Here is a 133,204-nt window from a genome sequence, read left to right as displayed (position 1 = left end):
TGTTTTAGGAATAATTTCAACCTGCTTTGTTTTATAACATTAATGCAGAACAAGTTTAGCAAATATTTAGCAGTTTTAAGCACTTAAGTTTCAAGGTTTGCTTGGTGATGCTCCTCATTGGAAATGTTTAGCAGAGGACAAAGAAGATGACAAATTTCAGCATTTAAGTTTTGGTAATGCTAGTATTTTTCCGTGTAGGCCTGAGGTTGTGCAGACACTGAACTAGTTTGCACACACAAAGCTATACAGCAGTCCACAGAAATGATTCACATTCTCTGTAGGATATGCAGCGAACGTATGAATGTTTCTGGTATTAAACATAGCTTACCACCATCCACCAAGCATCTGCAAGTGTAAAATGTTCAGAGAGGACTGCTTCCAGGAGGTGCTGACCTGGGTGGCTCTGCAGAATGGGTTTCCTTGCAGAAGGAGGTATCATCAGCGCTTGGAGTGGAGGAAGAGATGCTGTATCATTGTGTGGACAACCTCTGCTTTCGTGCCTGAACCTTTAGGCTGGAAGAAGCAGTTCAGCTCCATGACAGCAGCTGAGTTTTCAAAAGGAATAGCTGGCACAGCCTGGGAGTTGAATTCAGTCTTGGATTTCTGTCAGTTCTCTGAGGCAGACACTTTTCTCCTAAGCATTCATGGAAATTCTAACAAAGAGTTTTCTTAATTGGTTAGTCAACTATCTGGGTTGTTACTAGATATGATAACCTTTTATCCTGAAAAGCTGTACATTGAAAATTAGTCTGGGTTTTGTTTATTTATTTTTTTTTCCAAACAGTGTGTTTATAAAGAAGACAAAAGGAAAGAAAGAGGTATTTTAAAAAACAAGTTAAAAAATAAGGACCTGGAAAGAGAGACGTGAGAAGCTTTGACAAAATTTAAACACTCAACTACTTCTTTGACCTCTGTTTATCATGATGGAGTGGTATTTACAGGAGGATTATCACCTTTCATCATGGATCATGCAGGAGACCGAAAGAGGTGGCAATAATGGCTGATGGAGTAAAGATACCTTTCATCTTTTCGCACTGCTTTTCCTCTACCAGCTCTGTCTGCTACTATCAGCCTTGTAGCCTCTTAGAGTGACAGAAGAGCAAGAGCATATTGTAGTTAAAGAGCTGACAGCTTGCCAAAAGTAGTACTTGGCGCTCATGGTGACAGACAGACCTGTGTCGCTGACAGTGAATTTATGAAAAATGAAAGTAATTCTATAACAGCCTCATGCTTACAATAGGTCTTTCCAGGAGGTTGCAGTTTTAGACAGTAATTTACATAGTTTTAATTAAGTAAATCATAAGCTGTGTAAAATCATTTTGCACTCCTGAAAACACCCCGTTCACTCATGGTGGAATATGAAGTCAAGCTACAATTTCGTATGTGCATATTGATAAAATAACAAGATATTTGGGAGGAAAAAACAAGACTGTTGAATGGAGGAAGAATTTAAGATACTACAAATGATTATGTAGTCCAAGTCATTACTGTTGTACACATATAAAGTTTGATTAAAAACATGACACAGGGATCAGTGGTAGACATTGCAGCACAGAGCAGCATTTCCCGGAGTGGATTTTATGGATAACAATGGAAAAAGAGAGATGTAAGGTTGGTTGTGAAAGTTATTCCAAGGCTAAGGTCCAGTTTAGTAATCTCAGTTTGTTCAGCAAAGCTTTTAAATATATATTTAATTTAAGGTGGATTTTAATTTTCATCTATGAACGAAGTAAATTATTTTTTTTGGAATGAAGCCTGAGTAGAAGCATTTCTGCTGACTCAGGACCAACTTATTAGGGAGGGAAGAGTGCAGTGATAAATTGGAGAAAACAGACGTGTTGGGTGATGAGGAACAGGGACTGGGCAATGCTGAAAATAGAGTCATTGCAGAAGTTTAAAAATTCAGATAAAAAAGAAGGTGGCTCTGCTGATGCTAAGCCCTTGGTGCTGCACCTAGATTGTACTGGTTTAATCATTATCTGTATAAGCTCATGACTGTACAGGTCTGGTGTGTGTGTACGCATACTAGGAATCCTTAAAAAATGTGAAAGAGAAAAAAAGGGAACATTCTCATAAGTGCAGCCAACATAGGTACTACTTACTTCATCTGTCACTTCTATTGCCAATGTGCTAGTGTGGTCTCTATAACACTGCACCTGCGATTATGAACTTAATAAATATGAAATATATGCCTTATACAGTATTTAACAAAATGATGTTATCTCAAATTGCATTTGGGGGGAACAGCCCAGAGTGGGCAGCAGGCAAGTGGCTATCCGGCTGATTAAAGGAGCAGTAGCCTTAAGTATTATAGGTAACTAAATCAGGAAGAACAATCAGCACTGTTTGCCAAAATATGTACATTCACGATTATGTGTGCATGGCTGTTCAGGTGTGAACTGGAAATCAGAAATCACCTTAGAGTTTTAAAAGTATTTGGCTCCAGACAAAGCCACAAAGGTTTTTTGTCATTGTATCCAAGCCTTAAACTCAAAGGTAAATAAGGGGATCACCTAGAACAAAGCCAGTGCTTGTAGTAGGTTGCTTGGAGTAAGAAGTAATTAGTGTGAATGCTGGTGCACAGGAGAGGGGGGAGCAGAGACGGAGTGCTGAGGGCAGCAGCTGAGTGGGTGGATGCTGTCCGGAACAAAACCCAGATCTGATACTTAGGACTTTTTAGCGATATTTTGTCAATAAAGGTAAACAGGTAAACAATTACAGAAGAATCTGATGAAGCTAAAAGTGCCCACTATATCTGATTTATTATAAGCCTCTTCTTTCAAACTGTGTAGCTAAAAGTATGAATACAAGTCTTAAATAAATCCCCAGCGCTGGACCATTAAGCCTGTCTGTATGGTAGGGAAGGAAAAATTGAATAAGCCCTTTAAGCCTATGTTGCTGTATTTGTTATCTGTGCAGAGACAGAACACGGACGATAACTCCAAATAAAGCTGTGAGCAGAACTTGGAAGCTGGGAGAGATTTCCTTGCAAAGCTCCAAAGGGCCATTGTAGTAATGCCAAGTGCTAAATGTTTGAAAAGAGTTGCCTTCAGCAGATAACACTCCTCCTGTAAGGAGCAGATGGCTGAGAGACTGCCCACAGCTCTGGGCAGATCCAAAATCATCAGAGAAGGATAAGTTCTCTTGCATTTGCCCTTTAATGTTTTTAGTTATTTTTGTTTGTAAAAATAATTTATTTTCAATTGTGCCAGTATGTGAATGGTATGTGAACTTGTCCTGTCTGAAACAATAAATTGTTAACATTCTTTCTCTAATCTAATCAATTCTGTCCTTAAAGTCAAATTCCAATCTCCCCTTCAAATTGTGGGTTGTGTGACTTCCAACTTAGCTAAGGTTCATTTGATTTAAAAACATGGTTTAACAGCTCTGAAACTAATGTACCAAAACATCCTTAAGACAGGAAGACACACTAAGACACATTGCCAGATCCAGTTCAGAATTAGATATTTGATTCTATCCTCCGTCCTTATCTTTGACACCAAATAAATACAAACAGAGAATCAGTAATTGTTGTATGCATTTATTTATTTTGGTTATTCTGTGGCTAACATTACAGCATTACAAGAGGTTAAATTTGCTTTTTTTTTTTTCTGAAAATTGCATGCCTTTTGAGTGCCATTTGTTTTTCAAAACGCTTTTAAAAATTGTAGAGGGTAATTTTTAAACTGCCATGTAAATGTACGTGCTGTTGACAGTCTGTTTAGCTTTCAGAAGTAATGACATCTTTAATAGGTTTTAGCTCCTAATTCTCTTTCATATTTAACCTCTTGTATATACTATATTTGACTTATGTAGTAAAGGACTTAAGTATAAAAATCTAATGTAATTTGGCTTGGATAAGCAGTATGAGGTTTAGTATAAATTTTAACAAATCTATCTCCAGGGGTTATTAAGGGCCAAATAAAATCAGTGATAGGCTTTTCATTAACTTCAATTGTCTTTGGACTGGTCCCTTACTCTTTTATGGTTCTCAAGTATATTTATATTCTATATTATATAATGGCTTGAAACATAACTAAAAGGTCTGACAGCTGTATTTACTCAGAACATGCCAGAATATTTTGAAGCCTGGAAGTTTCTTGGCTAGTGGAATATTAATGGAATAATCTTGGTTTTACTCATACTGAACTGCAGCACCGACATGTAATTACATTGATCAGTTTTGTGTGATACAACTGTCAATTACTATTTCTTCTCTTTATGTCTGCTGTGCTTTTTGTCTTTGTGTGTGCACAGCTTACTTTTAGTTGCAATTTTTAAAAAGTAGGAAAACATAGAATTCTTTCTTTAGATTATCTAGAATAAATGCTACTTGAGTGACATGCAAAGCATTGATCTTGCAGGTAACCATGTACTTCATACTCTTAGTCTTACTGACTTTAGCCTATTTGTGTTAGCACTACTTTTTTGGTATTTATGAAATAAAAATTAACATAATCAGGTAAAAGTCTTGACTAAATTATGCGCTTTTCTAAAATGCAGATGAGAAAAATATTCTTAAAGAATATAACCTGCTGAGACGATGAACAAATAATGAAATATTTTTCTCAAATTGTCAGATTTGAGCATTAGACTGGAGAAAAATGAGATCAGAACAAGGAATTATGTAACTTGTGTGTTCTGTTTTCTCTAAGCCATATGGTATTGGTTAGTCTCAGGCACTCATATTGAGCTTATGGTTTGACTTTTCTTGTGTTCTTAATCTTTAGTAAGGTGGAAGTACAGAAAAAGGGATACATAAAATACCAAACAAGCAACTACTCAACCATCACCAGATTTACATGGGAAACTGAAGCGGGCTTGCGGATCCGTACCTTTTCTCTCTCTTATTGCCCCTATCTTGTAAAAAATCTGTGGCTTACTTGACAGATAAATTATTTAATTGACTTCTGTCGGATATTGAATTTAAGATTAAACTTTCATATGGAGTCTTACTACTGGATGCTTACTACTTTGGAGTTGTAAAAACGTGTCTTAAAATGGAAAGGGGATATAAGTGCAAGGCTGGAGAAGGTGTGATCTAAATGGCATGGGAAGCCTGCCCAGGTTATAATAAGAAGTATTACAGGCAAATGGAGACAAGTTGCAAGCCAACCTCAGCTAAAGTGAGGGTCAGCCTGAAAATTTCAGATTAATATTCCTGAATCAGATCAGTCATGGGTGTCAGAAAGGAGAACAAAGCCAAGCTACTAACACAATCCTCAATCAAACCAATGCAGGTTGCGATCAACATTTGTAGTTCCTATGCTTATTTCAGTGCCCTGGGAGATGTGACAGTGTTTGCATAGGCTTTGCCTGAGGCTGAATTTGATGCCAACATCCAGATCTTCCAAAACTGTACGCATGTGTATATTCACGCTTCTGTAACCAAGGAAAGGGGGACCTTTCTACTGCTAGGAACTGAAATCACAGGCAAGTGGCTTTATTTTTTGCACACCTATTTCAACACAGAAGTGAGTAGATGTAAATTGCCAATGTGCATTTAACTTTACATTTCAAAAGAACCTCAGGTTTTGTAACTAACAGAAGGAAGAAACAGAAATGTTCAGAAAGAAAAGCTCTATGGAGTGATTCTGAAAGGGAGAGTGAAAAAATCTAGAAAAATCTCAGGATAAAAGTGCAAAAGTCTCATTTGAGTAATTTAAATAGAAGTCTGAAACTGCAGTTAAAATCTGTTTCGACGTAAATCTTATTCCGGAAAAAAAAAAAAACCAACATGATTATGTGGTTTCCCTATGTGATGTAGAATTTTATGAATAAATTTTGTAAATAACATTTTAGAAGGTAGCTTTTCTAAGTGATGTGTCAACATTTGTATGAATTAATTGCCAGAAGGAAATCTGCTTTATCTATGGATGAAATCTTAAACCTATGCACAGGTGTCTTGATAACAATACAGATATGTAAGTTTCAGTTACCTACAGATGTCAATTGGAAATAGAAGGGAGAAATTACTCTAATTCAATTAGATTATTTTAAAAGATTAAGTCTCATTTTATTGGTAATATAAGGAACTGTGGTAAATGCTACATAATTTTTTAATCAAATATCTATCTGGCATAATGTTTATTTAGTACTCTCTTGGAGTTTCAGTTCCATTATCTTTCTTCCTCTGTGGTTAGGAATTTTGATATGAACTGTATGAGATAATGAGATGGCTTATGAAGACAGAGCTTTGAGTAAGGATAACAAAAAATATAGCATCTGTACTCTGATGTTTAATACTGTTAATCATCTGTGTTTTGTCATTTTAGAAATAGATCATAAGCAGATCTGAGAATGAAAGCCAGATGATCACTGGAGAAAAATAAATCCTTACGGCATATTTCTTTATGATACAAGTTTTCTTCCAATAACTATGTAGGTCAAGAATAAATAAAATGATAACTTTAGAAACAGAATTTAGACAGAGATAGTACTACTGCTTAAAAAACCCCAACCAACCAGCTTCTTCATTTCTCCAGCTTGCACAAGGCTGTAGTGATTATAACATGATTAATTATTTTTTCCAGTTAAAAATACACCATTTTTGTATCATAGCATTCTGGCTTCAGAGCTTCTATGTTTATATTGATGCTCCTGACAACAGGAAATCACGATTAACTTGTTACATTTGGTAGCCTATTGTTTGTGTTTGAGAAAACACATAAAAGGGTGAGTTAAAAGTGAAGTCCTTTGCATTCCTCAAGCAAAGACTCATTATTCCAAACTGTTGTGGCAGCTTATCTCCTTCACAGTAAAGAAGATATTATCTTTTATCTGACTTCATAGGTATTACTTTTATAGGGCACCAAATACTTTATACGGATATAAAAAACTCTGTTTTCTATCTAGAAATAACAAAATATTAGTTAAATAAAGAGAATTATTAAATAAATGGATGTGTTAAACAGTGTGCATGTGTGAATATATAACTGATAAAGATACTGAGTACCATTGCTAGAGTTGTAATACTTTATTTTACAGTATGGATGTCCTTGACATAATTACTAATGTCAAGTCCTCATCTACTTAGTATCATACAACACTCCTTCAAACCTGAATGTATTCAGAAGACATGCCAGCAGCTCATGCTCTTTCTAACAAAGAAATGTGGTTTTGACAAATACATGAAGGTTTTGATAGATGAAGAGAACAAAGTCATGAACCTGCGTGTCTTTCCTGTCAGCAGCAGAAGGGCTAGTGCTGGTAAAACACAGTCTGGTTTCCTGATGTAACTCAATTTTCAGTTAAGTGAAATTCATCAGCTGGAAGACCTTTGGTTTTCTGTGCCCTAAGGAGCTACAGAAAGACTGTGTTGCTGTCAGTACTAAAGCATCCTACTACTATTGGTGTTCTAAGTGTTCTTCTTTCTGAGCCTGAGCTATGAAAATGTAATGTTAAATACATGTATCTCATTACTAGTAATCTTGTGTTAGGCTTATTGGTCTGTAATACTGTTCAGCTTTCAATTCCTTTGCTGTATGGTTTGGAGACCACCTATGGGCTTGGAGAATGATTTCAGCAAGTAATTGCTGAACCTGTCACATGAAATCCACATAAAAGATACCAGAAAAAAACTGTAAGGCACAGAGACAAATTATACAGCAGTGTCTGGATGCAAGTTGGGGGAGAAAGGTTGAAAAGAATGTAAAATGTTGAGTGTTATAATAGTCCCAGTTTTGCTGGTGAGGCCCCACTGAACTACATGACTTCATGCTGGTAAAAATTGATCATAGGATTTGTATGATTTTAATACAGTTCCAGTAATTAGGGAAAGAATGCTTTGCATTTAAGTGGATTTTCTTTCAGTTCTGCTTGTGTGTTTTTAGCTTTCCATTGCATATAATACTTTTGCAGGATCTACTGTCATGAATTCAAAATACAGTCCATGAAAATAAAATCAAAACAAGAGCAAATGAAAACCACTGGATAATAAAACTTCCCATATCTTCAACAGTCCTCAAACACCTGTTTAAAAGTTATTTTGTAACCTGCCCTGAAATTTGATGGAGATTAATATTTATTAGTCCCTTGTGACCATGTAAAATACCACAGTTTAAAGTTTTATGTACAAATTGACTGATAACGTATCTCAAACACACCTACTGTGTCCCACCAGCACTGTTCCAAGCTGATGCTCTCTGCATTCAGATGAAAATAATAATTATCCTGGTCAATGCTGTTCTGTAACTGTCAGAAAGCAAATATGATCTGCTCAGTTACTAACCTAAAGTGATTATTGCTCAGATGTGAAAATATTTAGAAGTAAAGGTGATCAATACAATGAAACTTTTCCTTTCTGTCATTCTGCTGTATTTGGACTGGTCAGACCTTACAAATATTACAAAAGAGCAGGCTGTTTAAAAATTGTTCATTTTTGTCTATGCAGCTATATAGACTTGTTCATAGGAAAGGGGACTGTCAATCAAGAAGAAAAAAGGTAATGTAGGGGAGGCAAAAAGATGACTATCTGCCTTGTGTATAATGACAGTCTTCAAACTAAAAACATATTTTTAAGCAGGACATGTCCTCTGTAGCATTTATTTTGCACTCAGTCCTTGATAACCTCCTTGGCTTCTCTTTTCAGAGTACCCCACATATGCAGAAGCCAGCTCATCTATATTTTCAGGATGAAGGATCATTTTACAATCCACAACCCATTAACAGCAGGTTTACTGAAGTTAAAACACTCAGTCTCTAAGCCCTCTGCAAAGGCAATCTAATCAGTCAGATTGTATTTCACATCTTTCCTCTTTGATGATACAGATTTAATCTAGAGGTATTGCATTTGCTGATTTGTAAAACTAGGAATTCCCCTTCTGTAGATCTGTGACTCTCAGTGATGCTCTTACCTCTCTGTTTCCAGACTTGCTGCTACACTAAGAACAGACGTCCTGCTGTTCGACTGGAGCCTTAGCATTGTGTGTTTGAAGATAATCCCTAGACCACCAGCATCTTTTCAGCATCTGTGAACATAAAGGTTATGACAGTTGCCCCTTCTGAGTGTAATCTTTGGTTTTACAAGAATTCTGCTACAAGACTTTCAAGCTGTGATTATCTCTTACTACTTTGTGTGCCATTGTTAAGGAAAAAAATCCAAACCAAACCAAACCAAAAACCTGGAAGTTTTATAAGCAAGACATTCTGCAATGTTTGAAGACCTTCAGTTTGCAACTAAATTATATAGTTAACTTTACACACTTGACTTCTTTGGACTACTTAACTGCTTACACTGCAGCACATGTTCAAGTGTTTGCAGGATCAAGATCCACATCCTCTCTGCACCATTAAATGTTTTGCAATCAAAGAGTGGTTAGATTCCCCAAGGGGTTTTCATTTATGTATAAATGGCGAATATCCATGGCTTGCATCTGGGATTTCTCATCTTGCTGGAGTGATCTAATCTCGTTAGTGTGTGTGTGTACTCATGCACTTAAATATGTAGACATACTCATGACCAGAATAAGCTTGCTGGAGGAAAAAAGCAAGCAGGGGAAGGAATTGCCAAATATTCTTCAAAACATTCCCCCCCTCCAACTTTAGGGAAATTTTAAAGCATTTTGGTTTCTGACAAGGCCTATAAATTATCCACTGCTTCACTGTATTCTGTCTGCCTAGCAAAGCTCAGGGCAATTTTCAATATTCCAGACCACTGAGGAGCATTTAGTATACAAACTAGAAAACAGGTAAAGTCACCAAACATTCCTTTTCCTTTTTTATCCACATACTAAATTTCATCTCTATTTCTTAGCCTCCCTCCCATGCTGGTCTAACACAGTTTGTCATAATTTACATGTGTGTGTGTATATACATGTTTATATGTGTATATATATGTTTATAGATGCAAATGAAGAATATACATGTGTCTGTGTGTGTAAATACATACACATGTGCCTTTCACATATAAAGGCTACGTAATTATATTGGTGGCTATAAGAAGTTTATTGTTTTGTCTTATGTTTTAAACAGTAAATCTGCTTAAAGCATCTATGCACAATTTTTCACTGCATGATGCCATGCAATTTTGTGTTGAGTGTAAGACACATCACAGACACTAAATTTTAATATATAGGACGGGTTTTTTTGTCTTCATGACATATGTCACTTGATGACGTCAACTGCCTGCAAAGATTTGCAGACAATTTTTCCTTTTTAAGAAAATTGTAGCTTTTTGTTGTGAATCACAAAAATGTTACATTGATAGCCCTGGAAGTGTTGTCCAGCATTCAGTCCTCACCCTTATGACAGAATAGAGGTAGCACCCTGGAACCAGTTCAGTCTTCCGCTCCTTCTTACCTGCAGTCCTGCAGGTTGCCTGCTCTGGAAAGATTCCCGGATCTTTGGGTTTGAAGGGGATAATGCTCAGTTGAATGACTCTGCAGAAACAAAAGACCTCTGAAATAGTTACACTGAGCAAAGGAGAGAAATATGTCCTTCAGTACTGTTTCAGTGTTTGACCACTGTAAACTTCCTGTGTTTATATTCATGCTCATTACTTCTTGTCCTTTAAATGAGCACAGTTGAAAAGAGTCTGGTTCTGTCTGCTGTACTCCCCCTCCGTCAAATATCTCTACACATGGAGATTCCTCGTGAGCCTTCCCATCTCCAGACTGAACTGTCCCAGTTCTCTCAGTCTTTTCTCATATGCCACATGCACCAATCCCTTAATCATCTTTCAGTCCTTTCACTGGACTCAAGCCAGTATATCCATGTCTCTTGTTGCATCAGCAAGCCCAGAACTGGACCCAGTACTCCAGATGTGTCTCACCAGTGCTAAGTAGCAGGGAAGCATCACCTCCCTCAACCTGCTGGTGACACTGCCTGATGCAGCCCAGGGGCTGCTGGCTGCCTTTACTGGCACATTGCTGGCCCATGTCCGATGTTTTGTCCACCAGGACCCTCCAGGACCTTTCCACAAAGCTGCTTTCAGCCAGTTGGTCCCCACCCTACACTCTCTGCATCAGGGGTTTTTCTTGCCAGGCGTGGGACTTTTGCATTTTCCTTTGTTAAACATGAGCTTCCTGTTTGCCTATTTTCTGAGCCTGTTGAGGTCTCTCTGAAGGGCAGCACAAGCATCTGGTCCATCAGGAACTCTTCCCAATGTCAAAGTTGCTGACAGTGCACTCTGTTTCATCACCCAGTTTGTGAATTAAGGTATTGAGCAGCATTGGCCCCAAGTATTGGCTCCTGGGATACACCACTAATCACTGACCTCCAGCTGGACTTTGTGCCACTGATCACAACCATTTGAGCCCAGCAGTCCAGCCAGTTTTAAGTCCACTTCATTGTCTGTTTATTTAGCTCATACTTCATTAGCTTGTCTATGAGTGTTGAAAGCTTTACTAAAGTTGAGATATACAAAATCCACTGCTCTCCCATTGTCAAGTAAACTAGTAATCTTGCTGTACAGGGCCATGAGGTTGGTCAGGCATTATTTCCTCTTCAAAAATCCCTGTTGACTATTCCCGACCACCTTTTTGTCCTTGCTGTGTTTTGAAACGTTTTCCAGGATGCCTGGCTTCATCACCATCCTGTAGTTCAGGATGAGTCTGACCAGCCTGCAGTTTCTGGATCATCCTTTTTGCACTTATTGAAGACAGCACAGACATTTGCTTTCTTCCCAGCCTCAGGAACCACCCCTGACGGCCGTAACATTTCAAAGATAATTGAGACATTGGCCAACACCCTCAGCACATGTGGCTGCATCCCACCCATCCCAAATGTTCCCTAACGCAATCTTCCTCTACCAAAGACTGTTCATTCCAATTGATTTAACTGGCTTTCCTTGTTAGATTTTGCAGATTCAGCATCTTTAGTACTTTCTGCAGTTTTTTTCTGGACTTTTCAGTAGCTTAAGTAAAGTATTATCAGTTACTGCTAAGCTATCTTACTAATGTTCCAAGAAAATCTTAAAGTTTCTACCAAAAACATCCAAACTTTTGAACACTGCAGTTAAATTGCCCTTGGGAATAAAAACAGTAAACCTGTTGATCCAGAGGCCCTTTCTTTTAGCTGTAATTTCATTCTGGAGCTATTCTCTGTACCGTAAATATTAAGATTGCTTTTCCAATCTGTGGAAATTTATCTAAGTAGAAGTAAAATGTAGCTAACAAGATATTGTCACTCTAATAGGGCATATTAGTGACTTAAAACAGTGAAAAATGTTGCTATGTGTAAATACAACAATCAAGCTTCCTGTATGAGACCTCGTGTCTTGTTCCATGGCAAAATTCACATCTTTCAATGAACACAATAAATTGCTTACAGTTTACCGAGAGCTTAATATATAAGTGCAAATTAATTAGTTTTAACAATATTTATAAATTTGATTTATTTTTATTAAACTTGCAGAATAGCAATAATTGTCTAGGCATATGTCAATGAATGAAGACGAAGTACTGGAATATACTTGCAAAGTGCTTGTTTTTAAATAAACTGAACATAAATCAGTAGATAGGTTTTATAGTTTTATTCACTAATATTGGCACAAAGAATATACTGGTTTTCCTTTGGATGAAGTTTTTGTAACTGTAACTCTCACACTCTAGAGGACTCACATGATTAACAGAAATAATCAAAACTGTTTAGAGAAATATTTTGCAGCCGCTTGGAAGCAGTGTGTTTGTTAGCAGTTCAGGATGAGATGTGCTCTTCGACCTTGGCTCTACATTGACCTTACACCCTGTAGTAGGACTGTGCGGTGCTGTGGATGTGTTTGAAGATGTCCCACACTATAACTCCACAGGACTGTGGGGCCTCGTGTGTGCATGCTTGTTTGTGGTTATATCAGTGGTAGCTCAAGAGGTAGTTTTCAGTAAAAAGAGTTCCATAAAAGCTTACTGACTAAACATTAAAGCCATTTTAAAAACTCAGATGAGATAGCTGTAAGCCACTGAGACTCGTTTGCACTAGAAAACAAAAGCATCTGTTCATTTCTTTAAAGGTTCTGCTATCATGGGTTTTTCAAACACACACTCCATAAAACCAAAACAAAACAATAGACACTGGATGTATGCCATTGCTCATAGCAGTATGATAATGAAATAAAAGCTACATTTTTGTTATTGGTAGAATAGGATTTTGCTCCTTTAAAACTTTTCTCTTGTGTATATTCCTCTGTAAAAGTGTAGAAGAGAATCTTTCAGACAGAAAAGTGAGTTGTCTACAGAAGTAGTTGCAAATAAAATATCTCAAGGACAAATTCTGTCATGTTTCCTCAAGTAGACAGAGCACTTTGGGCCTGAATTCTACAAAAATGTAAGAACGATCATTTTGATTACAAACTTTCCAATTTATGTAAATAATGTGTACAGAGATGCAACAGCCTCCTTCCGTGAAATAATTCTGCCTCCCTTCTGAACGCTCTCTCTTGGGGCATTCTCAGGCTCTTTAAAGAGCTGCCACAAATCTGGAACTGTATGAACAGGTTTCTCCAACACACCTTGGTTTTTAGATTATTTCATTATAAACAATTGTGGAGTAGAGTATTATCATCATTTAAAGAATGGGATATTTGAAAGAATCTTGAAGACTAAAAACCCCGTTAAATCAAAATCCCACAGGAATTACGAGATTTTATAAACACATTGATTTTTTTAAATTTTCTTACTCAGTTTAAGGACAGGTTTTTTAAAGTCACTCAAACAAGACCTCTTTTATTATATGTATGGGAATAGAGCTAATTTTGTGTGACTTTCTTGACCAGATCTAGGTGAAAGCAATGACTAGGCATGGAGGTCACTCCATATAGTGAGTGGTTTCATTTTCTTAGAAAACAAAAAATGTAATATACTGAATTGCTATAATTGGAATTGACTTTTATTGAAGTCTTAATACTTGGTAGATACGATAATAATTCCTTACATACTATAACATTCTTTTACTTAAATGTCAGTATTTCACTAGTTGCAGACCTTACGCTTAAAAAAAAAGATCAAAGTTCTGTGACAACTTTTCACATACTTCAAAAGCTCTTTCTAAGTAGGACTAAGTAGAAATGCAGAAAGTGTGAAGAATGCTATAAGGATTTGGAGCAAAACTAGCTTTTTGTGAGGGATACAATTTAAAAACCAGCTTTAATTATAGTCTTTAGACAATAATGATGGCTTTGAAAGTGGCTTGTTTTCTTGACCAATGCAAATATAGAATGTTGCTCAAGGATACATGTTTTCCAGATTATCTTTTCTTTCAGCCATGAGCACAGACTGAGTGGTGATTTGCTTCCAGCACTGATGAAGGACAGTGTGTTGATGAAGGATTCTTAACATGTGGCTCAGCAAACACGTGAACTTGCTTAGTGAATGAAGCAATGTGATACTTCACAGCTTATCTTGCCATTCAGCTCTTATTACTCAAAAGGAAGCGCTTATCCTAGACACTGCTTGCCCTTATGACAACACCAGCAGCAACTGAATTTACTGAGGACAAAATTTTGTTCAGCTTCTGGTGCCCCTGTAAAAGGATTCTATATATTGTAGTGTTCATTACCTCTACTACATTTTATGCAGTCCCTTATAAAAGAAAACTGTTGTCCTGTTGTGCCATTTATGGACTTGATAGGCTTAATTTGAATATTGCAGCAAACATAACCTTAGAAATATCAATGGGCAAGTTAAGTCCTTTATCTGCTATATGAGTCTAAGAATATCTTTTATCTATATACAAGAAAAGGAACAGACGCACAAACACATACATAAGAAAAGGTAGAGTTGTACAAAACACATCTTCACATTTCTTCTATATGCAAAATAAATTGGCTTTGGAGTGAAACTGGAAATAGTTGAAGGGTTCACTGCCTCCTTGGGATAAAAAACACAGCTAGCTAACACAGATATATTCCAGGAAGGACTGGCCCCATGCATTATCTTTAATACAAGATGCCACACTGAAGAGTTTCATTATTGAAGTTTTGGGTTGTATTTAAGCTGAACTTTCAGGGAAATTTAAAACATTGGCTAAAAACTCACAATTTCATGTGAAAATGTTTAAATGCTTTGATGTTATAGAAAATATTTGCAATTCTCCAGTTGTTGGATGAAAGAAAAAATATTTAAAGGACTCTAGATCTAGGTGAAGAAAAGTATATCCTAAACTTACTGGCTTACAGGTGTTTATGTCTTGTTTGTGTGTCTTAGTTTGACATACTCTTATTTATGAAGGAATTATTTTAAATTGGACAGAAATGTTTAAGAGGATTCGATATTTGTAAACTGTTACTTCCTTTTGTTATTGATGATTCTTGTAGTGTCTTGGTTGAGCCATACTGTGAAGGTACCACTGACCTCTCCATTACTTATAATATACTTCTGTCTATGCTAAAATTAATGGTAATTTTGGCGTTACCTTTCATGAGAGCAAGAGTAGATTTTTGCCTTTTGAAAAGTATTAGTACTAAACCACACTGTTATGAGTTTTTCACAAACATTATCACAAGAATTTATCCCCCTCAGAAAACCCTGAGGTTGTGGTCCCCTGGTTGTTGTGTCTCAGTCATGGTCATGGTCCTTCCATGGTTATTGTCTCTAAGTATTGTACCTATGACACAGTACATCTAGCAGATCTAAGAACAAAGCTCAAATCTTCCCATGAGTTTTACTGCATCCGAAGTACTTTGGGGCTAGAAGCAACTACCAAGTTTTCTGATGTCTCTGCTCAGTCAAAACTTCTCTCTCTGATTTTGAGTTGTGTCATAAAATAAAATATTTTTATTGAAATCTGATTTGTACTTTTGTTTGTAGATAGCTACATACTTCTCTGTCTATGAAATGTTTTGGTTATATCCCTGGCTTCAACTTTGGATATACATACTTTAAGTCCACTCAATAATCTTAAACATGCATCTGTTGCCATGTTCATTAGTAATGAATGCATATCCTCATCTGCATTTCTATTTGAAAAGGAATGTCATTAATTGTTGTCGTATGTGACTCATGAGGAGATGCATAATACGCAGTGAAACCTTTGGTAGAACTGTTATTGTCTTTCATACCCAGTCATGTGGGGAAGGGGAAAAATCAGTCCACAGGACATCACTGTGCACCCCTTCATGCCCGGTGTGGGCAGAATGGCAGTGGGCTCAGGATTAAAGATTGTTGTGTTAGAGAAACAAAGTTCACAAATGTGTAATAATACAGCCTGCAGGTGAAGAACTCTGTATTAGCCACAGACACGTTGCCAGTTGCCCAGGTGAGCAGCCAATGATGTGAGAAGAGCTGGTGGGTGGTGAAGTTAGTTTGCTTCCTCACACACCAGCTTGACTTTTCATTCTTTTTATAATTATATATGCGAACACATTATACAAACAATCAGGCTCAAGGGAACTCCTCTTATTTATTATATGAATAAAGTACATTGACATCAAATAACTACCATGAAGAAGTAAGTCGTTGTCTCCCGCAGGGAAGCTGTTCTTTTGTGTTGTCTTAGAGACTGATAATTTCAGAGCCCACAGACAGGTCTCATCTTCTTTTCCGTGTTTTTCCGTTTACATATGCTAATGGCTATTCAGTCTGCAGATTGTACCAGTTTCCTAAAGCCATTGTCACAGAAAATTAAATTTCTCAGAATTGATTGATGACAGAGTTAAAAACTTAATTAAAAAGTATAATTAGTAGCACGTGAGGTAACCTTGACAGAAAAAATACAGCATGAAGAGACTTAAACAAGTATTATCACAAAAATAAGGTATTGTAACACATAGAATGACATTTAGTATGATCCCTGAGATGCCATACAGGATGAACAGAATAGCTATTTTAACACTATAATCAGTATGAGAGGTATCCTCCTCAAGAAAAATAAAATTATTTCTTGATTCTCGTAAGTGGAAACATAACTGTCTACTTCAAGTTTTATAAGAGCATTTAAAACCCTTTAGTGTACTAGTCATAGATGCCAATACAGTTCATGTTGTTGAAGGAGGAGGAATGAAACACCAGGCAGAAATACTTCCTTCACTACTGTGTAATTTAATGTCATGTCTGTTTTCTGTGGGAAGTCCCTTCTCACATACACATCAGAATGAGGGGAAGAGGAAATTAGGGCCTCACTTTTGCAAGGAATTGCCTTGTATGTACAGCTGAATCTTCTACTGAAACTCATATTGCACGTACTTGCATTTCCACAGTCCCAAGGAGGTGTTGGCATGGAGAAGACAAAGTGATTTCATCACCCCACAAGTCATCGATCTGTGATGATTTGTTGTCTAGAGTTCTTATATTCAAAGCTCTCAAGCTGCCCAACTCTACAGTTGAGCAGAACAAGGGATCAATAAAAGTTTCAGCAGAGTTTCCCTGTTGACTTTGCCCTGAGTGCCAACTCAGTGACAAACTGCAAGCCTATTTTATTTATGTACAAAAGCTGGGGTTGCACTTAGAAACAAACTACCAAATCACAAGACATGGAGAAGAGGGTTATTGGGAACAACTAGATAGTCCTGTGTGTGACATCTGCAGTGTGGTGAGGAGGAAGAGGGGACAAGGTTTTAACTGAATGCCTGGGGCTTCTACCATCTAACATTACTTCTATTTGTAAATGGTGAAAACATATTTGAATTTAAGAGTTCTGAAATGGAGTCTTCCAAATAAGGTTCTTAACAGGTCAGTCTTCATTTCCCACAGGAGGATATCTGTAGGTTTTAATACAGTATTCCATATCCTCTCTTTGACTTCATACATAATAAATGTGGCATTATCAATTCTGGGTGTTTGAAGAAATATGAAAACATTTTTAATAGACATTAAATATGAAATTAGGACATTACCTCACCTGGTGCCTCAGCCAAATATATCTGAGTTCCTTTTGGTTATTACTTACTGATTTGCAGTGTTTAGGTCATGTAGGTTTTAGTGCTCACAGAGTGGGTTCCTCTCTTTAGAACAGAGTTCCCTTACCAGTCTAATTGCTGCAGGGGAAGTGTGGCTTAAATACTTAATTAGGTTGCCAAACTAGAGATAAAACAATTCCTTATTTACATTGAAAACTCAGCAGCTTCCCTAGTGATTACAGTCTTGGGCTTTCTTCATTGCTGATTTATCCTAGGTCTTCAGGAGGAAAGGGAGTTCCCAGATCTTAAGGTCACCTTCCATGTCTTACTAAAAAAAAACATTTCTAACATTTCTCCTCTGTGTGTAGGTCTGCAAGAGTATTCTGTATCTTGCTAAACAAAGGCTGTACTTTCATTTCCTGCAGGAGTAAACTAGAGACAAAAAAGTCAGCCTTCACAAGCTGAGGTTTAGGGTCCTATCTCACGAATAATGTAGAAAAGCTATGAAATTGGACACTTGGAGGGGGCAAATTCCAGCAGTACTTCTATAGAACCTGATTTTTCTCAGCAGCTTTGCCTCTGCAACCTGAGGCAATTAAAGCTCCAACACTTGAATGTGCGATAAATTTCCTTTTGTCTAAAGTGGAGTACAGAGAGATCTAAGAGCATTTTCTGGTTGCTGTGTTTTTTGCCTTGATGCAGCTGTTTGGATCTGGTGATGTTGGTAAAATTAAAGTTGAGTGTCATCACTAAAAGAAGTTTAATCTTTTTGCTGCATTGTAGTCATATGGTAAATTTTTATAGCTATAACTACTCCTGCTTTATTTGTTATCCCAGCAGGGCATGGCTAAGATATAACAATATTGTACACCAGGGCTGTCTTATTTTACAAAACATTTCACTGAGGCTTTTGAGCTACCTCCTACTAATCAGATTTCTCACCAAGGTGCCCACCCACCCAAATCAAGTGTGGCCAGTGGACCTGGCAGGTTACCACATTCCTAATAGTTTAATGAATAAGTACCCATTTAATTTTGCTTAAGAAGAACCAGCAGGGTGGCTTCATAGGGTTGGGTTATTGCCTCTGCATCCTGTTGTTCTTGACTGCAGGTTTAATTCCTGCTTCTGCAATATAGTAATTGTAATCTGAGATAGGATGTTTCATCTTGCTGCTCCTGGCAATGGAATCCCATTGAGCCACCTATTCCAAAACAATGTGTGTGGGTTTCTTATAAAACTAAATATTGCCTGACATAAAATAGCATATCTAACTGTAGAGCAACAGCTGGCATGCTGAGGATGTATTCATTTGCACCCTTCTGCTCTGCCTCAAGCAGATACTGCCATACATAAAAGAATTGGAAGATAGCATTAAAAATATTATTTGTAGAGATGCTATTTGTTTCCACAGCTGTTTTCAGTTCTCTTTCCTTGTTCCTAACATTTTGTAGTTTCCTTCTTATTCTTGTCTGTCCAGTGGTGCCTGTGATGCAATTTTGGAACTTTAATAAACAATATTCTTTGAAGAATCTTCCATGTAGAATTGTAATTTGTTTTATAACTGTTACAAAGCGATCATTACTTTTTAGGCATACTAGCAGATAGCTTTCTGTTCCAAAGAATTCAGAAATTAAACCAACAGCATATTAAATCTGAAGAGAAGATAATTTGGATGTGTTATGAATTATCTGTTATTTTGTGGTCTGGTTTATGCCTTACACAGTGCAAGGCAGCCCAGAATTCAGTCTCAGCTTTGTATATAATTGTAATTTTTTTGATAACTATGTTCCAACTTTATCATTAGGGATTTAATCCTGGACTTGCTTATGAACAGAACTCCAGTTTATAATAAGTCCCTGAACATGCATTCAGATTACAGAAGGGAAAAAGTGACCTGTAGAAATACAATTGCAAATACAGCTATAAAAAAGTATGTTACTAAAAGTGTCATACAAAAGAAGACAGTTAGCCTCCAGGATTTCATCTGATCATGGGTTCCTGTAATGTTATACAATAAGAAAGGTATAGCTGTCTGGAAGACAGTTATGTTTTCTCTAAAAGGAAGTGAAACTGTAAGACAGAAAACGAAAGCTTAACCAGTTGTTTTTTTTTTTCTTGTTTTGTTTGTTTGGTTGTTTTTTTCTGGTATTTTTTTTTTTCCCAGTCTATATGATTCAATTACATTTCTCTCCACTCTACCTCTTATTGTAGCATTTGCAGGATGTTACTTTGCAAGCACAACTCACAGGCATTCCTTAACACATTGTCTCACGAAGACAGAGTTTGCTTTGTTTGTGGCTAAATGATTATATTATGTTTTTCAATACAACTAACCTGACACAGGGTCTTGGACTTTTCAGAATGGCTTAAACACAGAGCAGTCAAAAACCAGAAGAAAGTCTTGGTGGGATATTATTTTAGAAACTTCAGAGCTGCACTAAACATTTACTTTTTAACTGCCGCGAGCAGCCCTGAAGCCCTGGTGCAAGAAACATTGAAACTGCCTGGAGAATAAATCTACCATCTACACACTGATAAGATCTGCTTGAGCTTCTTCTCCAGGCTAAACAGTCCCAGCTCTCAGCGTCTTCTCATATCAAGGATACTCCAGTCCCTTAATCATCTTTATGGCCCTTTCCTAGACTTGCTCCAGTGTGTCCGTGTCTCTCCTGTATTGCTGAGCTCAGAATTGGACACTGGATGCTATATATTATTATATCACTAATAACCAGAAGGCAGAGAGGAAGGATATTATAGCAGAAGCTCCAAAGCAACATTTAAAAACTATCATATGTGACCACCAGAATTAATGTATCAGAGCTGGGGGTTTCAAGGGCTGCAAAACTTACACAAAAGTGCTTTTTAGAAAATGTGAAATAACTGTTTTATTTAAGAGTCATGAATGCAAGCCAGAAATCAGCATTGGACATTTTGGATCATCTTTGCAACAGAAAGATTTAGAAATTATATTATACTGTTGTGGTGCTGCAAAAAAAAAAAATATTTAAGCCGTCTTTTACTCAGTATTTTCCCTTTTCCAGATGCAGTGGCTAGGGGGAGAAGACAATGACTAACCTACTGTACTCCAGGAAGCAAAACCTGAGAGAGGAATAAAATAGAGTTATTGAACTAGTTAATGAGTATGCTGAAAGCATCTGTCTTTTCATTCTGTTTATAATTTTTCAAAAGAATGCTAATCTATTTTGACATGACAGAATGAATGAATAGGAAAAACAACGACATTAGTGCACTGGAAAAAAGGAAACTAAAATCTCAAAAGGAACAGGAAATGAGAAATGTTCATGTTCTTCTATAAAGAGAACCACTCTTTATCTAAACACCTAAATCCCAGGTTGAAAAGCATAAAGTAATGCATTCAATTTCCTGGCTCTAGGTCGTTGCTTATGAGAGACCATTATGGGGTATATTTCCTGTTCATGTAAATGTTGAGCTTCTGGAATAAATCAATAATATTTTGCCCCCCCTCCCAGGACCATTTTCAAAGGACACTATTGAGAGATGCTGTCAAATTTGAATGTTTGGTTTCTCAGAACTTAAAAACGAAACACTTTATAACTGCATATATCATCAGGGGGTTAAAAATAATGAATACCAACTTTTTTGCTTAAGAACTAAGACTGAAACTTTCCAAAGTCTGGAAACTTTATAGCTATATGCTGAATGTTCTGTTCAGCGTCAAGGCAAATCCCAAGTTAAGCTCTCAGAGATGAAGCACAGCAACAATACCATCGCCTTATCTAAAGCTTTCCTTCAGAGGATTCAAAAGCATTCAGTAAACATTAGCAAATTTAAGTAATTCTCTGTGAAGCAGATAGTTAGAATTTTCAAAAGCCTGTAAGTGCCAGGAAATCCATTAACTCTCTGTTATCAAAAGGCATCCCAGAGTAAACCAATGAAAAATAGAGTATGTTAGAAGAAAGTCAGTCACAGATTACACAGACTCTTACTGTCAAAAGAATATAACTTGAGAAAGAGCTGATGTATGCAGTTAGTTTCCTTTCCTTTTATGTTCTGATTAAATGCTCATTAGTGTTGACAGCAATTTTCTCATTCATTTTCATGGGACTTGGCGCTCACATTCAGAAAGTGTTTTGAAATTTCATCTGACCACTACAATAACAGCATCTGAAAAGGTGATGTCTTCTGAATCAAGAACTGGAATCTCCTCCTTGGTCATGTACAGTGGAGTAGTGACTGTGAGGCAGGAGCCTTCCAAAATTTTGAGATCTTTGGGTCATGTGCCAAACCTCCGCTGAATTCTGGTCTCTACACCCTGATCAGATACTTGTTAAGAGAGAAACTGAAAGATCAAACACCCATCAAATCTCACCGTTTATATAAAATCAATAAACATCTTTTTAGTGGCAATAAGCCTGGAAACTAAACTAAGTTTCGAGTCTTATAACTTACTGTTCTTACTCCACACTTCCTGGGTGGCTGTTTAAATTCAGCATCTGAAATCTTTTGGCACAGCATAAATAATCTCTCTAGTGAGCTGTCATTAGACATATTGGTTTTACTCCCCCTCTGTACCTGGTTGGTATAAAATAACACCATCAATCTTGCAAAAAGGACCCCTTGTTTTCCTCCTCCAGCCCAGTTACCACCACTGTCTCTCCATAAGGCATGAATACTCCTAGCACAGCAGGAGTACATAAATGATTTATTTTTTTCTGGGAAATATCCTTATTACAAATGATTTTGTTACCTTGCTGGGTACTCTCACTGCAGGACATTGTTGCTAATAGATCCCCTCAAGCATTTGCAGTTTACATTCCTCACTTAACTGGATCCCAGGTGCTATGCATGTTAAATACCTCATCTATAATCTCTTTAAGCATGACATTTCTGCCACAATCTCTTTTGTTGGCTTGGCAATTTCTTGCAGTAACAGTAATAAAAAAAAAAAAAAGTGCAAGGCTTTTCTAAAATTAATGGGAGAAGTTGCTAGTTGTAGGAGAAGCTGCTAGTTGTAGTTATTCACAGCTGTGTGCAGTGATGGACTTATGTTTAGAGAGAACATCAGTTCCAGTACCCCTTATCTTTGCTACACTGTATAACTTTTCAGTTTTCTGAAATCCTGGATCACTTCATCTCCTCCAACTTCTCTTACACACCTCTCAAACTGTGGCAAAAGAAGTTTTACCATAAACTACAGCAGGGACAGGACTGAGTGCCAAGACTAAATGCTCTTAAAAATCCTAATTTTCATGCCTTCTGCAATATTTTTTTAATAGATTCCTACTAACAGATAAGGTAAGTCCTTAGTTAGCCGACGGAAACATTTAAGAGACAAAAGAACATACAAAAAGGCTGAATGGATGGTAGGTCTTGAACTGACACAGTCCTGTAGGTGTGGAGTGTTCTGGACTATGCAAGATGGAGACCGACTGTGGTTTTGAGGGAAAAGACTGAAAAACAGTGAGACATCATTGGAGCTGGGAACAAAGAATGAATCATAGAATAGTTTGGATTGAAAGGGACCTTCAAAGGTCATCTAGTCCAACACCCCTGCAATGAGCAGGGACATCTGGATCTGCCAGGAGGAGTGGTTCTCTGTCACAGGAGGAGATGATGATGCCTGTCTAGTGGACCTGGACGTTGTTTTTTCTTTTGCTGGTTATGTAGCCGGTATGAAGAGTGTATCTAGTCAGTGGTGAAGTGGTATGTAGCCTGTATATGGAGCATGCAAGCCTCTTGGATTGCATCTCATAAAGATCGCAAAGCTAAAGGACAGCAATGTTGTGAGAGGCCTGTGCTTCATGTCATCCTCTTTTAATAAATACATATTGAATAAAATTTATTTGGAGACGCTTTAGGACCTATTTTATAATTTTTCCTTGAGTATTTCTTTATTGTCCACTTTTTCATGCTTTTGCACATGCTCCTTTGTAACTGTAATTGTAGCTGATGCTTGTCTGTGACTAGTCTGTCAGAAAGAGCGAAGTTCTACTGTTTTTTAAATGTACGTTATTCCAAAAAAAGATCTCACTAAATCTAAGTAAAAGTGTTTGGACATGGCACTATATTGTTGCATTACGCAATGCTTTGCACTCTTTATTTCTCTTTACAAAGAGGCAGAAAAGATAAGATTAATTCAAAACACTTACGGGAAAGGAGCATGTGGAAACAAAGAAATACAGATTGACACTATTTGGGCACTATTTATAAACAGAAACTGAATGATAGGCCTTCTGTTTTTGCAATTAAATGTTGATTCATCTTTGTGACCTATTGTAGTGTTTAAACTTTGGTAACACGTATGTTCATATATGGAGAATAAAACATAAAGTACCATATTTCATTTACAGTATAAACACGAAATATTATAAAGAAGTCTCAGCTTTGCAGTTCCCATTGAGAATTTGCTTTCAAAGTTGTCTGAGTATTTTAGTCTACTTCTGAAGTCCTTACACTCTTACAGGTTTTGCCTTGCAAAGGGAGAAGAAAAAACTAAACAAAACAAAACACCAAAATCAAATGGATTGCAGAGCTATGGAAAGCTGCCTAGGAGGAAGTATATCTGTTTGTATGCATAATTTATAGTTTTTACACATTCCAATAGAACATATCTGGAGGGTATATGGCAAATAGGCCTCATATGTCCTGCTGAGCACTTTCCCTCACTTACCACTCTGAACAGTTAATGTTGGCAGGAATGGGCAGCAAGGGAACACATTGCTGCTCAGCCAGGCAGCTGGCAACTGGGGCAGCCAGGGCTGGTGGCAGAGCAGCTGTGAGTCGGCTACAGTCCTGTCTCTTCGTGCTGTGTGACACACAGACTTCATGGATTCATGGCTTCTGTAGATGAGGAGGTAATGGGCAGCCAGGTTGCTGCTGCAGGGAAAGGAGGCAGAGGTCATTGTATTTTGTTGTAAAGAAAGGTAGGTGACAAGGTGGCAAGCAGGTGCTGTAGTACAGAGGGTGGGTAGAGACATGGGAGAGAAACTCCACCATATTACTGCATCAGGTCACTGCTGTTCTGTGAACTTTTCTGACTCCAGAATAGCAGCTGATTCGGGTCTGTTAGTCAATAACTGCTCATATGAGTCAGGAACATCTAAGGAAGAACAGTTTCTTCTATGGTTGGTTTTCTGTTGCATTAATTGTCCAACTTTATTTTCCATCAGACAGTATTTTCCTGTAGCTAATTAGTGTGCAATATATTTGCTCGATACATGCTAAAATGCATTTTCTGAAATGCAACATAACCATGACATCACAAGCTGTAATCACAGAGAAGTTATAGTGTCATTTCTGCACCATCTTTACAAACAGTGAGCTACATTGTAGAACAAGATGCATCACTGACTGTAGCACCTGTGGGAGTTGCCATAATTCAGAAGCAGTAGTCATTTCATCAGAGATGTTTGCAGCCTTCTCCTTCCAGAAGTAAGAAAATACACATTTTTTGCTCTCACTAGGACCTAAGGTCTTCGTAGGCTGAACAGATAAGCGGGTTTCCTCCTACACTCACAGCACCTAATCTTTCAATCTTTGTTGTTTTTGTACTGATCTGTAAATTCTCTAATGCTTCTGCAATATTTGTCAGTTCTCCCATACTTAAGAAAAGCTGATATAGAATCATAGAATCATTTTGGTTGGAAGAGACCCTCAAGATCAGAGTCCAACCATTAACCTAACTCTGGCACCAAAACATGTCACTAAGAATCTCATCTGTACATCTTTAAAACACCTCCAGGGATGGTGACTCAAACACTTCCCTGGGCAGCCTGTTCCAATGCTTGACAACGCTTTCCATGAAGACTTTTTTCCTAATGTTCAATCTAAACCTCGCCCAGCACAACTTGAGGCCATTTCCTCTTGTCTTATCAGCTTGGCTCCACAGTTCCAACAGTTTAGCTGGAAGAATTGTACTGAAATAAGATGCATAATAAGTTTTTGGTTTGGTTTGGTCTGGGGCTTTATGTTTGTGGTTTTGTTTGTTTGTTTGTTTTGGTTTGTTTTGTTTTCTGAGATGCCAAACACACTGGCTTTATTGAAAACATTTCTGTAATAGCTAATCTTCATTTAGTAAAAACAGCCATTGACACTAATGGCAGGAAGGAACTTGGTAGAATAAGAATGTTTGGTTTGGATTAAGGTGTTTTATTTTGCTTTTTTATAACCTCTCTCCCAAAGAAAAGGCTCATTGAATGAATCATGTCTGCTGGAACAAAATAATTCTCTTTTCTTGAAGATGAAAGAATAAGGGACTAACAAAGTATGTGGACCCTGTGGTTCTCAGATAATGAGTCTGTTTTACCAGAACACTTTACAGGAGGAATCTACATTCTGTTTGACAGACAGTGTTTGTTCCACTGAACCAGGCTCATCCAATGCAAAATGTAAACAGTTGAAATGCAAACACAATTTTTTAACCTTTTTCTTAACATTTAATAAAAAACAGCCCCTTGAAAATCTGACATTCTCTATCCTTCATCACTTGAAGAAATGCAGAAATCTAGTAGTAGTAGGGCTGATGTGGCCATCAGTGAAAATGAGTTTGACATCCCTGATTTTGTGTGATGGCAGCAAACCAGCAAACTTTTGGCTGGAAATATCAAGTTGTAAAACAGTGACCTGTCACAAATCTGTTCACAAAATTAGTTTATTCTAAGGTCTTTGGCATAGGGAATCTTTGACTATTCCACTGATCACAACGCCTAGAAAACTTTCTGACTTTGAAAAGGGAATGGATAGTTGATGTATTTCAAAATTTTCAATTAAATTCACATAGTGTAAAGCCTGTAGTGAATTTAAAATGAATGTAAAGATTGTATTATGATTTCCAGCTTGATTAATATACCTTTCAGGACTTGAGTTTTGCTACAGAACTGAAGAGTGCAATCCTGCCCAGCTTTATGCATCTAACTTGTCCGTGTGAGTATTCAACTGCAACACATTCTGTGTGAAATTCAGGATTTATTAGCCAATAGAGCATAAGCTGCAGGCCCTGTGTGACAGGAAACAAGTTATGCTCTTTTTTAGAGTAATCCTATTAGCTTCTGACATGGTAAAACCCTAATTTCATGATATGTTGACTTAAGAAGTTCTTGTCTCTTCAGTGGTGCCAAGACAGCTGTTTGTGGGATCTGATAGACTATCTTGTTTGATCTCTGTCTATCGCTGAGTAATCATGTGGGGAGCACATTTAACTTAGGTATCACACAGCATGTTAAGCCTTGGACCAGGAATAAACTGGTTTTGCTTAAGCACAAAAGAGCTTCAGTTACCTATCCCGTGTTCTTTTTACTGTTTCTGCATGCCTGGTTGGGACAGACAACAGGAAGAGCATGGGGGAAGTTGTGCCCTCTTGTTAGCCTGAGCAACAGTCATAGGAAAAAGATTACTCAAATGACTCATATGAAGAAATGGTCTCCATAAGAGGATCCTCACCTCCATCTCCCAAGACTGAGTGATGGAGTCAGTCTGCTACATTTCCAGTATCTAATTCTTGTTCTTCCCTCCTGTGGTGGGAGAGGATGAAGGCAAAAAACCCAAGGGCTTCAGACTAAGACAGAAGAAGAAAGAAAAATGTAAAGGATAAATGAAGAAGGAGGTCTAAATTGGAATTTCAGCAAAAGATGATCAAGGCTACCTGTTTTCACTCTTCTGTCACAAGGGAACTCCAATACAAAGGTTTAGTTCGCAAATGTGAGGTGCTTTCACCAAATACTGTTTTCACAAGAAAAAGGGTTGTGAATATTAGGCAGAGAGATATTTAAGAGGACAAAAAGTACATCTCAGTGTTGTTAGATAAGTATTTTTAAAATTTATTTTATTACTAAATAAATAAAAGCCAGGTTTCTTCATGCACTAATATACCTACAGCAATATGACTCATTATTCTTTTCCATTTATTGGAGGGGGGTGGGGAGAGGGGTAGGTGCATTGAATAATGAAAGCAAACTCCATCTGCCTTCATGTGAATATATTGTAAGTCCTATGATGGTGACACATTATTATAATATGGGGGTTGAATTAATGTTTTTAATTTATAAATGAATCGGTGATTTAGAGCTGCGCATATATACAATCTATTTGAGTTGATATTAAGCCTTTGGAAGCAGCGTATATTTATTAGTACCTGTGTAGTAATGCACATTATACTTGATTTGGCTTCTGAAACACTGAACAAAGAATCTCGGGAATTCAGAACTTTTAATTCCTTATTGTGTTTACAACTGAGTGTTAGAAAATGATCAATCCATTTGCCTGAAAGAGTCCTGGCTGATTGAAATAATATCCAGCCTCTAATGATAGAATTTTGTGTTTAGACTATAAAGCATTCAGGATTGCAGATCTTCATTACAAAGACAATGTTAATTTGGCTGTTTCATAAAACTTTGTTTAGCTAAAGGAATGTAATGGCTTAAGGTTATTCAGCAGAGCTAATATAATTATTCTCATCTATTAGAGAAATATGGGGATTACTGGAAAATTAATTTGAAAGAGGAAAGGCCTTATGTAATTAAAGAATTGTATTTATTAAGCAATTATTGAATTATAGTAAATTTTGTCTGCTCTTTAAGAAATTAATTTCCTACTAGGAAAAACATCCTGCAGAAAATTACTTCCATATGTATTTAGTAAATGAGGACAAGGTAATTATTTGAAACTGTCTTTCAAAGACCATTTGCAGAGAACATTTATTAGGTCCTTACTCATTCATGGTGGACAAAAACAGTAGCTTTTCTCTTGTTCACCATCTGCAAGAAGTCTGAACACAGTGCTAATCAAGACTGGTCTTGACACCATAATGTGTGCCTGTCATAGGACTTCGTATTCAGATACTCTTCCATCTTCTTTGATATATTTCCATGAGATTATGAAATTGGTCTGCATTGCTCTTGATTTGTAGTGGTTAGCCTGAATCATAAAGCTCTGATACAGATAAACACTTCTGTAAAATTTAAAGAAACCAAGGTCTGCAAGGAGAAATTAGACCCTTGTATTCCTGTGTATTTAAGGACATTATTTCCCGCTCCTCCCCAGCTTACCTTGGGAGGCAGGAATAACATCATTATAATTTTTACTGATATGCAATCCTTATAAAATTGAAGGTTTTCAGAACATTTATTATGTTTTACACATAGTTCATGTATTGTGCTTGAACTTGTTAAACTATTTGGTGTATATGAATATTGTGATGAAGCTTGAATCCTCATCTCTCATCCATCAAGAGGTCATCTGTGAACAGAAACGTAGAAAACGCAGCAACCCAAATTTATGATACTAATTTATGGCAGATATTTTCCAGCGTATAACTGAAACAGAGCATACACTTTCCATGACTATCTTAATGAAAAAATGGTCTAAAGTTCAGTTCAATGGCTTGCTAGCACTGGGATACAAGGTTTGGTGTATTTTGGTGTACTGGATTGCATGGTGCATTTTACTGTTAGGCCCAATGTCATTAAAATATGTGGGTTTTTTACATTAAAGGCTCTACTGGGTGTTGGTGGAAGCTTCTGGCAGGGTGGGGGGCTGCAGGGCGGCCCCTGTGAGGAGTGACTGGGGCCGCTCAGTCATGGACACAGCCAGTTCCATCTGATTCCAGCCAGTTCCATCTGATTCCAGCCAGTTCCAGCCAGTTCCAGCTGGTTCCAGCCGGTTCCAGCCAGTTCCAGCTGGTTCCGCAACAGACGCACCGCAGGGCGCAGCTGAGCACCTCAGCCAAGATGGTGGCACCTCTGGGAAATGTATTTAAGAAAGGGCAGAATAGCCAGACGAGCAAAGGAATGAAGGCAAAAAAAAGTGAGAAAGTATGAATTCTCCTGGGACACACTGTTAAGAACAAATTGCAATCTCTTACCTCTTGTCCTCTTCTTTCCCACAAAGAAACGCTTTCCAGGGGTTTTCCTCCTATATCTCTGTGAAACCTTCCTCAGTCAAGATTTTTTCCTAAGTTAACTCTTCCAGAAGTTCTTTAATGAGAAATATCCCTTTTCTCCGGATAGTTCCCACAGACTGAATAGTCTGTCTTTGTAACTTCAGAAAGGTAATTTAAAATGTTTCAGTTTCCTACTTCTCCACCAGAGTGAGGTAGGTATTTGCCTACAATGTAGTAGAGCATAAAAGCTGGAGTCCTGAAGCAAGATTTTGTTGGTACGAACTGTACAGGTACAGAACAAAAAGGCATGTCCTTGCTGGGAGAATTTATGCACCCCAGCTAGAAGACTGAAATACTTTAAACAAGGCAGCAATAAACAGCTAATGGTAAATGTTTATTTCACTTACATTACCTTTTTACTACAAAATATATTATCGATGTGATAAAATGGAATTAAAGCCACTCAAAATTGTCATTCGTGAAGGAAACAGTCTTGTACAATTTATTTAGAAAATAATTTGGGAAGCTCCCTTTTTTTTTTCCTAGCAGACATTGGATGTGTCTGTTCCTTCAACTGAGATGCTTTATTCCTGATATATCTTCTAAATGGCTGTAAAGACCCTAGTTCTAGTGGTTGTTTTCCAGCCTCTTACGTGGATGGTTTCCAGCCTTACAGAGAGCAGGGAAGTGTCTGATAAAGGCTGTCTGATTTTACAAAAAACAGGACTAAAGACCAAAAACAATGAAAGAGTGAGATCAGGAAAATAAAAGCCAAATATGTAATGATAAAGTTTGCTAGCTCATGAGAAGTATGTTGAATTATTTAATCAAATACATGTAACCTATATACATTGAGCCACTGTGCCTATCTGTTATAATTTCTAAACTTTGATTAATTCAAGATTCAAGGAATCCAATTCGACTGGACTCAGTCTTGGAAAGTGGAACATCATTACTTTAGCAGTAACTAATGTAATGATTCAAATCCACAGCAACGTAAAATCCCTGCTCTGGTTTTGTCACCAATTTGGGTAAGTTAAATCCTGTTAATGGGGGATTTAGAACATGGTTTTAAAGGCTAAGGTCGTAACTTGACTTGTTGGGTAATTGTTTTAAGGTAGAAGTACCAAATATTTATAAGTTGATTTTATACACATACACACATTTCTGGTTCCTAAGGGTAAAGGAGATACATGAGGGAGAAAAAAATACTTTCTGACTTAATTTTGATTTGGAAGGATACTGCAAATCAGAAGAGAGCTTTGTGCTGTCATTTCTACTGCTGACTACTCTGTTGTGTGTTTCTTTTCTCTTCAGTTCTATTGGTTTGGAAACAGCAGAATGAAAGGCTGCTATCAGAATGGACTGGAAAAGACAAAATTTATTTTCTTATGATTTTGTTTTTCATCAGTAACTTTCTAAATTTTCCATAAAATATAGTTTTGTGGTAATTCTTACAGCAAAAACAGCTGAGGTTTTTAGTTTTGTGTCATACAATATTTTAAGATAAACTATAATGGAGATGTTTGAAGGTATAACCAGATAAAAGAAGAAATTCAAAAGTACTCAAATTTGACAAGTGTGGGAGCTATATTTCAGGTTTTGTTTTGCTCTTCTGGATATCCCAGCTGGTTTTCCTGTCTATTGCATTTTTAAGAAATAGGAATTGCCCCATCTAGCCTTTGAGACTGTTCTCATTTTCCTTCATCTCTGTGGAAGGAATGATAAGGAATCATCCTCACAACTCCTTGTGTACTGCAAGAAAGCCTAAAATAGCTCTGAGCTGGTTTGTATTTCTTAACTCCAGCACCTGAATACGATAGAGTTATGTCTGCATGACACTGAACACAAAAGCTAATTAGCTGAGATAGATGTGTCACCTTGACCTGGACCTGTAGGCACTGATCCTGGAGTTCACTGGGATATTTCAGAGTACTCCACTGCATGGAGTACACATACCTCTAATTCCTAAGCATGATGAACAACTACTCAGAATAAGGGAAATGAAACAGTTATTTTAGTGTAAACCAGGATTTATTCTCCTCAGTCTCTAATAAGATTTCAGAAGTAAGAAGTGGATTTATGAAATCTGTAGGCTTTTTCCTTACTTAAAGCAAAGGAACACTAAACCACCATTTGCCCTCAAACGCTGTTCTGTCTCCTAGTTGAGGAAAAACGAAATATTAACCTGTTATCACATGTTGTTCAGCATTTTAGACAGTAACACAAACCTCTGTAATTTAATCTTACTTTCTGTTTCTTCAGCAGTGTTCTTAAATAGTTAAACCTGATTTCACGCTGTTTTTACACCAATTTCAGTGGGCATACTCAGATTCTGGGAGAGTGTAAGGACTAAATCAGAACTGAAAACATGTAGTGACCTCATGCTGATTTTCTTGAGTTACCACTGAAGGATTGCTATGATACCCCAAACATGGGACCTGAACCTGTTTGGCTCCACTACCAAAGAAATACAGCAAAAAAAGTAGGTCAGTATCCCCAAAAGCTCTGAGCCTAAAGGAAAGGGGAGATTCTATTTCTAACATACACGGGAGGCTGGTGATAACATCATTTGTCTGCTTTCAAAATCAAAAGTAATTTTTATTTTAATTTTATTTGTTACTCTTGGGAATTGATTCAGCATAGAGTAATTCAAGTTTAGAAAAACCCAAAAAACATTAAGGAGCCCAACATGCTCAAAAAGTCATGCTAATGGTCTTGTCAAGTGCTGGGTTTTTCTTATAGTCTAGGTTTTGGCTGATAATGCTTCTTTATGATATAGTGATTGAACAAAATATTTTTAATCCCATTCTCCAGTTATAAATAATGAACAGGCAGCTTTTTGTGTCTGTTTTGTGTTTTGTTTTTTAATCTTTCACATTACAAAGAATAGATACTGCTGGTTATGGTATTCAAGGTTAAATTTGGGTATGATATTCCATCTGTGCTTGCTTGTCCCTAAGAAGATTCTGCAGCTCAGACTAGGATCCTGACTGGCTTTACTGCTTTTTCCAGCTTGTACTCTTAAGGTCTCCTTAATCTTATTTGAGTCTACAAAGGGCTTATATTTAGCTGAAAACACGAAGCGGTTTTGTGTGGGAAAATTTCAAGCCCCCTTGCTACCCTGCGGCAGAGCAAGATTTACTTAGCTTTCCTGGGTTTTAAAACCTTGTGACATAGGTAACATGGTGCCATCTACTGGAAATATAACATGATTTTATTTCTTCAAGTGATTTTAAGGAATTGTGTTTTGTGTTGTTTTCTCTTCAGTAAAACTGTACATACCTCAGCAGCATAAATTGTCAAAGGATCATCCAATTATGTCTTATCATTTACTTTTGGACTGCTGTGAGATCTTTCTGCATTTGAATTAATACAATGTTGTATCACAAATCTCAGCTACAATCATCAACTTCCTTCTCAGCTGAAAGAGTGAAGAAATGTTAATTTGTTTTAAAATGCAGAAAAATATATCGTATCAGTGCACAGTGCACCCTCTCAAAGGGTTCTGAATGTCCTTCAAAATGAAACAAACAAAAAGCAAGTTGTTTTCCCAGATACTCATTTGCCCCTGAATCTGAGCAATTACAATTATATATATGTTGAAGGAACTGCATGGAACTGCTGCAAATTTTGAAAGAAGAAAGCTTTTTTCCTTTTATTTTGGAAATATTACACATAAGAAGAAAACCAAAGCGAAATTAATGTGTCACCACTGAATTTTGTGTCCTCTTTTGTCTTCAGTTAAATCCACTATGTACACAGTCATATCACATAGTTGAAGAATAGCTCTTTATAGTTTTATGATGAGACATCAAAAAAGAAAAACAAACAACTGAGCCCTGTTTACTCAGCTGAGAACTATAACTCCGTTCAAACTTGGCCTACTCTGCCAGAGTGCTGGCCAAAGTTTCAGTTGTGTAATGAAGTTCTGCAACCAGAGGGAAATGATTTTACAATGAAATAGCTGATTGAACCAATGTAATTTCCAACAGCACATAATGACTCTTTGTTAAGGTGAAAGGGTGTTAAAACCTGTTTATAATTTTACGCTTTGTGCTGTGCTTTTATTTATACTTCACTTACACATAAGCAAATATAGAAAACTTTCTATGTGGGCGTGCTTAAGTAATTGCTTCCCGTTATACAATCCACACCATTTGAAGAGTGATCATTTCAAGGCATATGTAGTGACCATTAAATTATTCTGTTGGCAGAGTGCTTGAAAACTGAAATACAAACTATCAGTTAATTCTGCTACCCTGACTCTTGTGTTGTCACTTACACTGCACGAGCTGAATATTCGGGAAATACTGGCGTAAACATGGATGCTGCTTTGCATTTGCGTGTTACAGTAAACATGAACCTGCTTAAAGCACAGGGTAGAAAAGCATCAGATCTTACAGGTCATAAAAGTATGCTTAGTAAAAGATAGTTCCACCCCTTAGGATAATTGGTGACATAACAGCTCTGTTTTGTTTTCAAATTACATATTTTCCTTCTAATAATACCCCTGTTTTCTAACATGCAAGAGAATCACATTGAACTTGTGGCCTTGTTGCTAGGTTTCAAGCTGCATTTATGCAGTCTACTGAGACAGTATTTTTGATTCTGAATCAAGTCCCAAGGCAACAGGGGCCTGTTTCTTAGCAACACAGATGGGTAGACTGTATATTCCAGGTCTTTTGTACAATGGAAGAATAAACAACTCCCCAAATAAGGGTGTGCTGCAAGTTCATCCTTTTGCTTTACTTCTCCTAGAAGAGAGTAAAGAACAGTCTTCTGTGACAGAGCATATGAAGTTTTCCAGGAAGTCCCTGTTTTTGCAGAGTGGTGAGTGGTATCTCTGTTTTTTTCTGTGCACTCTATCTCTTTGGGGTCTTTATTCAACACTGTGGGTATGGATCCATAAGTACTTTGGATAAGTGAGTTTCAGTTTCTAGAATACAAACATACACATGGAAAATCAACTGTAACAAAGCTGGTAGAGGTGGGATGTGTGAAAATAAACAGACTTTCTCTTTGCTGAAATTAACGGAGAATGATAGCATTGCATTGCTTTAGAAACTTCCTCTGGATGGAAAACCTTAGGTTTAGGAAAAATACTGGGACTGGAGAAAAGAGAGGATTGAGGGCTAAGGAGGAAATGGATATTCACTCTACTAATAAATTAGTGGTGTCTGTTATCTGGTGTATGAAAAGGAGAAGATCTGCCTTTTTGATACAATTGCTACAATGGATTGTACAGCTTTCAGACTTCCTGGCAATCTAGGCAAAATTTGAATTTTGCTGTCTCCAGACTGTGGGACTGACCGTGCTGTGGGGAGGGAGGAGTGCTAGAAGAAGGGAGATGTGCAGAGAATGATGTGCAGCTCCACAGAGCTGAACCTTTCTGCTCCTGGTACCTGTGGAGGCAAAAGTGCATACATACCCTTCTTGTGATGGCAGAAGCAATGCAAAATCTAGGTTATCACAGCTTTGGCACAGATTAGAAAAGCAGAAGCATGTTTGCTGTTCATTCGCACAGCTGGTTGCTGACTTTGACATCTTCCTATTTTGCCTGTACCTAAAGCACACCTGGTGAGTCTGCCAGTGTATCCATTGGTTGCAAAACAAGAAAGGGCTGCTTTAAATGTATAAATTATCAGCTATCAGTTTTTGTCCTCAATTTATTAAATGATCAGATAAGCACAGTAGCTGGTTGTGGTGGGATAGTTTGCCTATAGACTGCCCTCACACACACTTGTTGGCAAGCCTGGGCTGCCTTATAGGACAAAAACAGAGTGCCCACCCAAGCCTGCTCACCTCCTCCCAAGCAGGAGCAGGGCCAGGCTGTGCTTCAGTGTTTGGGAAGCTTGAGAATAATTTGTGGAGCTGGGACTGTGAGTTTTGCCCCCTTCCTGAAGGCTGTCCTGTAGCTCCAGACAATGGGGTCCTGGGCTGGAAGGGACCCAGCTTGATAGCACAGTATAGCTGAGCATGGCTTGGGAACAAAGTGATCTGAAAAGGACAGCACAGAAATGTGACCTTCCAAAATCAGTTTGTGGGAACTTACTTTATCTCCAGCAAGCTGCCTACCCAAATGCTTGTCTGGAAACACAAGTTTGTTGGTAAGAGCACATTTCCATTTGCCCTTATCCTTCAATGGACCACCATCTTCTCTTAGGAAAAAAAAAAAAAAAACAACACATTCTGTCCTCTGATTAAGCACAAAGAAGAGAAAGTTGTAAGGTTTTAATTTCCCTTCAGGTTTCCTAAGCATTGACTATTAAAGGAAGTAGGAAAAATGTTTTGTATTGTGTTAGGGCCAGTTGCAATACCCTTATGATCTATGTGTTTCTTCCAGATTTTGCAGAATATCCAAGGAGCTCTTTAAGGCTGCTATTACAGATATAGTGCAAGAAAGGTGACAGATTCTGGGAGTGTCTTTAAGATAAGTGAGAAACAGAACAGAGATAAGGCATTATCTAGCTCGTACACAGAGCCAAATACTTTGCTGCCTATTAGGGCATTAATACCGCTCCAGTGGACTTTCACCCTGCCCAGAGGCATCCTTGGGTAAATGAAAGGGCCTCCCTCTCCCCCCGGGGGAAAAGGTGAAGCTCGATTGGCACTGGCTAGTAAGATAGCCCATGGCAGAACATAACACCTGGGCACATATTAGCATAGCAGTGGGGCAGCTCTAATTAATATTGTGGCCTGAACGGGCCCAGGAATGTGGAGAAACATGAAAATGCATCAGGAAGGATGGAAACTGGAGTTTTAACTATTCCCTAATTTAAGGTTCATTTTGTAACTCCAGTGCATGCAAAGTGAGGCTAGCATGCATCCAGCACTGCCCAGATAACACTAAATCCCTGCTGAGCTGAGCTGTATGTGCGCAGGTTTAGTCTCCCCTCAAGGATGTTCTGTTAAATAAGATGAGAATAAAAATGTGTATTTGTGTTCTTACTTAGTGATGGGTATTTCAGGCAAAACAAAAATCAGGTCTCCTATTCCTACAGGCTGCTGTGAACGTGTAGATTCTTCAACATCTGTGCCTTTGTCTTCAAATGGGCTTTCTCTAGGGTTAGGGGTTTGCTTCTTCAGCTTACTTTGCATAACTGAAAGAGGAAATCAAGAAGCAATAGTTCTTCCTCTAAGCACAGGCACAAAATAATACTGAAGTACAAGCACACATTTATCTTCAATGAATGTACCATGTCATACAGATAGGGCTAGGCAGACTGCAAGTAACAGCAAATAATAAAAGTTCTGTTGTATATGTAAGTGTGATGGGTTTTTTATTTTTCTTTTTGACAGAGATTACAATACCTGAGAAGAAAAAAAATCCATTGTCAGTCCATTATGTTCACTCTCCAACAAGGCAAGCGACAATTTTCATTTGAAAGTCAAACAGAATTTTCTGTGAGCCTTGACTGGCCTTTCTTCCAGCAGCAAACTGTAGTGCAGCAACCCAAAGCCAATACCAATGCATGGCTAAAGCAGCTTCCTGATTTTAGCTACCGGCTCTATAAATCATCCAACACTTCTCAGAAGCCACAAGGAAAGGGAAACAGGGAACTGAAGCCTAAAATGACATCCAAGTCCATAGTAATGCAACAGCTTTAAAGGCTTAGGTCCAGGCTGCTCCTTCTTCTCTCAGAACAGAAAAGGGAATTGCCTCAGCTTGTCACTTGCTTTCCACGGGTCAGCTCTTATGAGGCCAAAATATTGTTTGTGAAGAATGGCAAATATAAGACCAGTATGTATGAAGACCCCAAACCGCATGATGGTAGGCAAGTAAAGTGTCTGGCTCCCACACTTCTATAAAGCAAACCCGCTGAAATAAAGGATGCTCAGAGATCAGTAAAAGAAGCCACTAGATGTCAGTCTTACTAGCCAAGAAAAAGAAATCCCACCTTTTAGTACCACAGTTGGGATCTAACTTTGATAATTAGCTCTGTTGTCACAAATTATTTGCCAAAAAGGCTTCTGTAGGGAAAGCTGATGAATTCAGGTTTGGAGCTCCACGTTTTCTGGTGCTTTGTAGCTGAAAAGATGGTTTTCGTTTTGGCAGAGTAGATTGAAATATGGACATTAGGGCTAATCAGTTCAACTTCAGCTTTTTCTCTACATCAGCCAGTACTTTCTGCATTCCCCAGATCAACAGGTAGCAGTTGAATTGCTTGACATGCTGGTTGGAAGGATTTTACAGTAACATTTCCATTTAGCAGCCCTGAGACCAGCAGCTCATTGTGCTAACTGTTGTGCATCCTATATGGTAAGAAGCTGTCCTTTTTTCACAGCAACTGAAAATCTAATTATGTACAGAAACGTTGCAAAGAAAATTTAAAAATCCAAGATACAACTTCGATCAGTGCACCCCTCCAAAATTGGTGTGTTTAACGTTAAAACCACTAAGGAAGAGAAGCCTTCAACCTAAATTGTTTTCATTCAGATTTTTTAAAAATTATTTTCATTTTTGTTTTTATTCATTGTTGTGTTCTTTTGTGCTTGTTTGGTTTTGGTTTTTTTTTTTTTTTTTTTTTGTTTGTAATATCCTTTAAAATCAGGTTCCATAAAAACAAAGAGAAGTATCTTTTATTAAGATTCAGTATTCTATCCATATTCAATTAATTTTTAATTACAAACCTTCCTATCTCCTCTATTCTGAGCCTTCAAAGAATCTCACCCAAGGAGCAATTCAGCAAACCTACTGTTTCTAAAATAAGAAACAAAACTGAGAGAGTAAACAAAATGCCTTCTGCTCTCCAAAGCAAACATTTATACCTGGACATGTAATTTATTGAAGAACCACATAAATGGCATATAGCCAATGTTACATTTCCATGGAAAACAATAAATAGTTTTTCTTCCTTCTCTCTTCATGAGAGTATAAACATGCCTTAATTTATTTACCAAGCTGCTATAGCAGGAATTTAACTTCCCTGTTTTTCAGTTTACGTAAGGTAATTAAAAGCAAGCTTCTAGTTAGCTATTATGGCCCAAAGAATTTTTTCTCAAGGAAAATGTGCTTTATTTCATGATGATCAAGTTTTCATAATAGTAATTAAATGATAATTTATCTTAAAACCCATTAAACAAAACATTTCTGTTTAAGTACATCTTATTTTTTCTCAAGTCGTAACCAGCAATGTAAAACCAGTGGAAAGGAAAACAAAGCATGTTTGTCCCTCAACATTAATGTTGTACTTTCTAAGGTCACCACTTCAGAAGGCCTGGCTATAGCAAGATTATCTATAGCGTCTGTATCTTAGGAAATGTTCTTGAGGTTTCAGAACCTTCCCCATTCCATATCAGGAGAAAACCAATGCTTTAATAATTTGACTGACTCCAAAGGCCAGTTCCAGAAAGCCAAACAACTACATGACCAAGATATTTAGCTGTGAGTATGAAATCAAATTTCAGGTCCTTGTTATGAAGCAGGTGCTTTGTTTGGGGATTTCAGTGTCACCAATCATTGCTCTAATCTCAGGACTACTATTTCTATCTGAGTGAAACAAGTAAGTGTAAGTCAGCATGTCTGAAAAGAAATAAGGGAACAGTAAAAAAAGAAAGTTACAACTAAAATTTCCTAATTAAGTTCCTGATAACAACAAAACATTCTCAGACTTGGTCCAGAGGTAGAGGGGATCTCCGCTCTGAGGTCTGGAGAAAAAGAATGCATATTGTCTAATTGCTTTGACATATCAATAACTTCTCTGCCAACCGAAACTTCAGGTTGCTTAATTCTAGTAGTCTGCAGACTGCACGGTGATGCAAATTCAGTAGAACTAAGAACTTGCCCCTACAAGGGATTTTACTCTTTTTTTTTTTCTTCTTTTTCTTTTCCCCTCAACTAGAATGTCCCCTATGGAAAACCCTTATTGATATATTGTCAGGAGTTTAAAAGGAAATTATCAATCTCAGTGCAAGATCTCTAAATAGAAAATGTACCTAAAGACTAGCTGCACCGGTCCAAAATTTTTAAGTATAAACTTAATTTTACATACACAAAAAGAGGCAACTTCTGTGTTCACTTAAATGGGAGGTACTTTTTTCATCATTGAGGCCAATAGGAAATGCTTCATTAAATGGAAATCAGAAGTCAATCAGAAAAAAATTAGAAAAAGAGGTGTATTAAGAGAAAGGTAACAAGTAAGAAATGTAAATTACTAGTGTACAGTGTTTCCTTCTCCCTCCGGCATTCTCTCCTATATACTTCTGATGTGCATCATGCGTTTCAGTCCAGAGTTAAACATTAATTACTATCAAGTTTTCAGCATGTAACTTCATGCACCACTTCTGCTCTCCCCATGATTTTGCGGGTACTCATCCTGCTGCCTAACCCCACCATTTTGATTTTATCTTGTTCAGTCAATCAAAGAAACATATCTTCCTATTCATGCAGGTAATACTGATACCTCCAGAACATCATGGTTATGGATTTTTCTATCTTGCATAATAACTCACAAGAAAATAACTGTTTTATGATATCCATTTAAACTGGTGAAGACCAGGGAAAACTGACAGTCAAATCTGTGATGTAGTCTAATATAAGTGATCTACACAAAGAAGTAAATTGCTTTTCAAGAATGGGCTGATGGAGCAAACTCACTCTTTTCACCATGTCTCAGAAAGATTTTAAGACCAATATGCTGATGTCATATCTTATCCTACACTTACCTGAGTCTGCAACATGTGGTTTGGTGAAGAGCAGCACTACCAGCAACCAAACACAAAACTTCCTCTTGCAACTTGCAGAAAAGACTGCCAGTTATTTAAAATCCTGTTCATTTTGAAAGCAAAACCACTTTTGCTTCCAAGCGATAAGAATACATATCTAAAAAATTATATGAAATTGATGTTAAATGACGCCTTTGTTTCAGCCTTGCTTTTAACTCATAAATGCTCCAGCAACAGAAAGCTCTTAAGCTCATTGTAATGCAGATGACTGCAGGGTATGTTAATGATTAATCAACTTCACTGGAAAGGTTTGAAAAATAATGCAAATAACTCAATGCAAATAACTCCAAAGCATGCAACATATTTATGCCAAGAAATCACATCCCCCATGTTTTTAGTATCACAGTTCCTTTCTCTAGAAGGGTGTTCTCCTTCTGTTATTGTTCCTCATCTGTATTTGTAACAGGACGCCATTGGACTCATTTGAGATTGGGACCATGATGATAGGAGTTGTGTAAATAAAGAACATCAGGGTAATGGAATGGAGCTTGTCAGCTCAGCAACTTACTTGTTAACAAGTTAATTAACAGTTAATTAAATCTCCTAGATCTTGCATTTTTTGAAAAAAAAAGTTACAGCTGTATTTTTTACCTTTCCCAAATCCAACATGTAAAGTTTAGTCTTCAGTTTACTTCAGTGTTTTTGGTTGTAGGCATGATGGCTTCTCTGATGTTAAAATGTATTTTCCTTTTCAAGTGCAGTATGAACCTAATTTAACAAATCTTGTGACAAGTTACACCAGAGATCCTTTAAATCTGAAGTTAAAATCACAGCTTTTAAATACGGGTAAGTCCTCAACTACATGCATGTTCATTGTGTTGAAAAAATAAGGAATCACTATGTGAACAGTAGGGAGCAGGTTTAAGTGTGTAAAACCCCTCTACTGCCATGTAGCTGGCTTAAGCGGCCTCACATGAAGCTTAATGAACAAACAGCGATTATTTCCCTAATTTCAATATCAGAGGAAGTCTGCTTCCTAGCTCTAAATAACACACTCAGATCACAGAAAATACATTAGTTCATTCATGCAAAGACTCTCAGTTTTAAGGATATCTGATATAAGCAAGATTATTAGCTTAAAAATCTGTTTGCCAGTGTAGATTTGCTGATAAAACTGCAATTTCAACCTTGTAATCGTAGTTTATTGCCAGGCAACTGAAGGAAGTCCAATGTCTGCTGTCCAATAGTCCATATTTGCATTCCTACTGTGGTGTAGTTCATAATGGGATGTCTGCCCTTTAGTGTAGTTTCTATAGCTTCACCTCATATAAGGATAGCTTATTTGGAAACAATTAACTACACATTAAAGAACAGACACATACATAACATGTTGCATAAAAGACTACTTTCTTTGTACATTCACAGCAAGGCCACGGACAGAATATTTTTTTGCTTATAAACTTTACCGTGTATGTCTGGGTGGTCCTTTATTGGAATTCTGTCTAATCAACAATAAACATATATTTTCAAATCCTATAGTCTAGGTAGTTTGTGCTATAACTTACAAATACTGTTTGCTCAATATTTTCAGACCCTGGACTTGAACCACTGAAAAAGAAACCAAAAGGACTCTGATAGGAGATTTCATACATACAAAACTTGTGAAAGCAAATGGGATCCACGGCTGCTACTACCAAAAGATCCCTGGCCACCTAAATCTGCTTCATTTAGTTAGTCAGATTAAAAGACAACTTCCTGCTTTTCTCTGCATCAAAAGCTTCTTAAAATTAATATTATTATTATCATTATCATTATTACTACTACTACTGCTACTGAATTACATTTGTTTCAGAGTGTTTTGGATCATGCAACCTGAGGAGTGACTGGCATGTCCTAAGGGAAGCATCACTGCACTGGAGATCTAGGGCTATGGACCACCAATTTCCTTTCGCTTTTGAAGAATATAATACTGTTTCCAGCTTTTCCTGACTTTGATGTATTTTGGAAAGATAATGTCTTGGGGAACACGTTCTTATTTCTGCCTTTAGAAAATTATACAGCATGGCACATGGCAATTCATTTGTAGGAACTAAGATGTCCACATTAGGCTATACAAAGACACTGGGTGGATGCTTAGAAAATTTATAAATATACACCAAACAATTAAATGTAGAGGTCTCTATTTTCATTATAAAACAGCTTCCATTAAGAGTGGGTTGGAGGCAAAATAAATTGTTTAGGGAACCAGTGTAGATGGTGACATATTCCAAGCTGTGAACATAGCTCTACTGAACAGTGGCAAGTCAATATGCGCATTTGCAAAACACATGAATTGCCTGAATACAAATGTCTCTGGGCATTTTGATGTGTTGCACTCCGATTCAAGTCTGAAACACATCTGAGAATGAATTGACAAACCTGTCAAAGATCATTCTCATGACAGCCACTCCTGTTTCGTTTTGTAGCCCTGATGTACCTCTCCTTCTCTGCTCTCAGAGACACGGATGACACTGTGATGCTCACACAGTGTTTTTGGATCGTGTGGAGGAAAAGCTGTGCCAGCTGCAGCAGGGAGAGGCAGGCAGAGACGTGAGTGTCCATTCTGCCAGACTAGGGAGGCTGGTTCTAGTCTCATCCAGAAGGCAAACACAATTTTGCTCTGCCATGGTCTTAGATGAGAAAGGATTGATGCGTGCTGGTAGTAGCCATAACTCCTTTGGTTTGGGAGGGTCAGGAGGACATTGACACCCAATTAAACTAAACAGCTCCAAGCCTTTCTTAGAGTTCAGAACAAAAAACGTGAATAGCTTGGTTAGCCTTTCCTCATGCTGTCTTACACTAGGGAAAGGCTACTATCAAGTGAGATTCTTGCAGCATCCACAATGACCCTGGTTTACATGGGCTCAGTGTATCCATGCAGACAATGCAGCATTGTCCCAGAGTCTACGCTAAAATGTCAATAATCTGAGTGAGATGAAGCAATGAAAATGTGTTTGTCACAATACTGACCTTCACTGGAATAGCTTGGGCTTCTTGGAAAAATGCACTTGTCTGACCAGAGTCCTCTGCTGCTGTAGCCAGGATGCTCTGTATTTCCGCTTGCCAAATCCCTTGAATGAGATTACTCTTGGGGAGTAACCCCCACTCAAAGAAGGGACATGTTGGGCAGCATCTAAGGCAGGGAGGAAATAGGACTGCTTTTTAATGTGTTAGGAGACATTTTTTTAGCTTCCAATACAGCTTTCCTTCAATGTTCATGGGCTGTGGACACTTCACAGTGCCCTCCAACACAGTCCCCAGGCCTAGCTGCCAGAGTCCTGGGAGGAAGAGAAAAAGGCATCAGTTTCTGCTTCCGTCTTGTCTAGAATAAACTTCTCATGGAGGAAAATCTTGATCTTCTCACTGATGAAACCACTTTGTTGTAAAGCTGTATTTTCTTCCGTCATGGGTGATACTAGCCCAATGTGACCTTATAGGGTTATGACTGTATTTAAATGACAATGTCTTTCCTTCCACAGGAACCTCAGCCTAAACAGCATGGTGCTGAGAAGAAAGTAATGTGATGGGGACTCCACACCATTATCCATACTAACGTATCAATCTTCTGGTCCCAAGAAATATGTCTACCTGTACATGGTATGAGAAATACTAGTGGTCCTGAGCAGTGTCTTGTGTCTATCCTGTGAGGTATGAGCTCTCTGAGAACCCTGTTCCACCATAAGAAAGCAGATTGTCCTTCAAACAGTACAAAACCTGGCACAGAAAGCCCCCTTTATCAATGATGTTCAAATATTTTAGCAAAATATCTGGGTATTTTACTGTAAATACCAGAACAAAAACACAGTAAATACGCTCTGTCTGGTTTATTACTGAGTATTTGACCTATTTCCCTTAGGTCATGATTTGTGAAATAACATGGAAGGCAGCAGTATATTATAGCTTTCTACTTAACAAATTCCTCTCTCTGTATATCTCTCTGTATTGTTAAAAATTACTTACTGACTCTTCCAATGCATTAATTCTTTTCTCTTACCAGACCCTTAGTTATCTGCAAGTAAACAAAATGGCACAATCCATCACACTTCTGAGAATTAGAGAGGCTGAATGTCATCATAAGCTTACTTTGGAAACTCCCTGTCCCCTCTACCCAAGAGCTGGTGATCAGCAGACTGTGCCAACATGAACCCTCTCACACTTCCTCTTCCTTCGACAAGAACAGCTGCTTTTCTCTTGACTCTAATTGCTATGGGATTGACTGCTGAAAGCTCAACATGGTCAAGTAGTTTCAATTCCTTTTATAAACAGTGTGTGGAGGTGTTGAGTGTAACAGGGGGAAGTACTTTTCAGTCATGGTGTGCATTGCTGGAGGCTCTGGGGACATATCCAGAGATAAATATGGACTCAAATCTCTAGATTTAAACTGTAAGTAAGCTACAGAGTAAATGTACCCCAGACAGTGACTTAGCATAAGAAAAATACACATTGGATTGTTTTGCCCTTTCCAAAAGACGGTGAGCTACACACCACTGTGGAAAGCTTGGGACACTGGTAAGAATTCCTTAAGCAATGATCTCACGTCTGTATGGACTGTTGTGGAGTTTGGCATTTCTCCAGGATTTCCCAGATCCAATCCTTAGTGAAAAGAAAAATTGTGTAAGATGTTAACACTAAAAAAAAGGTGTAGTTTTTGTTAAAGAGAGCTTTCTACCAATCAGAGAGCAATTGCATTGCATCTCCAGACACTTGTTGGAAATTTGGAGTTTCCCAAATTCAGGTTTGGAAAGAATAAAGTCCCCAGTTTGCCTGGAAATTCCCCATTTTCTGAATGTCAGGCAAACACAGACCAGCGAATGGTGCTTCCCCTGTGCATGGCAAATGAAAGACTTATGACAAATTAAATTTCAAAGGTTGTTAGGTTCTAGATCTCTTGTTGGTAGATACAATCATGATATAATAGCATTGTATCTATGCTACTGATGGCTAATCATAAAATTTTAGCTAGGCCTCCCCGTAGTAATAGGGCTGACGGTATAATGAAGTGATGCACATAGCAGTCCTTTGAGTGAATGCTATTGACTTTGTCTTTTTATAGATGGGAAAAAGGAAGCACAGAGGAAGTAAATGAATTGCCCCAAAAGCATGAGGGAAGAGTCAGTTTCAGGCATAATTTTCCAGGCAAACTGATCATTAATAACACACGTGGAGGCATTTCCAGTGTTCCTGAGGAAAAGGGAAATGAATTTCTCTTTATCCTCCATGCATGACACCTCATCTTTAAAAATGTAGATGACAAAGGTTTACCTTTAGTCTGACCCACAAGATGAAGGTAGTCCCTTGTGCTTGCTTGCAGTGGGGTGTGGGACACATGGGTATGTTACAGACACTCATGTCCTGGCTTAGACATCCCCACTCTCCTATCAGAGGAGCCAGGAAAAGACCACGGGGCTGCTCTGCAGTGAGGAGAGTGCTGGTTGATAGAGCCTCCGGGTACAAAGGCTCTTAGGGAAACTAAGGTACCTGCAATAAATCTATGCATGGATTATGTTCCTTACTGCCAGAAACACAATAAGAGATATCCTAAAAATCTAAGCTGAAAGTTGTGAACCTAATAGTTCCTTGAAAATGCTAGCTGAGTTTGCTCACCTATTTTAGTGTAGTTATTACATATATGATGTTACATACACTTACCATATGAAATATATAATTAAGAAAAAAAAAAAAAGTGTTCCTGTTAAGAACACTATGAAGAAGTATTAAGTTTTCTTTTCTCCAACACCACATCCTTGCTAGGAAGCAGCTTAAAGAGCAATACTACTACTGACAGGACAGATAACTTTCTTCCAAATTCCCATGGGGGTGTGACACTCAGCTGTATCTTTTGTGAAAGGCAGACATAGTGCTGCTTAGCAATTGTGCAGCTAGAGGCACCCTTTACCCTGCCAGGCTTTCCAATACAAGGCAGAGGCTTGGTCTGAAGGAGTTGGTGCTGCTGCCATGCAACGTGGAGATCTACGTGCCTTCTGGAGACCAGTTCTGCACCCGATGCAATGTTGGCTTGGTGAGCTACAGCATCCAGCAGCACCCAGCAGAAGTGCAGCCTCACTGGCCTTTTGCTGCATCTCTGCACACCATTGCCCGTTGCAAGGGTTCATATGCACACAGAGACAAAGTGCTCTCTTGAACAGGGTGGCAGCCCTTCACACTGGCCCCAGCTTAGCACCTCCTTGTCCCTCTGTTGCACATGCGAGTTCTTCCAGAACCCAAAGGAGGTCTGAGAATCCCCCTCAGAGATATTTGTCATTTGTCTCCATATCGTCCAACATGCTCCACAAAGCTCTTAAACCCTAGATAAAGCTGAGCATAGTTTTTGTATCAAGGACTGGCTAAAGTGGTTTTCTCATGCCTCAGCAATTGGAGATCCATGCAAAATCTCTTCATCCTTTTTACTTTTGCATTGTCATTGTGGGGGTGCAAATGCACTGTAAATCTTGCTGACAGCTATGTCAGCCATTTAGGCACACAGTCAACTACAGCGTGTACACCTCTTAGCCCAGTGTACGAGAAATGACCAGTATCCATTACCAAAATTGTTGCTGATCTAAGATCTGTTCCAGTCAGTTGGCATTTTTCCATTGACTTTGCTCTAATTTGGAACAGGTTTATGGAGGCTGATTCTCTTGTTTTAGGCAGCACTATCGGATTATTCATTTGGAATTACTTTGTAAAAACCTCTACAGCTTATACAAATGCAGAAAGTGTATTTGGATACTTTCTGAAATAGCAAAAGGAAGAAGCAGGTTTACAGGTTAATTGTAAATACTGTGATCTCACAAATGACCAGAAGAAGCAGGTATTACACAAAAGTATGTTCAGATTTGCCACCCACGCATACTGACTCAGTAGATTCTGTAAGTTATTAATACTAATGTTTTGCATATGTGTAGAACTTACTTTATATATCTTCGTTATAAAACAGACAGAAAGATTTCAAGGTCTCTGTTCAGGATATCCTCTGTGCGCCCTGCCACCCCACCTTCAATATCAATGTCATCTCTAAAGCTCTTGTACTTTGAGCTAGATTTAGCCATGTGTCCTGTGATTTCTCGAACTGAGATACTACTCATGTGAATGATTACCATGCAGATTAAAATCAGTGTTTGAAAAATACACAGGACTCCTAATTCTAATCTAAGCTCTGTCAGCATTTCTCTAACTTTGCTTATATTTTATTTGCCATGAATTTATGCCCAAGCGCAACTATTCTCCAATTTCTCTATTTCCTCCCTCCATCCCAAACCTGTACATCTGAAAAATTAAGCACATACACATGGAATCCTCAGGTGGCCAGCAAATTACAGGTACTGTAAAGGGTCCCAGGATCACATTGGTCTTGCTGAAAGTGTTAATATCCTTGCCACACTAAGTCTTTGAAATAACAAATTTTATGCCTTTTCTATGGAACAAAATCATAAAAAGACATGAAGCAATCAACCTGAGTAACAGTAGACTAACATACTAAAGTTTAAAGAAGTATTATCAATTTATTAAGATATTTCTGAGACCTGATTTACAAGAGCTGGTACACATAGCAGATTTGTTTGCATTAAAAAAGAAAAAATCTCATATTGACCACAATTAAAATTAACATACTGGAAAAAATGTAAAGAATAATTTTATGTCAGATATGTCTCTGCTCCATTAAACATTGTTTTGAGCATTGCATTACACCTTATCATGTTATAGTGATAGCAGTAGGATAATTTTATTACTTTAATAACACAATTACGGTTAGCTAAACATGTGCTATTTAGTTCATATAAGGAAGAAGAATATTAATTTGTTTTAAATAAGTGTCTTTTTTCAAAAAGGTACTAACTGCATCCAATAAGACACATAGGAGAGCTGTGCAGTACTAAACAAAGGAGTGAAGCCTGGGTGAGAAATGTTCTGGGATCCCTCTTTTCATTTGGATAAGACTAGCACCCTCTTTTGCTTCGCTACCAGTCACTGTAACAGTTCAGGAAGTGTTTGGAATATTCTGGCTGAATTATGCACACACCGTGGTGAAGTAAAACAAGCAGAGAGGAGACTGGAGTGGGGGGTTTAGGGAGCTGCAGGGAGAGGCCTTGGAGGAGGTCCGAAAGGCTCCTGTTGCTGCAGGACATCCACACATGCTTCTTTCAATAAAAAGCCAGTTTAGTTTTAGTACCATGGGATTTCCTCAAGTTACAAACCAACAGGCAGCTCATGAAACACACAAAGTCTTTTTTGTAACTGTTGAAAACATAAAGCTTTATAAACATTGAAGTGCTATTTTTCCTTCACAGAGGCCTTTTCTTAGGTGGAAAAATAAAACAAGGAAGTGTCTGTCATGTAGGCTGTACTAAAATTATATTTAGCACAATAAACTTATCTGTAATAGCATGTTCCTCAGCCAGCTCTTTACCTATCTCTTTTACTTTGTAAAGAGAAACAGTTTATTTTCACTTGATTCCCACATAGTTGAATGAGATAGTAGCTAAGTAGTGGTGATATTCCCTCAATTTTCATCTCAAGAGATGCTTAGGAAAACAGCAATCACCTGGCAGCCAGCTGAAAGTCAAAACATGAAGCCATAAACAGATGCATTCCTTTACATGTTTTCCTGAGAGGATAATTGCTTTTGTTGATGGTTATGTACTTTTGAAAATAAATAACAAACAGTGTTACTAGTGAAAATAATTAGAGACAGAGAAAGTCAAAGGATACCAAAGGGTTCGTTCCTTTCCCAACAGTGGAAATTTTCTGGCCTTGTAGAAAAAGCAAGGAAGGAAACAGAATACAATGACTTGGTGTATTTTAAAATAATATATCAATATGCACCCTTCCCTGTGATCATGTGTATGAAAGCTGACTGGCATGCCCTGAGTGAGACAGGAGCCCAAGCACACAGGGGCTATGTAATCACATCATGCTGGCTACCTTGCATTGAGTAAGGAAAATGTTTCTCTTGAATCCAGGAAGAGACAGACAAAACCTTAAATGACTTCCAGATCTGGAATTCCAAGGACACGGTCCATGTGCATAGTGCTGTGTTGTTCTGGCATTGAAAAAAAAAAGAATATGAAATTTGTCAAATGTATTTATTGATGTTATTGATCTGGGAGTTTTTGTGGTTTTGTTTGTTTGTTAGTTTGTTTTCCAGCACCACACAGTTTGTCACGGTTTGGCAGCACTGTAGATCTTGTAAGAGTGGGCATCCCACAGTCTTTTGTGGTGCTGTTCAGGGTTTTATTTTTAAAAGCAGAAATTTAAGAAATGCACTCCAACAAGTCATATAGGAAGGGGGAATGGCTGGGGTAGAGATAATGTTTATGTTTGGCTTCTACACAGATGTAGTCAAGAAGGGTCAGGAGCAGAGCTTGGAAACATGAGACAGGAGAGTGCCAGAGACCTCAGAGCATTGCACCAGGATGGTGGGATGGGATTTACATCAGCAGGATGAACTGGGGATCCAGGGAAAAGAGGTACCTAAAATACTGATTTGGGGGAGAAGCTAAAGGCTGCTTGGTAGCTGTTCAACTGTTTTATTCTGGAAGGACTGAATGCTGTAGTTCTATTTGGGAGCACAAGTAGATACAGTACTATTGACACAGAGGAAATGAGGGGATAAGTACTGCAGACATTAGATTTTTTTTTTTTTTACGGTCAGAGGTTTCATTTATTCTGGGAACTATGCCTAATGCTAGCTAGGATTGAAGGTGTGTAAACAACCTGTGCACTTCACTGTCTCACATCAATTATGCATTTTACCTCAATTATGCATTTTGCCTTGCACTTTATTTTATCTGTTATCTGCACTTTGTCAGTGGACAATCAAATTGGAAGAGGAGTCAGAAGAACAGGGTCTGCAAAGATAATACACTTGTGTCTCTGAGGACATGCCTTCTCTAGAATAATAGGCTCCTTAAAACAAGACATTAAGAAAATGTATTGATTTCCTTAAGATTAATTTTTGCCTTGGAGTCTAGGGCAGAGGGAGTTGCATGATTTGCTAATCAGATTTGAGTTGATATGAAATGTGTGTTCTTCAGACTTTCTAATGAAAAAAAATGTTTCTGATAAGTGGCAAAACCAAACAAAATATTGCTCCATGTCTTTCCTTGTCACTTACATTCATGAAATCAACTTCTTATAGAAATAAATGTTATGTTGACAGTACAACTTTTTATGTCGAGGCACCTCCATGCTTTCAACGCATAGTGCTAACCAGAAAATCGAGAGATCGGGTCCTTTTCCAGTAAGTATGTCTCAGATTCTTGAAACAGGAATCAGTCCCAAGTTTTGGTTTAAAATAGATCTTTCTGTAGACCTCTTAAGCAACATCAAAACCTCATCTTGAACATCCGCTATCAAAAGATAACTATTTTAGAAGCTGCTTCCAGCAGGTCTGCAGGTCTCGTCAGCTTTTTACCAAATTAGTATACTTTCAATATTTCAGAGAAAAGGAAGAAACTTATTTTATAAATCTGGTGACCCTGATGTAGAAAGAAATTTATGGATGCTTTTGTTCTCCTTCAGACAGTTTTGCTTTGGGGTCTGCTAAACTCAATGAGCAGATCCTCACTAAATGCCAGTGATGTCAGGAACTACTCGCTTAATTTGGGAAGGCTGATCAAGGAAACTTGTCTGCCCTCTTCAAACTGAAGCAATGCTGAGAGTATTAATTTTAAAATGCTGTGACAGAACTCAGTGATCTTAGTGTTTTGTGCTGGTATAATTAGACATGGCTAATACATAAAAGCTGACCCACAGTAACAAAATTCATAATTCTTAAATATGTTCTTCTCAGAAAGTTTAGCTTTTCATTAATTGAAGTATAACAATACATTTGCGCTTTAAGAAAACAAGTGGAAGACTTGTTGGAGAGTTATCTATGAACTTAGTGACTGTTGCATATGGTCCAGAAGATGATTGTGTTTCTTCAAATTTCTTGTGATTGGGTAAGCTTCTTTTCCTCAGTTTTACTTGGATGCTTTTAACTTCAGTTACTGCACTGGTGGTAAATGGGAATGTCACAGTTTTCTTGTCCTCTTTTCCAAGTATTCAAAAATAACTTAAACTGTCAGCGAAACCTGTATGCTGCAACGTACAAATAAGAATCTTCAATTATCACTTCTTGACACTCAAAAGATTATTCTGAAATTATAGTCAGATCAAAATTACAGTATTTTCAAATTCAAAATGGATAAATACTACTCATTGGCACTTACAGAATGTCAGTCTATGCAGAAAAATGCTGTAAATACCTCATATGTAGCCCTTTCATTTTTCATGACGCATCTTGTTTCACAATGCAGTGTGCAATTGAATCCCAGCAATACTCTGGAAACTGATAAAAAACAGAAAAAAAGGGTTTGTTGCAATAATCAAAGTTATCAACTTGATATAAAGTAGCCTTGTATTAATTAAACTCTCTGAGTAATAATTACTGGCCAATACCTCTGAATCTTTCTTAATAAATAATGACCTTTCATATTTCTATTTCAAATCAAGATCCACTGATTCACTGAAAACTCGAACTCTTTGCAAAGAGCTGGAGATTTTCCCCATCAAACTTGAGACTGCTACATCTAAACATAAGGAAGCAAACTTAAGGATCAGTGGGATGATTTTGGTGAAAATTACTGAGTCACATATCTGTAGAGAACAGTGTGATTTATTATTATGGTAGACCAAAAGAGCAGGAAAGATGGACAGGCTGATAAATCATTGATGTGAATAATGACAGTATTTCTCTGTTTAGATAGCCAAGGTGGGTAAAACGATGAGTCTGAGAATGTTTTTCTGAATCTTGTCTACTCCGATGATCATGCAATGAAATGCCATGTCATATAAACATATAGGAGACCTTCTGCCTCTTGGAAGATAGGGGATTGCTGAAGGAGTGCTTCAGTCCCCTCTCTCTGACTCTTTGAGATATAATGTACTGTGGTTTGGGATGAATATATCATCAGTATTTCTTGATAAAACTTTTATGCTGCTTATTGAATATTTCAGGAGAAGAATATAAGAAAAATGCAGAGAGCTACAATGTATTTAATAATTAACAATTCACTTCCCACTAGCCCAGTGTCAAAAATGTTCTCCTAGATTCTTTGACTGAAGCCAACATTCAGATTGCTTCCTCTGGATGCCCTTCTTAGGCAGTACTGTTGCTGAAGAATGAATCTGGAGAGTCAGAGCTCCTCAGCTGCTGAGCACATGATGTGTGTGGTGTTAAGGCAGTCTGGAATTCCATTCTAGTGCAATTTCTAGTGAGTGTAATACTTGCAATTTGACTCGGGGCTTCTGAGTCACAAAACCCATGTTGTTTTGTAGTCCTCTCCACTTCAATTACTACAGCAAACAACATGCACAAGCATGTAGAAAGTAATTTTAAATTTTTTTGAATGTACAAATCCTAAGATACTTCTCATTTTTTTTCTCCAAAATTTCATTTTTAATAACTGCACATGACAAAGCTCTTGACTCTTCAAAGTGTTATGAAAATCTGTGTAATATTAACAATACCAGTGCTTATTTTTGCTACAAAAAATTAGATGCAAATGGATCAAGACAAAAGACAACACAACTTTCATAAAATGACAGGCATACATAGCAGCAGTGAGATTGCAAAAGCAAGATTTGCAAACAGATAAAAATTAGTGTTGAAGACTACAAACAAATATCCTGGCACTTATGGTAAAAACTTCAACCCAAGATTTTCTTGGCTGGCAGACAGTAAGTTGTTACATAGTACATAATCCTAGCAAGACAAATTCAGGCATGAAAAAATTCTGTCAGCAGTACTAATATCCTCTGTGCATGAGTAGTGCGACAGACTCTGAGACAGAACAATTAAACTGTTCTTGTGTCTATAACCTCTGTCCTTTGGCGTGTGATACTGGGCACAGTCAATGCTGAACAAATGGCATGAGCATGTCTCTCCTGACAGCAAGGGGGATTACAGCTGAGAGTAGCATTCGATCAGTCGATTTAAAATTTAAAGCTAGAATAAGGAGATGTAAATTTGACTCCACTGGCCTGTGCAATCTGTGCACAAACAATCTCATCTTGGCAAGAGGCAGATCAGGGAGGAGACATGAAGCTGGTTAACACTGGGCTGGTTTCAGCTCACATATGGGCAAAACCCAGCACATTTCCAAAGTGAGTGCAACTCGCCTGCTTCAGAAGAAATAGTAAATCCATACCATTATTGAGAATGTGGTAAGTTCTACGCACACTGACTAAAGCTAACTAACGCAAAAGTATACAAAAAGACATGCAATGAGAAAAACTGCTTGGTGTGAGTGAGTAAAAGTGAAAAGAAGAACAACTGGCATAGATGGAAGGGTAAGTCTCAGAAACCACTTACGCATATTTCAAAACACCTGATACCATATTGAAACTGGAACTGCTGGAATTTTTTGGCTGCTCTTCCAAGTTTTTTTTTTCTTCTTCACATGGTGAACTATCTGGAGAAAAGTATTTTTGGGAGGCATAGTGTTTTATCAAGTAGCCTCAGCCTCACCAAGTCTTCAGCCCTGGCAGAACAAGGGATGAAATCTTGGCTGTCAGCTGTAAAATGTTCAGCTGGACCTTGGACAAAGCAGAGCACCCACAGGTCCCTTTTTTAACAGTGGGGCTAGAGCTTTGGGTGCCTGTACACCTCTGTACACCTCTGTCTGGCAAGTTGATGGCAGGATGCTCACCAAAATGAGAGATGGTAGTAGGTACACATTGTGAAATTGTATCTTTTCCCTCAATAGCTAAATTGTACACCAGACAGCACGAAAAGAAGGCAGGGAAGATACTTAAAAGGATTTCTTAGATGAGGTGCCTTTTTAAACTTTATGCCAGAGAAGATGCTCTCCAGCTGTTCTGTTGCATTTAGTTCTGTGCCTCTCCCTCCTTACTGAGGCAGCCGTGATCCATGCACAGCTGAACATCTGCACTCTGCTTGTATTAAATTGATAAAATAACCCAGTGGGCAAATCATGAGCCTTAAAATTAAGCCAGGACCTAAACTCAACCCTCTCTGAAATGTAACTTTTTGATAAACTGACAGCATGAGCTGTACCTATCTGTATCCTACCCAAATTAGTCTATCTCCTGCCAACATCAGATGAAAGTAGTGATTTGCTATAAATTTTATGTTGTAACAACCTGCTAGGACAAGTAGGAAGTGGGTTTAGCCCTTTTAAAGTTGTTGTTGCACTGTGTTGGAAAAACACCAGTACTATGCTTTCCATTTTCTGAGACCAGGAAATTTAAATAAATTCTGGGCTTCATCTAGAATCTTCAAAAAGATACGAGATTCACCACCCCCAAAAAAACACCAAACAAAAATCCTGGCAACATTGAACAAACAAAATAAAGTTACTGGGTGGACAATGAGAGCTATGCTCTGCCATTCCAATCTGGGGTAAAAAAAGAGCCCAGCAGCAAGTGCAAGCTATAGAAACTGTCTGTATTCTGATACAAGCAGCTTACAAAAACAGGGCGGATGTGATAATTATATAGGCAATATGAGCAGCCCTTTAACACCTGTAGCTACTGGGCCAGGCTGGCTGTTCTTTGCTTTCTTGCCTTTTTTTTTTTCCTCATTTTAGAATAAAGATAAATTCTCAATTTGCAGCAAGGGATGCTGCTTATATATAACACTTCTGCAATGCCTTTGGGCACAGACAGAAAAGCTGTGTCGGGTCTGTTTTGTCGGCGTGCTAAAAACTAATAAGAGTAATAAATACACAAGAACTCGGCCGGCCTGCACCGGGGCCGCCAGGAGGAGCCGGGGCTGAGGTGCATCCCGCTGGCCTGAGGGGACGGGCCGGTCCCCTCACCGGGCTCGGCAGCGGAGCAGCGGCCGCACCCCCGCCCCAGGCGGCTGCCGGGCGGGGCCGGTCCTGCTCCCGCTCCGCCCGCGGGGCCGGGCCGAGCGCTATAAAGGCGGCGCGGGGGAGGCAGCAGTACTGCCTTTCGCTACTCGCCATGGCTCCCGACCGACCCCTGCCGGCTTTCGCCGAGGCTGGGCGGCAGAGCGGGCTGCAGGTGTGGCGCGTAGAGCAACTGGACCTGGTGCTCGTCCCCCCCAGCCTCCACGGCGACTTCTTCGTGGGGGACGCCTACCTGGTGCTGTACACCGTCCTCCGCCCCTCCGGCACCGCCTACCGCCTCCACTACTGGCTCGGTAGGCAGCGGGGGGCTCGGGTGCTGGTGCTGAAGTGTCTTGCGGCTTCGCTGAGCTCCAGGGGATGGGAAACTGAATTTTTCCTCTCTTCAGAAGTGCTGCGTGTGTGCAGCTTCCAAGTTGAGGCGCTTAAATAATATAAGTAGGGCTACGGCCAAGGATCTGGGTGATGCCAAGCCACAGTGCTTCTGATGTGGGAGGACTACAGGGCTCTGGGCATGAGAGAGAGTGGGGTATGATAGAAAGGTGAACATTTGCTTTCTTTGCAATGTTGATTTGGAAGAGTACTGAAGGGTTAAAGTCAAGTCTTGGCTGCACCCAAACAAGATTCACGAGTGAAGTCCTGCCTTTGTTCAGATAAAGAGTTTTCTTGCCTTCATTTCTACTAGGACCCACTTCCATCTCAGCTGTTGTTGCACTGCTTTGTGCCCACGTGTTGCCTTTTTCAGCTAGACTAATTTTGCATTCTGATGATACAGAGATTGGAGGCAAAGGTACCAGTTTTTTTGTAAAACCTCTTCTCTTTAATATCAGTCTGACAGCCTAGTAAACCCCCTCCAAACACCGCAATTGGGCTGATGTCCTTTGCCTTCAACCTTGACTAGCACAGTGTTTACAGCAAAGCGGAGGTCTGACATCAGGATGCATTTTAGGTGACTTCCTCCTCTTCTGGAGATTTCTTGAGACTTCTTTGTCTAGTCACCAAGTCATCCAGCCACAGTGGTTGCTGTGTAGCTGCCTGAAATCTACTACTTTGTTCTTATTTCACCATCCGGTTTGTGTTTGTAGGCAATTATCTCAGTGAGTGCACATAAAGACACGTCAATGTGTATTAACATTAATGTGTTTGAGTTTCTGTGGTTCTCATTGTATTTTTAGATGCATTGAAAAAGAACAGCAGATAAAGCGGTGATTGTTTCTGCATAAATGTTTCAAGCTTGTGTAGTTTTGCATGTGTTACCAGTTATCCAGCTGGCATGTAGGACAGTGTCTGTCTCTGACAAGACTATAATCATAGATGGCAGCATAAATTAATTTCTGACAGATGTTCTTATGCCACAGCACTGCTAGTTAACAGCAGGGTTTGGCTATTGAGAGCTTTGTTGATGAAGTTAGAACTATTTACGTAGCAGCTAAGGTGTAGTAGACACCAGGGAAAGATGCAAAGACTCTTAGTGACTGGAAGTGAAGTCAATACAGTGACTGATATTTGCACTAATTAAAACCTCTCTGCTGTTGGCTAAAGACCTTTAGTTGTACATGCTGATGTATATCTCTTGCTGATGTAGTGATGTCCACATATTGTGAATAGCTTGAGGTAATCTGCGCACACATTGTTCTTAGTCAGCTGACAGGCTGGCAGCGGTGTGGCCAACTACTGGGAAATCTCTTCCTGCTTGCAAGATATTCCAGTAGTGGAGTGGAGACACTTAGACACTGCTGAAAGCTTAATAGCAGCAGGAGACCAGAACTTCATACAGGTGTATGGGCAAGGGCAGTCACACCCAGGGCAAGAATTTGAATCATTCTGGTATTTTTGTTGACTGATTCTCACTGCTTTTATATACACCAAACTTTTTGCTCATGGGAAAAGGCTTTACAACCTGTGGGCCAGGAAGACCTCAGTAGGGTCTTTCTGAAGACTTTGCATAAGCTGTCTTCGAACAGTTACAGTAGTCATTAGCAGTCAGACTTTAGGATGGGAAGAACTCTTGTGAAATTAGATTGGTGGAAGCCCTACAGACTTTAGACTTGGATACTTACCAAGGCCTTACCATTTGTTGACATGTCCCTACTCCTGCCTGTCAACTGTGGCATGTGCAATTGTGTGGGTGCCATATGGTGACTTTGAGTCTGAAAGGATTCTGGCTTCACTAAAAAAGTTCCCAAATTCAGAAAAAAGCAGAATGTCGAATTTCATATTATATAGGGGCAAACTTCCACCTAATACCTTGCTTATACCCAAGGCGTTAGGAGGTCTAGACCATGAGAAGATGTTCTGTGAACTTGATGTGCTGACTGTCTTGTCCTGTGACTGACATCCTAGGGTTAAAGTGATCAAACAGTTTTTCTATTGGCCTGACAGTTCCTATGTGAAAGCTACTGTTTCACCAAATATCTCACATACAGTGAAGTGCTGTCCAGGTTGGATAATTTCTAACAATCTAATTTGGGTGCTGCACTGATGTTGGTATGGCCAAGTAATTGATGTGCATCTGTGTCATAGTAGCTGTATCCATTTTTAACTTTGCTCAGAGATCCTGGCTCAGTTGTCTGGACTGGCACTTGAGGGATGTTGTAGTTGCTAAATTACTAATCCTAAGGGAGCTGTCTCAACTTGAAACTATCACTAGTAGAAACAACATGTATTATGCCAGTATGAGGCTACTTGTGGGAGTAAGACTGGCTATACCCCACTTATTATCTTTAATAAAATTGTGCATGGTGTTTTTTGACTATTTTTTTAATCCTTGTCCCCAGAGATTAAGACCTGTCCATGTGAACCAGGATCTAGTCTGGTAAAATATTTGTTCTTTTCCTTATGTACTCTGGTTTATTTGTAGCTGTTTGTGCCTCAGACCGTAAGATGAATCTGTTTTTCATGCAAGCTTGAATAACCTACACTGGGATTGATATTCACTTGTGTTGTGTGTGGTTTTGTTTTTTTTTTTTTAATGGGGAGTCACTGAGTATTTTATTGCATAGCAGCTGTGAGACTGAGCCTGGTAGTGGTTCTTATCTCTAACACTGTTCCAAACCCAGTTTTCTTTGACCCTGAACCCTGTTGTGTAATTGCAAGTAGTCTAAAGGATCTCTTCCTAAGGGATATGAATAACTCTATTTAAAAAAAGAAAATCTGTACCACCATCTTTAAGGTGGTACCCAGGTCTGAGAAAGTGTCTTGCCACATAGCAAGTTCTTCTGTCTCTGAATGATGAGGAATTTTTTTTTTTTTTTTCAGAGGGTCTTGTGTTACATCCTGCTTTCAGTAATGTTTTTTACCTCTTTGGTCAGGCCTTGTGCTCTTCTCTTCCCTGTGCCTCCGTTATTCTTTGGATCCCTTCCCTGTTTCATCCTCGCTGTTTCTGGAGGCTTCCATTGCACCTGTGTCCTCTCAAAAGCTGTGGTGGTGGCAGTGGTGACACTGCTCCTGAGAGAAGAACCACTGTTTGGTGGACAGAAGGGAGTTGTCTTGGGGCATTTGCTCTGCTGGGCCATGAACAGGGTGCTCACCCTCCCTAAGAGAGGAGCGAGGTCACTGATGCTCTTAGGCATCCCTGTCTCCCCTCTCCCATGCTTTATTCTTTCCTAATACCTTATCAGTGGGTTTTCTGTGACACCAATGACTCGCTACACAATGGGGTGACACCAAGACCTCAGTACACCCTTCCCCCTTCTCCTACAGCCTGTGAAAGGTATATCTGTCTAGAGCTCTGTGGTATTTTTCCACTCAGTCACCTAGAAGCAAGAGAATAGTTAATGTGAGAAGCTGCTCTTGAGAACTGTTACTAGCATGCCCCTCTTACTGAGAAAGAAAAAATACATACAAAACAGAAGACTTTGTCTTTCCTTACTCTTCAAAAGTTCTTGAGAAGCCAGTTGTTTGAGACTTTTGATTCTGCTTGTGCTCTTCTTGAAACAATCAAAACTGCTGAAAATGTTCACCAAAAATTTATGAGCCCATGCTAAGAGTTTTGACTTAATATACAGCCTGCTTTGCAGTGTGATTAGGCCATCAACAGACTAGTTAAGGAGGCCCTTTTGCCACAGTCCTAAGACTAGGCTAATCTCTGAAAGGTACCGAAGTGTGACCTCATGAAGCAAATATCAGAGCCCCAAAGCTGCTTTTCTTTCTGCCCAGCTGTACCAGGCAACTTAATAAGATACCTAAGGAAAATACCATTTGCTTGCATTATAGTGTCAAGAGGACTTTCTTTGAGTTATTTTATCTTTGTGGCTTGGCAAGTTGCTCTTACTGTAAAGAGGTTCACCATCTAATCAGCCTTTGATGGCCTTCCTTGGCCTTTGCAATTCAGCTCAAATTCCAAAAATCATTACTATATACTCTTGTCATGCTAAACTCAATTAAAACGCTCTATTGTTCAAAGAGGCTGAGAGAAGACAAACTTGGCTATTGTTCACGAATGCAGTTCTACAACTTGTTAAGAAATGGTCTGGATGACTGTGCACTTGGTGGTGAACAAGTTTATGATGTAGTGCTTTGTTGCAACATATATATGGGCTGTACAACCTGCTGAAGGCCACGCCTGATGGTCATAGAAACATTTTTTCCAGCAGAATTCAAAGTTACATAATATTTAATCTTATTTCAGGGAAAGAATGTACCCAGGACGAAAGCACCGCTGCAGCTATTTTCACTGTTCAAATGGATGACTATTTAGGAGGGAAGCCTGTGCAGAGTAGAGAAATCCAAGGATATGAGTCTACTGAGTTTGTGAGCTATTTCAAAGGAGGAATTAAATACAAGGTAAAGAGCCAGCGGTCAGAATATATTCTGAAACATTGTCCTCCAAGTAAAAAAATCTTTTTTTTTTTTCATCTGTTATGGTAAGTTTAAAATCTTTGTCTTAATGTTCAGTGGTTTTAGATCTATCTATCCTGAACTATAGGAGTCCCAGTACTTGTACAGAAGGCAGCAGCTTGTTTACCTGTGTCTCTTCTGATAACTGAAAACCGGTTCCAGTGTTTTATTCTTTCCTATGCCCCAAAAATCAAGCTGTCCTGAGATTTCATACTTACATGTCTAAGGGTGCTCACAGTAGGGACTCTGTGGTTTGGAGGCAGTACATGTCACAGAAACCATTTCTGTATTGTAGACTGAATCATTTTGTTCAAATGCAGAACCCAATGTGCTTGAGTGGTTAAAAACATGAGCAGACTGGAAAAGACAAAAACCTCACTTTAGTCTAAAAATGGTGCTTTCACACAGTCCTACTGCTGTTCTTTAATTTGAAGTAGGTAAAAACAAACTTCCAAATACTTTTCATGAAAAAATTATGTTTTAAAAAGCTGTGCTGTCAGCTGCTTTGTGTCACTTCCAGAAGCAGACTCTTTGGAAGGGATTTTTCTGAGACATCTGTGCTTTTTAAGAAGAAAGTAATGTATCGCCTGAGAATCTCCCTGTAACAGGAGCTCTGGGAGCCATTCATCAGTCAGCCTTTTTCACATTATGGAGGCTTGTAACTTGTCAGAGTCTACACAACCAATTTGAAGCTTTTAACTCTGCTCACGTAAGAGAGCTTGATAGTGACCTGCCAACTCTTTTTCCTTCGTAATTTCAAGATACATTTTCTATTTCAACCCAAGATCTGGGTCTCCTGGAGGTGTGCAGAATGCTGCCTCAGAGGCAAATGGCCAAGTTAGTTTACATGAACAAATTTGGCTTAAACTTACACTTTATAGATTGCAAAATCAATAGTTTGGTCTCGCTTTCCCCAGTTTGATGCTCTTTGCTAGATTGCCTCCTAAGCTGCAAATATTCCTTTCAGAAAATTACAGAGCTGCTGTGGAATTACTCCTTCCTGTACACATAACTATGCACTAAAACCTCCCAAACCTCTGAATTTAAAGAAGTTGTGAAAACTTGTACAGGAGCTCCATATTCCTCTGCTTTCTATCAGTCCTTACTTGATGACCTACTGATTTTTGTCCTAACGCTGCGGCTCAGCATTACCTTATCCTCTGGATGATGCAGGAAAGTACAGTAAATCCTGTGCTTTCCCTTTTCCCATTCATCTGAAAACCCTTTGAAGCCAAGTGACATCTCCATTGTCAGAGGCTCACAACTGAGAGTTCAGTAGCAGCAGTGTTCCCCAAGTTGGCCTGGTCTGTGTTCAGCACTATTAAACAGTATATTATTTTGGCTCACGTCTCACTGCATAAGCTGTTGTGATTTTTTTTTTTTTAAATATTTTTTCCTCTGCTAGCTCCTCAGCTGTAGTAAGAGGGTAAATTTGCAGAAATTAAATGGAAATAAAGCTTGCTGCTTTGTTTTTGTTTCATTCAGGCAGGTGGTGTTGCATCTGGATTTAATCATGTTGTTACTAATGATCTGAGTGCTAAGAGGCTTCTGCATATCAAGGGCCGGAGAGTTGTAAGAGCCACAGAAGTTCCCCTGGCTTGGACCAGCTTCAATAGAGGAGATTGTTTCATTATTGACCTCGGAACTGTAAGTCTTTCTTAGAGTTAAACACACTGCAAAGTAGAGATGCAGCATCCCTTTTAAGGTCTGAATCATATGCTAAAATGCACAACTGATTTTGTCATTTGCACAAACTGACAGAAAGAATCTGTTTTAGAAACTCAGTTCTATCATTTTGACCCCACTTCGAAGGGTCAAAATTGCCCTAAATGTTTTCTGAAGTATGCACAGATTATCCTTCTGGAAATGGTTCTCTTTCCCACTCAAGATATTGAGATTTTTTACTACTGATGTTTGAACAGTAAGCTGTTCATGGTTAATTGTGTCCAACCTTGACACTATCTGCCAGCTGAATGGGGTCAGCGCTGAGGTTCAGAGCAGAACACAGGTTGGACCTTTCTCTTAAGAGCATTTCTTCATAAAACTTTGATTGTGACAATTCACTCTAAAGAAATAGATGCAGAAGAAGTTGTCATAATAAACTTGTCATACAATGAGTTATAAAACTACTTTTGAGTATTTCAAGCGATCACTTGAGAAGCAATCCCATACTTCAAGGCTTCCTGCTGAAAGCAAGTAGAGGGACAGACTTAGCACAGATGCATCTGGGCAGATAAGATAATTTTGCTTGCATCAGATGGCTTAAAGTATAGTATTGTCACCTTAGTATCAAAAAGTCTTAAAATGAATTCTAAAAGTGGCAGCTGGGATGTAGTCCACACCAGTTAGATGCTAGTTAGCAGTTTGAAATTATTCTGCTGCCTGATATGCTTGCACATAAAATTAAGAGCATATGAAAGAAAACAGTTTATCAGCAAGGCAGCAACTGTAGTTGATCTTAACTGTGTTCTTCATAAGGAAGTGGTCAGCTTCTTCACCAAAATTTCAGAGAAGAGTTCCCTGTTCTGTTTAAAAGAGGAGCTACTCTGAACTCATGTTATAGGTTTGGCTGTTTCTTCTGAAAAGCATCCCCTGGTGTGGTAATATCAAGTGTCTGTGTTGATTATGCCTATTAGCATTTTATCATGCTTAGCAGCCTTCAGACAGAACATCAACCAGTGTTTTCTGAACTTAATCCCACTCCTCTTATGGCGTGGTGGTCTAATCATCTGAAACTGCCAAGTGATCAGTATCCAAACATCTCTCTCTGTCACTTTGTATTTAGGATGCACAGAAGACTCAAATCATCACTCAGATAATCTGTTCTCTTTCAGAGTTAACCCATGGGAGGTGGGAAAGCTGGAACTAAACACTGATAGAAAGCACTGCTTTTGCTGTCAGGTTGTCACACGGCCTGAGTTTTCTGTTTTGGAGTTAATTTCCCATGGACACCCAGTAGAACTGGATGTACTCCATTAATTTTACTTGTACTGACCCTTACTGTGCTGCAGTTACCCAGTTCACCTAAAATTCTTACTTGGGTCACACTGCAGACATGACAATGACACCAATGAAACACATTTCGGTGGATAGTGGTGCTATGTGTATAGTTTGGGCTTCATCCCTTTTGATGACATTTGTTGAGAGGAGAGCTCTGTCACTAAGCAATTGAAATGTAATACTACTTTAGAGTCTTGGTTTCTAACACTGACCACACATTGTGAGCCTTTTTTTGGTATGAAATCACTGTGGTTTCTGATTTCCTGTTTGACAAGATGGAGGTCAAGCAGCAATGCAACCTTGTGCCTTTGTAAGAAGATGTGCACAACATCTAGATCTCTTCTTTACCATGCTATAGGAAATGTCAGTTGAATCACATGACCAATAAGAGTTCTTGGTCTTCTCATATCAGTGGTATACAAGGGATGGGTTTTCTTGGATGTATTAACAATTAAGGAAAAAAGTGTTTCAGCATCCAGACATTTGTAGTCATTTCATCAGAGGTTATGTAAACCACACCTTTCTTTTGGGAAATGAAAAGGCAATGTGTGACATCCTTCAAGATGTAGATAAGTCTAGTGAAGTGCCTATAGAGAAGCAAGAGTGCTAGAAAACAGTCATGGTGGAAATCTTGAGCAAGTTTTACAAGAAATATATTTCAAGCTGAAATAAGATTGACAGATTGACATTATCCATGACTAGAGGTCCACTGTAAATATGCGAGTCTTTACAGAAGCTCCTAATTGAATGTAGGGGTACTTAAAAAAAAAAAAAAAAATCTCAAGTAGATTCCTTGATAATTGAAACGAAATGAATCATAAATAGGGTTGCCTTGAGTTTTGGGATTCATTGCAGGGCACTGCTAAGTCATTGTCTGAAAATAATGGGCAGTAATTGAATAAAAACATGAGCTTATGGTCTGTGCTTTTTAAATTTTTGTAGCATGTCAAATAAGATGAATTTCCAAGGCTTACTTTCCTCAGTCTCTTAGCTAACTAGAAGGATCGTCTCCATGTCACTGCAAAACTGCTTGTCCTGTTACATTTCATCAAGCCATTTATCTAACATAATGAACAATCATTGCAGTTTTCCCACTGAGCTCAATTACAGCAGTATTTTAAACCTGTGGTTTGAACAGATAAAGAAAATTCAGAACAGCAATAATTATGAGGAATAAATCATTGAAGTCACAAAGGTTTCCCTCCTGGTGATAATGCCGTAAGTTGAAAGTGTTGCTGTGCATTTCCAGTTAGGTTCACACATTTACAGTTCACGTTCTGATGGTTACCTTATACCTAGATATGTTACTAAACCACATTTACAGCACTTCAAACATCCTCCTCGGGTCGTACTTTGCCTCCTTTGACCTCTCTAGACTGGAACAGCAAATAGCTGCAGATGGTAGAGAGAACTCTGTCTTTGATATGAAGGCAGTCATTAGCTGTGGGTAATTGGCGAAGACCTTTTATTCAAACAATCTTCTGTAAGACCATGACATAAGTGCTGTGATCAACAGACTGATGTTCCAATGCAGTGAGTGGTCCAGGAGGATGCCCGACCCAGATTTATGATTTTTTTTTTTTTTTAAACAAGAGATCTCCATGACACCTCCTTTATGATTCTGGGGATCTCCCTGTGAGGAAGCCTTCAGGACAGGGAAGGCAAGTGCAAGACATTTGCTGAAAATGCTTTGTGCAGGCCTGGAGTAAAGCACACCTTACCTTCTCAGGTACTGTCCTGACATAGCTGTGCTCGAGCCCTCTCAGAAGCCATGGTGGTCTACCACACTTCCCATCCCATCCTTTTGGCTGGAGAGTGCTGAGCTCTTCTTGATGTCTCACCTGAGAGGCACCAGGACAGGTCTGGCAGTTCTTGGTGGCCATAAACTGTCTGGCCTTGCTCTGTGCTGTCCCCTTTATCTCCAGATGCAGGTCTCCCTGCATCACCCCATCCTTCAGCAAACTCCCCTTAGCCACATCCCTCTTTCTTCCTCCATCACCAAGACAAATTCTCAAAACAGTAAGGAGCATGAGAGGGCATGGAAAATGACAATTGAAGGAAAAACATTAATCATTGTGCCATTCACTGAAGAGCATACACAGTGTTTCCCAGGCTATTTTAGTATTATCTGGATGCATATGTTAATGCAGCTTATACATGGGTATTTCTGGTAAGATGTGCTAAAGACTTTAATATCTTTCTGTCAATTTTCTTAGTGATTCGTTTAAAGTGGGAAAGAAACATCAGTGTTGTGAAATTCAGCCTACATACATTGGTGTACACTGATGTGCAAAATGTGAAGGTTTGAGGTTGAGATATGTTGATAATTTGGGTAGCTATCAAAGCGTGAAGCAGAAATAATGGGAGCAGCAATACAGCAAAAAAACCAACATGAAATAATCAGCTGATTTTATTGAAAGCTTCTCAACTCAGCCTTCATGCAGCAGAGCTTCCCAAACTGTCTAAAGTTGTATCCTGACTGACTAGCAAAAATATTCTATATGCATTTGTTTAGATAGAGCTTAGTATCAATAAAATGTAAGAGCTGGTTCTCTCTGGCTGACTTGCCTCTGGATGGCAGGCAGCAGTGGCGCTATAAGCCAAGTGATGGTAGAGCACAGGGAGAGGGCTGCATACTCCTTGGCCTCCTGGAAGAAATTAGGAGACAGTTAATAAAATAAGGATGTGGGATGTGTGATATGTACCAAACAGTTCTGAGCTTGGGCCTGATTGAGGCTGGAAAGTTTTGTCAGTACAATCAACGTTCTGCTGAGGAAATGTTACCGTTCTTCCCAAAGAAGAATGCAGATGGTGAGGTGATAACTGTATCAAGTTAAGTGAAGACTTATGGTAAAAGGCACTTAGTTGTCCAGCTTTCCCATTCCTATAGTGATGCTTATAAACTGATTTATAAACAGCCAAGAGGTTGCTGGTTTGCAATTTAAGAGCCTGCTGTGTGCTTATTATAAAAACAACTTGTGCCATCCAACAATCAATGTATGTACTTCTTAAGGGCTCCATGAATCACAAGTGCGAATTATGATGTTAGAACCCAAAAGTATGAGACTGAATAAAGTTGCTGTGATTATGTATTTGTCAGTATGCTCCTACTTGAACTCCTGACATAATAGATATGTCAAAAGGAAAAAGACTGCTGTCTTGCACAAAGATGCAAGGAAAAAATATATAATGCAAAAAGGCTGGCTTTGTAATGACAGTATCTTATCATAAAAACTGTTAACTTTCTATAGATTAAATTATATTTTCAAAAGTTAATTAACTTCTGCTTTTTAACAGTAAAGGACCAAGAGGACAGATACTTGCTTTGTGATTCTGACTATGGGCTATGATTCAGCATCACATTGTAACCTTGAGCATAGTTGTAGTTTTACTTGCTTCTATAATCTCCCTGCCTCTCGCCTGCACTATCTCTAAGTGGCTTTGCTTCTCTTCCTTTAGAGAAACCATGATCAGCATATTAATCGCTGTAATAAAGCTACTGTTTGGGTATAAACAGGACTGGAAGAGCAGATTCTTGCATTTTGGGAGTTCATCGCTGTAAGTTTCTCCTTCTAGTTGCTTTCCCTGGCACTGACAACCAACTAGTCATGTCCCTTTTCTGTGTTTTTCATTCACATGTTTCTCCTACAACTAACTTCTTCCCCAGTTTGCCCCAGCTCTGGGTTAAATTATTGCTCATGCTGTAGCAGGGAGTTGACAAACAAGTAGCAGAGCTTGAACTAAACTGCTTTAGTTCTTTATCAACTTTATGGACTTGTTAACAACTTAAAAATGTGGTTATATCTATGCACAGTGTATCTTAGTAAGAAAGCATCTCATTTTTCTGTGAATCTATGAACCAATTGTATTTACAGGTCCAGTAGTGTGAACTCCAGTATTCTGGAAACTGTTATAGTCCCAAAGTCATCAAATGGAGAAAAATAAATATTAAGCCTTTTTTTCACCCACTTCAGAGTATGTAGCTTTCCTTGATACTCTATGGACTGGAAAGCTTCCCCTCAGCCCACTCATCTGCAGAAAAGTGGCTGAAACAGAGACCATCCTTAAAGCTTCAGAAGGACAGGACATACACCTATTCTCAAGGATTCAGTTAGGTTACTTTTCTCCCTGATGCTGTAGGACATCCAGATGTTTTGTTGCTTGAGTTGCTATTACTTAGAATGAATATCTTGATACAACAGCCTTTAATCCACGGTGGTATAGCAACAGCTGTTCCCACAATATACTAGCAAAACAGGTGTGAGGGGGGAAAAGTAATGTAGTAAGTGTATGATTCTGGTACATATGACTCATTTTACTCTGTCAGTTTGTTCCAGTTGAATCAAATAGGAGACTCCAAGACTGATTACAATGACACCATTATAATCATACCAGGGCCAGGCTCGTGGTGGCCTCAGCAGAATTCTGCCTGAGTGAATTCAGAGTTTGTTTTGGATTATCAAAACACTGCAACTTTCAATGGTTCACTGTATTACAGTTTTATTAAATGTAAAAGGCAATTTGAATATGTGAAGTGATTTTTTTTAAATTTTCTATCCCTATATCAAGAATTCAGCTGTCAAGACAATAAAAGCATTGAATAATTTAAGGAGAAAAATGTTTCCAGAAGCCTATATTAAGCTTGTTCAAGCCAAACATTCTTCTCACTATGTATGTCAGTTCCTAAAAAACTGAATGTCAGTGGACTATCAAAGTGCTGTATTGGAGTCACTTTTATTCAGTTTTACTGTTTGCTTATTTTGGACTTTATTTTCTTGATTTAGCACTCTTCTTTTAAGGAAAAAAAAAAACAACAAAACAAACAAACTCCACACTCTTTAGGGCTTTCCATTTAGTTTCCAATTAGTTTCCATTTAGTTTTGGTGTTTGAATTATAGACATCAGGGTAATGTGCCGTTGTTTTACAAATACCTCTATGGAGAACTGAAGGTACTCAAAGGACTTCTGTTGTTTGCAGTTAATGTAAAAGATTTTTCAGTGTCTATTTGTATTTTCTATTGGTGTTTTCCTTTAAATCTCTTAACATTAAGAGATGAGACTTTAACAAATAACAGTTTCAGCTAAAATTAACTCTTGCCTTATCAGAACATCTGTTTATTAATGACCATGAAGAGAATGGAGTCTCAGATGAGTGCATGCCAATTACCTTGAAAAAAAAAAAAACCACAGGACCTAGGATACGTATAAAAGCTTTGCCAATATTTAGCACATGTTCAATCTGTCCCTAGCTTTGCAAGTTGTTGTTTTTTTCTCCTTCCTTTGAGAAGTGGTATCGTCAGCTCACTCACACATGTGTATTAGGAGCACAAGCTCCTTTGGGTGTTCCTGCACCGCAGCTCCTCCTGACCCACCTTTCTTTACAAGCCTTGTTGGCCTTTCTTCTACCTGCTCACTGTGAAACCACTGCAGTGGCTTTCTGTGATGTGTTTTTTTTTTGCCCAGGCTCTAATCAGATTCTGCCTAACAAACAGAAGCAGCTAAGCCAAAGAGAAGAAAGGAATTAAGGCAGTAATAACTTTACAAACCTTCTCTTGCTTTTAGCTCTTTTGTGTGAGTTGTGAGAGTAGAAAGAACGTGTTATGGTGTTTCCCATGAGTGAGAAGGTTTAGCTGAAGGTCTTTTTGCTCTAAGCCCCTGTGTTTCACAGCCATGCCTCAGTACCTAACGTTGTGGTTTAGAGGAGCAGAGGACAACATCCAAACTGACATACATTAAGTCAGCATAAGCTGTGTCATGTTGACATGACACCATCCACACTATAGATTTAGTGGACTCTTAACCAAGAGTGGTAATTTTTTTAATTGAGGTGCAATTACAGTCTGGGAGCATGTTCTGGTGTAGGTACAGGCAAAGGTGAGCACATCTAGGGTGCATCAGGGCCTGCCAACAAAGAATATAGGCACAGCAGCTTGTGATAATTGGCTTAAAGTCTTTCCTTAACGAAAGCTTAAACTTTTAGTTTTATATCTTAAGATTACTGAGACTTAATCTCTTAAACACTTCTTTATTTTCTACCAAAATTGAAGTTTTGCAACAAATTTGCTTCAAATAGGGTTTTGAAACCTCTTTAATTCGTTTAGCTTTTTAATGTCTCTTTATATAAGAGAATGCAAATCAGCAGTTACAGTATGGGCTTGGAAATTAATAGGTACTTCAGCAAAGACATAGGATTAAAACACTAATGTTAAAGACATGTTTAACTAGAACAAAATTGTGAGCTCTTCACTGATGTAAGCTTCTTGGTCTTGTGTTTTTAGTCCTGGCTAAAATTGACAGGAAAAACACCAGGACACTGAGTATATTTTCATTTGCCTCCAAACTGAGCAGGCTGCCAGTTTAATACAGAGGTGGCTGTGTGCTAGAAAGGGAAATTTGTTTTTATGTCACATCTGAAATAAGCACTTTTTTTTTTTTTTTCCTTCTCTTGCTCTATGTGCCATTTGGGGCTGGAGGAGGAATGCAGGAGGTTTGTGTTCAGTGGCAAACAATGATAGGACTAGGGGTAATGGGATCAAGCTGGAACACAAGAGGTTCCACTTAAATTTGAGAAAAAACTTCTTCTCAGTGAGGGTGACAGAGCACTGGAACAGGCTGCCCAGGGAGGTTGTGGAGTCTCCTTCTCTGGAGACATTCAAAACCCACCTGGACATGTTCCTGCGCGAACTCACCTAGGCGTTCCTGCTCCAGCAGGGGGATTGGACTAGATGATCTCTTGAGGTCCCTTCCAATCCCAAACATACTGTGATACTGTGTCCATAATCCCTCTCTATACAGGGAAAAGTGGCAAGGTACTAGAATTACACAAGCCATACATAATCATCCTGCCACAGACTATAGTGTTGGGTCATTTTTAATGTGCTGTAGAAATCTCATGTGACTTGCTCAAGGTCACTCTGCAAGCCAAAAGTTATCAGGAATAAAAGCAGTGAATCCTGCTGCTCTGTAACTAGAAGGCCAAATCGCATCCCCCAGAATGTGCAGATGAGGGAAGACCTCGCTATGACTGCAGTGTGTGTGGCACAGACTCGATTTCCCTTCCCCATCTCCCTCAGAAATTCCAGGGTGGTCACTGTGATTATCTGTGATAACATTTTCTCACTCTCGGCTGCTAACTGTTCCACTGTGATTCAACAAGTATATTGATATCAACAACAACTGATACCAGGTAGCAGAATAGCTCTCTTCCCTGGTCTGTCACACTCTGTTAAATAAATTAGAAAATAAACAAATACTGCTAGTACAAACATTCTGAAAATAAACTGGGTTTGGCACAGGAATTACTGGTGAATGAAGTTCCTATTTTTATTTTTTTTTTATTTTGAGGGGAGTGAACACTGAAGTCTATTTTCATTTTAATGGAAACATTTTTGTCAGTCTGCCAATTCAAAATAAGGTTAGCAAAACAAGCCTAAAAATAGTGAAGATGTAGTACAGCTAAGAAATTGTGAAAGCACTGAGTGAGCAAAAGCTAAATACCATATTATGGCCTGAACTGAGCACTTTATAAATGTCTAAAAATAAATAGATGAAAAATACAACTCAAAAGCTCAGTGGTCTGTTAGACACAGATAACTAGCTGACTCTATTTCAGGTAAATCCAGATTTAAATTATTAGCCTTGTCCAGAAGTGGCTTTAATTTCTAAAATATCTTTTTCTGGTTTTTAAGTGTTAAAAACCTAATCTGTCTGGAGATTGAAATGGTTAAGTTCTATCAGTAAGACAAACTTGTAAATATCCAGCTGAACTTCTACCATGAGGCCTCAAAATTGAGATACATTTTAAAATCATTCAGAAGGTGATTTTACTTCAGATGAGAAAATTAACTAAATCTGAGCTACTGAAGGGTTGTGGCACTGAATGCTCAAGATATTTCTTTAGTGCTCATAGTAAATACAGTTAAAGATACACTTTGGGACACTTTCATGACTTCTGGCTGCTCGCTTCCTTCTATTAATATACACAGTACATGAAGTTTAGCTTTCAGGGTTTTAATAAAGAAAGCTGTATTTATTCTCTAGTGCTGAAAATAATCTTGTTTCTCTAGCTTTTAAATTGACCATTTTTTCAAATAACCCAGGAAGATGTAACTTATAGGATTGGTATGGCTCATCCATGTGAAGTCTAGATCAAGGATGTTTTCCAACACTGCTTGTTGATTCAGGTTTTTCATTTGGCAGTGGAAAACCTTACCACACAAGGTTTCTCAAGGTTAAAGCTAACAAAATTGCACACACATTTATTTTAGTTTAGAAAGAAGTATTTAAGCCACATTGTTTTGTGGGAATGTTTCTGTAGTTTAGGAAGGTGGACTCCACAAGGAAAATAATGAAGTCTGCAAATCAAAAAATCTGAAATCTGTTACTGTAGATTTTTAAAGGTCTTTCTCCTTTCTCAGGCTGATTTGAAGCCCAGAGCCAGTGGGCAGTAGGAGAGCTCAGTTTAGTCACTTGCTTACTGAAGGCAAAGTGGGAGAATACACTGAATGCAGAGTAGCCAGGACACGCTGTGCAGTTGGACCTTCAGGAGATGCGAAGAATATGTGACTTTATTATATGAGAAGTAAAGGTCTTTGCAGTGACAATTTAAGTCTCACAGTATCCTTTTGGTTAGCATAGTAAATACTGTTCATTTTGTAGATGAGAATACTTGTCTGAGGTTGTATGGCAAGTTACCAAAAAAAAAAACCAAAACCAAAACAAAACAAGAAAAGGCTGACATGGACAACTGAAACTGAACTTTTAATCTTTCTGAATGAGTAATCTCTATGAATTGCAGCATATAAACTGAGATAAGGCATTAGCTGCCTAACCTCTTCAGCTAATTCTCTATATATGGCGTCTTCACCTTCCTTATTGCTTCTGTAGACTGTGGGAAATAAAGACTTCCTATCTATTGCTGCTGTATTTCTAGTGACTCTTGTTTTCTCACACAATTTCAAATAAGCTCAATTAGTAGGGGGTAGGCTAAGATGAGAATGAGTAAGTTTGAGTGCTGAAATTCTCAGAAACTAAAGGAGCCTGTGTTTGGGAAGTCTTCCAAAAATTTTGGGAGATGGCTAGAAGCCGTGAATGCATGGCTGTAATAACTGTATTAAAAAATCAGCTCAAATTGCAGTGTTTGACTTTCTGCACACTCAAAGCACTCTTTCATTAATTCTTCAGAAAGTTCTCTTTCCTCAAGTATGAACACTTTTTTTTTTTTTTTTTTCTTTCCGTTTTTCCGTTTTTTTTTTTCCGTTTTTTTTTCGGTTCAGACCCGAAGCCAAGTATGTCTCCAGATTCCGGATACTTAGTAAACTCATAGTATTTTAACCAGAACTTGAAGCATTTTTTTTTTTCTTGTCTTAAGCCTGCAGTCACGTTGATGAAGGCAAGCTAAAAACCTCACAGCTTTCGTTGCATAACATCTGAAAGTTGAAAGGGATCCAGTTCTGGGAATTTGTGTAATCCTGACATAAGCCTAAAACTTTGTTTTTGAAGGATGCCTCCAAAGGGAAAGGAACTTGGCTGTGAGAGCATTGAGTTTCCAAGCGGGTGAAAAGTAATATTAGAAGTTACTAATGCTGTTTCGCAGGCAGACGGCATCAATGTTAGCTGTCTTCAAAACTTTGCATCTGCTAGTGCTGAAAAGCTGTACTTCATCTCTCACTTGTCTCAAGCCACCATTTCAAGTATTAAATAACAATAGTGCTCAGCAGAAATAGCTTTAAAAGCTTTTTTTGAATGAGACAGGTTCTAATCTGAAATCTAAGTTTTATATGGTTGTATATACATAGTGAAACTAAGACCCCAGTAATTTACTCAGTGAGGTCTCTGATTAAATCCTTGTTATTTGCATTGTGGATCAACACAAAACAGTTAAGAATTTTTTTTTTTTTAAGTTGAAAATGACTGTTTACTTTTATTTCTGTGCTATTTGATAGAATCATGTGAAGAAGAATCAAATTAATTTATTCCAGAAGAAGGGAAGGGGGCAGGAGGAAAGCAACCAGCCAAACCAATGAGTTTCCTTTTCCAGCTCAGGCTCTAGCAGCTCTGCACCTTATGTCCTGCCTCTTCTCAGTAATTTTCATCAATAATCCACCACTTCCCTGGGGAGATTATTTCAATGGCTGATTATTCTCACTGTGAAAAATTTTCCTCTTTTGTCCAACTGGAATCTACCCGGCAGTAACCTGTAGCCATTACCCATCATCTTTTCCAGTGTGACTCCTTGTAAGAAGGGAGTCTCTGTCCTCTTTGTAGCCACCCTTTAAATACTGGAACATGGTGATGTTGTCTCCCCTAAGTCTTCTTTTCTCAAGGCTGAACAAACCCAATTCTCTCAGCCTTTCCTCATGTGGCAACTTCCCAGTCGTTAGATCATCTTTGTGGTCTTTCTCCGGGCCCTCTCCAGTCTGTCCATGTCTTTCTTGTATAGGGGGGACTAAGACACTTTTAAGATTTGTCTGGACAGGTTGCTGGGCCATCTTGTCTAGACTGTGCTTTTGCCAAGAAAGGTTGGACCAGATGATTCTTGAGGTCCCTTCCAACCTGGTATTCTATGATTCTTTAAGACTGAAATCTGAATTTGTGATGCAAAAACTGGGGATCCTTGGCCCGTGGTGTGACTGGATTAGATGACCTGTCTCAGTCTGGTTATGGTGGCCCTTCTTCGTGAGAGGTTGCTTGGGAACATCCTCCATTCTGGTTGAATTGCTCTTTCCCTGTCGTACACGGGACATACCCATTCACTACATATTCAGCCAGATAAAAGAAAGGCCTTGGAGGTCCATAAGATGCTATCTAGGAGTGGGCTACTGCCACCAGAGCACTTGCCCATCAACATGAAGAGCTACTGCTGTGGTGTCTGAGGAGCAACTTGTAAAGATGGCAACCACGATGGGGTGGAGTGCACCTATGGGACTTAGACCTAGTGGCTGTGGTCCCTGAATGGAGGCATCTACTACAGATGTGTCTCTTTATTTTAGTTCCTGAGGCAGGAAGGTGGACAAGGTATATGTCCATCTTCTGCTGGGGAGGAACTTGGTGGTTTAACTGACCAGAAAAACTGCATAGTCCTCATCTGTAGATCTTTAAAAGGATTTTCTAATAATGTTTGTGATAAGTACAGTTGGAAGGGCTTGCATTAGTCTGAGGTTAATAAACTTTTATGAGCATTGGAACAGCTGTACACTGAGGAAAAAAATTCCAGTGAAGAAGACCTTTTATTGAAAACATCTATGTCATCTGTTTGCACTTGAGCTCGTTTTGTGGTTTGATGCAGCTGAGTGCGTGAAAAGCATATTTATACAGAAAAAATCACAAAAATAAAAACTGGATTGGAAATCTAACTTTATCATTGAGTAGCAAATACAGTCAGAGTTTCCCTTGAGATTTTGAAATTACTTTGTTTCTTGCCACAGATGAAAATCAGCACTGTTGAAGTAGCATAGAAGAGGAACAGACATGTAAAATAGAAACAACTTGCAGTAGCAAATTCAGGACTTTCAGGTTTTTTAGATAGCTAAACATATATCAGCCTTTGGGATAAAACTCAGTTAAACCAAAACCCTGACTATTCTGGGATCAAGCAACCTCCTAATATGTGTATGCTAAATTACATTACATAAATATCTTGCATATTGTAAATATCTAGGTGACATAGTAAATATCTTCTGGAAAGTATTTCTGGAGGATGTAGCTTCATGGATGTTCTGGACATTTAGATTCAGTAAGATAATTATTAATAAAATATTAATTTCATAATTTTGCTCAGTGTTGAATCTATTGCTAATGTTTGTGTGCTTTTAATTATTTTAGGAAATCTATCAGTGGTGTGGCTCATCATGCAATAAGTATGAGCGGCTGAAGGCTACTCAAGTTGCTGTTGGCATTCGGGACAATGAACGAAATGGAAGATCTAAATTAATTACTGTGGAAGAAGGCAGTGAACCAGACCAGCTCATAGAGGTATTGTAATATGTGTAGCAGTTACTGACATAGCTGTGAATAAAATGTTTTTACATCTCAAGAATAAAATGGCATTGGGCTCAAACCTTACGTTCTTGAAAAACTCCAGGAAGTCAGAATTAAGTTATGGTAGGCCAGTTTATACTTATTTTCCCTCCTTATCCAAACAGTGTTAAGTTTATTGGGCAGTAGAGTCTGAGATAATTAATCACCTGAGAATACTTCTTCAAGAATTAAATGTTTGATTTTTTTAATTACCCATAGGGTGACTGAATTAATGGTACAGCTCATACGTGCACCACACTATCTGCTCTTGTAAGGGAAGAGTAGGATTGAGGTGGGATAGCACCAAACTACAGGAATAACAAAAGATCACTGTGTCTGGGTTGTCAACAAATGCAGCAAATTGCATGGAGGTCCAGGGGGACCAACATGCTGCTTTGCATAACCGCTTCCATTGCAAACTCTTATGGAACTAGACTCTAGTAACCCTACTAACCCCTTTCCTCAAATGTTCAGAATGTTCAACTGTTTACTTTAAAAGCAGAATTTAGATTTTATAACTGCATTGATAAAAGCAGATTGAAAAAAAAATCCCCAGTTTATGGCATTTTCGGATCTTGAAAAAGTTAACGAGCACTGATATGTTGTTGCAGGCCACACACTAATAAAAGCATTGTCACTTGGCATTTGTGTGCTAAATTAAGCTTTTCCATTCATTCTCTAAAAAGAAGGAAGAAGGAAGCAGGGTCATAAGGCAGTCCTTCAATCAAATGGAAAATGTACTGTTATAATATTATCTTTTATTTAGATTAACTTCAGGAAGTAATGCTCATGGTGCATGCAGGTATGCCATTATTTTTGATGGTGCTTACATTCAATTTTGTCACATGGACATGAGCCAACAACGTGCACTTGCAGCCCAGAAAGCAAATCGTATCTTGGGCTGCATCAAAAGGAATATGGCCAGCAGCTTGAGGGGGATGATTCTGCCCCTCTGCTCTGCTCTGGTGAGACCCCACCTGGAGTCCAGTGTCCAGCTCTGGAGCCCTCAGTACAGGAAAGATATGGACCTGTTGGAGAGGGACCAGAGAAGGCCACCAAGATGATGAGAAGTCTGGAACACTTCTCCTATGAGGAAAGGCTGAGACAACTGAGGTTGTTCAGCCTGGAGAAGAGAAGGCTCCAGGGAGACTTAAAAGTACTTAAAAGGAGCCTGCAAGAAAGATGGGGACAGACTTTAGAATGACCTGTTATGACAGGACAAGGGGTAATGGTTTTAAACTAAAAGGGGGGAACTTTAGGCTAGACATGAACATGAGAAAGAATTTTTTGACGATGAGGGTGGTAAAATACTGGCACAGGTTGCCCAGAGAGGTGGTAGATGCCCCAGCCCTGGAAATATTCAAGGCCAGGCTGCATGGGGCTCTGAGCAACCTGATCTGGTTGAAGATGTGCCTGCTCATTGCAGGGGGGGTTGGACTGGTGACCTTTGAAGGTCCCTTTCAACCCAAACTATTCTATGATTCTATTCTATAACTAGTTATTGTCTAAGCAGCAAAACATACTGGGTGCTGAGCCCTCAGCCCTTGGCCATGCCAGCTGTGGTGACCCCTTTGGATGATCTGTCCATCTGTTTGCAAAAACATTTTGCCTGTGATGTGAGCACAGATGTGGCTGTGCTCGGAAATAGGGAGATGACACCCAGTGTACTGGAGATTTTTGAAGGTAAACAAAAAACGCAATCCTCTATCTGGCTTTTTACTTCCTTTTACAGACTTCCGATGCCAGCTCTGTGTGGCGCACATTTTACAACTATAACTGCTATGAAAAGAGCATTGGTTGACAATTAGAGCCCAACCTCTCACTCCTTATTAGAATCACAGTGCTGGGTTGATGCCCGCTGCGGGTCACAGATGGGTACCACTGCGGGAACCTGCTGGCACGGTTCCCTGGCAGTAGCCACCTTCTGCCAAGCCCAAACTGGGTCTGCCGCTCGTGGCTCTGCACAGGGCTGCCAATGGGATGGGCTCACGTGTGGGTTGGGAGCGCTGGTCAGGACAGCTGCACTTTGCACCTCTTATCTGACTGTGGTGCAGAGGAGGAGTCAGATTTTGATGCTGCTGCAGTGAGGATGCGTGCCTGCCACAGGGATGGCTGTCAGAAGGCCAGCTGCCTCCTCCTCCTGATGGGCTGTGAGTCACAGGGATGTGCTGGGTTCACCCGGCATCTGTTTGCCAGACATTTTCAGCTGGGTGCAACTGTTTTGTAGTAACCTTGACACATGATTGCAAGCAGGAAAAAATGCCAAGGCTGGATTTTGATCCTGTAGTGCATTGTTGTTGTATCAGGGAATAAATCTTCACTTGCTCAGCAGTGTATGGAAAAGTTTCTGCTTTTCCTTTTGCATTGTGAATGTAGAGTGAAGAAAAATGGGTAGGTCAATGCATGTAGGTTCATGGCTTTTAACCACTACCGCTGTCACGTGCCTGATTTGAGTGAGTTTGTCTGCAGCCAGCGTTTGCCTTCTAGCCTGCATCGTGCTGGGTAGCTTTGCTTCTGGAAGTGCTGCTCACATAACCAGGTCTGCAGCTCAGCTGTGGCTGTCCCTATCAAAGCTCTGAAATGTGCTGCTAGTAACCTAGCTGGGTAGTTAGCTTCGCAAACATAAGAACTATTAATCTATGTTTCTAACCAAATTGTATCCCATTCCTGTTGATCTTCATTGTGACTTCTCCTTGTTCTCACAAAATTGTCTCTAACCTGCTGTAGCAGTTGCCCAGGCTGATTGCTCTGAAACCAGCACTGTGCTTGTTTCTTCACTCAGCATCAGGAAAGATGGATTTTTGCATCTCCAGCTTTCTTAGAAAAAGATTGACTCTTTATTTTCCTAGGGAAAAGAATTATGTACTTTTAATATTAAATTTGTCATCTGCTATGTCACTTACCTCAGAATGAGATTTCCTAAAATTATTTGTGCTGCTAAATGCCAGGAATGATTCCCCGTCCCATCAGCTAGAAATCTGCTCCCATCTCAGTGGCTAAACTTGCTTGGGCACAGCTGCTAGAAAAGTGTTCACCAGGTGGGGGCTGACACACCCACCACCAGTAGCGACGTAAAGAGCTCATAGTGACCTATACCTACTCCATAAGCACAGAGTTGTGTCTCTCAATCAGTAAAGCAAGACTGGTCTGCCTACCCTCCACCATGGAGGCAAGACACACAGGTTGATTAGACAAACCCTGACAGACTTCTGCAGAGGCAGCAATGGCTGAGCCAGGTTGGTGTTGCCTGGCCTGCCCACTTTCCTGTTGGGATTGGGGAGCCCTGGGTGAGGTGAACTAGCCTGACAAGGGCCATTGACTGCTTTCAGCTACCAGGACCTCGGAACAGGTTGGCACTTCTTCGACAATTTGGACGTGGGAGAGAGCTGTCTGGAGCACGCTGTAGGGCTGGCTGGGTGAACAGCTTCCTTCCCCTGGGAGAGTGGCTAGAAGCTGGGTATATGAGCAGTTTTGACAGCAGCAAACACAAAAATTCAGTTGAGTCACCCAAGAGAAAGTTGCAAAGCATCCAATCCTCCATGGGTAGTGCACCAACACCTTGATGTGGTATCATACCTCTGGGGAGAAGTAGGAGAGGAAGAGAAAGTCTTAGTATATTTGTTTTACTATATTTGTGTAATTTGAAATATTAGATACCCTAAAAGACTTTTAGATTGACAGCACTATTCTGACTACATAGACTCATCTCACCATGATAGATTTTAAATATCACAGGCAGCTGTGACCGTCTGTCTGCAGGTTGTAAGTGCCAACGAAAAAGTAAGATAAACTGAGTTTTAACTAAGTATTGAGCCTGCGTCTGTGCCTTCTACTTAATCATGAAGTACTCAGCTAGCACTTTGCAGGATGGTTCTTGTTTTCTATGCAGTCAAAACTGCCTGATTCTTAGGACTGTTTTATTGTTTTCCCACAAATTACTTCCTTAAAACTGCAGCTCTTGGTAGCCTGTGATTGCTGCAGCTTTTACTGCTGAGGCTTTTGGCTTTTGTTTCATTTTTGTAAAGTTTTTTTGATGCCATGGCTGAAACAATGAAACCTGAGAAATGTGACTACTGATGTCTAAAACCACAAGAAAACGAAAGATCATGTTAGCACCCATCTTTGAAATTGTTCTTCTGCCTTTAAGCAAGAAATGCTGTGACTTTTGTTTACTCAGCATTTCCAGTTGTGTGCCTGGTTATTTTAGAGTTCTAGGGGCCTTACAACAGGTGAGTGCAAACTCAGTTGTCATAAAATACTTGTGTAAATATTCAGCTAGTTTAAATATTGAGCAACAGAGGGGAACCTCTTCCTCCTTTCTGATAACGCAGGCTTTCTCCTCCTCCTTTCTTCTTTCAAGCTCGTAAGAAATGCTGCATTCTGAGAACTCCTGAACACCATTGTGTTCAGTGATGATTGTTTTTGCCTGTGGTGTGAATAAATACTTCACTCAGAGGTATGGGAATGATTTGATCATATTACAGCCAGTCACACCTTTCTACCTCTGTAACTGGAAGGAACTGGTAGCACTACACTGTTCTAACTTGGTCATGTGGATAACATCTCAAGAGCACAAAAAATAAGAGCCCAAAAGTTACAGAGGCTGTAGAGATCCAAATAATGCAAATGTTGCTGCAATGTCAAGCTCTGGTAAACCTTAAATTAGCTGGATAGATGTCTGAGCATACAGACACAAAAACAGGACCACCCTCTCCTTCCGTGTTAAATTCAAGACCCTAAAAATTATTTGCTACAAAACAAGGAGAACTTCTAGTGAGGTAACTGGGGAAAATCACAGTGAGGTAACTGGGGAAAACTAAGGCTTGCTGTGGCTTGTGACTAGCACAAATGGGTTTGACAGTGCAAGGGCATGCTTCTTGGAAGGAGCTTGGTGGGTTCCTGCCGTGTCCGGTCCTGTCACATGAATGATTGCATAAGGCTCGAAGAGCAGCGTGTTGCCCCTGTTTTGGTACCTACTTCTTTCCCAGCAAGAGCAGGATCTACCATCACAGCTCTGCAAAAGCAAAAACTACTGCTGCTCTCATGGTATAACCATTTCTTTTTGTGCCCTTGCTTTTGGTTGTATTATGGGGTGAAGTTATGCTAAGGAGAGGCTGGTTTGTTTTGTACACAGAGGAGTGGAGGAACAGTAGGAGTGAGGCATACACAGGAGGAGGAAGAGGGCTAACTTCTTTTGTGGAATACAAATTCCAGGCATTTGTTAGGGATTAAGCAATTGTTTAATCATGTAGCCTGTACACTGTTTTACTCAAATGCCATGATTTCATAAGCAATGACTTGCATATAACTATTATCGTCCAGCGTGGCCTATTCACTAGCAAGAAACTGCCCAATATGAAAGTACCTTAATGCAGAAATATTAGGGCAAATTGTATATGTCTTTGGGAATATGGAAGCATAAGTAGTATAATGAAATAAATACTAGAAATGAATTTCAGTCCCAATGCAGAGGCACTATTGAATGGTCATGTATGAAGAAAAATGAAGCTGTGGACAGAGGGGTGAGGACAATGGGAATTGTGCCAGTCCCCAGTGCAAGGACTCAGTCAGCAGTCAGACTCACACACAAAAGTTAACTACATATTCATGAGAATGTAAAGACTTAAGAAAGCTAATGGGCAGAAAATAACAGAACTACCAGCTTTAGTTAATAGCTGTAGTTGCACTTGCTACTCAGATGAACAGGTAACTTTCTCAGGCTGCTTTGAAACTATGGGTCAAATGTACCCCTGAGGAAGACAAATACACTTCTTCACTGGAACAGTTTTGGATACATGCAGACATCAGCAAAAACACAGTTTGGATTTTCACATTTTGAGTAATGCGTTTGTAGGGTATAAACTCAGAATAGTCCAGGGGGGAGAGTACTACACATGCTTGTGCTCCTTTCACAGCAACATCTGTCCAATCTGAGGAGTGGAAGTTTACAATCATTATACTGTTTAATTAAAATTTATGATGGGCTATGAATGTGGATACAAAGTACAAACCCCTTGCTCTGCAGGGAGCCAGTTTCAAGCTGTCAAAACCAGGCATCCTGTTTTCTTTCTAATTACTTAGTGTATCTCCTTCATTAAGGACAGTCCTTTTTCTTGATGCAAATTTGCATTTAAAGGATTCAGTTATGCAACCTGATCTCACGCATGGCCTGGACTTCAGCGTAGCTTACCTGCTTTGCACCAGCTGAGTATTTGGCCTAGTGTTATCCTCAGGCCCAAGCAGAAAATCAGCAGGGGTTTTGCCCAAGAACAGCAAAGGCTGGTAAGGAGGATTCATCAGCAACACTGCAAATTGTTCTTAAAGCTTCAGCCTTGGCTGCCTGAGGCCAGGTACTTAAATGACAGGGAATTGAATAGGAGCTGCAGGTGGCAAGTACATCTGAAAGTCAGGCTTTCAATTAAGTCTCTAAATACAGATTTCAGTGCCTGCATTAGAAATTTTACTTCAGAAAATGTTCAGATGTATTGTACTGCATGGCAGGAACTAAATAGTTTATGAACAGCTCTAATAATAGATAGTTAAAAACCTAATTTCTGATGCTAGGAAAGATACTTCTATACTAGGTATTTTAGTGAGTTTTTTAAATCAAAAGGCATTTCTGGAAGTGCTCACAATTAAATTATAACATGTTTGGTTTGCATTCTTGTGGGTAAGAAACCCACTCATCTTCGTTATGTTTTCTTCTTCAGCAGCTGTAGTGCTTGCGGGGTTACCACTTTAGTCAATTATAATCTTATAATCACATGTTAGAATATTAATGGAGTTTTTAATGGCATTTTTCCTTTCTGTGCTAGACTATCAAGAAATCTATTGATGAAAGCGCACTATAATTTTCAGTTATTAAATGAGCATAATTAAGAAGACAAGGCCAAAGAAAAGAGTTGTTAGCAGTTATCTCCACGTGGAGTTGTTAGCAGTTATTTCCGTGTAATTTCTAGCAATGGGAGGATTTCATGGAGAACTGAAAGAGCAGAGTTTCCTTGTTGTCTAAAAAGATGAGAGATATGCTGTTCTTGGAATCCAGCATCTCCCCAAAATAAATATACCTTGAAAGGAATGTTTCTTTTTTCTCTTTTCCTTTTTCTCTTTTCCCTTTTCTCCTTTCCCGCCCTTTGCCCTTTCCTCTCCTCTTTTTTCTTTTTTTTTTTCCCTTTTTTTTCTTTTCTCTTTCTTTTTTTTTTGTTTTTTTTTGCCACTGCCTCATCACAGCCCCTGTACAGAGCAACTCGCAAGGGATCTCTGCTCAAGTTTGCCTTTGCATTTTCTTCAGTGAAAGTTCTGCAATGCAGGAAGGTCTCTGGGAGGAAAATTTTGTAGTTTTTTTTCAGAGGAGGCTGAAAACAGGTTGCTGTTCTCTGTCGAGTCCATGTAACACTGGAGTAAAAGTCCTCTCACATTTTGGCATGGGCGAAGAACAGCTGTACAGAAGAAACTGTTCCATGTGTTGTGGGATCAGTTCAGTATTTCTACCACCACCACCGAGCGTGTAATGCTGAAGAAATATGTAAATATAATTATTGTGTTTTCTGCAAAGCAGGTTATTAGGGGCAGGACTTTTGTTTACATAACTGCCTATGACTTTGATACAACCTGGCTTTGCCTGTAAAAATGAGAGGTAGATAAAATTACATAGGATGAATTTAAATACTGCAGTATCAATGCTGGAACTTCTAATTTTTAAGAGCTCTAAATCATAGCCCCTTTGTTGAACATTTTGCCTCCTTTACACAAAATTTCAACCTAAAACCAGAAATTAGTTAGTGGAGGGCACCTAAACTAGCTGGAGGAAATTATTTGTAAGGAGCTAAACAGGATATATCCCCTATGCAACCAGGTGAAAGAAACATTCTTGCTCTCTTTTTCTGTACTAATAAAAATTTATTTCAAGATTCATGAGGAGACATTAGAGAAAATTTATCAAAATACTCTCTGATTTGCTTTCTTAAATGTTAAGAGTCCAAATCTGTGCTCTGTCTTGGATGCAAGAGTTTGGGTGTCGCACCAGAGAGGATCCCCCAGCATACCTGATCTATTGGGCTGTATGGGACTGGAAATGCTGAGCTTGTCCATACAGCCAGTGGTGCATGGGGAAAGTATTTCAGTGCCCTGAGTTTTCCACCTTCTCATCTCATGGACTAAGTGCTGAAACACCTTGCTGAAGCTCGCTCTGCTCGCTCTGATGCTGCTACATATCACAGCTTCCAGCCTCTCCATCCAGCCACTGGGAACACTGGTTTTCCTGCAGGGTCCCTGGCTGCCAATCACCTGCAAAGTGTTTGCCATATTCCTCTTTTTAACCCACTGTGGGCATGGTCCAGCCTGCATGGTGGCACTGCAAATGCCCTGCTGCAAAAGTAAAGGCACTTAAGGAACGAAAAGCTGGGAGTTTTGTGGATTTTAGCAGATAAATAATCCTTGTGTCTGGAGCTCCCTGTTGGTATCAGTTGCTGGTTTATTTCCATTCTTTTCCAATACTTAAGCATGCACTGTCATGCAGCACAGAAGTTTTTTTTGTCCGCCAGGCTTTCAAACTGAGATCTGCAAAGCTGCAAAGACTTCAGCGTGTGCCTAACTTTGTCCCAATAAAGCAGAAGAAACGGGCATCTCAAGCACATGTGCAAGTCTCTATGGGATTCAGATCTCATTTCTAATACTTCTGCTGGTATCAGAGAATGTAACAAAGGAGTAAGATTAAAAAATGAGGTAGAAGTGATTAGTACAAATACACAAAAGATGTAAGGGTGATTACTTACTGTATTTTTAATATGCTGCAGGTAGGCAGGTCGCTGAACAGCTCGATTCTCAATTTTCAGCAGCCATAATGGTTACAAATATTCTGCTATGTTTGCATAATTACTGCCATTCACCCTCCTGGTTTCTTTAGATCACTGTTCATCTTGGAGGCATCCTGAAAGCCAGACATTTGAAGTTAATATAGGCTGGGGGTTTCCTCAACTAATTTCATGCATACCTGATCTCAGTGTAAATAGGTTGCTTAGATACTGCCAGCTGTGCAGTCCCAGCAGGACAGAAGGTAGCTTGTTTTACCTCGGAGGCAAACTATTGAAAAACATCAAATTTGTACTCTCAGGACTGATCTAGATACCTTTTTTTGTGAACATGTTATCCATGGCCTGTTGCACAGAGCAGAAAATGAATGTTAGAATATAGTTATCATACCAGTAAAGGCTTTATATTCAAATTATCCCACACAGATATGCAAAGTTGCAAATATGGTATGAAAAACTGACAAAGCCTAATGCCCTATTTTTAGGAAGTTAAGCACAGAGCTATGAATAAAATTATGATTTGCATTTGAAATTCCTGAGACAACAGAAACTGGCTAAAAACGTAGGCCGTAATTTATGTGTCAAAAGTGCCGTTAGCAACTGATGCCTTTTGCTATTTTATAGCAAGCCAAATGCATACAGATCAGGTACCTTAATACCAGGAAGTCCTTGCAATAACTTACATGGTAAAACAAACAAACAAAAAGTAACAACGTGCCAGAACCATTTGTTAGCATAAAACATCCTTGTGTCCTTTTCTTAGTACATTATGGCTGTTTCCATCATATTTTCAGCCTCTGTTCAGGGAGGTGGGAGGTCTTGTGTTCATGGTGAGCATGTAATGACATCTGTTGTTGCTGGAATTGCTAGTGAGAGGCAATTTCAGACAGAAACCCTGCTAGCTACCTGGGAACAGTTTACTGAAAGGAATTTTTTTCCCTGTTGGGAGTGTGAATGCTTGCTCAGATTGATGGGAAGAGTTCCAGGTTACAATAACCAGTGAAATAAGCATATTCAGCTATTCATAATCTGGCCAATGTCAAAAGTCGTTTTTGTCTGGACCAGAACATCCTCTGCAGTGGTTGTGCTCTGGCAGGAGAACCAGTAACCCAGAATGATTAGAAAAGAAACTGTAGCTGATTGCTTTAGCAGCAAAGCCCTAAAGCCATCCTTGCCTGGTGACCCTCTTGGCATGCGTCTATGTTGGTACCAGGGTCAGCCAGGTGGTTACTAGGCCGCATCATGTTCATCCTTTCCCCTCTCTGCTTGATTCTTTCCTTTTACTGGTTACTGGTGTAGATATTTGGGGGATATTTATTTCAGAGAGAGATTCCTTGTAATATATTTATTTGCTTTGAAGAAGGTTAATAAAAATCTAAGCCTTTATGTACCAATGAGTTCACGCTGAGCCTTTAGTTCAGACCTGCTGTTCTGCACAGAGGATTTATTCCCTGTCACAGACTACACATGTCCCTTGAGCTGGCAGGAGCAGGATATGCTTGCTTATGTCACAGCCTGCAAGAAAGGACGAGCTACTGATCCTGCTTGTTTTCCAGAAGTATTAAGTAATAAAATGTCAGGGCCACAAGACAGCTTTAAGCTATGTAAATATCTTACTTTTCTTTCTAATGCTCTTAGCATATAAAGAGGGGCATCGGAGTGTGTTTTTGAGAACTGACACTTGGGATCACAGCCACAACAAATAGTTCAGTTTCAGACTCAGCAACCTAACCCAAACTGTGTATAGTAAGAAGAAACACAAACACAGTGCTAGTGTACACAAGTTAAACTGTACAAAACTGGTTTTCTCTCTTAATTAACCTTCACCTGACCTGTTCTTCAGGTATTGTTTTCCTAGTTGGATTTTCAGCCTCACTGAACTCTTTAAACTTCTTGCTCTCATTAAATTAATAACTATTTTATGATGCAGAGCTGGCTTCTCCAGTTATGAAGGCAATGTTTGCTAAATTTCTTCTTTTGATGAGCTTATTTTTAATTATTTACTTTGTCACATTCCTACAGATTAGAAAACTTGTCTGTGATTGCTTTTATTCATTTTTAAGGGCAACAGAGTGGAATTACACTTGTCAGTAAAAGCTTTGGGTCTGTATTTTGCACTTCTCTGAGGGGGTACAGATATTTACAGAGAAGAGCTTGTGCACATAAGAATATGAAAAGCTATTATGGTTTTGCAGGCAGGATAAGCTACATTGCATTTACCACAAGATAAGAGTGAACTTGGGCAGTTGTTGTAGAGGAACTAATGTTCTGTTGGTTTCTACTCTGATATTCTTGAGCTAGCTGAAGAGCATCAACACAGAGCTTTAACAGAACTTAACAAAACAAAACTTTTTAAATTAATGCAGATTGACTTCCTGTTATACCCCTCATAGACAACGTCTGAAGGTGTGAAATTAATTAATACTTTTGCTAAAATAAGGCTAACTCAGCAGTCTAGTGCTGTCATTGAGAGGTAGGCTGGCATTAGGTATAGCCATGTAAAGCAAGGTAGGCTTTACTCTAACCAGCTTTAGGCGTATCTTTTTCTGAGATAGCTACGGAGCAGACTAAGCCTTGGGTGGTTAAACAACCTCACATATACCATGAAGTTAGAGTACGCACACCAGCGGTCACTGCAGAAAAGCGGCACTACTCCTCTGTGTGCCTTTGCTGAGGCCAGAGCTGCTCATGCTTTTCTTCAGGACTCTGATGAACCTGCACGCAGGAAGCAATGCTGGGGAGAGGTTAAGCCTCATCTTGTGGTGGAGCAACAGAGAGCGAGGGATGTTTTGACACCTTAATCTGTCAATAGCAGAAATAGTTAAGTGATATGAAGAGTCTCTGTTGTTTGGAAATGAGCAGCTGCAAAGAAAGATGCTAAGCTCAAAGAATGCAGAAGCTGGGGCATGGGTGTGCTTTCAGGGCCCGTAATTATCCTTTAGATTATTTCTACTGGAATAAAGAATAATAATAATAATTATAATAATTTAAAAAGTGTTTTCAAAACCTGTGCATGCACCTGTGTGTTTATGAGACGTATGGTTTGAAGTCGACAACATGGTTGATGTCCAGGGAAAAGCGTGGCTAGGCTGTTTTGCGTCCCCAAGAGAGAGCTGCTGTTTTCAGGTGCATAGGGTGGATTTGTGGGTGTGAATTCTTGGAAGCTTTGTGAGTCAGGGTCTCAAACCTCAGAGCAGCCCAGGAGAGCCAGCCTAGGGCTGTCAGTACACTGAATCTAAGATGTAAAGACCCAGTAGAGCAACCAGACTGTCTGTAAAGAGAGAATTATATGAGCAGTGTCTTGTGTCTATAGCTACCATAGGATTTGTGTGAAACTAAGAGAATATGTAGATAAGAATCAGAAGACTCAGTGTCCTTTAAACTATCTGTTGGTTCAAGTCTTTTTATTGCAGAACCTTGCTGAAAAGCTTTGTGAGCCTTTGACTATAGTCTCAGCTGGCATGATTTGTTTTCTTTTTTGATGCATCACATGAGAATTATCTTTATAAAGGTGAGGTGCCCTGGAGAGCTCCAACTGAGCCAGCCATATGCTTAGGTAATGATACAACCCAATTCCAGCATAGCAGTTAGCTGTTGTTCAATACACATTTCATAAACTTCTTGATAAAATTATCAGTTGTCATAACATCCAGGCATATGTGTGGCTACGTGGGCTCAGCCATAGCACTGGAGTTTGCCTTAGGAGGAGGAAAGACAACTTCTCTGGAAGGCATTTATTTGGGACAGAGCTTAACACTTTTTTTCAGCATAAATTGCTTTCTGTTTAAGCACAGAATTTTTTTATGCCATGATCTGCCTCATCCTCCAGTCTATAAGACAAACTGTCTGAAATTATTGCATGTTGGGAATGACATAAGTTGTTTCTAGCAATACAAAAGTGTACTAACTATATGTATTTCATAGTGTATCACTTCATATATTGAGTGTATATATAGTGCATGCTGCATCTCTTCACATTTGGTGTCTTCACGTGTCTCCCATCATTTTAAACTTGTATCATCTTCTGGATGTATCATCTTCTTCACAATTTTTTGTGTTTCTTTGGGTTTTTTGTTTGGTTGGTTTTCTGTAAATACCTGGTTAAGCAGGGAACTAGTGAGTATGAACTTCTGGAAATGTTATTAACAGGACTCCTTTATCGTCTTTATTGTTACTGCAAGTCAAATGTCATAAAAGCTTCAAAAGTATTCAGTGTCTGTTCAGGTAAAGAGGCACGCCTGTTATTTGGCAATTTTCTGACCCTTGCATTATAAATACAACATTATTGGTGGTGCTGTACTGCTTGTGTGTAGGCTGCTGATTAGTGTGAAAAGCCCCACTTGACCTATACATTAATAAATCTGCAGCCATGTAGCATGAATTCAGGAAATGCTGACTGATAGCTACTGAAGAGCTACTGGTAACATCTTTCTGAAACACTCAGGGCATGACTTTCTTTTCTTCAATGCATCACCAGTAAAATAGTTTTGCTTAAATTGCAGCAATCACACTTAACGGGGCTTTTTAAAAAATTATTTTAGGGGCTTTACCAGGTCAGTAAACTTCACAGATGGCAGATTAATATTAAATATTTAGGCTATATTTTTTTCCAAATACTTTGCATCTATATGATTTGTCAGGCTTCCCTGTTATCAAATATTTACAGTGGTTTTTCATATGACTCCATGTTATACACAAATGTGCTGTGTCAATAGGAAGGCGGGCACAGCCCTTGTACTTGATGTAAATATTTAGTTACTCAGATGTATCAATTACTTCTACCTCCACTCTAGGACATAATTTCATAGAAATCCATAATATTCTGTATGTAACATTTTGATCTAGTCATCTATGAATCATTAAGGAAAGATCATTAAGAAAGGGTAAGTAGGATCTCATAATGACTACCTGACTATAACATATTCTTGATGAACCTCTGTGCATTTATTGCAGTGATAGTTGTTATAACATTACCCATGGTGTAAAAGCACTAAGATGCAAAACAAGCACAGTGTTAAAATTGATATTCCGGTGGTGGAGCAGGAAAATGTTTTTCTCACCCCATAAATTTTTTCAAGACCTTACCTCATTTTTCTGCCTTAACAGATTAAAAATCTGTAGTTTTTAAGATTTTTGAACTCATCTGATATTTTATATTGTCAATTGAAATATTTAAAAATATAATTTCAACTCATATATTTCACTTTGTCTGATTTAATTTTAGGATTGCTAAACATTTTAAGAGTAATGTCAGTCCAAAAATTGTAAGACGTACTTGCTGACAGTTCAGAAGTTACTGGGAGGAAAAGGGGAAGACAGACATATAAACACATATATAGAATAGGACCACAGAAACCTTTCTATTCTGTGTATTTGTGTATGTATCCGTTGAAGCTTTCCTCTCTATATTATTTCCTATCCTAGTCTATAGATGACCAGCAAGTTGGCCTGCAGGAAAGATAACATGTAGACCTAAAGCTGCTGGAGATCTGATGCGGTTATTTAAAATTATCCATATGTTTGTTAACAAGTCACCCATGAGTCTGGATTTCAATTGGATTATATGTAAAGATGGTCCCAGTTAACTGATTACTGGGCCAATGCATCGCAGTGTTTAGGTATTTATACTGCAGCACCTACTGTACCTCTGCATTGAATTTGTTATTCTCTTGCCACACAGGTTTTAGGGAGCAAGCCAGCACTTCCCGACTGTGATGATGATGATGATGAGCTGGCTGATATTACAAACAGGAGAAGTGCTAAACTATATATGGTAAGTTATTTATTTATTTACTTATTTTAGTTAGGTACACTCAACAGTATTCATGCATTCATTCATGCCTCATATATGGAGTTCTGGCTTCAGGTACAGAACTGCAGTTGTGTTAGTTGGTTTGCAGCCAATGGACAAGTGTTTTCTCAAAATATGTTAATCAAGGCAGCCCAGAAAATTTGAGGAAAAAAATGGATTATTCCTGTTTACTCAGGAAACAAGCATGGCCTATGAACCACTCAGTGCAGGTTAAAGATGAACTAGCTGGTCTTAAATCAAACTATGTTTCCTGGCTTCTTGATTTTAACAGTGAGAGTTTTAATAGTCATATATAATTTAGTTATTCTTAGTTGGACAGTTATGTTAGATTTTATTTCTAAATCCAAAGGAATTTGAATGCAAAACTCTTTTCTTTTGCAATGCCATTTTCCTCCTTCCTCAACTGCAATGGCTTAAAGCTGACTAGGACATTGCCACTGTCAGAAAAATTACCTATAAACAAAAATGGATTAAGTATTTGCTCCATTTAAATCAGTAGAAGTTTTATGATGATATTCAGTAAAGTTCTGATTTTTCCTCACATCATGCTAGCTATACTGCTCTTTCCTAGAAGAGGCATGGAATTTATTCTTTGAACTAACAATACAGTATCTTGCCTATACACAAGGTTACAGAACTATTCCTTTTTCTTTTTCTGAAAAAAAAAAAAAAAAGAACTATTTCCAAGCCTGTATTTTCTCTCTCTCTCTCTTTCCCTCTCTGCCACCCTCCAGCTCCCCTTTCTTTCATATTCTCCCACTTGAGAAATGAAGTGAGAATGTATTTGGAAAAGGCGGATGTTTTTAATGAAATCTAGAAAAGACTATCCTCCCCACTACCAATTAAAAAAAGATTATTTTCTTCTGAAGACTGCAAGAAGACTTTTTCTTTATTCGACAAGCTCTCATTAGCATTGAGATCTGGACCTTTCTCTTCAGTCAGCACTTTGGCTCATGCGATGAGGTTGCCCTGTGTGAGAGAGAAGAATCTGTCAGTGCCGGGCCATGTCCTTCCTTCCCTTCCCCATAGTTAATTAACAAGAAGGGTTTGGTCAACAGGTGGCAACACCCTGACAGCACTAAGTGCCACTGGATCTCCGCGTGTGTGACCTTTTAGGTGCCACCTACAGTGGCTTTGAAGCCACTGCTGTAAAGGTGGGAGAGGGTAGGTGACTCCTTCTGCAGCTCCTGCATCCCACAGACCACAGCAGGACAGAGCCACATTTTTCCCTGCCCGTTTCATGATTCTTCCTCTACCCATCTGTGTGTCTGGAGTTTACAAGAAGCCAATATGATCATTCTTACAAGTACATTTTTAGTCTTTTTTGTCCATGTGCTGTCTTTAGTTCCCATTAATCATTCCATTCCTACAAAAAAATCTGGCATACGTTTATGTTTAGAGTAGGGTTCTAGGAAAAAAATAAAAAAAAGATAAAACCTGCAGGTACGATCAGGACCATTGTAGCAAGACAATACTGGAGAAAAGTGCTTGCAGTGAATTTTGGAATCCCTAGAACTCTCAGAAAATTCTGTGGATATCTAATAAATTCCTGTAAGTACCTGGGTCCAGAGCGCTGTTAGCTAAATGCAAATGTGCTGCAATGTAACACTGAGTGCCTAAGTCAGGAGATAGGTCTATGATGAGCCCTCACAGTACGTAAAATAGCTTTTTTTTTTTTTTTAATATGCAGTGGTAATTTCCATCTTCTGACTTCATAATATACAATAGAAGATATAATGGTGTATTTAAAATTAATATTTAATTATGAAAGAAATAAAGACTGCTATAAAAGTTATTACAATAGTAATAACTTATTTTCAGTAGCAATAACTGGTCTTTTCAGCCATGCAAGTGTGAATTTTAAAAGGTTTTAAATGAACTTACAGTGGTGGTAGAGGTTACAAAGCAGATTCTGCAACAGGTCTTATATTACAGTTTCCAATTAAAAAAATGTAGGTTATAAATGTAGGTATTTCACTTATTACAATCAATGTAGGACTATTTCAATTATAATTTCAAATGCTCTTGTTCACCATGTATGTGTAACTTTGGCTTCAATGTGGGTTGCTTGGTAGCAGAAGATGACACCTAGGGATTCCACCAGTTCAGCTGAGCATATAGGAGGGGCTGAAGAAAATACACATTTTTAACTGTAGAGGTGTTCACTGAATGAGCAGTTGAATTGAAAATGGAAGAGAAACCCATTTATTTTAAGAAGTTGTGAGGCAGGGATCCAAAAAACTCACTAAAATTAACACTACATCTCCCTCTGTTGGATGTAAAATGAAATGAAACAAACAAAAAACATTAGCCTACCTTACTTTCCCAGCCATTTATATAGGAATAGTGACTGATTTTTACAGTAATTTGGGGAGCAGAAATTCATTTGGTTATAAAAGCCAGAGCTGATCTAAATTTCAACTGATTGCTTTCTTAGGTGTCGGATGCAAGTGGATCCATGAAGGTGTCCGTGGTAGCAGAGGAAAACCCCTTCTCCATGGCTATGCTTTTGTCTGAGGAGTGCTTCATTTTGGACAATGGTGCTGCAAGGAAGATCTTTGTGTGGAAAGGTAAGAGATCACTTCTGTTGCAAATGCAGAAGCTACACTGACATATCTAAGGAGTTGATGTAACACCCTTGCGACACGAACAAGAATTTAATACTTGCTGGACCCAGCACCCTGCACACATTTCTTCCTTGGTGTGGTCAGTGGACAAGGATTGCTCACTTAGTCAAGGGCCTCAGAACACTGAGTCTTGTCTAAGGATCCTGCTGGTTCGGGGGTATCTGTAAGCTTGGGTGCTTAAATGCTTATCTAAGTGGTCATTACAAAGCAAACAAAGAATTCTACAAGTCCTTCATATTGTCACAAAACCCCTCTCTTCTGGGAGAAAATCTGGACACTGAAGGTTTGATAATGGGTAGATACTATATTTCCATACACTGCTCCACAGAGGTGTGAAATTGAACGGTGTGTGTGTCAGGCACTAACTAAAAGCATAAGCTTGCAGATACTTTGCTTCTTTTTTTTTTTTTTTTTCTCTGTGGTATCATCGGTGCTCATCGCAGTGTCTGCAATTGCTTTGACTGAACATTTTCCAGGAGAATACTACTGGGGAATGAGGTCTGGACACCTTGTAGCTGGTTTGTTGTGGTGCTGCCATTGCATTCAGTGCTGAGTATCTCCCCTTTTTTGTCTGAGGCAGTGTATTAATTATTCTGCAGCCTTTGCATTTCTTTTTACCATGTGCAATAGCATATAATTGATCAACGCAGTTGTCAAACTGCTGAAGTCATTCCAGGAAGCATTTTCAGCATTTTGCTTGAAAACTTCTCCAGTTTGGGGGGGAGGAGGAGGGAGGGAAACATTCTTTAAAAGAGAGCATTTTGGGAGCCTTGTGCTCAGATGGCCCAAGGTCTGCCTGACCTCCGATACCTGGTTTTCATGCTCTGACAGCTTCTGGAAGAACCAAGCCAATGGGATCAGCCATCAAATAAATAAAATACAATTTAGGCTCTTTGAATGTGGCTCCATGTGCTCTTCTGTGCATTCTCACTTTACTACTGTTGGTAACAATAACGTGTGGAAGAAACCCATTAGTCTGTGAGTCTCACCCTGGCACTGGGAGGCTGCAGTTATCATCTCTGCTGGAAATCTTCAGACCGCAAAGCTGAGTGTGAATTACTTCGCTAATAGTCTCATTCAAAATGGAATACAATGAATAGCTTATCAGAGCATCTTATTAGACTAAGAGGTCTTTGGAGCATAGTCATTGACAGCCAGCTGGGCCACAGACCTGATAACACAATATCATCCCGCAGAGATTTTCAGAGATGTCTGACACTGAGCAGGGCTGAACAAGGAGCAATGGATAAGGAAGGGTGGTGGTAAATTGCACAGGCCAGCTAGACAAAATGGGAATTTCTTTTACTTGGGCTGTGGCACTGCCTGAAGAAGTGAAGGCAGCTCTGGACAGCAGCTTTATTTACTACATTGCAGCCCAGCAAGGGAAGATTCAGAGAAAAGAGCCATAGTGTTCTTGTACTTGAACCACACAGATATTACGAACAACATTTTTTGAGAGAAACACACTCACTAAGCAAAAAACAATGCTTTTTTTTTAAGAAAAAAGAAAATTATTTTGACTGTTTTTAAAGCCACTCAGGTACTGTTTTGGCCATTCAACTTTGTGTGAATCTTACTGCTCTGCTATGTCCAGCATTTGTGTTCGTTCAAGACTGAGGCAAGAGCAATGTCAAAGAGAACCTGGCTCAAGGACATCCTGTTTTTGGAAGATCTGTGAGCTCATTTTACTTTCCCATGTGTTGTTATGCTTCTGTTTTAACCAGGAAAAGATGCTAACCCGCAAGAGAGAAAAGCTGCCATGAAGAATGCCGAACAATTCATACAGCAGATGAATTACCCTGCCAACACACAGGTGTGATCTATTTATGAGATGATACCAGGAGAGCATGTGCTCTGTTAAAGACTTTGTTTTTAAATCAGCAAAAAAATACTCGTAAGGGCTTATAAGACATAAGGGCAATGTTTCACTAACAGGTAATTCAGAAAAGTTTATGTTCAAGTAACTGTCAGTTTTGCTTTTGTTCCATTTCACATGTCTTGCTTCATTTCAGATTCAAGTCCTTCCTGAAGGAGGTGAAACACCGATTTTCAAACAATTTTTCAAAGACTGGAAGGATAAAGATCAAAGTGATGGTTTTGGCAAAGTATATGTCACAGAGAGAGTGGCTAAAATTGAGCAGATTGAATTTGATGCTACCAAGTTACATGAGTCTCCACAAATGGCTGCCCAGCATAACATGGTAGATGACGGTTCAGGGAAAGTAGAGGTAATTTTTGTGTTGTATTAAATTGTATTCTACCTATCTACCTTATTCTGTTATGGGATAAGCTGCCACTCTATGTTTTGCCATTTGCTCTGTTGTGTTGAGTAACACTACATTAGTGGCAGTGTTTCTTCTACCATCAGAAAAGGTACTTTGAAGTAGAAAGTGAGTATCTTTGTCAGTGCATGCTGGCTCATGTTTTTTTGGTGCTTATGAATTTTTTTTTACCAGTCATCAACAGAAATCGAGCACCAGAAACACTTCACCTTTTCACAATACTTCTGAAAGTTATACTTTAAATGTGGTACTTAGCCTAAAGAAAACCCCCTAGCTCACATCAGTTCGAAATCTGGAATGGGAAAACTTGCCCTTGGAGTCAGAAATTAGTTCTGTGTCTTTATGTATGTATCCAATCTGCTTTCCAGAGGAGCCTTCTTAGTTCATAGTGTGTCTCTCAGCCTGGATTTGGAGAGAAAAAGGTGACTGACTGTACAGTCTTTCTTGATCTATGCTTATCCCACTGCAGGAACATCCTTGGACTACACAGAGCTGCTTTGGCATTGTACCAAAACAGCCTGCTGACTACAGATCTGCATGTTGGGATTCTGGTAGAAAAAGAAAAATACCTACAGTTCATATTTTCTAGGTTTCCAACCTCATACTTGGGATGGTCTGTAGGCTTGTGCCAGAGCGTAGATCTGAAGGTGTTTTGTTTTTTTTTTTTTTACTGTATATTTTTAGCAGTATGTTTTTGGAGAACAGTTGTTAACTGAACTGGGGTGTAGTAAATCAAAGAGTAAGAAATCTGCCTCTAACAGTGTGTTATCTGACTATAGTGTGCCTCTCCCAAATGATACGATAGTTCTGTGATGAATCATGATGTTATGCCATTCATATCCTATTATCATCTTGAGATGTTAAGAAAGTAAGTTCAAAGTAGCATTATGAGGTGATCATGTGGCGTTAAAGCATCAAGCCAAACTGTGCTGCAATGGCTTGTTGATTGTCATTATTCATTCATTCAGTGGGTGCAGGGTGGATCTATCTTCCTCACGAAGAAACCTTCCTGGTTTTACTCTATAACACTAGAAAACAGAAACAAAGGTCACTCAAGGGATGACACAATAAATTGCTTCTTGAAGAGTCTCAGGATGAAGTTCAGCATTCTCCAGTGATTTCTCTGTTTCCCCAGATCTGGCGTGTGGAAAGCAGTGGCAGGGTTCCTGTGGAACCTGAGACGTACGGACAGTTCTATGGTGGTGACTGCTACATTATCCTCTACACTTACCCTAAAGGGCAGATCATCTACACATGGTATGTTTGGTCGGCTGTGCACAGATCTCCAGCATGTGGATATTATTTTATGCTGACTTTATGTCGTTTTGAGTAGAACCACATGTAGATGCAAGGTTGTTTACTGTGTGATTGTCATGAGGTGTTAGCTCTGGATTATTTTGAAACTGGACTTAACCCTTGCCTTTCTTCTTGTCTTTCCCAGGCAAGGAGCCCATACGACAAGAGATGAACTGACTGCATCTGCATTTCTGACTGTTCAGTTGGATCGGTTATTGAATGGTCAGGCTGTGCAGGTTAGTGTCTGTTGCATAAATAAAATGCAATGGAGCTTGCAGTATATGCACATGTTAATGAGAACCAAAAGGATGAGGTAGCATTTGAAGACTGGGAATATCAGCTGCTCATGGCCTGTATCTAGCCAAGTACCATGGGCTCTTTTTAAAGTCACTAGAGATTTTCCAATTTGAATCATCCTGAACCTTCCTGAATGTAGATGTCCAGAAGAATACAGATATAACAACCTGAAACTGCCTTGTCTTCCTTTGACTTTCTCTGTCTAAAAATTGGGTTTTAGTCCTGCCTAGCCTTACAAACTCTGTATGTGGTCAGTGGAGACCAAAGGATAAGATCCTCCCAGGGCAATTCACTTATGTGGAAAGCTATGATGTTTAGCTCAGACAAGACATCTGACTTTTAGAGGGACAAAAGTGGGACACATGAAAGCCACATGACAGCCAGAAGGAGAGAGCCTGCAGAAACTGTGCTCCAGGGTCTGGATTGGTCCTGCTGTAGTGAGGAACATAACCTGGGTTATCCTATCCTATAGTGCTTGCACATCCCCATTTGCAGAAATGGGGTGCGCGACGCAAAGTGGAGGACATTGGCAGCTAAAAGGTGTGACGAGATGAGTTAGCCCTAGCATGACTAAAATGTGTACTCACCTTTCATCGCTAGTGCAGAGTGGTGAGGAGGCAGGGAGGTGAGAGGTCTCCTCTTGTCTCAGAGAGGCTAGAGCTGGAAGATGAGTAGGGGTGGGCAGAGATTTTCTAGGCAGTAGGAGATAATTCTGTGCTTCTCATTTCTTAATTACCAGAGTAAAGGGCTTCCCCCACCCATCAAGGTACAGTTAATTTAGATAGGACACCATACTTGTAGTTATTAATTGGTTATGATTTATTATTGAAATTATATTAATGATTAGAACACTTTTAGGTAATTACTCCTTGAAATATTCCTAACACATGTTCTATATTTGGACAGAGTTCAGCACAATATGGTCCTGCCTCATAAATAAGGCCAATACTAATACCACAGTAATAATAGTATTACTACTAACAGCTACAATAATAATGTGCTTAAAAAGCCTTTTTATTAAAGCTGAAGGAGATCACTCCTGCTGCAGTAGTCATGATACTTAAAAGTACTTTTAGCCTGCAATTAATTTAGGAATATATAGATATGTATGTGTATGTATACACACATATGTATATATGCATGTGTGCATTTGTATGCATGCACACGGCTACGGAGAATATATTACCAGTGCTTAACGCCTGTATTAGCATTATTTGACAGGTTTAAAGGTAATATTTTGTGGTCACTAGATGGCACTACAGTACAAATGATAATTAAAACGTCATTCGCCCATTTGTTTTGTAGGCATGTTTCCCACAGGAGGGTTGGTTTGTTCTTTTTCTTTGGATTTATTTTGTTTTTGGTATTTATAAACCCTTGCCACAGCTTGGCACCTACAAGTATACATGTCCTCGGATATCCTGTATACATGTCCTAGGATATCCTTATCAGGCAATGCTACTGGTCTGTCCTGTGGTGGGATAAGTAAAAGCAGCTGCTCCTGCAGCCAGCATAGCCCTCACTGCCCCTGGCCCCACCAACCCCAGCCCCGCTGCCCCAGCCCTCACCGGGCAAGGCTACAGGGCTGGGGGTCCCCGCTTCTCTGTTGGCTACACACCATGCCTTATTCCCCTTTTTTCCCTTTCTTTCTGTGAGTGAAAGGTGGGGAGCCACGGCCCTCCACCTGGGCAGGTGGTATTGTTATAAATGGAGACTAAACGGCTGTATACAAGTAACTTTTATCATGCATTAACCTAAAAATAGTTGTTCTTCATAGCTAACGGAAGTTCATTTTTGTCATCCATGTTATCCTCTAAAAGATAGATTTATGCTCATCTTTTTCATCTTCTTGCAGATAAAACACACAGAATTAATGAAGAGGGTGAATAACTGTTCTCTTCTGCTTAAATACAGGGCACGGAAATTTCCAAGATTGTTTTTCAGGGGAATTAAGTCACCCTATAAAACTCTATGAAATTACTGTTCTTTTGAAAAAAGGGTAATTTTCTTGTTACAGTAGGTAGCAGCCATTTTAATCAGCTAAACATTATGTTAGAAGTTTGAATCTTGTCTTTGTGTCAGCATGATTGACAAAAAATCTCACAAATGCTCTAACTTTAATGTGTCTGGAACTATATTTTTAGATCTTCTCAGCTTACAACTTCTCATTTGTGCTAATGTACTTAGCATTATTGGCTAATGTCCCCTATGCTATTCAACAAAGACCAAAAAGAACTACCTGTGTCCTTTTGTTTATTTTACTGCATTTCTTTACATATGTACAGGTCCGAGTCAGCCAAGGCAAAGAGCCTGCACATTTACTGAGCTTGTTCAAAAACAAACCACTTATTGTCTACAAGGATGGGACATCCAAGAAGGAAGGTCAGAAACCCGCTCCACCCACACGACTCTTCCAAATCCGCAGGAACCTGGCAGCTATTACTCGGATTGCTGAGGTAAGGACACTGCTAAGTAAACAATTTATTCCCCATAGGAAATGGTATAGCTTGCACAAGCCTCTCCAACTAATCTTGGTGGGTAGTCGCTTCTGGTAGGAATGTAGGACTCCAAATCCACTGCTCTATGTGACCAACCCGTCCAACAAATCAAAGAGAATATGATGTAACTGGCTGTGACCAATCTACATCTTTCAGAAGAAACTGTAAGAAAACACATAGTGAACAGTCAGCTGATGAAGAATAGACAAGAAATCAGCAACCCTTATGAGACAGTCTTTCCTACTTTATGAGATAATCTTTCCTACTGCCAAACAGTCCTAAGTTTTGCCCTTCACGGTAGTTCTGTCTCAAGTTCTTCTCTAATTTATATCAGTATAAATCTAGGGAAAAAATAAAGGAAAAAAGCATAGCTGATTAACATCTAGCTACATATTTTATATAAACATGCAAAATAGTGACCATGTTATTTGAAAATATGGAGAATAAAACAATTTCTTTTTTGATCTAGGTTGATGTTGACTCAATGTCACTAAACTCTAATGATGTCTTTGTTCTGAAACTACCAAACAACTCTGGCTACACCTGGGTAGGAAAAGGGGCAAATAAAGAAGAGGAACAAGGAGCTCAACACATTGCCAGCGTTCTTAAATGCCAGACTGCAAAGATTAATGAAGGCCAGGAACCCGGTCAGTATGAGGCCCATGGTTGCTAATAGGCAGCTGAGAACACACCGCACTGCGTGGAGATACAGCCTAAATTGTTTTTGCGATCATATATTTTGTAGGCAGAAGCATATGCTCAATCTCTGCCTTTGAAAATCCAACCTGACATTTATCACACAGATCTATCCAGAAGTGGCTAATGCACCAGCAGTGCGATGCCCTGCAAGTCTGTAGGGCAGCAGAAGGAGCTGCAGAGGAATGTGGTCCGTCCTTTGTTTACCTCGAGTACATAGAGGGGGAAAAAGACATAGCACGTTGCTCTTTCTAGGTCTGCAAGTGATATTTTTATTGTTGACAAACTGCAGGAAGAACTGTAAGAAAATGTGGCCATCTTTGAGACAGCAAAAATACTGTTTGGGGATTCTTGAAAGAGTATCTAACAAGCTAAAACATTAAATGTTAAATTCACTGCTGAATAAATTATATATTGTGTATTTCAGAGGAATTCTGGAAAGCACTTGGAGGTAAAAAAAAATATCAGACCTCATCACAACTCTTGACAAAGGCTGAAGATCATCCCCCTCGCCTGTATGGTTGTTCTAATAAGACTGGTAGATTTATTGTGAGTATATGAGGGGTACTTTCCTTTCTGTTTAATTATATAGTTTCTGGTTCATTTTGCCTTAGGAATCAGCAGACATGAAATTAATTTGGGGATCTGGCTTAGTTAGCTGTGCTTGGCAAGAGCTAGAGGATTGACATTTGGTGCTTTAAATCAATCCAAATGCAAAGGACAGACAGAAGAGTTAATACTGCAGAAGTTTGCACGCAGAGCCAGCTCCAGCCTGGGACTAGAGGCTTGCAGGTGCAAAAAGATGCGATGCTTGCCCAGTCAAACGCAATTGTGTCCTTGCAGAGCACTGCCAGATTGCTATTACTTTGCTGAGAAAGTGCAGGTCAGTGCCTTGTGTTGGATAGTGGTGGTGAAGAAAATAAATGTCCCTTGCCAAAAACCCCTAGCAGTCTGAAATTTTCCATAGATTTAAGACATGTAATTATGCCTCGAAGGTATTGGCCTGTGCTCAAGGAGGCAGGAAGACCTATTTCCTTAGCAGAAATACCCAGAGCTGTGTGCTCTGTGTTAAGCCTGTGATTCAGGCTTAATTACTTACTGTACTCTGGGAGGGCAATGCTATGTCACTGATTGGCAAGGATGCTCTAATTTTTAGGTAAGGGACATATCTGGCTACCAACTCTGCAATCTCCTTAAGGCACAGCCCATTCATTTGGAGAGGGATAAAACAAAAAGGATCCTTTAATAAGGACTTCAAAATCTTATGAGAGTAGTAAAGTGTATTCTTCTAACAAGCTTCTAAAACATTCCTGTGAAACACAGTAATAGGAACCAACCTCTCTATAACAGTCTGTTGAGAGCTATGTATATGTTTGGTTTTTGTTTTAAATTCCCTCCAAATTCTGTGAAACCTCATCTGTCCTGTAGCATTTCTCTAGTAACAGAATCACCACCATTAGAGCTCACCAGAAGAGGCAGGTCAGATCATTATGACTTTCTGGCCACCATAACACAGGTTGGGGAAGAGGAATGTCTTTTGCACTATATGCTTATTCTCCGTTTAACACTCCTACATGACCAAGCATAGCCAAACCCTTGACAGTCCTTCAAAAGTAGAGGGCTGACCAGTAGCTATGTTATTATCACTCCTCCTTATACAGAACAACATTAAACTGCTTTTCTGTCTGCCTGAACATCCTCAGAAGGAGCAAGAGGTCTGCCTTTCCTTTGGGGACTAATCCTTGATGGCTTAGTCAACTGTAATGTCTCGTTGTCAAGTACCTGCAAAGCTTGCTTGGGCATGTATTTCATCACTGAGCTCAACACCTGCAAACCAAAGCAGTTTATTTTCCTTATTGTTGAGTGTAAGCTGCATGAATATATCAGCCGTTAGCAGCTGATTTATTTAGTTTGTTTGGTACAAGGTCCTCTATGAAAATTTCCCTGTCCCCTTTTTTCTGGCAGACCTCAGTCTCAACAATAGTCACAATTACAGTGTAAACCTTTGCCTCTCCTGGGGATATCCTATCAATTCTGACAAACTAAGAACTGATTTTATAGGACATGCAATAATGTGATTTGTTTCCTTTCAATGAAACACCCATGACACAGTTATCAAATCAGTTTAGGGCTCGACTCTTTAGGAGCAAAAAGAATTACACAACAGCTTCTGGACTTATCCTTTACAAAATAACATTGGTCTGCACAAAATTGGAATATCTTGATAAATCATTAAAAAACAAAAAACCCCACCAAACATAATATCCTTTTTAGATTGAGGAGGTCCCGGGAGAATTCACTCAGGATGATTTGGCTGAAGATGATGTCATGTTGCTGGATACTTGGGAGCAGGTAAGCTGTGCACTTCACCACTGCTTTTTATGGAAGAGGTTGTGTTTTCTCTAAAGTATACCAGAGCAAGCTATATTTTTGAGCTATATGATGTGCTAGTGTGAATATACATGAATGAATATACAAGCTTAATGTGAGACAATGGCAGGCACTTCCCATTAAAACCCATGGGGGCTGTGAGAGTATAAGCCCCATCAGTATTCTGAAAGGGTCTCGATAATGTTCTTGGCTTTATCACTAAAATATATTAATTTAGAAAAAGAAAGTATTTGCATTAAAATTATTCAGAAGCCACAAAATCCATGTAGCAACAGCACCTACAAAAAGTGTTACTGGAGACAGGGACAAACACTAGACCCTTACACAGATTTCTTCAGGATAACTAGGTGGAGGTGACAGGAACAATCTCTGTCATTTTCCCAGGTTCACTGAAAACTGAAAACATTGAGAGCTTTTTGGATAACAGGCAAACTTACTGTGGGTGTGGAGGGCACATCTGTTCCTCACAGCGTGTTCTCTCTATCCTTCCTCTCCCCTTGGAGGGAAAGGGGGAGGAGGGCACAGATCCCACACTTTATCTGTCTTATTCAGCCTAACCCTTACAGAAAAAATGACTGAGGTTTTTGGAAATGAGAAGGAATGTCCGAAGTCCATGTGGGAAGGAGTGATTGGGGAAGGTGGGTGGAAGAGCTGGATGGAAAGTAAGTGGGACATACTGACTCAGGTAAGAAGAAGTCCAGGACATGTAGCTGGTTTCCAAGAGGATCCTTGACAGAAAAAAAAAAAAAAAAAAAAGATCGAGGCTCAGGCTGTTGGGTTATTCAGTGGGTTATCCAGCAGTGACCCTGGGTAGCACTGATCACAGGGCACAAGTGTTGATGGGCATGCAGAGGTCAAACTAGAGACAGCTCCTGTTAAGTGCTTTTACCTGCACCTAAAGAGCAATTTCCTTGGCAAATTGTAAAAGGTATCTGTGGAAAAGGTAATTAGAGTTCCTTCCATCAAAGTGCATAAAGGTCTGGCCTTCCAGTGTCAAGAGAGCAGGGAGGTTTCAGAGATTTCTCTTTGCAAGGGTGTGTGAGAGATCTGTATCTCTTCAGTATTTTCATAGTGTATACTCTTATATTCTTATATTCTTAGTGGAATCAACTATTTTGTACTTTACCTGCTGTACACAACTTCCTTATCACAACATGGGAGCTATATCTTTCTCTTCTCTCTTTGCAGGTTTTTGTTTGGATTGGGAAGGATGCTAATGAAACTGAGCGACAGGAATCTGTTAAATCTGGTAAGTCAAATCAATTTGGCAGAATTCTGGGTGAAGTAGCATCAATATTGCTTAAAGAAGTGAAAAAGATGATGTAGAAGAAATCTAGTTATGTTTATGCCCTCCTTCCCTGAAAATAAGACAGGGTCTTATATTAATTTTTGCTCCAAAACTTATTACTTTTTTACATGTATAGCTTCCTGGACACTATTTAAATTGACTTTTTTTATGAACTGTAACTAGGGCTTATTTTTGGAGTAGGGCTTATATTTTGAGCATCCTCAAAAATCCTGAAAAATCATGCTAGGGCTTATTTTTGAGGTAGGTCTTATTTTCGGGGATACAGGGTAGTGTTTAAAAGGGTTGCTGAGCCTATTAGGATTTAATCCTGGAGAAGATGATTTTTTCCTTTACATGTGCTTTAAAACTCGTCGTATCTTTCTTATCTGTAAGTTTATAAAGGGTAAAATTAATCAAGATAGCATTGCTAGGCTGCAGAGCTTTTTAAAGAATATATAGGAAAGCTCAATGAAAAGAAACTGCAAAGATAAAGAATTTAAAAGAAGATACCTACTGAACTGCACCCTACACTAATGAATATAGTCAAAGGAATGCCAACAAATCCTCAAGTCCTTACACTGCCACCCTTCACTGAATTAAATTTGGAGGAGGAAATTCCAATTGCAGAATAAATCAAGACAACTCATGCGGAGTGCACCTCCTTGAAAAAAGACGTCACCTCTGGTGTGATTTCAAGTAGCTGAGCCATTCTGACAAAGTTTGTGCTAAAAATGCTTGCAGATGTTTCCCTGGAACAGCTGGGGTTACCTAACTGTGTTTCTGATATGTACTGATGTCATGTTGTGATGTCAAGGGAAACAATACTAGCTTTTACATAGGAAAAATGTGAATGAAGCTTGTGCATCTGCACAGCACCAGCAAATTCTTCCTCCTGTTCAAGAGCTGAAACCAGCTGTATGGCAATGAACCGATCAGAGCAGCAATCTCTGTTTTAACCTTGTGGAAAATTTCTTCACTGGCAGCTTGGAGAAATCAGCAATCACCTGGTCATCTCATTGCCTTTGAAATAATTTAATTGAATACTGCATTATAGTAGCCCTGGGTTCTCTCACTGGGGCTTTTAATGTATTTTTAATATCAAAGGAATGAACTAATATATTACATGTTTTACTTCCTCTCTGTTTTCAGCCAAGCGCTATATTGAAACAGATCCCTCTGGCAGAGATAAGGGGACCCCCATTGTAATCGTGAAGCAGGGACATGAACCCCCGACATTCACAGGCTGGTTCCTGGCTTGGGATGCCAACAAATGGAAGAACTGATCTATCCAAGGAGGCTGCAGCTTCAAGCCAAAGAATGATCAGAGCCCAGCTACTTTCTAGTATTTTTAAGCATAAGCTTATGCAACAATATGATGCACATGTTGTTACACTTTCCCAAGCTTTGATGTATTTCTGTGAGTAACCTAGAAATTCTTAGCACTGGAAAGCATAAACAATAATTGTAAACTGGTCAAATGGGGCAAGTGGGGCTTTTCATGTAGCAAATATGGAAAGTGCTACAAATACTTTGTTTAATCTATTGATTCTTCAAACAGAAGCTGTGGATCGGTTTATTTTAATGTGATAAAATGGGCCAAATCCTGCCTCGACTTCAAAATCCAAACTGATGCCACAGATATTCCATTACATTAAGGTCAGCATAATATTGCACAGAATTTGGCCTCATAAAGGGCTAATTCTATATCTGTTGCAAGGGTAGGACTGGACATTATTTACTTACTAGGTAAAAATGTTGCCAAACTCACGTAAAATTTCTGATGATGCCTGATCCAGAGTGGGAGCTGTGCCTTGCAGGGGGCAAATAAGGGATGGGTATTTTGAGAAAGCTGTGCTTAACAGATTTGTTTGTCTTGTTAGAACATGTATTTGAAGCTTTGGACTGAATGGCTGTAATAATATGAAGCTGACAAAGGTTTTTTTGAGGGACTGTCTAGCTCATTGTAATGAGTTTCTTTAGATTTATCTCTGTGAAGCACCTTCAGCTCCACCAGGTCTTTTTAATCAAAGTTCTTAAACACATTGGAGTGCACTAGCGCTTTTAAGTGTAAGCAGAAGTAGTAACAGCTTCAAAAATATGTACTCTGCCTTAACCAGATTGCACTTAAGCCATACTTTGTTTCAGTTGCCTTAGTCAGCAGTACTCAGTTCTTTTCCAACATGTGGACTGCTCACATCATCAAGTGCAGGATGTGTTTCTACTATTTTTCTAAGCAGTTTTTAGCCAAATATGAAGTACAGCAAGCACAAGGAAACCCCTTGTTTCAGTAGCATTCCATGTCTTGGGAATTTGGAGTGTGAGTATGCATCATAGAATATGTCTCTCAGACACAAGTATTTGGGCTTTTTTAATTCTAGTGATTTTAAGAGTACATTTTCTAAGTGGAAAGTGGTTTTTAATTGGTAATCTAGCCATAAAAGTGTGTGTAAGGACTGCTTCAAATTTTTAGCACTGCTTTGATCACATCCTATAATGCTTGTTTTAAACAACCTTTTGTACAGCCATAAATCATTTAAACATGGCTTTTTAATGAAGGCATTTCAATGTTTTTATTCTTAAAAGTTAGGTTGGAAAGTGAAATTTTGGACATTTTTGTATTTTTTTTAACATGATTGTGATTTTGAATGTGGGTAATACAAAAGTGTGTATTTAGTCTGAGCTTATAGTCAATATCAATGACAAAATAATTGTGAAGCTAAGAGATTAATTATAGGAGTTCGTTAGCTTTAAACATTTGTTTAAATCTCTGCTAATATAGCTGGGCTGTATTTGAATGTAATTTCATTTAAAATAAAATTACAAAAAAACAGTATTCTACATCCTTCTCTGGAGACATTCAAAACCAGCCTGGACGCCTTCCTGTGTAACCTCATCCAGGTGTTCCTGCTCCGGCAGGGGGAATGGGACGAGATGATCTTTCGAGGTCCCTTCCAATCGCTAACATTCTGTGACTCTGTGTGATTCTGTGATCTTCCTCTTTCTGACATCTTGTTGCTCAGTGCTTCCACTGATGTCTAGCAAAACTTCCTAAATATCCCAGTAGGCACCTTCCCTTTTAGATGGACAATACCATGAGAAGTTATTTGTTTTTACATCGGTGCCATTTTACCCAATGGAGGGTTAACTCTTCTCAACGACTTGAAGGTTACAAACCTTCAAAACCTACAAAAATCAAAGATAGCTTGTGATTTCATCTTTAAGAAAAACTACCATTGTTGTTATAAAACTCTTTGGTTTTGTAGCTTTCTGCTTGCAAAAATGATTGACTATAGAAACGACAATTTTATAAGATAGGAGGAAATAGGTGGATGTTTGTTTTTAAAAGATAGGCCTTGCTTTTTATTTGTGAGAGCAGATAAGGAGATGTCATTCTCCTGCTGGAAGGAGCACAAAGACCTCTTCAGTTTCTCAGCTACTGCACTTCATGCAGACTCTGAGCAGCCTGTAATTATGTGATGGTTGTCTTTGACACATTTATATGATGCTTCTCATTTAAAAAAAAAAAATAACAGTTATAGTAGTTTCTTAACCAAGGATTAGACAAGATTTGCCCTCCTTGTACCAGAACATCTTCTGGAACACTGAGGGCTCTGACCTGGCACAGTCTGCCAGCATATTCTGCAACACTGTGAAAGCCTCTTTTCAGTTCCCTTGCACAAGACAGAGGAGCTTTTGTGGTCTTCTGGCCTGGGCATTTGGGTTTACAATACATTGTTCTGGCACATTGATGACTGATGTTGAGAAGAGCATTGAGAGCTCATAACAGCACAGTGTTCCCAACTGGGCTTTAAGCACAACAGCTGCTGGCAACATTGTTCTTGGGTTTACTTGCTAGCGAGGAAGTTTATTTTTCATACATATATGTGTAGTGCGCACAAAGATGCATTTATTTCTCTTGCTCTCTTAAGAAGAGAGGGAGGGAGGGAGGGAAGGAGGGCAGACAGGATGGACTATGAATGCTTGAAAATACTAAAGATTAAGCCATTTTCAATAAAATATTTAAGAACATAACTTTATCAATACACATAGCAAACCTATTTGTCTTGTTTTCAGAATAAATAGAAAAAAATTGTGCAGATGTACACAATAAAGTCAAGTTCAGTCAAGAATAAGCTATATCTTGCACTATTATCACACAGTAATAGTATGTTCACTCTATTTGTAATGGCAAAATTACCTGAGTTAGCAGTTTCATTATGCTACCAGACAGCAAGTGCTCATGTGTTATATTGGTTGTAAATATAGCATCATTTTTCATCTTTGTTTTATAGAATTCCATTGCAACATCAATATGTTAGGAATCCTTAGAGCCAACAAGACGTCATAATATAATACTATGCAGTATTGCTAGTTTATGTAAAATAGCATAATCTTAGAATATACCTACAGATTGTACACAGGAGAGGAGCCAGCCTCTGGAATTACTGCTCTAAATATCCATTTTGACCACAGCATCAGATCTGCTGTAAATGATTACATTAAATGTAGCTAAATGCAATTAAACAATTTGATCTCTTGCCAGTTCAGACTCACATCGCCTTCACCTACAACAAGAAAATGATGAAGATGGTAAATAGTGGGGTTGTGGTACTACCCCTCATTGAAGAATCATACAGAAAATATTTTGCTGACTGGACTACAGCAGGAGGTGCTCTCAGACAACTCTATAGGCTACAGGAACACTTCTTGCTATAAATTTTGCGATCTTCTTGTAGTGTTCATTTTTTTACTGGATCTAAAAAGGCTAAGTAAGAAATAAATTAAAAAAAAAAAAAAAAGAAGCCAAAACAGGCCTATTATTTCCCAGGGACTGAAGTTGCTCTTCAGAGTCCACTTCTTCATAGGAAAGATGGAAAAAAAATCTTCAAACTTTGCTTTGGAATACAATTGCTTTCTCAGCATCCCACTGAAGTTATGCCTCTATTGCTTACTTGAGACAAATATAAGTACATTGCACAAAAAATATTATCCCATAAAACTATATTTAGATAATACTTTAATGTTCTGACTTTTCAAACCCTTGCTTTTTCTTTTTTAAAGACAGTAATTTTGTCTTCCGATAAAGAAATAGTACTCATTTCCCTTCCTATGGCTGGGACTTTTGCTGCTAAAGTCAAAAGAACTTCTGATTTCATTGCAAACACAATCAGATATTTAATCCACTACACGTCCTTAATGTCTCATTATATCCTCTCTAGACTGACCTAAAGCTACTTTGACCTCCTCTGATTATTAACACGTTACCTTATGCTAAAAATCAATAAACAACACTGCCTGCAATTAGAGCTTCCAAGGTGCAAGAGGGAGAAGGGCAGACCAGTGGGAACTGGGAGGCCCACCATGCCATAAAATTAACCCATGACTGTTCTGGCCCTTCTCTGCATGTCATTTTCCTCTTGACAGCTTACTTGCATTACAGGAAAAAAAAAAAAATAGAAAATCTGTCCAATCTGTCTGTACAGAATATGGAAACTGATTTTTATTTGTCTTCTAAATAATAGCAAGCTGAGTTATTCCAGAGGAGCAGACAGAAGGGGAATCTTTACCAAGCTTCTTCCTAAGTGCATCCATGCTTCCATCCTCCAAGTGCTCTCTTCTCAAATGGAGCATACTGAGATCCACAAGATTATACCTTTTACCACCACATTTAATTTGTCAGGAGTGAAATGTGAGCCTCCTCACAAACGAAACAAAAACATCACGTGAAAACATTCATTTTTTTGCTTGGTAGACTGCAGATCGTTTGCTCAGAAAATCACTTGGGTGGGGGCAAGTAAGGCCAGTGAAGGTGTGTGCAGTGTTTCTTTGGGAATGTGTGGGGAACAAAGCAGCAAGGCTGGGACAGTCTGAATGGTCTCCCACCACAAGGCCCAGAGATGGGCACATTTGCTTTAGCAGCAGCAATGCTTTCATTATTCTAACAAAGCCTCTTGCCCAGTGCTAGAAGAGCACAGCTCTCCCTGCTGCTCTTTAACAGACTTCACAGAGGTGACTCACGGTGATTTCACAGCGGTTGACATATTGACATCAAGGTCAGGTGATTTAACATACTTTACCTGACAGTTCACGGTGCTTTGTGTTGTCTGATGCCCTTCCTAAAGAAGAACCAGCTACAGCAACAATTCTCAGTAAAACAGACCATTGCCAGGAGAAACCTAAGACAAATTTCCCTTCGGACTTACATTTTTACAGAAGTGGCTCAGAAAGGTCATGGGTTTCCTGTAACAGGCACAGCAGCACAGCCGTGTCCCTGTTCAACCAGCTGAGTGGGGCTGTAATTACCTTTGTTGGTGCCAAAGATTGCTGTCCTTCCCACCATGAGCCAGCTGCTCTTCTACTGGACTTGGCCGAGAAGTTAGTTGTTGTAGATGGGATAAGAGAGACAGGAGTGGCAGTGAATGTCTTACCAGCAAGGACAACAGGTGAGAACCCCACCCTAACAACCCCATAGTTTATTGCTAGATAGTCCCAGTCAACAGTGGATATCTCAAACACCTGCTGCTGCCAGACTCTGTCCCACCCCAGTATTTGCAGATGCACTCCAGCATCCACTAACTAAATATCCCACGTGTGAATTCTCGAAGCTCAAAGCAATTGTTTTTAAGATTGTGTGAGGAAAGGTGATGGAAACTTGTCCTGTATTTAAGGCAGCAAACAAGGATTCTGGTAACCTGTGTTTCCCGTGGTCTGTGCATCCTTGTGTAACCCAATGTAAATCACTGAATTTTGGTGCTTCTGTTCTCCAGCTACGAATCCAGGATTTCTTCCATCCTCTCCCTGTTTATTTAAGCTGTGCTGCCTTTTATTGTGTATTTTTACAGTGCTTGACTCAGTGAAGTCACTTCTCAGCCCTGTCATCTTGCAGGCACTGCTCATAATGCAGACAGCTGCCACGGTTACTACTGCCAAGATGCATAGACATGCTCAGAGCAAGATTAGACAATGAGACTTCCTGAAGCATGGGTGCAGCTCCACTAATGGTGGCGTTGGGGCAGCAGAGAAAGGGCAGGATCCAGCTCAGCTGACAAGCAAAGCTTTTACAATATAATACAATATGAGCAAAAATAACTCCCCCCAGCAGTGCAGTTCAGGGTTGCTTTGCCAGAGAACTCCGTAAGCTGCAACTGTAGGTGCATATGCATCTGGTCTATACAGATTCCTCTCTACATCAGGAGCAGCTGCTCTGGGGATAGTAAGTATGACGGGAAGACAACACTTCACTGTGTATACAAAGGAGTAACAAAATCCTCAGGTGCCTCTTTACTTTGACCTGGAGAGTGAGATCATTTGCTTTTAAAAAGTTTATCAACTTGTCTGATCTCCCATGTCTGTAAATTTTGCCACTGCTGTTGTTACAGACACAGGGGCCCTCTGCAGTATGGCTCATTTTGTTTCTGGCAATTGGTATTTTCTGGGTGACTCAAGGACTGTGGCTGTTGATAATTTATTGGATTTTTCTTCTTTCATTACTGAGTTATGCTGGGTAACAGACATCTACTGACATGGCTCCACTCCAGAGGCTGAGCATGAGGGGTCCTGTCCACAGTAATATGAACTGAGAGGACCAAAAAGTGCCTGCTGACTACAGATGGAAGGATGAAGATAGCTGCCAAATATCTCAATCATTTTGAGGCTTTGGTTTTGCATTTTAATGGTATCTCCCCTCCTGAAATATCTGTTGGCTGCTACTATTGGTTTCAAGTAAAAGGAAGAATTTCCTAGTTCTGTAACAGTGAAAGCTTGGAGTTAGGGACTCTGTGGCGACTGAAAATGGCTATCATTTTATCTCAACTTCAAATTATCACAGGTCTGAAAAACACAGAAAGATGTATACGCTCTATGTGCTAGACCGCTGGGCCTTCAATCAATCCTCAGCAAGGACTCAAAGATCAGTGATGTGAAGGCAGTGCACTGGTGCTCACCTAAAAAACCCTCTGTTTGGAGTTGTGCTGAGATGAAAGACTGTGCAAATGTCATGTGTCCAGAAACAACAGGGCTGGGCTCTGAAGTGAGATGCACCAGGTAAGATCTCTAAGACTCAGTAACAGGCTTTCACAGAATGAGCTACGGTTTCAGAGGAGGAAGGGATGGAACCATTTGTCCACTTTAAAGGTTTCTGATGCTTCCTTTGAAGATTCAGATTGGGGTTGCATATACTCAGGAGCACTAATTCCCTAAATAGTCCCTTTCTGCTCACAGTATGTCCATGCTTATTTTTTCCTTACATAAAGAGGTTTTTTTGTTTTATTTTCCTTTTATATTCCAGCAGTAGAGAGGCCCTGAATGGAGTAAGTAAATTGGAAAAAAAATAATATTATGTTGATAGTATCCTGCTTCTGCTTCCTAAAGTCCTGCCTGGACTCTTTCTTAATCTTTCCGCGTCCTGTCCTAGCAGCAGTGTGGAAGGACTTCAAAGACAGGTGAAAACTGCAGAGTTTACCCTTGCAGCACTCAGAACTCCTGGCTCTTGCAGTATTGTCTCCATTCATTAGAGTTAAGTGACGTGATTAAAATCTCAGATAAAAAATCTGTTCCTCCCTTAAGTTTGTTTATCTGCTTCCTTACTTTGTTTAAAGCTTGCTATGTGGCGTGGCCATGGGAGCCGGAACAGGGGAAACCTATATTCTGATTAAAAGCTGTGATGTCAACATAAGACTTAAAAATGTACATATTTAAAAATTAATATTTTGGCAGGTTTTTACATAAGTAGAGTTCACAACTCTGGTGGCAACAGCTGTTAGGTGCTAGATTCTCTAAAAGGCTTCTACTCTTTTTCAGTGTTATGAAACTGCAATGTATAAAGTGGTTTGTTTGAATCATATTCTCTGTGAGATGAAAGCAAATATGATTTTGCAGAGACAGCTTTTATAAGGTCTTCAAAGTGAGTTTACTGTTGTTTTCATCCAAGAACTGAAACCTAGGAGCGTGAAAGAAAACTTTCTGCCTAGGACATTCGTGATCAGTTTTCAAATCGATTTTAAATTGACTTAGCTTTTAAATTTCAGCAAACAGTAGGCCAAATCTTTCATTCATTGACATAGTTATGAGATTTACTGGTAACTTAAAAAGAAGACATGGTGGGCTGATAAGACTAAAATTCTAGACTATAGCTGAGCAAAGAGCTGAAATTACTGATCCCCGCCCACACAATGTTTGTCTTCCCTGAAACCTTGTTCTTTCATCCTCCTCTTTTCTTTGGTTTGTTTGTTCCTCCTTTTTTTAACCTAACCATAATACAAGCTTGTAGGCTCCTTAGGATAAGGGTTGGTTTTCCTTTTGCTGTGTTCATATAGCATACAATAACATGCTTGGGTTTCTCACTGAAACTCCTAACTATTGTAACTGAGAATAATTACATTTTTTTGCTGAAGTTTTAGAAACTGCGACAAATACCCGGTACTACACAAGGATCAGATGTCCATTGTGTGTCCAGGTAAGAGACTGAAAGCCTCAGCAGCAGTTCACGCTAGCTGATGAAACTGTCCATTGTGCTGGGGGAAAGAACTTATCTGGTTGCACTGAAACTTTGCAGTTCTTATCACCTGCAGCTGAACAACTCTTTTCAGGCTTGAGAGAAACCCAATCTAGAATGCGTAGCTTTGGTTCATATTCTGCTGACTAAAGTCTCCTTTTAATGCTAGAAATCAAAGCAAGGGAGTATTTGCTCTTTCCACTCCCTCCTATAAAGCTGATTTTTAACACCTTTATGTTCTGAACCAGAATTTAATGTATTGGTCAAATTGCAAACACGTCATGGTTTGTGTGTGCTACACCTTGGAGTGTTGTTGGCTTACAAAAGGGGAAAATGCAAATATAATAAGTTTAAGTTCAAAACTCTTAGTCCCCAGTAAATCTGCAAATGAAAAGCCAGTCAGAAGTCTGTCCTTCCTTGCAAGCAATGAATTGGGCCACGTATCATTCTGAGTGCAAACTTACATTTCATTTCGCTGGTCCAGATTAAGTATTTTCCTCTGTGCACTTCAGATGCCTAATGACCAAAAGACAGGCTAAAAGATCTGTCCAGTGACAGAGTTTTTGTAAACTCCTCATAAATGCCTCACAACTATAGCGCTAAAATGAAGTGACTGGGAAAGACTTCTGGTAGGAAGCAGAGCAGCACTATGGGGGATGAGACTAGTGGTCTGCACAGATGTTCAGTGAATGTTTTGTTTTCTATGGTTTACAAAACACGGGGTTAATTTATCCGTTAAAGTATATACTGTGGTGTATATCTTCAGCAACATTGTTAATCTGTTAATCACCTCATTAAAGAAATCACAACTACACCTGAGCTCAGTTGTCTGACTAAAATTCATAATAAATTGTTCCCTTCTTTAAAAATAACCTCCCCCATGCCCTGGTAGCCAGCAGGTCTTTCTTTTACTCATCTCAGATGCCTTTGGAAAGCTAGAAACTAGCTATATCCCCTACATATTTGTTCTCTAAGTGACCAGGAGTTAAAAGGAGCACTCACAAGCTCCTATTGTTAGGAGCACTGATAAATCACAGAACAGCAGTTGGAGAACATAAATTGTTTGTACTCTATTTCCTTGTCTCAGTAGGGACTTCCACTAGCTGCTGCTTCTGATCACCATGCTCAAGGAGCTGTGACGTTATTGCTGTACTACCTACAACAACATACACTGAAGGAGAGACTTGAGATTCTTCACAGCTCTCCTGGGAGTTTAGGCATATTCCCCATAAAATTTTATTTCCATACACTGTAATCTCTGCGAAGTATTTTTCTATTGCTGCTATGCCTTTTTTTAGGAGAGATGAGCAATTTAATTTCCTCTTGAAGGTGTGCATTTAAGTGGATTGACACAAAGTTACAAATGATCAACAGCCTGATCATTTTTACAGCAAACCCCGTGTACTGAATGGGCATCTTCACTCAGATGTTGCCAAAAGGGTTAGAACAGATCCAAGAGCCAGGTGCACACACACCACACAGACATGTTCTGGTCTCCCCAAATTAGTGGAGCTGCAGGGTTTTATCTTTTGTGACAGTCTTTGAAATTCTCTCATAGCAGGTTTCTGCATGCTGTACTTGTAATTTTAGGCATTTCATTAACCGTAGTCCTACTCTGTGAAGGAAGCGCTATATGCTTTGTCCTTGTCCTTGCACTTCCTTGTAGATAAATGCAGTACCAGGACAAAACATAGCTTTTATATAAGTAACTGTTGCAAGTGGATGGATTATTATGAAATAACTGGCTTAAATGAATGTTTTATCCCACAAACACTTAGAAGTCTCAGTCAGGACTTGCATCTCTGTTTCCACTGCAGTCAAACCACTGAGATACAAATTCATCAAAAAACAAGCCTTCATAGTTCTCATGTTCAAGGTCTGTTTGTTTATTGAATCTTTTATAATTCCAGCAAATCTCAGCACCCTTATAAATGTTAAATACTTATACAATATTTAGAAAGTTCTTTAGAAAAGCAAATATGTATTTGTATTGTTCTTCACGCTGCTCTGTGCTAGCAATATTGCAAAGCAAACAGCACTATCTGATATGCTACTCTTATTTCCATTATTATTCTGGAATGGGGAAAACACCTTCACATATTAAATGTAGCTATGCAGGGACAAAATAAAACAGATGCTACTCTTGTATTTGAAATGGTAGTACTTTTAATCTACTTGCAAACTGCTTCAATTGTATTAAAGTGATTTATTTAAAAATTTTGCAACCCTCTTCAAAGGAAGGAGTGTGAGGAGATAGTAGCTGATATTGAAATCTCAGTTTAATAGAATTTTAAACTATTTAGAATAACTCTGGCATGCAAAACCAAACCAAACCAAACCAAACAAACAAACAAACAAAAAAACAACACCTCTCAAATGGCCATGGATTTTCTGGGGGAAAAATATTGGCTGAAAAACATAGTGCTTGGAAACAGCGCTGTAAGGCCTTCTAAATGCAACCATTCTCTGATTCTGCTGTTTTCCAACAGTAGCACTGAGTAGCCCAGCATTCTCAGCAAAAAAGCGTGTTTGACTCAAGTCAGGGGTTCCAGAAACAAACAAAAATGGTGTCACAAACACAGGGCAGGGGGGTAATGGGTGGTGAAACTGTTGCTGTGGTGAACAGAAGTACAGCTGTCTTTGATCAGTATAAAACCTTTGGAAAACATATGCAAGCCAAGGCTGTAAAGCTCATATGTAGTATCGCACATGGAACATTTTTTAGTTTCTCATGGTGCAGAAGTCTTTCCTCACATACTGAATGATTAAGGTTAAAGGTAATTTTTTTTTTATTAAATAAACTTTTTTTTTTTTTTAGTGCCAGCTGCTTAGAGAAGTCGGGGTAAGGAGACTGGAAACTGGAGATACCTGCAACAATAATGCTTTCTTCTACTCTTAAATCTGCCCCATAAGTAGTTGTATGTCTGGGTTTGGATTTTGTGACTACAAACTTTCTATCATATGAAGACCAGACCAACACTTAACCTTCATTAATTACATGCTGCTATTAAATGAAAACTCAGTATGGTAGATATTTTTGTGACACATCCTTACACACAGATGGTGTTGGGGACATAAGCCGTTCTGTGGTTCCACCAGACCCCAGGAGGAAGGTGTGCAACTCACACAGCCACACACATGGAAAGCAGCCAGAGTGTTCCCTGTGCTCTGCAAACCCAGAGTCGCTGCTGCCACAGCCTGCCCACCAGAGGACGAAACAACCCAAATTCACACAACCTGGCAGGTGGAGATTTTTGTCACCCTGAGACACCACTTGCTCACTGCAAGTAAGAAAATTTATGAGCTTGTACCATTTTTTTCAGCTAGTGCACCTAAGCAGCACTGAAGATGCAACTCAGTGTGACTGTCAGTACTAAAGAACAGGGCTTTTTGTTTGTTAGCCTGCTATATGGCATGATGTTTATTTATGAAGAAGAAAGCAGTAAAATGTAAATGTTAGACTTCACATGAAGGCATGTATAAAATGAGGGTAGCTTTAATTAACTCGTCTAATCAGTGCTAACTGAAGAGTCTAACACACAGTGACTCCATCTCCTACTGCTCTAAGCTTTGTTATTTATTGTGAGGAAATATATTAAATTTTCTACCACTGACTACTTTTTAATAATCAAAGCAAAATAATTCATAGAGCATCTAAGTTATCAAAAAAGAATTCAGCAGACGTAGCACAGATCATAAAAGGCTGCCTTGTGCAAAACATTTTGTATGTCAGTTTAAGAGACGGTTGTAAGAGTAAAACTTCATGTGTTGCAATTTGTCAGCAATTTCATTGTTACTGCTTATTTTCAAGTGCATTCTCAAAATCCATGGGGAAACTGCTGTAATATTTTACGAAGGAACTTGATATTCTTTCAAAACCGTATAACATAATCTCAAAGCAGTACTACTTTAGCTCTCGTCTTAGATCTAGGGTACAGCTGAAGAGGAGTAACTTCAATTTTTGAATGTACAACCAAGTTACAATTGGTTACTGTAATAATAATGCTTATTATTATTACACATAATACATATTATTGTTGCCTAGGTTTGCCATGTCACTGTACTGAAATGTATTTTTCATACACATTGAGAAAGCTGCTCAGTTTCCATATGGAGCAGCAATAATTGGTGATGCCAGGTCGCTAAAATGTCTCTTTCATGAAGACATCACTATATGCCAGCAACAGGTAGCATATTATAATATTATATATTAATACTAATCCAGGTATAATAACATAATAATTATACAGGTATAATAAGTATATAATTACACATTATTGATAGATAATAATTATACAGGTATAATATATAATTGTAATACTACTATACAATAGCATTAATACAGGTGCATTGCCCTTGCAATAATTTCATTCTCCTTATGACTTCATTCCTTTGTGTTTTACAACCAATTCAGCAAGATAATGCAGCTGGTTTCTTCCTTTTCCTCCTTTTGCATTTGCTTGTATTTGCTTCTGTCCTTTACTGTTCCATAGCTCTCCCCATATCCCCCTGCATCTGCAGTATGTAGGATTTGGGTAATTTGTCTAATGTTACACTTTCCATTTGATTTATATGCTAGTCACAACACATGGTGTTATTAAAAAATAGACTCTAAGGTGATTACCTATTGAACTGGATAATAAATGTCATTAGCCTGTCCTACAGAATGCTGGTATTTAATCAAAACCAGAGGAATACTGTGCTTCTCTGGCAAAGGAAATTCAAGCTCATAGACTTTGGAAATAATTTTTCTGCTGTGTCACTAGATTTGCTTGTATAACAACAGCCATATCTAACTGAATGGAATTTGCATGTGAAATGACCAGCACTAAGTGAAAGCTCTGACTTAATGTCTTGTTACAGTGAACTGTCATAAACCGCTACCTTCTAATTTCCAGGAATTAGTATTGCATATGAAAGACAGTTTCTTGTGAAGTACACATGCACCCTTCCAAGTAGATGTTTGATGATCCTTTGCTTTTTTGTTGTTATCTGGGCACTGTGAGATAGCTCCTGCAGTGCACGAGGTAATGTGCATTAAATGGTAATGTCTCTGCTGCGTAATACTACTAAAATTTCAAAGAATCTTCTCTTCACACTTCATGGTGATTCTCCTTTGGCAATGTTTCAACCAGTTTCATGGTCCATATCCCTAACAAGGACTGTCTAAGTTTCAGGGGCAGCTAATAGCTGCAGCGCAGGAGGCCTGGCCCTCCTAAAAAAAAAAAAAAAAAAATCCTGTTTTACCATAGTGAAGAATGTTATGCACATGTTGCATCTTTTTCTTGAAACATAAAGGTTTGTCCCAGGCTACCTTTTCTGTATGAAAAATACATATAGGCTATATGTATGAAATATACATACAAAATAATACACTGCCATTTACTCTAGTAAATTAGTATCAGAGAAAAGGGAGAAAACTTTTGTCCCGGAGAAGCTGAAGCTGCAGTTGTTTTCGTGAGCTAAGGAATGCTGAGCCAGAAAGAACTCGGAGCCTAGACAAGTTAGATAGGACATGAGAAAACTATCAGTATGTGAAATAATCCCCAACACAGGAGTTAGGCAGGTCTTTATCTTGCATTATGAAGTCTACACACAGCTCAAGCCTTTTTCTGTTGTTTCCTCATACATGTATCTTGCAGTTGTCACCTGCCATCTAATAACAGCCCACTCCCCTCATTTAGCTACATACTTGAAAAGAAAGTAAGTATACATGTTGCTGCTGTACACCTCCTTCAATCAAAACTTCTATAGGATAATCAAAGACTTGCTTCACCCTTACCTTCAATTACCAGAGGTTGAATGTGTCAGCTTTCTTACACTCCCACTAATTTAGATACTATTACTCCCTTCATAACACCTGGAACACCTGCCCTGTCCACACGTTTGACTTTTAAAGTAGCATGAAGTGCATGGGAGGAGTTGAACAACTTGGATTGCTATTTAACAGCTGTTTTGCAGAAATGCCTACAGGCATTAATCAAGATCAAGGTGCTAAACACTAAGAAGACTTACAATGAAAAATAGACCCTGACCCAGAGAGTTCACAATTCACTTTACAGCAAGTTACAACAGGTGGATGTGATAAATTAACTGTAGGCAGGAGAAAAGAGGGATCTAATTCTCTAAGCATTTTCTGGACACTGGATCATTTTCATGTATATATTTATAAATACAGATATGGACATTTTGCTGAAGACATTAATTTATCTCCAATCTTAAAATTATCTCCCTAATGTAATAAAATTCTTCTTCCAAAGAAACACAATCTATGAGATTCCTTCTCCACCTATTGTACTCAATATGCTATACTCCAGAAAATCACTAGCTCTGTATCCCTCCCTTTTCAAGGGCACTGAAATTTGGGTTTTCAGCAGAGCAAGAGATAAAGGCAATCTTTCTGTATTTTATGTTTAAAATTAAAATACCTCAAATAAAAGTAGGAGCTGGCCCATATCCCTCCTTGTGGAATTGTAAAATGTGTCATTATAAAGCTGTGTTAAAGTATGAACAGATCTTGGTAGCAATCAGACATTAAAGATAAGAAGACTAATATCTAATAGGCTTATTTTTCCATTAAAATAGAGAATACATTCTTTGTAGGTGGAGATAAAGGTCAATTTATTTCATCTTGTCACGTTTTATGAATAAATCTATTATCTGTAATAATAATCCTTAACGAGGTGTTTCTATCTGGTTTCCATCAATTTTACTGAAAACCATCCATGAAATAATTAAGGTCTACTTTTACCATCACTATAAACGCTCTTCTATTACACTGTAGGCTGTGCAGTTCTTTATGCTGTGCAAAAGTTGTGTAACATACTGTTAAACCAGAAAACTTACTAGGCCTTTGGGGAAGTAAATTGCCCCTACATTTCCATAGATGTAAAATCACTTTCCAACACAAACAGGCCACTTCCTCCAAAGAAAGTCATCTGTAAGATCAGGACATAAATAACTAACAAAGATAAAAGCAGTGAAACATTAATCTCAGATGTAAGCAAATGGGAATTATGCTACTTTTAGTAGGACTATAATGGGCATCTTAAAACTTTAAGAAATTGAAATCTTGCCTACAGCTCACTGTGAAATTTTTGTTGCTATACAATGTCCTTTTACAATTAAATGACTTCTCTTTTTATACATCATAATTATTTGTGATTTAAAATATAAAGCTCAATCTTTTTAAAGGAAAGTGACATCAAGAAATGTGAAAGTCCAGAAAAAAGGCAAGGTTAATATTGAAAATGCCACATTTTCTCTTCTACTGGAGCCCAGTTGGTTAAAGATTTGGATAATTGTGGTACAAAACAAAGAAAACATACACTTGGATCAGCAGACTTCAGTAGCACAAAAGCTTTAGCTGGCAGTTAAACATATGCTTTTATCAAAAACAGATTAATTTATCTGAGGGTTATTAGATGAAGACTTTTCTAGTACGCTCTGAAGTCAGCGTAACTGATCTTTTTGTGTGCTATTGTGTTTTACACTAAGCTGGTGTTCATCTTACACAGGCAGAAGTAACCACCTACATTGCCACAACTTGAAAAAATCACAGCAGCAAACACAGCAAGTGAAAAGAGCCAGAGGAAGGAACTGAATGAGAGAGAATGACTGAGATAAAGTACTTCTCCAGGCTTTCTCTAAACCCTGCTAGCACCGGTATGCTCTGAAAACAGTAACATACAAAAATGTCTTATTAAGATACCAGTAATTAGTTCTGACTTGAAACACTTCACTGCTCAAAAAAGGCTTAAATAGTAAGATTTAGAATTACTTAATGCATCCTCGTGCTGCAAGAATCTTTCCTTCTTACTAAACTAGGTAACATTTACGTTCATTTAGACTTGAGCACTGCTGCCACCTCTCTATGCCTACAGGCCGATTTCATCCACCCAGATCATCCTCCTGGACGGTTCGTCTCCTGTTGCATGGGCACAAGAGTCCAAGCACTAACATACAGCTGGGCCTCAGACCACTCACTCTGATTTATGCAACATCGGCAAGAAACCCCGTTCACAGCACTCCCCTCTCCTCTTACTTCCCCCGTTAGTGTCTGGAGGTGCCGGGCAGTGTGGGCGGGGCAGAGCAGGCAAACAGTTTTACCACAGCTGAGGCACGACGGCGGCCTAAGGCCCGGAATACTTGCTGCGTCACGCCAACAGCTCAGGAGCTGTACGTTAACTTATTAAGGCTCCGGCTGTACTGCAGCACCGCTCTTCACCCGGGCCTCCCCAGAGCCGCTCCGGGGGCGGCAGAAGAGCCCACAGCCCCCGCACCCCGCCCGTGTCTCCTCAGCGCCGCGAACTCGCGGACCGAGCCGCCGCTGCGGCCCCGCGAACGCAGGCCGCGGCGCGTCACGTGAACAGGGCGGGAGCTGGAGGAAAGCAGCCCGCGATCCGCCGCTTTGAAGCCCGTTGCTAGGCGACGGGAGGGCGCGCGGCGCCTAGGGGAGCGGCTGGTAGTACAGGAGGAAAGAGACAGCGGCCGGGAGACCGGAGCCGCCTCCGCCCCGCACGGGGACGCGTTCCCGTTGTCTACGGTCCCCCCGCAGGCTGCGCGCCCCCGGCAGTGGCGCAGGTGCTCTGAGAGCCGCCGCCGAGCCGTCTGCCAGGCCGCTAGGGGGCGTGGTTAGAGTGACAGCAGCCACAACGGGGAGTGCAGGCGCCTCTGGTGGCGGGGCGGGGCGTTGAGGCCTGGGGCGCTGCCTGCGGTGCCGTCCGCCCGTTGGCGCACGGGCTCGCGCGCCGTGGGCAGCGGGCGCAGCAGCTTTCCTGTAAAGGAGCCGTGTGAGGCAGTGGCTCCGCCCAGTGGCGGGTGGAGCAGGGAGCAGTTCAGGTAGGGCGTGGGCGCAGAGCAGTGATCCCCGCCATTGCGGAGACCGCAGCCCCTTCCACAGCCGCACTCAGCCGCGGCGCTCGGTTGAGGACGGTAAAAATCGAATTCTCCGATGAGTGGCCGGTGCCGCCGGCCAATAGGTGAGGCAGAGCGCGCCATCCTCCCCGCCCCCGCCGCGCGGCGGGGCCAATGGGGGTCGCGGGGCGGGGCGCGCGGGGCTAGGCGCGGGCTGGGAGGCGCCCGCTCGCCAGATGCGGAGGAGCCGCGGCGGCGGTAGCAGCGGTGGAATGGGGTCGCGGGTTGCCCTCGTCTCCCCGCGCTGAGGGACGTGCCCACCGGTGGGGACAAGCGGTAGGCGAGGGGCAGTGGTCGGCCGCGGTGGCGGTGTGGTGAGGGGCGCAGGTACTGGGCGAGCTGCAGTGTCGGTAGCGGCCGCCGCGTCGCGGGGCGGCAGAGCCTGCCGGGCCGGGCGGGAGGCGTGTGGCGTTCCGCGTCGTGCTGCCCGCGGCCGCCTCCACAGTTGGGGCGGCGGCGCTGGCCGGCGCGTTGCTGCCGCGAAAGCCCGGGCGAGGCGAAGGGCGGTCAGTCGTGGGTTAACGCCGCTTGTGTCGTTGGTAGGATCCGAGGGTAGTGCGGCGGCGAACGTAGACGTGGGAGCCGGCCCCTGCTCGTGGCAACCTGCTGTCACCTTCCCCTCTGGCAATGGGGAATGGACTCTCGGACCAGACGCCGATCCTCTCCAGCCTGCCTTCCTTCCAGAGTTTCCACATTGTCATCTTGGGACTGGACTCCGCGGGGAAGACGACCGTGCTGTACAGACTGCAGTTCAATGAGTTTGTCAACACCGTCCCCACTAAAGGATTTAATACGGAGAAGATCAAAGTGACGCTGGGCAACTCTAAAACGGTCACTTTCCACTTCTGGGATGTAGGCGGCCAGGAGAAGCTGAGGCCGCTGTGGAAGTCGTACACGAGGTGCACCGATGGTATTGTGTTTGTGGTGGACTCTGTCGATGTTGAGAGAATGGAGGAGGCCAAAACAGAACTTCATAAGATTACTAGGATATCTGAAAATCAAGGAGTGCCTGTCCTTATCATTGCTAACAAGCAGGACTTGAGGAACTCTCTCTCCCTTTCTGAAATTGAGAAGATGTTAGCAATGAGTGAGCTGAGTTCTTCCACTCCCTGGCATTTGCAACCTACCTGTGCAATCATTGGAGATGGACTCAAAGAGGGACTGGAGAAACTACATGATATGATAATTAAGCGAAGGAAAATGTTGAGGCAGCAGAAAAAGAAGAGATGAGTTCTATTTTGACCTTTCTATTTTACAGTAGTTACATGGTCAAAATTTGACATAAGACAGCTTCCAAACCCAGGCCTGCTTGTTTGGATGCCGTTAAGCTTAGTTACATTAAACAATCAGTTACACAACCTTGCCTTGTGGAAGGCTGTGTAGTTATGGAACTTCTTTTTTTTTTTTTTTTTTTTTTTACTAGTTTCTTCTGAGTTTAGCTCTGCGTTATTTCAGAAGCCCTAATAGATGATGTAATACTGTCAGGAAATGGATGGGTGGGTATATGTGACAGGGATGTCTAAATAGCCAAATAAAACGAGGGTTTTCTGATTAGTGTTGTATTCATGTGTTTGAGGGTGCCCTCTGCAAGCAATTTGCATTGAAGATGTTCCATGTTTTTAAACTTCTAATGCTCATAAGTGGAGTGTTTAGGTGAAAATTTTACAGCTTTAAAAACGTCTGAAGCTAGTAGCCCATTATTTCAAGAGGCTGTTATTTTATTTTGTTTGGGGATTTCGATGAAAGCTTGGCTATGTGTGTAGTTTTGTTTTTAATTTGGCACTTTTTGAAATCAAATCATGTTCAGTTCAAATACTTGAAATTTCAAGTGCTGTGGATTTTTCAACCGATAAAAGAAAGACTATTTGACAAGTAAAAAATGTAAACAACACGCCGGAGCATGGAATAGTTAGTGGTTTCCCAACATATAGCATGTTTTTGGTATGTAAGGGTTTTATTTTTTAGAAGTAACCGTCGTTATACAGTGCTAATCAGGTTTAAACTATTACTCAAAATTAGTATTTATTTTTGAACTATGAATATTATGTCCTTCTCCTACTATCAAGTTAAATTAATTGCAGTAAAGGAGCTATAAAGAACAACTCTGGCTGTTGTGGTTCTGACCGGTGCAGCATTCTTTGCTCTGTTGGTGACTTTTCTGGCAATAGACTAAATTATAATGAAGTAAAGATGGAGTTAAAATTAGCAGAGCACATCTTGTATCTCCCCCGTTTTATTAAAGTGGTATTGCTATGTCACTTTCAACGTATGCTTTTTTTATTGTGACTCTTAAAGTATTTTGTGGTTGGGAATGTAATAATGCTTTATACACTCAAACATTTGACACTACTGGGGGGTGGGAGGGGAGAGTGAGGGAAGAAGATTTTCAAGATGGGCCTGTGTTCTGCTTTAATTATGCTTTAAGCTGTTCTTGTTTACAGAGTGTGCAAACAGTGTTAACTGGGCAGGATAGTGCTTGATGGAAAAGGGAGGGTAGTTTTTCTTACTGGTACAGAACTTCAAGTGGCTCTTTAGATACTTGGCTAGCAATTAAAAGGGCTAAAACAGAGCCTGGATTTTTAAGACTAACTTTAGTGGTGCTGTAAAAATTCATCAGAATGTTAGATTCTCTTCAGACTTTTTTTTTTTGGAAATACCAGATAAAAAACAAACAAACAAAAAAGTAGTAAAAAAAAAAAAAAAGGCTAAAACTATTTCCTCCTCTTATTCAACCAGCAAAGTAATACGTTTTTCTTGCCTGCTGGTGTGTACCAGGAGGATGACAGCTACAAACCTGAATGTCAATCAATGTACTTAGATATGTTTAAAAAAAAAAAAAAATCAAACTTTTTAATCAGCAGCTGTTTGTCCAGGAGGTAACCAAAAATGCACTTTAGTGTCTTCAATAACTGAAAGTGACAGCTGTTTTTTTTTATGACATCTTGGTCCTTTTTGAATAAACTGAAGTAGCTTCCAGTGGAGCTTTTGTATGTTGGTTATATATGTACCTGCACTGGTGACATTGTAAGTCACTTACTCAAGTAATGTCTATATTTATAGAAATGTGGATGACTTCTTAAACCTCAATAAACAATTCAAAATAATCCTGCAGAGAGAAGGTGTCTGACTTCTTGTGCTGCAGTGGTACGTTCTCATCAACCTCTGTGCACGTATTGACTCTAATAACAGTAGAACTCTTTCTGTTGAAAATCAATGTCTTATGGATGTGGTAAGGCTCATAAATGTCACGGTGTTATTGTACGTGTCTCATTAAAAACTTTAAATTGGTGGCATGTCTGTATATTCACAGAAGAGCTATTAACTGCAGTGACTTTTCTGAATTGATGGTTCCTGCATAATTTGAAAAATCTTATGCAGCTGAACCTATTTTGTGTTACCTGCAATGTTTAATAGGCAATGTTGAGCATTTGTCACATGTGCTCACAGGTGATACTTAATTTAGTATCTTCAGAATGTGTCATCTGAAGCTGTATGAGGGATTCACGTGTATTTAAGCTTTTGGGGAATTTCCTTGGATTTTATGGCAGTGAGTAGAATGCGGCAAGAGATACAGAAGCTCCTGGTTGGTTTCAGGACCTGAACGTAAGACATAACTCATTTAGAAGGCTGAAAATCAAAACTGTGAAATTTGAGCAAGTATATTCAAACCTAGCTCTCAAAAACCTGGTATTTTCATTTCTGTTTATGTAACCAATGGCACATCAAAATGCAGCTTACTAGCAGTCAGTCTTGAGAAAGAGCTATCTTAGTGATGCTGAGCCCTATTCATTTGGGCTGTAATTGGTACAATCTTGATAACATTTTCCTTCCTAGCAGGTGCACAGTACTACTAGGCTGAGGAAGATGAAATGAGGGGCTGGCTCTTTGTACCCACTAAACACACTACAATACCAAGTAGTAATTGTTTCATTTCGTGTATTCATCAGGCTTTGATTGGGAATAGCTGGAAATTCATCCTGCTGGAAAAAATCAGTCCTATTTTCTTTTGCATATTAAACATGCTAGTGTTTATCTGGTGACAGTCTCCCTAAACTATTCTAGGTATAAAAACTTCAGTGAATGATTTTAAATACAAACAAATGACTGACCTGTACTCTGTCACTCTGGAAGAAGAAATCAGAGAAGGTGGACAGTAGTGTTTCTAAAATGTCATGGTTATTATCATGCGATACTTAATATTGATTTAGAAGTCGAAAACTGCGTGGGGGATGAGTTTTAGGTTCAAGCTATACCTTAATATGTAGTAGAACTGTTTTGCTGGGATATTACAGTAACTGTTCTGAGTAAAATATACAAATGTACCTCCCAAACTGTGTGTTGTGTTACTATGCTGAAGCCTTCAACTATGAACAAAATGGTGATTGCAATAGAGCATTTGGGATCTTAGCATAGTCCTGTCAGCCTGGGATCACTCTCTTCTAGGCAATGAATTCACAGTTCTGGCGTAAATACCAGTACTTGTAAGAAAATCTTTAAGCAGATGTAATTTTGTTAGAGTGCTGGAGTTACACAATTTAAATTTTAAAATAATTTTTGCTGAAATGGGCTACAAATGGCACTTGGTTCTTCAAGGCAGTAGGCATATTAAATATTTTAAAGTGCTGCTACTTTAAGCAGCTATGGAATTGTGTTTAAATCAGTGCAGTGCTGTTAAAAAGGAAAGAACCACAAGGTCTTGTAACCTTATCACTGTTGTCTGAGCTTACAAAAGTTGGCGTGGCATTGCTTCAGCTGTTTACACACATGCAATTGTTTAAAGTTAACCAGCCTTCAGCATCTGGTCTCTGTTTTCTAGCTGTGTATTAGCTTATGACTGTTTCAGATAGCAAAAGTACTGTAGGACGGTGAGACTCCTTCAAGTTCCTGACATTGATCTTAAGTTATGTTGCACCAAATGTGTGTTTACACTTAGGAAAAAAAAAAAAAAAAAGTTATTCAGCCAGGTGATAGGGGAAACCTTTCTGTCTTCAGCTTTTTATGATTTATTGAGACACGATTGATCCTTTCTGTGGAAAGCAGTACCCACAGCCGGTCCAGGGTTCCCAGCCTGATGCAGAGAGGTGCTTCTGTCCCACCTTACACAGCGCTCTGGTCCTGCGGGAGTTCATTACCTGGGACACAGTGGTCACTGAGCAGGCAGGAGCTGGGAGTGGTCTTGTTGGGTGGCCCTTCTGGACCCCAGCAGGTCTGCGTGACCACAGGTCTGCCTTCTTGGAGAGGGGGAGTTATCTGTATCTCGGATCACTTGTTTACAAAAAAACAGAATATTAATTAGTGTCTGGCTGAAACTTTTTGTTGAGAGTGTCATTCTGGGCATTGGGGGGAGGATTTAGATACTACATTGATACCAGAAAGAAGGACGTGGTAAGGCAGAGCATGGAAAAAGTACGCAATCTGCATACCCTATACATAGGGCACCAGCCCTAACATACAGTATTGATTCAGCTGTGCAGATCGCAATGCATGAAGGCTGGCAAATGTGTGCTAATAATGTTATCTTCCTTTATCTTCTTTTGAGAGAGAAATCTAGGCATGAATTTGTGTTTTTTGGATCAGTGTTTTTGCTTTACTGGTGGGTGATTCATCTTTTGAGAGGGTCACAGCCCCCCTCTGACAGCTGATAGCCTCGAGTCCCTGAGCCAAAACAACTCTTGCTGCTGCTGGGAGGGCTGTGCAAGGGAGCTGTGAGTGGGCATCCTCTCCTGTTTGCTTAGTCTGGGGGGGGGTGGTGGTGAGGAAAGCATTTTATTTATTTATTTACTTTTTAATCCTGATTGACATAGGTATGTGAAGGCCTGCCCCTCTCACGCTGCTCTGCAGGCTGTGGTTATTTTTAGGAGCAGTACAAGACTGCAGAGCTCTGTGGATAAACTCTTGCGTGTGTGTTTAAACTGAAGAGAAACACACAGCCTTACTGCGCAGCAGGGTGATGCCTGGGGTTGTCACATGGGCTCCCACAGCCGTCCTACCTATCTGAGAAGAAAATAAAGGGTTGATACATAGCTGGTAGCTTACCCTTCTTAAAGAAGCAAAAATGCAGTTTCAAAGACCTAGCTGAAAAAAATCCCAAGCAGCGAATGAAGGACTTGAGTTTCCTCCCTGTCAGTGTCCTGTTTTATTGGGACTGTCTGTGAGGGATCTGAGGCACCAGTATGATGGCTGGGGTGATGCTGCCTGCTTGCTGCTGGGCCTGATGAATGGCACAGCCAGGGAGTGCTCAAATAAGGATTTTATTCAAAGGCAAACCCAAAATCTAAAGGGAAAAACTAGGCAGGGAGGCCAGACAGTGCCTCTAGACTAAATGCTTGCAAACAGCTCAGGAAGGTAAGAGATGATAATCCCTGAGCTGTGAAGATTATGGTTTCTTAGTTTCAGCTATATTTACACAGCTGCTCCACCAGAATTAAGAGCTAAAGATGACACAATAGTTAGAAAGGAGAAGGTCGAGTACAGTTGTTGGCTGTGGGGTGTGTGGAGGGAGAGAGGATATGGAACTGTTGGGTTTTCCTAGCTTTTCAAGACACATTGAGCCCTAAGGGAAACAGATATGCTTTTAGGCTGCTTAATAAATTTAAAATCTTTATCGCTTTATGTACTGTAGTTTCCCTATTGCTGAAATGAAACAATACCTCATTTAAGAAAGCCACCTAATCACCACATTAATCTCCCAGTCCACTGACAAAGGAGAAGGTTAGCAGGGGTGTTGAGCCTTGTTAAACGTGCCGAGGGCTCCTGGCTGGCTCACAAGCTGCTGTATTTCAAGGTCTTTTCTAAAAATAGCAGAATTGTAGAATTTAGGTCAGGCGAGGTAAAGGTGTGAAGCCTGATACTTCAGACACCACATGGAGTCCAGAGATACCACCAACCCTGTAACAGCTTATCTTCCGTTAACACTTTATGAATGATAAATAAGAATAATATTATTATTTTCCTTCAGAGCATGACATTTTTATCCCTTTCCCATTTCAATGTCATTTGCCCTGTAAGCTTTAACAGGCTTTTGTTATAGGAACGTTGAGTTGAGTGTGACAAGGATAAGTTTGTGAATGAAGAGGGTCAGGAAAGGGTGTTCAGCTTTGCTGCAGTGACTTGGGTAGCTAAAAACAGTCTTTTTGTAAAGCTGGCTTAACATGAACAAATTATCTAAACAAGGTAAATTTTCTAAAAATATCTTCTTGTTTCTAACACTAGCTGAACTCCACTGGTCTTCTAAATTATTGTATGCTGTTGTAGGCATGGACAGCTACTCTTTTTTTTGACACCAGTTGTGTAATGGTCTCTAAGATGCCTTCAAGCATTTGCAGACCATGAGTGCAAGGTCTGCACAGTTTTAAACGGTAATACTGATTTTATATATCCATGATGTATTTTTTAGCTGTCCATCTGAGGTGCTTCTGTGGCTCAGTCTGGTTTCTCAAATAAATGTTTTGATTCCTGTGATTAATAATGTCTCTGCAAACAGTTTATTCCCATTTGGTTCCTGTTGTGATACAGTAAAATTACAATCTACAGATTATTTGTATCACTATTTCCAGCTATGGAATTTCTATTTGAATCAGAGGTATATATTCCATTTTTCTTGACTTTACTGTATTTCATATAGGAGCTGATTTGTGCTAGCCTCCCTGATTTTAATTAGCTTAGAAAATTGACTTGTAGGTTTAAAGTCACTGTAATTCATCTGTAATCAGTCATGTTATGCTGGAAATAAATAGGATCCATGAACTGAGCCCACACTGATGCTTTTTGACAGATCTCCTATTGCCACATCAATATGCATCCTTCACTTTGTCCTATAGTAGCACTGGTACCAGCAAACTGTATTTCTGCCAGTCTGTCATATAACTTGCTCTTACACAATATCTGCTTATGTTCTGCTATTGCTGTAATTACGATAAGGGTCTGCTTGAAAAAATTCTATGCAAAGACTCAGCTTTGGACTGAAACTCTAAACAAATACATCAAACTATGTAATTTAGTTCTAAAGTATTGGATTTGAAGTTGAAAGCTGGAAGTTATAAACTAATCCAGCCCAGCCACTGGTCATTTTATCCCAGAATTATCTTCATCTGTATGTAAAGCAAGAATCTTATAGTTGCTCCTACATTTAAAATCATGCTTAAATGTGATGTGAGATATTAAGATATTACAGAAATACAGCGTAATGGAAAGAAATAGAAAGATTGTAACTATAATTTGGATTTTTCAATTGCCTTGTAACATATTTGTGTTCAATAGCCAGGCATTAGGAAATCATACCATTTCAAAAGAGAGTTTAAAAACACAAGTTCAACATTCTCTATTATCTCCAACACCATGAGCTTCAGCTTTACAGAACAAAAAATATTATCATAGCTGAAAATAATAATGTATTGTGTACTCTTCAGTGAATAAATATTGATAAACTGGATCTTCTGTACCTGATTTTGTTTGTATTTGACCATAGCTAGTAAGCAAAAGTAGTTAAATTGTTCAGTTTTATGCTTGAATTAAATTGGGATGAATATATGGTCTTTCAAATCAGGCATATGGAAGTTTTCAAGTAAAGGTGATTTTCAAAGATCTTGAGTCAAATAACAAATTGTCTTAAAATAAGCTTTTATTTGGAATAGTCAGTAACAAAAACGACTGGAAATTCCTTTGAAAAAATAGCTTTATTTTATATAGTACAGTGAGAGAAGTGTCTTAGACTGGTTTCAGACCTCAGGATTCAGAGGGTCTCCCGTTCTCTCTGCCTTTCTTGGCTGCAATGAATCAGTCTGCACAGGATGTGGCTGCTAACAGATGATAATGCAAAGTGAAGGGCTGGGCCACGAAAAGCCCCAGGGTGGCTCAGCGTGGTGCTGAGTTCTCACGAAGAGCTGATTGCTTTCCAAAAATAAGAACAGGAACTAGGGCAGATAATCCATGTAAAATGCACTTTCCACCCTTACACATTCACAACAATTTATTATTCTCAGCGTTATGGAGCTTTACATGTTGATTACATACATATATAATGCACCTAGGCACACGCATCTACCTACACACACTTGTGTTGTATTCTTGCAAACCCTGTTTGCAAGAGTTTCTCTGGGATCCTGTTCTGTGGGTGTAACTTGAGAATATATAAAGAGATTCCTGTTTTCCCATAATTTTAACCCAAATTTGACTGCAGACATGACAGCACTAGAAATATGATTCTCTGAAATAATTTCCTCTGTTTTAAATGTTTTGTTAGGATAAAGTAATCTGGGCTATTCACACTGCATAGGAACCATGCTTTTGTGACATTACCATTGCTCAGAGTTCAGGCTGTGTCAGCACTTCTTTTATAAATGTCTTTATTTCAGAAGCTTAATAACCTAATAAGCCTTGAAACTTCACACTTGTCTGAAACTTGGCATAGAATATTAATTTTGCCTTTTACCACATTACATAAAAACATTTATTAGAGGTGAGTGCAAGTAAAAGAAAAATAAGCTTCTTATGTTTTGCTGCCTCTTCCATCTCAAAGTTAACTTTATTTATTGAAATGACATGAACTCAGTTCCAAATGAAAATCTTTGAAAATTTTGTCTTAAGTTAAAAGTTGTAATCATTAGTTTTTGCAAATCAGATCTACACAAAATCACCTACCTAAATAACTTCTGGCTTTTTCTTTATGGATTCATTTTAGCCTCTGCACATGGGATGTAGAATCTGGCTGTTTGAATCTGCAAGATTTTATCCTCCCTTTGCATTCATTTTAGCTGCTTGTACATGAAACCAGCTCACGGTGAGTGAAGTTCTTGTCAGTGTCAGCAGAGCTATTCCTGTGCAGTTGTAGGAATGGACAGAACCAGAAGATAGAAACATGGGCATGCTTTTCCTCAGTTTCTTTGCTATATAATTTCAAGTTCTCATTCACTTAGTACCTTTTCTTAGTAGTGATGTGTAAAGGTAGAACTTACCTAGGGATTCTGTATTAATGATGGCTTTAGTCTGACCTAAATAACTTCTGGCTTTTTCCTTATGGATTCACTTAAGTCTCTGCATGGGGGGTGTAGAATCTGGGTATTTGAATCTGCAATGTTTTATCTTCCCTTTGCATTAATTTTAGCTGCACAAACATGCCTGCACAAAGCAGCTCTTGCACTTCCTTACCAGGGAGTGTTGATCTGCTCAGAAGGCTACACATGCTCTTCACTCTTGCTTTGACCAGACAATTTTATACAGAGTATAAACCTTATGTAGCCCAAAAAAAAAACAACAAAAAGTTCATTTGTTCCTTCCTCCTTCTCCCACTTTCAGTGCAATGGCCACAATTATCTATTTTATGTTGGAAAATCTTTACTCACTTCAAGCGCTTTGGGTCAGGTTTAGAGTACCCTTCCACCTAACCTGATTTCCTTCTCTTATTTACCTCCCCTAAAGAAAGTTTACCATGTCTATAATGCCCTCCCAGGAGCAGTGCTGTGGGCTTTCAGTACAATACAGGCATAACAGTCAGGATTTATTTTACCTAATAATAGATCTCTAAAAACTAGGCAATCTACTCTGATTTAGACATCTCTAGATCTTTTTACACTTCACGGAAAGACATGCGTTTGTCTAGGGCATGACTCATCTTAGTTCAGGAGTATTATCTAAGGCAGGTCAGATAAATTGCCCTGTGGTGTGGCTTGTTTCTTTTAGCTCTGCAGAAAACATAAGCTGATTAACTCAAATATAGACACCTGCCTTTTGCACCAACTGCCTGTACTTATATCCTAAATGATAGGCCCATGTCTGTGCCAGCTACTCTGCTGGAAAATGCAGGTGTCTGGCATTGGAAATCTATGTCAATCTACAGCAGCTGAGAGCCTCTTGCAGCGTTTTTGCTTAGCAAAGCCACCCCAGTGCTTCTGGGTGCTGGTCAATGACCACGCTGCTTGTAGAAGGAAAATGTAAAGTATATTAAATAATATATATTAAGAAAAAAGGAAGTGTAAGGTTTTACTTAGAGTAAACACTACATTACACAGTCCAGATATTCTTGATGGAGAAATCAGTAAACCAAATTACTTCCTCTTATAGTGTTTTATGGCTCACACTACTTGTGTATGCAAAGGTAGTTTTTTCATTGACTTCAGTGAGAGCAAGATAAAGCTGGAGAATTGTGCAACAAAACTGTCATCTATAAAAGCTTTTACATAGTAAACTTTTATGTTTCTTCTTTGACAACACAAGTAAATCCCCACTTATTTGTTGATACTGTAATTGAGTCTTGCAACACCTGTGCCTGCTTCTGCATGTGTTGGGAGTTGCAATCACTCTCCTGTGACTACAGAAAGGCTACCAGGAAGCAGGCTGTAATTGTTAGAAGATGAACAAGATTTGTTAAAAAAAAAGTTTGTTAGCTGGTATTTAGGGGTGAACTGAGTGTAGAAACAAGATGTGATTAAGGAACTCTACAAGCAATGGAAATGATGAACTGCTCTGGTATCCCCAGGTATTCTATCTAACAAAGTATGAATAACTGATAGTCTTTCTAATAAGAAAACCTGAACTTAGAAGGGGGTATGGGAAGAGGTATATCATGTCTGTGTGTTGTGAAAATTGTAATAATTCCATACTTTCTTAAACCTACTACAGTTAATGCTCTGAAATTGTGTGTAGTTTATTTCCTTAGGAAACCAAACTGCAATGCTGGGAGGTGTAGTTGAGGAAGAAAGAGACCTAGCAAGTAGAGGCTTTGGGTATGGTGATATGA

The 133,204-nt window shown here is 39.3% G+C and overlaps 2 protein-coding genes across 3 annotated transcripts; both read left to right on the top strand.

Moving 5' to 3' along the window:
- The first annotated feature begins 55,294 nt into the window (after positions 1-55,294).
- Positions 55,295-105,899, top strand: SCIN (scinderin). Its single transcript, XM_082046831.1, has 16 exons — positions 55,295-55,503; positions 59,838-59,992; positions 61,532-61,693; positions 74,870-75,019; positions 89,555-89,647; positions 92,124-92,256; positions 94,038-94,126; positions 94,326-94,541; positions 95,731-95,852; positions 96,037-96,127; positions 98,474-98,644; positions 99,156-99,333; positions 99,810-99,931; positions 101,657-101,734; positions 102,962-103,022; positions 104,211-105,899. Exons 1-16 carry the CDS (start codon positions 55,305-55,307, stop codon positions 104,342-104,344), a joined length of 2,154 nt encoding a protein of 717 aa, XP_081902957.1. The 5' UTR covers positions 55,295-55,304; the 3' UTR covers positions 104,345-105,899.
- A 15,432-nt stretch (positions 105,900-121,331) lies between these two features.
- On the top strand, positions 121,332-124,581 carry ARL4A (ARF like GTPase 4A). Of its 2 annotated transcripts, none has more exons than XM_082046241.1 (2): positions 121,332-121,535; positions 122,014-124,581. In XM_082046241.1, the coding sequence occupies exon 2, from the start codon at positions 122,098-122,100 to the stop codon at positions 122,698-122,700; it is 603 nt and encodes a 200-aa protein (XP_081902367.1). In that variant the 5' UTR covers positions 121,332-121,535; positions 122,014-122,097; the 3' UTR covers positions 122,701-124,581. The 2 variants fall into 2 exon arrangements, with proteins under 2 accessions (XP_081902367.1, XP_081902366.1); XM_082046240.1 differs by lacking the exon at positions 121,332-121,535 and adding an exon at positions 121,593-121,746.
- Positions 124,582-133,204: the final 8,623 nt, after the last annotated feature.

The sequence above is a fragment of the Streptopelia decaocto genome (assembly GCF_964273445.1).
Source record: "Streptopelia decaocto genome assembly, chromosome: 2".
Taxonomy (NCBI): Eukaryota; Metazoa; Chordata; class Aves; order Columbiformes; family Columbidae; genus Streptopelia; species Streptopelia decaocto.
The sequence above is the reverse complement of the archived record's forward strand: the minus strand, read 5'-3'. Positions and strand labels throughout refer to the sequence as shown.

Excerpts from the sequence above, each read along its gene's own strand:
- SCIN (XM_082046831.1), top strand. The coding sequence starts at position 55,305 with ATGGCTCCCGACCGACCCCTGCCGGCTTTCGCCGAGGCTGGGCGGCAG. Across the intron at positions 94,542-95,730 it reads ACGGTTCAGGGAAAGTAGAG|ATCTGGCGTGTGGAAAGCAG; the intron begins GTAATTTTTGTG and ends CTGTTTCCCCAG. Across the intron at positions 99,932-101,656 it reads ATAAGACTGGTAGATTTATT|ATTGAGGAGGTCCCGGGAGA; the intron begins GTGAGTATATGA and ends TATCCTTTTTAG.
- ARL4A (XM_082046241.1), top strand. The coding sequence starts at position 122,098 with ATGGGGAATGGACTCTCGGACCAGACGCCGATCCTCTCCAGCCTGCCT.